Source organism: Miniopterus natalensis, chromosome 2 (assembly GCF_054644295.1).
Source record: "Miniopterus natalensis isolate mMinNat1 chromosome 2, mMinNat1.hap1, whole genome shotgun sequence".
Classification (NCBI taxonomy): Eukaryota; Metazoa; Chordata; class Mammalia; order Chiroptera; family Miniopteridae; genus Miniopterus; species Miniopterus natalensis.
In genome coordinates, this window is record NC_142082.1 from 156367906 (window position 1) to 156512084 (window position 144179).

General features: G+C 41.4%; 1 protein-coding gene and 1 pseudogene across 2 annotated transcripts; one reads left to right on the plus strand and one right to left on the minus strand.

Moving 5' to 3' along the window:
* Positions 1 to 1514: 1514 nt before the first annotated feature.
* On the plus strand, positions 1515 to 95874 carry BCAT1 (branched chain amino acid transaminase 1). 2 transcript variants are annotated; one of them, XM_087814756.1, is made up of 11 exons: positions 1515 to 1614; positions 34874 to 34942; positions 46993 to 47193; positions 51516 to 51626; positions 53867 to 53986; positions 65534 to 65697; positions 70972 to 71114; positions 76612 to 76697; positions 79368 to 79508; positions 81346 to 81420; positions 89469 to 95874. In XM_087814756.1, the coding sequence occupies exons 1-11, from the start codon at positions 1609 to 1611 to the stop codon at positions 89508 to 89510; spliced, it is 1158 nt and encodes a 385-aa protein (XP_087670882.1). In that variant the 5' UTR covers positions 1515 to 1608; the 3' UTR covers positions 89511 to 95874. The 2 variants fall into 2 exon arrangements, with proteins under 2 accessions (XP_087670882.1, XP_016052874.2); XM_016197388.2 differs by lacking the exons at positions 1515 to 1614; positions 34874 to 34942 and adding an exon at positions 35349 to 35657.
* On the minus strand, positions 40551 to 43117 carry LOC107525262 (endothelial PAS domain-containing protein 1 pseudogene; annotated as a pseudogene).
* Positions 95875 to 144179: the final 48305 nt, after the last annotated feature.

Consider the following 144179-nt stretch of genomic DNA (forward strand, 5'->3'; position numbering starts at 1 on the left):
ACACTCAAACCTAGGAACTTCCTTCACAATATTTAAGATGCAGCCTGCTCTGTTCCATAATAAACACTGTAGCAACGGAATGTCTCTCAGAATCTAGTCCAAGACCCCGAAGAATCCATCTTCTCCAGGTGTGGGATTGGTTTCTAACTCTTCTGGGGATTCATAATGCCTGAAATGTTGCCTGTTTTAAAAAATATTTCCCCAAGTGGGTTTAAATATGATCCCAAGCATATCACTCCAGTTTTCTATTTCCTAAACTTGAGGAAATTACTAAGACAAGCCATTCTCAATGCACATTCTGCCTGCTAAGCTGTGATCATCGAGACCCCAACCGACAAGTCTACACATCACCCACTTTCTGGAGCCACACCAGCAATTTTGTAAGAATCTGAACTCATATAACTATCTATGCTGCCCACCGGTAGCTATTTAAATTTAAGTGAAATAAAATACGGTTCAGTTCCTCAGCCACCCTGGCCCCATTTCAAGTCCTCATGGGCACACGTGGCCAGCGGTGACCATAGTGCTGAAAGATGAGACTCCCAGGTTGGAAAGCACTCAGTTCCTGGGGAAATGCAGAGAACAAGTACCCAGAGCACTGCCGCTAATGATGCAACCAGACCAAAGCCAAAGGGATGTCTCGTGGCTGATGTACCCGGAGGCCAAACGAAGATGACAGTGCTGCACAGCACATGCAGTGGAGCATGGACCCTGATGTTCTGGCCACCATGGCCAGAAGAATATACCTAAGGAACTAACAGTAAAGGTAAAACAAGATCCCCACTGTACAGGACAAGGCCCGACAAGCCAGCCCAATAATTACCGCCTCCCCTGAGTTCCCATAGAAAAAACAAACCAGTCACACTCCGGCCAAGCATAACCCCATCACTCATCGTAAGACATTGTGTTTAAATCGTTCCTTTTGTGTTGCTAAAGGTCCCCCCTTGTTTCCTGTACCAAAAGCTGACAGCCTGACAAATTCTTGGAAACCCCTTTACTGCAGTGCCTCTGTGGTTACTGAGCATAGAGTGAGAGAAGAGCTGGGGGTCAGGGCTGCAGCTGGGCTCTTACATGGGTGAGACCCCGCAACTGTAGCCGCTGGCCAGCTAATAAAGGCTCCGAAATTCAAACACTAACTCCGGTGGTCGTCTGTCGCGGGTCCCCCCAGAACACTAAGAAGCATGAACCAAGATAAACTGTGAAGCCAGAAGTGGACCCTCTAAACACTGCAGTGCTTGGTGTTAGCAAACTAAACTGCACCGGCAGCTACAAAGTGTTCAGCTCCGGCAAATGGCAAAGTCCCGGGAGTGAGCGGTGGGTAGGGTGAGGCTCAGAGCTGGGCCGAGATCTGGGTTTTCGTGCTGGGAGAGACTCTACCTTCAGGGGGCGGTCTGGGGGAGACACACCCTCACGGCTCTTCCTGCTGATGCAATCTGCCCGGAGCCAGCATCTCTGCGAGAGGCCCAGACTGCGGTCCCGCGCCACGTGGAGCAGCCACCACCCGGCCACTTCCCCAGGCGCTGGGCGGCCAACGGCCCAGAAGGCGCCGAGGGCCCGGGACGCATCGTTTCGTGCTCAGCTCCAGCCATCCCCACAGCCGCCGGAGCGATGAAGGTAACTGCTTATGGTTTGGAGTCTGTTTTACAAAAAGCGTGTATGTGGGTTGCGCCTGCGATTCCTCAGGGACACAGTTGGCAGAAGGGGGACCACGAAGGACCGCCATGGTTTGTGTCCACGCGAACGCTGGTGGTGTGTCCTGGGCCGGTCGCGGCAGGACGGGACCTTGCATTCTTTTCAGACTTCTGTTTGGCCTCGGCTCTCAGGATGTGACTCATCAGACATTTTCACAGCTGCATTTGTGAGCGGAGATAAAAGGCTGCTGGCAGCCCCTTCCCCTGCCTGTTACAAGTTTGCAAAGGAAGGGGAAGCTTTTCTCACTTTCTAAAATGCACAGGAGGTGGGGGACTTTGGAGAGGTCTGGGGATGTCCGCTGGCTGTAAACGGGTTTTCTGCTGAGAGTACCTGATGAAGCAGGGAAGTGTACAGCGGTGGCTGGGGGACGTAAAACTAACTGCCCCTCTGCTGTGAAAAGCAGAAGTCTCTAATTTTCTACCTGGTGAAAATTAAAGCTTCTAGGAGTTGCAAATCATCTAAGCCTGAGGGCATTCTTTTGTTAAACTCTGCAAGCCTCCTGCTGGCTTTCATTCTTATGTTAATCAAGGATAATTAGCTTAGTTCCCAGCTACTTCTGAAGGTTTAGGTTCGTTTTCCTGGTCTCTCACCTTGGAAAACTGCAATGACCTTGGGAACTGGGGAGCAGCTTTTTCAAAGGAAAGTGAAGGGTCAGCAACTCATCTTCCATCTAACATCCTCCACGCTATCTGAACGTTTAGGAGAAATAAAGCCACGTCTCAAGTGGTTCTCAACTGCGTTTATCTACAATCTCACTTACAAGAAATGAGAAGTGAATGGTGCCTTTTTCATCAAACAAAAATGCCCACTAAGATTAAGCAGGATCTGAGTGGAAACACGATTTTGTATTAGAAAGAGATCATGCAAGTGTACCACAGTGAAAAATTCAGCAGACTTTTCCTTCTATAGTTAGATACTCTATTGCCGGCTCGCTGGTGCCTATTTAATTGCAGCTGAAAACTACACTTTGAGTATAGTGTTAATGAGTAAAAGGAGAAAATCATGAGAATAAAAGCCTTGATTTCCCAGCTTTTCTATCTCTTACATAGGGTTACAGTTGGTTATGCATTTTTCTAAGTTCATGAGCTCTTTAATAGGAGTTCAAAACCCCTTGTCCCTTTTACAAGGTAATTTTATATGCAGGGAACTAGAGTGTATCTTCAGGTAGTCTCATTTGTGTTTTCTGAAATTTTACTAAGATCTGGAAAGAAAGGATTGTATTCTAGGCCTGATCTAAAGAGTATGTTAGGTTTCATAATTTCAAAAGCCTTTCTGTTACAGGGGAGAGGAGGAGACCTCGGTTCTTGTCTTCTTGAGGGAAAGGTTTCAACTAAGAGACAAAGTGTAGGAAAGAAAGCAAGAATTTATTGACCGCAAAAGGAAGATTTTGAAGAAGCATCCAGAGAGCCTGGGCTGGGCTGCTTTGGCTCACTGAGAAGTCAGAGAAAAGGGGGCCTTGGAGACAGGTTCAGGGGGTAAGCCCTGGACAAGCTGTCGCTGCCCATTGCTCTCCTGGTTGCAAGTCTTTTGGGGGCCCCTCGGAGAGGAGAAGGAAATGGCGCTTGGGTGCTCCCCTGGGGGGTGGCAAGTGTTCACTGGGACGTTCATTTTCAGGGGTTTTAAAGGCTGGGCAAATGTTTAGGGGAGGTCTTAGGGGCAGATCAATACAATATTCATCAGCTTTATGCTAAGGTACCAAAATGAGGTTTATTCTTAATTTGTCTGTCCTTGAGTGTGGTTGGCAAATGGCACTAATTGGATTTCTGTTATCTGTCTCCCTGCGTGGTGTGATTTAAGCTACTTACCCTCTGGCTGGGGAGGAGAAATGCAAACCCTTTACTCTTGAGTGTTCTTGGGTTAGGGATTTACTAGGTAGGATTTACTAGGTGATTGCAAACTGCTGCTTAACTATCTGTCTCAGTTTCCCTATTCCATTTGTCCAGGAATTTTCCTAGCTTCTTACTATGCTATAATATTTCTATTTACCTTTTACCTAAGTATTGCTGTTATAATAATAATAATAATAATTATTATTATTTTTTAACAATTGGCACCATGATAAGCTCTGTCCTCAGCAAATTCTCAAGACGTGGTCTTGCCTGGGAGCTTATGTTTTAAGATGGACACACAAGGAATGGGCAACTGAATAAGAAAAATAGTACATATATTGAAAAGCATGTGTATAAATGTTATGTACATATTATATTTTGCTAAATTATTTAAGGTGGAGATTTTAAAGAGACACATACCCCAAAGGAACAGAGATAAGAGAAGTCATTGTCAAGGATAAGTGAAGGAAGAGTAGACGGCTGATTGTGTGTTTGAAGGGGGCAGGATTGGAGGCCTGGCAGTGAGAGGTTTCCATTCCAGACACAGGGGTGGCTCCTCTAGCATGGCTCAGAGATGCAGAGCTAGTTGAGTTGGCCTAACTAAAGGGCATTGGTTGGTGGCAACTCATGGTGGTGAAAAAAAAGAAAAGGGGGAGAAAAAAAGACAACTTAATTTTGTCCAATATTTCATTTAGTGAGTTTCCATAATGAATACCTTCATTTGACTTTAGAACTACAGAGAAAGAGAAAGAAGAGTTAAGAAAACTTTCCATTTGTATACAAGAGTTTCTCTTGCCTGTCAGCTCATTGAAACTGAGAAGGTCTAATTATTTGTAATGGGTTTAAAACCTTCTGAAAGAAAGTTGAAAGTCATTTGGTTATTACAGAGGTTTGTGTTAAGACTTAAAACCAAGTTATTGTTTCCTTCATTGTTTTCATAATTTGAGAATTTTTTCCCCCGAGTTCAGGTCAGGACTTTTAGTTCTATAGAGGAAGAAAAATAATTTTCCTTCTACCCCTCTTGGTTCTTGGCTGAGATTCCCCTGTTATGAAACACAGACTAACAATAGAAAAGCAAGTTTAATAACATGAGTACCCCTGGTAAATATGGGTGATACCCAGGATACTGAGGACCTCCGTGAAATGGCCCAAGCTACCACTTTAAAGACCATCTTCAGCCCAGCCAGGCGTGGCTCAGCAGTTGAACTTCGACCTAGGATCCTGGAGATCGAGGTTTGATTCCCGGTCAGGGCACATGCCCGGGTTGCGGGCTGGGCAGCCGATCAATGACTCTCATCATTGATGTTTCTATCTCTCTCTCCCTCTCCCTTCCTCTCTCTGAAATCAATAAAGATATATTTTAAAAAAATAAATAAAGACCATCTTCAGCTAAAGAAAGAAAGAAAAAACAACAAAAAACCAAGGTAGAGGACTGTTCCGGGAGATTATCAGAGAAAGCACTATACAGGAGAATAACATTGTTATTCAGATTTAAGTAGGAGCCTTCTCTGTTAGTAAGAGTTTCTAGAGATTCTGTTATCTTTTCTCTTTCTGGCACAGAGAGGGAGACTACCTTACCCAAGGATATTTCCCTTATAAATGTAAATTTCCCTTAGAGAAAGGCAACTTCTCTGTTTTCAGAGATTCTCCTGTGGCTACTCAGACATTTTTTGGGTGGCGCATGATGCTCCCCTTTAGGTCTTTATTTCTAATACAGACCAGGGAGGTCTGGGCTTAATAAACTATTTCTGTCATAAATGAAGGCTTGTTTCTAAACTGTGGGCTTTGTGTTGTAACTTTATCCCCTTAACAGCCGTCCAAATGTGCTAAATATTTAATGTGACTTCTTTTAAACATTCCTACTGATGGGCTTTCCTGAGCCTCTGTAGCCCATCTGGTAATAAATCTCAATGCCCCCAAGTAAGACCTCTGAAATTGGATTCTATATAAATCAAGGAGATAAAAATGTGAGGTACAACTAAAATTTTTGAAATGTTTCAAAATTAAGGATTTGGGATGCTCTGATTCGTAAACGTAATTTTGCAATTATGTACAAACATTTTTATCATAATGTTATTGGTGGAAGTGGGGTATCCCTTTCCCCACTGGGTGCTGGGGCTCTGGTCCTTTTGATATCTTGAGGAAAAGAATTTTCTAATACTTGCACAGGAGGATGAGTGATTTTTATTTGAGTGGAGTTACATCCCTGCATTTCTAAAGTCCCATTTCCCTTTAAATCAGTCCTGAAATCGGTGCAGCTGGGGATTCAATAGAGCTAAAAGCAAAGCCAGTGTCCAGAGCTTCTGTTCCATGGTGGAGCTGGGTCCAACACAGCATCAGGCTAGTTCCAGCCCATCAGTCCATTCTGGGTGGGGTCCACATGGCCACGAACCATGTGGACACGAATGCAGAGCTTGAGAGTCCCAAAGGCCAGGAGTCAAGCATGCGCGAGAGGGGGAATTTCTTTGTTTAGGAGCTTGTGTATCTCAAATCTTCCCACACTTGCAGTGGCCATGCCTCTTCTGGCCAATGACTGTTCCCAAGCGTGACTGCCAAGCAAGTACCTTCCCTACGTGACCCAGACTTTACTGGGCATGAGTCTATTTGGCCTTCCCTTAGCTCCTTTCCAGTTATTAACAACTGGGTTTATTTCAACAGTATCAGTAAGATGTAGTCTGTGATTCGTAATGTCAATGGTGAAGCAGAATTGGTCTTTTCTGTAATACCAGGGTTCAGGTGCCAATTGCACCTATGCTACCAATTAGTCCCATCAAATTCATAAGCTGATAATATTACCTCTAGAAATTTAGTACTTATATCCTTAAAATGACTTAGAAATTAGTTTACCTGATTAATAGCATAGCATAGCACACCACAAAAACAGTTTTCTATTGTCATACAGGTTATTCCTTTTTGTGGGAAAAGCTATTATGCAAAGACATTTTACTGTGTTCAGTGGTGAACGAGGGAAAAAATATCTTAAAGAGATAATCATGCTCCAAAAATATAGGAAAAAAGTCAAGAAGAAAGGAAAAAAGGAGGACAATTTAAGAAAATACAGGAAAAAAATACAGAAAATAACATTACAGAAAGCAAGCAATAATCTAGAGAAGTCATACTAAAAGATACGTTTCTTTGTGATTGGAAAGTTGTGGAATATTTGTAAAATCAGCTAGTTCCAGTAATAATGGTCCTATGTTTCATCAAAAAAGAACCAACTTAGTCCCGCCTGCATGGCTCAGCGGTTGAGCATTGACCTATGATCCAGGCAATCTCAGTTCGATTCCCAGTCAGGGCACATGCCCTGGTTGAGGACTCGATCCCCAGTGGGGGCGTGCAGGAGGCAGCCGATCAATGACTCTCTCATCATTGATGTTTCTCTCTCTCTTCCCTTCCTCTCTCTGAAATCAATAAAGACATATGAAGAAAGAAAAAACCCCAATTTATTCTTTATTTTGATATATAGATCTGAATATTTGACCAATTACATTTAGTCTATCCTTTAGTTTGAGAAAAGTTTTGAACTATTGTGACAGTAGTTGGTTATTTGCCTTAGGAAGCCCTAAGAAGTTTAGGGTGTAATTAGAGAGTTCAAATTATGCCTCTTTAGAAATCTAGACAGAAAGAGCACCTGTTGGGACTTCTAGGCTAAACATTCCACAGATGTCTCTAACATGACTAACAAAGATCTCAACACAGTTTGGGCATGAGGCCAAGGGTAGATTTGCACGGGATGATCACTTGGCAGTTGTTAGAATTCTACCACCACATTGAAGAGTGATTTTGACATGTACATTTCATGGTAATTTTTGCCATGTACATTTCATTTCCTTTTTTCGTATTGGGATTTAAAGTTTGGAATCACAAAAAATGTATCTTTGAAGGTTGACGATATAAGGTAGAGTTATAAAGTCTCCATAGGGAAGCATAAGCATTACTTAGGGATTCCATGATTGTCAGGGCTGGTGAATGTTTGATACACGTGCAAGGTTTCTTAACACTTGCGTTTATAGGAGAACACATCTAGGCTTGAGGAAAGACTTCTTTGTTTAACTAAGATAATGATGCTTTATATTTTTAAATGCTGTATAAATTACATAGCATTGAATTGTAACCTGAGAACATTTCTGTGGGGAAAGCATTGCAGCTATTATTAGCCCCATTTTACAGATGTGAAAAATGAAGTTCAAATAAACTTACTAGAATTGCTCAAGACCAGACACAGCAAAGCATAATCAGACACTAGATAGTTTGACTCTTAGTCCAGGCTGCTTTCCACCTCATTAGTGGTTCTAGACTCTCTTGGATCTGACATCACTTTGTAAATATTATGACAAGTAGGACAATCACCCCAGCAAAATGTACAAACATACATAGGCACAGAATTTTTTATCTAAATTATGTGTTATTAAAATCAGGACAATAGAATCCATGGAAGACTGTTAGAAAATACTGAAATGAACTGGTTATTTAGAGCAGCAAAGAGCTCTTGTCTCTTGCCTTTGCAATTAGCTGAGATATAAAAATATATAAGCAAGAGATCTACACAGCTCTTTTGAATGTTGAAAAGTCCAACTGTTTGCCTTTAGTTCAAACAGAAAGGCAACCAATAGTTTTGTTTGTTTGTTTGTTTGTTTGTTTGTTTGGCTTGTTTGTTTTTTATCAGCACATGAATTATCACTTTCTTCTTTATATTTTAATAGTCTGGGGAAGGAAAAAACTTCTTCCTCAATTCTCTTAGGTTCATTGCCTGGGACCCTGCAAATTAGACTGAAAAAAGACAGATTAACAAGAGAAAAAAAGAGGTTATTAATGTATGCAGCATGCATATACATAGGAGAAATTCCGTGATGAGTAATGCAAAGGCGCATGTGACCTTGGGTTTCCATAGCATCCCAACAAGGACTAATAAATTTGTGGAGAAGTGACAAGACAAAGGTGGAGGCCTTAGGCTTCCAAGTGTGGCCAACTGTGGGAAGGTAAATACATGGGAAAACTACCAAGGTGAGGTTTGTTTGTGAGGGTCCAGCTCACTGTGAGTTACTGCCTTCTTCATGGCCATAAAGCTTCCCAGAAGGGATTTATAGCAGTCCTCCTTTCTGAGGCTTCTGCTCTTAGTCAGAGAAGGAAGCTCCACTAAGGCTTCCTTCTGCATCTGTTAGATCTTAAATGCCTTCAGCTCAAAATAACTCTCATGCCAAAGTGGCGCATTTTGATCCCCTGCAATAGTCACAGATTAGGAGTTGAATGTAGAATCTTCACTCTTAATTTTTTTTTTTAATTTAAATTTTGTTTTGAAGTGTGCGCCTGGTTGTTTTGTTAACCAGGGTTAATAGACAGTTTCTTAGTAGAGTTTAGTAGTTTGGGGTGACTAACCTTCCCATTTCTAAGATAACATCCCCACCTGTTGTTCCTGTGAAAAGGACAGGCCTGCGTGGCTATGTTCCCCACAGGTTCCCCACCTCAGCCACAGCTGACTGCAGCAAGGGTGGGTTCTTGACCAAGTTCAGCCATCTTCACTTCTTATTCTCGCTCCCACGTTCGGTTAGTATCACACCCTGTGGCTTCTATTTTCTCTCTGTCTGTTCTCTCATTCCCATTGCTAGCACACTGACTTATGCTCTCACTCCTTCTTGCTTGGATGATTTAAAAAATCTCTTAACTTGTCTCTACCTTAATTTTGCTTAATTTTCCTAAGGTAACAATTTGATTATTTCATTCCGCCCCTCCAAATAACTCTGTGACTTCCCCCAGTGTCTACTGAATTTAGCTCAGCACCTGAGGATTTCTCTAATCTGTTCTCCCACAGTTCTGTGTGCGGGCATTCCTCTATGGTCATAATGGAGGATTTGCTGTTCCTCAAAATGAGCTCCCACATTTCCATATATTCATTTTTAACTCCTTCCTCACCACTTATAGCTCCTCTCCCTCTACACCCTCCATCACGCCACTCACCATGAGGCTATCTCATTCCCCAGGCATTCTCTTTGAGAACAGTGACTATATTTCACGGTGGAATGAATATGGGCAAAGGTGGGAGGGTAAGAGTAGGGTAAACTTTTAAAGTCAGGGAATAAGATATTCATCATATCTTGCAATCCGGGTGCACTTGCCTTTCCTCTCCTCTGGCATGGACCTTGCCCCTTCAGTGGTGCCTTACAATACGAATGGAGCTACATCAACTACCTATTTCTAGACTTCCTAGATATAGGTTAGTTTTTTTTCATTTAAGTTTTTATTTCTCAATTACAGTTGGCATTCTATATTATATTAGTTTCAGATGTACAACATAGTGCTTAGACATTTATAAAACTGATATTTATTGCACCTACCTGACAACATAATGTAGTTATTACAAAATTATTGACTATATTCCCTATGTTGTACTCTACATCCCAAGATTGTTTTGTGACTACCAGTTTGTACTTTTTAATCCTTTCACCTTTTTCACCCAGCCCCCTCAACTCCGCTCCCCTCAAGAAACCATCAATTTGTTCTCTGTATCTATGAGTTTGTTTGTTTTATTTATTTTGTTTTTCAGATTCTGCATACAAGTGAAATCATACAGCGTTTGTCTTTCTCTGTCTTTCTCTGTGTGTAACTTATTTCACTCAGCATAAAACCCCCTAGGTTTATCTATGTTGTCATAAATAATAAGATCTCATTCTTTTTGTGGCCAAGTAATATTCCATTGTATATATGTGCAACTTTTTTGACCATTTGTCTTTTGATTGGAGCATTTAATCCATTTACATTTAAAGTAGTTGTTGATAGGTATGTAGTTATTGCCATATTGTTAATTGTTTCCTGATTTTTTTGTAGTTCTCTGTTCCTTTCTTATTCTCTTGCTCTCTTTTCTTGTGTGTTGATGACTTTCTGTAGTGTTGCGTTTGGATTCCTTTCTCTTTATTTCTTGTATATCTCTTGTAGATTTTTGGTTTATGGTTCCAGTGAGTTTCATATATACCGAGTTTTGTTTGTAACAGTCTATTTTAAGTTGATGGTCACTTAAATTCGAACACATTCTTAAAGCACTACCCTTTTTACTCACCTCTTCCATGTTATGTTTTTGTCATTATTGTTTTTTTACTTCTTGTGTGTATGTGCTTGTATCTCTTAATTTGCTGTTGCAATTACACATGATCTTCCTCTTTTGCCTTTTAACTTTTGTACTAGTTTTAGTGTTGGTTGACCTGCTGCTTCTATTATGTGTTTGCCTTTGTCAGTGAGAATTTCTTTCTTTGTGATGTTTTCTTACTCATATTGTTGAACTTTTCCTCTTCTTAAAGAAGTCTCTTTAATATTTCTTATAATACTGGCTTGGTGTGATAAACTCCTTCAGCTTTTTCTTGTCTGGGAAGCTAGTTGTTTCTGTTTTATGCTTTTTTTTGAACAGCAGATACATTTTTCCATATCTGGATTTGTTTGGAGTCAAATTGACTCCCAAAAGATAGGTGCTTATAAAAAATAGAGAACAATAAATATTTTCATGTTATGATGCCTATTGCCAAACTCATCTTATAAAGCTGCTATTTTCTCATTGATTTTTACAGAACGTCGGTGGTGAAACTGTATATAGACTATAAGCAAACGTTGTAAATATTCCTAGGAAAGTTCATACAAAAAGAAGCAACATAACAATATGAACTGAGCACCGTGAAAATTATAAGAAACCAACCCAGCAATGCCAGTCTGCTAAATCATTGCTGTTTCCAGATCTAGGCAACATATAAAGGGAAATGACCCATGTCACAACCCAAGGAACTGAATTAAGATACAGAACAAAGTCATGTGTCTGGGAATGTTAACCAATTCCAATACTGTTTAACATGGTTTTCTTTTGTTGCAAACAATGCTGTTTTTAAGCAAACTAATTAATGCATACACTGACAAACAAATCCAACAAAAGAGACACTTAGAGGCAGTGTTCATTGAATACTGGAATTTTGAAAGAAAAAAATCTATTAGGTCATTTTAGGCATTTACCCATGCCAAAGAAGGATTGTTCTTTTGAGTTTATTTTTGCAGCTTTCAATTCTATTTCTTAAGAATCAAGACTTTCCAAATCTTCTGTGGAAAATTCTGCCACCTGCTGTGTTCACTGTTTAAAGGTTTCTTGATCATTAACTTATTTCTCTTTTCTTTCTGTCATGCACATCAGCAACAATTTATGCTTGTCTATGCTGGTAGTTTGCCACAAGTCTTTATTTTTCAAATACATATATCATGTAACTCCTACAAAACCCCTCTCTGCTATTCATACCATCAGTCTTTTCTTCCTCTCTCTTCCTTGTAATTGACATGTTTCCATTACTTGGTTATTTACTAAACTGGCCTTTTCTTTTTTTCAGTAACAGTAGAGCAAATATTCTATTAGTAATGTCAGTAATTCAGTAAATATGTCGATATAGGATGTCAATAAGGTTTATGCTTTTTTGATAATTTCATGCATGTCTATTACATTAATGTTGTGTCTGCTGGTCGACCAGGCACCTTCTCTCCTCTTGACCAATGTTCTGAGAACATTGTTTACAGTAGCCCCTCAGTCTATATTTGATATTAAAGGGCAACACTTTGAAGCTGAGAATGAGGAGTCATTTGCAACCGCGTGAACTTAGCTACATAGTTTGAGATAGATTTAGTGCCTTAACATCATTGCTGCCCTGGCCAGCCCTCTATGGAATGCTCTTGTCTTCTTGTCCTTGGGAACAGGTCACCTTTTTCTGCATGTATTCACTCTGAATTTCTCCCCGGACTAAGGATCCAATGAGGAGTGGTCTGTAGCTTTCTGCTCTTTCCGCCACCACTCCTCAACAAGTCTTCTGGATGTTCTTTAGTAAACTCACTGGATCCACTGGGTCTATGGAAACATCACCATTATACTTGTTTCACTTTGAGGGTGGGACCATAGTGTCCTCCAGTCCCTGGGTAGTGGACAACTGCTAATGCGGCAAAAGGACCTGAAGCCTATAAAGACAGAAATGACTTGATGAAGAGATTGTGAAGCCAGAAGAACCAGAACAACTGGTGCCAAAAGGTAGACAAAACTGAGACATGTTAAGTGGTACATTTACTAGCAAAGGAGAGCAAATATTCACCTCTGCTTTTCATTTCCTTCATGGTGATGACCTCAGATTACTGTAATGCACTTACTGAGCAAATGTTTGAAGAGCACTCACTCTGTAAGCATCAGTAACTGCTTAAGACCCTGAGGCTGTAAGAATGAAGAGGAGGCCTAGTTTCTGTTCTCAAGTCACTTGCAGGGAAAGGCCACGTGGTTATCAGCACAAACTGGGGCCAGACTGCAAGGTGTGAATCCCAGCTTTGCTCTCGAGTAACCTCTGGCAAGTTATTTAACATACCTCAGCTTCCTTATTTATAAACTGTTGCTAATAATAATACCTACCTCATAGGGGAGCTGTGAGGATTAAATAAAATAGCAAATGTAAAGAACAAAAAAATACTACATAAATATTAACTAATATTGTCACAATTTACTTTTATACATAGTCCGTGCTGCATAATGGCATTTTGGTCACACTGGACTGCAGGATGCGTCAGTCAGGAACCCAGAGGGGCAGGGGAAATCAGGCGTGCATTAGGCTGTGCCATCCAGGTTTGTGTGCCCTGTGAAGTTTGCAGAACAATGAAATCACCTACCGGTGCCTTTCTCAGAATGTATCCCCATCTTTAAGGGATGCATGACTGTAGTAACAGTATTTCAATTAGTGATGCAACGGGAAGAAAATGAAATATTAAAATAAAAATAGAGTGATATAAAATAAAGTACGTTATAGTGGCAGAATTGAGGGAAAGCTGTTACTAATTCATACTGACTACTCAGGGAAAGCTTTACAGAGAAGGCATACCAAGACCTGAGTACCACCAAAAAAACCCCCCAAATCCCCAAACCCCACAGGGTGATCTGGAGGTAATGTCAGGAAGCCACAAATGAGACTTCCAGGGGTTTAGTGAGTAAAGGGAAAAATTACAGGAGCAGGCCACATCCTAAAATCTCCTTTACATCATGCTAAGGAGCATAGATTTCATTCCCAGTGCAGTGGGATGTCCCTGGGGAGTTTGGAGAAGCAGATGGACATATACCTTTTTTTTTTCTGTACTCTCTTTTTCTGCTGCTTTCCTTGTTCTTGCTCTAATCTGTCCTGGTTTCTCTCTAGGCCAGCTGCAGAATTGTCCTTCTAAGACTTCTTGCCACCCATTACCCTCTCTGTTAGGTCTCCAGATTTCTGAGTCTTGAGGCTTCCTCTTCCTTAGTTTACTTCCTCATTTGTATGGAGCATATCCTGCAATAGTTGTCAAATAGAGTGCATGAGAGGTAAATATTTTGATTCCTTGCACACCTGAAATACTTTTGTTCTACTGTCACACTAGGTTGATATTTGATTGTGAATAGCCTATTAAGTTAGAAATGATTTTTCATCAGAATTTTAAAGGAATTGCTTTATTGTTTTCTAGTTTCCTGTGCATCACTAATGAGAAGTCCACAAGCACTCTTATTTCAGATCCTTTTTTTTTTTCTCACATGTAAACCTGTTTTCTGTTCTTTATTGACACATTCAGGATCTCTCTTTATTGCTAGTGTTTGGAAACTTGATGGTAACACAAGTCCTTAGTCATTCATTCTAGGAAATTTTCTGGTCATATGTCTTTGATAATTTCTTCCCCTTTTGTTTCCCTGTTTTTTTGTTTCCTTAAACTTCTGTTAGCTTGATATTAGACCTCCTTGATTGATCCTATAATTTAAAAAATTTTTCTCTCTGTGTTCAATTTTCTGGGTGGGGATATTACCGGTGGTGTTTGCAGTGAAACTGAACCTCAGTTCTTGAGTTTGGCAAAGAACAAATTCAGAGCCATGAACTCAAATTATAAGAGAAACTTTATTTAGGAAGTTACAGAGGTCGTAGGAGTGAGCCAGCTGGGCTCTGAAGGCTCAGAAAACAAGTTTCCAAAGCAAAAGAAGGGCCAGTGGAACTTAGGAGAAAGGCAAAGGTTACTCACTTGGGGGGAAGAAGACGGGGAAGGGAAAGGCTCTGAGAGGGCAGAACGAATGAATGCTGGGTCCTTGGTCTTGAGGGTTTTAAAGGCTGGGAGTTTAGGGGAGGATCTCAATAGAATAGTCATCAGCTTTTTGCTGCTACATCAAAATGAGTTTATCCCTCTGACTTTACCTGTCCTTTGGTGTAGTTGGCACAAATGGCACTAACTGGATTTCTGCTATCTGTCTCCATGAGTGGGGTGATTTAGCCTCTATCCTCTGGCTGGGGAGAAAAGTAACCATTTTTGCCCTTGGTTAGGGAAGATAGGATTTTGCGATTTACTAGATGGCTGTAAACTGGCCATTTAACAGTCTCAATTTCCCTATTTCACTTGTCCTGGCTTACTAGCCTGTCTCAGGGGGAAGCTTTTACTAATGTTATATTCCAACCTTTTTCTTTAATTTAATCAACATTTTATATACATACATATATTATATATATCTTGATTGACTTCAGAGAGAGGAAGGGAGAGGGAGAGAGAGAGATAGAAACATCAATGATGAGAGAGTCATTGATGGCTGCAGCCCTCAACCCAGGCATTTGCCCTGACCAGGAATCAAACCCCGATCTCCAGGATCCTAGGTCGACACTCAACTGCTGAGCCACACCCAGCTGGGCTCTTTAATTTAAAATGTTAGCCTTCCTATTTCTAAGAGCTTTTAAAACTCTCTTTTTAAAATTATCATGTTCTTGTTTCATAGATGAAACATCTTCCCTGTATTTCTGAAAAAAATTAATTATAATTAAAACCTATATTTCTGAGGAAAGTAATTATAATTAAAACTTTTATTTGCATTGCTCCTCCCTCATACCTCTTTTTTTTTTTTTTCTGTTTCTTTTGGGAGGTGATACATTTCATGTAGGAATCATCCCCAAATATCTGGTGATTTGTGTTGATATATATATATATATACACACACACACACACACACATACATACACACACACACACAGACACACACACACATATATTTTTAAATACAAAAAATATATATGGATTTTAAAAAATTTGTTTACATTTGGGATTTATTATTTTGTATTAGTTTCAGGGGTACAGCAAAGTGGTAGACAATCATATACTTTACACAGTGATTCCCCTGATGTTTCCAGCACCCACCTGGCACCATGCATAGTTATTACAATATTACTATGTTCCCTATGCTATACTTTACATCAATCCATTTATGTTCAAGAAGGAGCCAATAAGAAGCCTATAGGAAGCCCTGTGCATACGCTCTGCTCCTTCTCTGGTTGTTTCACTGTTATATGAACACATGGAAGTGACTAGGCCAATTCATTGTGCTGTGGGCAGCGGGAACAGCCCCAGGTATCTGACCCATGGGGTCAGACTAGACCTAGGTTCAGCCGCCTTGGTACTTGGGTTCAACACCCAAACTGTAAGAGAACATTCATTTGGTAATTTGCAGAGGTAGAAAAAGTAATTCTTAGAAGAAATGGGCTTAGGAAACAAGTTATAGAGGCAAAGGAAGGGTCTTGGAGCTTGGGAGTGAGGAAGGTAATGGTGATGTGCTGGGGGCGAAGAAGGGAGGGAAGGGAAAATCTCGGTGTGCTCCCTGGAGGGAGAGGGTAGTGGGTCCTCCCTCCTAAGGGTTTTAAGGGAGGGGAACCTGGAGGAGGTCCCAGGGTAAGATTTCAATAGAATATTCAGTAGTTTTTCAGATGTGTCCTTTAGGGTTGTGGTCTCTTCCACTGGTGGATTGGCCAGCACCAGGGCAGGGGGTCATTATCCAATGCAGCTGATGCAGAGGTCAGCCATGGGGTCACTGGTCTGGTTTTGCTGCTTTTCTAGGCCTGGAGCTGAAATACAACTGAGGCCTAGATGTTGTCTAGGGAGGAAAGGTCAGGGGGTCCAAACCTCATGACCAATGATTTGCTGGGGGAGGAAAGGCCACCCTGGGGACAGTGTCCCACCCTACAGTTGTCCATTGCTAGGCACCTGGGGCTTTTCACCCTGGTAACCTTCTGTACCTGGCCCATCATCCTTGCTCTGCTCATATTTGTCTAACTGCCTACAACAGTTGGAGGACTCCTAATGTTATTAACTGTATGTCTTTTCTTAGGGTTTTATGTAATTTTTGAAGGAAGAATTATCCAACATGCATAGGACTTCCTGCCAGTGTTCTGTGGGCCCACCAGGGGTAGGAGACTAGATATTTCATCGCTCAGTGTGTGGTTTTTCACTTAATCTCCCCCAAAACAGTGTTTAGATTCCCTCAAGCCTGGATCTTTTGTGGTTCATTTCTCCAGTGAATAAACCTTGTATGTCAGGAAAGGGTAGTTACCTGGCTGTGCTGGGCGGGCATGGAGACCCACCTACACAAACCTAGCGGTAGAGCCTGCTACACACAAGGCAATATGGCATAGCCTATTGCTCCGTAGGGGAGGAAAAATAATTTTTCCTCTACTCTTCTGAGTTGTTGGCAGATACATCAGTGTAACAAAAGAAGATTGACAGGATAAAAACAAACAGAACAAATAAAAGTTTTAATATGCTGTGTACCTCCTGTGTGCACAGGAGAGTCCCAGGAAAATGAAGTAACTCACCTAAATGACTGAAGCCACCATCTTTTTTTTTTTTTTAAATCCTTACCAAGGATATTTTTTTCCATTGCTTTTCAGAGAGAGTGGAAGGGAGAGAGAAAAACATTGATGTGGAGACATTGATTGGTTGCCTCCCGCATGCACCCCAATCTGAAGTACATGTCCTTGGCCGGAATCGAACCCAGGCCGACGCTCTAACCACTGAGCAAAACTGGCTAGGGCTGAAGCTACCATCTTAATACCACCTTTACCTGAAGAGAAAAGATATTGGATGTGGGAGGAGTCTGTTATAGGAGGAAAAGCACAGTCAGCAAGGATTTAATTCTATATTGATAAGAGTTTCTCGAGATAAGGTCATCCCCCTCTTCTTGGTAAGAGAAACACCCTTACAAATGGTGATTTTCCTTACAAATGTAATTGTAAAAAGTGTAACTTCTACTTGGTTTTCAGAGCTTCTCCCATGTCTGCTGTTTCTTGAAATTAACCAGCCTAAATAATCCTTATGCCAAAGAGACATATTTTGGGGTAACAAATTCTGTTCCCCTACACCTCATAGGCTACAAGCCAGTACAGCGTGTTATCATACTGAATACTATAGGCAGTTGTAACAGTGGTATTGTTACCGATAGGGAAAGGTCCTTGGCCCCATCTATTGCTCGTGGGAGTGGAATTCTTATGATATCCTGAGAAAAATAATTTTCTGAGACTCACGTGGGAGAGTGAGTGATTTTTATTTGTGTGGAATTAAATCTCTGAGTTTCCAAGGTCCCTTCTCCCTCAATCCTACCATAACACACATGTAGCTAGGGCTTCAGCAGAGCTAAAATCAGAGCCAGTATCCAGAGTTTCTGTTCCATGTTTGCGCAGTACAGTACAGCATCAGGCTCGCTTAATATGTGTTTCCAGCTGCATGCAGTTCATCAGTCCATTACTTGTGGGGTCTGCATTGCCATGGACCATATGGGCAAATGCAAGGGAGCCAAGAACGAGCCAAGAGAAGATCATCAAAAGCCAAGAGCACCAAAAGAGAGAATTCCTTTATTTAGGGGATTATGTATTCCCAAATTCTTTCAAACTTCCAGTGACCAAGCTCATTCTGGCCAGTGATCTCTGTTCCCAGGTGTGACTGACAGGAACCTTCCCTAGTCACCTCAACTTCACTGCACATGCATCTATCTCCCCTTTGTTGGACCCCTTCCCCTAGTGTTTTGCAGGGAATGGGCCGGTGGTTCCCTGGGGAGTGCAAAGGTGTAGCTTCCTGGTGACGCTGCCCAAGTGACATGCCTATAATGTCTGGCCTTCCCTTTGCTCCCTTCCTATTATTAATAACTAGCTAATTACAACAGCATCAGTGTTTGTGTAATGTGTTTCGTGTTATGATGATTACATCATCACTAGTTTATAGAAAATTTTCAAGTCCATTATAATCTCATGGGATCAGCCATCATCTATGTGGTCCTTAATTGACTCGGGCGCAGTTACATGGTGAATATTGTACTTGAATACTTCATGTCCCTTGTCCTTAATGGCAGCCCCTATCTTTTGCTTCTCCACTGTTGATTAAGGCCTCTAGTATAAGCCCGGACAATTGGCTCTTCTTTTTATAATACAAACACCTGACTTATGTTTTGATTGCTGGGGCCTCCTTTCAATGAGATATCCGCCTCTAGGAAGGCTATTTCCAGTAAATACCTCGCCAGCCCCAGGACTAGATAAAGAGCAGGCCACCTCCCTCCCACTGAGTCTTTGTTTTAAGAGATATTGGTTGCTTCTGGTAACTGACCATTTGGACTCCCTGTCTTTTTTTTCCTTTCTGTTCCAAATCTCTAAATTCCCACTTCTATGTTTTAAATTTATCAATAAAGAGTGAACCCATGAAACCCTAGGCCCCCATCCTTGACCCCAATAAAAGCAGAATCCCAAGTGCCTGCTATCTCTCTCACTACAGGCTCCTCTGGTGACCTCACTGTGTGCCCCCTAGTGTGATAAACTCTTTTATCATGCTAGGGCCTGTAAGTGATAAACTCCTTTTTCCTTCCAAGTTTCTTGAAGGTTATTGCTGAAGGATGTCTTGCATAAAACATCCTCTCAGTCTACTCCTGGGCAGAAAAGAGTTAACCAAGTACACATGAGACTGCTATTCTTGAAAAGGTCTGCTGCAAGGCTGGCCCTTGGTTGGTGTCTGGGAATTTGGGTTTCTAGAGGACTCCGACAATTCCCTGATGTGGCTCACTGTGCCTAAAGTATTAGCACAAACTGTGGTTTCTGTTGAACATCTGTTTTTGTTCTGTGAGTCTGATACGTTGGTATGTGCCAGGCAGAGGGTGCCTACATGTTGAATCCTAACCCCCAAATGTGATGATACGAGGAGGTGGAGTCTTTGGGAGGTGACTAATTCCTCAGGAGTAGGATTAGTGCCTCATAAAAGAAGCTCAGAGAGATCCCTTGCCCCTTCCACCATGGAGGACTCAATGGGAAGTCTGAAGCCCAGAAGAGGGCCCTCACTGTCGGCTCCTTTTTCTGGGTTCGGCCCCAGAACGTTGGCATACACTCCCTCTTCCACTTCCTCTGCTCAGCCCCATCCCGTACATTGTTGGGAGAATGGTATCACATAGAATGTCTTGAATCAAGCACTTTATGGAAGTTTCTCATTGCCCATAGAATAAATTATTAGCATACGAGTTCTTTATTAATCCTCCTACTATCTCCCTAAATTATTTCACACTAGTTTCTATCTTATATTTCCCCAATGAAGCCTTACATACCATTTACCACTATCTGCTTTAAAGAGTTATATGATGATGAATTGTAATTTAGACCTATCATAGGATATTTTATTTGATCAGAAGTAATTAATGACCCAGTAGGGTATTATCCTGATAGTTTGAAGTAGCTGGAATCATTGTGGCATAAAACATGTAAACATAAAACACACGCACATATGCTCATAAATTGAAAACCATCTTTTTCTGTAGCAGAAGATAGACTGGTGGAGAGAAACATAGGGGTTTTTTTGGGGTTTTTTTTTTTTTTTTTTTTTTTTTACTGTTGAGCCTATTTTTATACTATATATATAGGTGGTTGCATTATTGTAAAGTTACAAGATCTATTTTTATTTTGTAAACTAATTACACTCATGCACAGAGTGAATTTACTATTTAAAAGCCATTTGTGGCACAACATTTGCATATTAGAAATCCTGTGACATACCTGTTTCGTAAATTAAAACTGTTATGTATTGGGCTTACTTAGAGTGGGGGAAAAATGGATGCTACTATCATTAGTGAGAAAGAGCCTCCAAACTCCAAACCAATTTTTAAAAGTAGGGAAATACATTAACCAGACTCTTTGAGGAAGTTTTATCTTACTTGAGGACTGTACCAAATCCAAACATTGAAAAAACTCTAGTAGAAGATGACTTTTTATGCATGTTGCTCCAGTAATTTGAGGAAAGGCTAAAAAGCTAGTGGACCTCCTAGTGCAATGGTAGAAGTGTGCTGGCCATGTGGGGCGATCAGATTGCCAATAGGACTTACGGAGCATCTAAGGTCAACCCACCGCTCCTCGGCCGGCAGCAGGCTTCTAAGGAGGCCATATCACAGGTCCGGTTTCTAGAGAGGGCAAGTGTCTGTGAATCATAGATACAGTGGGACCTTGGCTTTCCAATGTTTCTGTTGATGAACATTTCGGTTTATGAACGCCGTAAACCCGGAGGTAAATGCTTCAGTTTTCGAGCATGCCTCAGAAGTCGAACATGCCACATGGCTTCTGCTGAGGGCAAGGTCCTGAGGCCTAGCTGTTGGCTGTTGATCCCTCGATTTTTGAATGTTTCAGAGCTCGAACAGTCTTCTGAAATGGATTCCATTCGAAAACCAAGGTACCACTGTAATTTAAGTTTCACAGATGCCAAATTTTCTCAAAAAAAAAAAAAATACACACCCAAAACCTTCAGATTTAATACAAATCTTTGCTGTAATAATTATAACTAACATAGGTTAAGAGCTTTCTGGGAACCAGCACAGGCTTTATGTGAATCATCTCAGTACTCATGAAAACTCTATTATTAATAGTATTTCCCAAATAGAGAAACTGAGGCACAAAGAGGTTAAGTAACTAGACCAAGCTTGCAAAGTGAATGGTGTTCTGGGGGGACTTGCGACAAACGACCACCAGAGTTTGTGTTTGAATTTCGGAGCCTTTATTAGCTGGCCAGTGGCTACAGTTGCGGGGTCTCACCCATGTAAGAGCCCAACTGCAGCCCTGACCCTCAGTTCTTCTCTCACTCTATGCTCAGTAACCACAGAGGCACTGCAGTAAAGGGGTTTCCAAGAATTTGTCAGGCTGTCAGCTTTTGGTACAGGAAACAAGGGGGGACTTTTAGCAACACAAAAGGGACGATTTAAACACAATGTCTTACAATGAGTGATGGGGTTATGCTTGGCTGGAGTGTGACTGGTTTGTTCTTTCTATGGGAACTCGTGTGTGGGGGGGGGGCGGTAATTATTGGGCGGGCTTGTCAGGCCTTGTCCTGTACAGTAGGGATCTTGTTCTACCTTTACTGTTAGTTTCTTAGGTATATTCTTCTGGCCATGGTGGCCAGAACAATGGCAATGTCACTCCAGAAGATAGACTCTTCACTGCTGCGTGATAGGGTCTGCCTATCAGCTTGATGACCTCATGTTAGAACAAAGAAACAACGGTGACACATTCTGTTTAGTAGTTTGCAAAATACTTTAACTTACATGTTTCATTTTTGCCTCTATAGGGAAGGTAGCTGAGGTTCAGAGACAGTAGTGTAAGTTGGAGACATTAGATGATTTTCCCACGGTCATATGTCTACTAGATAATGGGGTTAGAGCTGGAAATGAAACCTTGTAATGAAATCAGAACTCACGGCTTAATAAGATTTAGGAAAAATTCCAAGGGGCATTTCAGTGTCTATCCAGAAATGTGTGGAAGTTAGAGGAGACAGGCAAAGTATCTTGTAAACAGATAAAGGCATTTTTAGTTAAGGTTCAATATGTCTATGACACAGAGCCTAAACAAATGGACACGTTGAAAATCAGTTTTTGATTCTTTTATTTCTAACACAATGAATTTATATAGGTATCTGTTTTCTGCTTTCTCCCCCATGTATATGTGTGTGTATGTGTGTGTGTGTGCTAAAAATATCAGCTCATCTATCAATTTTTACTTATTTATTTTTTAATTCATTAAAAAATTATTGATTGATTTTTAGAGAGAGACATCAATTTGTTGTTCCGCTTATTTATGTATTCATTTGATTGCTTCTTATATATATCCTGACCAGGGACTGAACCCATAACCTTGGCATATTGGGACTGTGCTCTAATCAACTGAGTTACCCGACCAGGGCTCATCTATCAACTTTTAATTTAAACAAAAACATTCATGGTGAATTTATACATTCCATTAATTTATTCAAAAAAATGTTTGTAGATCACATTTGCCTGAGTGTGTGCTAAGCACTGGAAATCTAAAACAATAAAGTTACTGCCCAGCCAGGAGGGTGCTGGCCCATCAACCAGCAGGGCAACCATCGAGTGTCCTAACTGCTGCAGTGAATGTGGGCCAAACTAGTGTCTCCAACCTGCAGAACTCATATAGGAAAACTTTCCAAAGCAGTACACAGGGCAGACAAGTATTAGGAAGCCCATCAGCTTCCAGGTTCTCAACCTGTATCTAAGTCTTTGCCAAGCCTTGCCTGCAGGAGGAAGCAGCTTGCCAGAACGCTTTTCCCACCTCTCTTTTCACAACACCGGTCTCCCTCACTCTAGAAGAAAAGCTTTCTTTCATTCACTCTAAATTGTCCAGCAAGATGCAAAACCACCAGGGCTAAAGATTACTGTATCAGTAAAATCTCTTCTAATCAAGTCACCACTAACCCATGATCAGGCTTCATGTCTTTGTCTTATCGCTATTTCACACTCCCTCCCACTCGGGTGGAATGGGACACTAGAAACAGGAAGTTTTGGAGTCCGTGGGGACACTCTCCATTCAGACCATGCCGCCGATGGGGGCAGCAGAGCAAGGACAAATTGTGTTTACAGACCCAGAACTCCTTCCATCCCCTTGACTGGGGTCTGTAAATCGCCAGAGCTGGACGATGGCAGGCCCTTATTTCATCCTGGTGACAGACACATGCTTGGCTCCATGCCTTATTGCTCCATATTAATTTTTGAGTATTTGAGGTCTCTGAAAGGCACGCCGGGTGTGACAAACATGAGGTGTGCCCTTGGCATTCTCTTTTTTTAAAAAATATATCTTAATTGATTTTAGAGAGAGGAAAGGAGAGAGAGAGAGAGAGAGAGAGAGAGAAACATCAATGATGAGAGAGTCATTGATTGAGCCTGCAACCCGGGCATGTGCCCTGACCGGGAATTGAACACCGATCGCCTGGATCCCAGGTTGATGCTCAACCGCTGAGCCATGCCCGGCCGGGCCCTTGGCATTCTCACCATGAGAAGCTCGGTGGACTCTCACCCCTCTGTGTCTGTTCCATACTGGGAGTGATGTCAAAGAGGAGGTGGTAAGTGCCCTGGTTAGCTCTTTTTTTTTTTTTAATATATCTTTATTGATTTCAGAGAGGGGAAAGGAGAAGGAGAGAAACATCAATGATGAGAGAGTTGTCACTGATCGGCTGCCTCCTGCATGCCCCTGACTGGAGATCGAGCCCACCCCGGGCATGTGCCCCGACCGGGAATCGAATCGCCATCTCCTTGGTCCTAGGTCAATGCTCAACCGCTGAGCCGCGCCCGGCCAGGCCCCTGTTTACTTCTGATAGAGCAAAAGGGACGTGTCTGAGAGAAGCTGGTCTTTTATATTTTCTTGAACATATATTACCCTCACAGGAAAAGCATTTTCATTAACTTTCCCCCGAAGATGACAGCATTCCAAAATACCTCACTTCCCATTGGTGCATAACTTTTGCATCGTCAATCGTCAGCCACTTCTCGTGGTCCCCTATTTACCATGTGCTTATTACAATTAGTTTTTCTTAGAGGGAGTACATTGCATATTCTACTGTACATAATTTCCTCAAAGTAAGTTAACTTGCACTCTTAAAAGCAGAGCAGCTGCTTATGTTCTGGTGTAAAACAAAATGTTCTTCCAAGCACTTCAGGACATAATACCCTGGATTTTAAAAAAACAAGCCTCATTTAATTGGGATTAATTTCTCCCTCCCAGAAGCTGATATGTGATTGTTTTTCTGTAAAGAGCAAAACCATAAGCTGGATTGTTTCCAAACATGAGACGCCTGCTCTTTCGATCTAGAATTTTTGGTTGTCTGTGTCTCTGGCCAGCTGTCACTCCTTTTCAGGATACCTTGAGGTGACCTAGGCACTAGCAGGGGTGACATTTTCTTCTGTGTACAAAGGGAAAGGGAAGCGCAAATGAGGACAAGGGGAAGGCCGGGAAGGGAGAGATGGAGCAAGATAAAGTTCTGACCAACAGGCAGCCCCAGAATTTGTAGATAGCACCCCGCAGACTGAGCTTGGGGGAGGCAGGGAGGGGGGCAGGGCGTTGCCCAGTAGTTTCAAAGTGGAGTGTGGGCACCTGGCATGTGTAACGGAGACCACTGGGGTGTCAGAAGCATTGATTACGAATATTTACGTTTTCTACAACATGCAGAAAAGTTAAATGATACTTCTCTTTAACTCACAACGGTTGACACGGGCACCCTCCGCTCAGTCTGTCAGGCCGCCACAGTCACAGACGCTGAGCAGTGTCTCTGTGGGGTGGGAGGGCAGCCTTTCTCGCTGCCCTGAGGGGGTCCCTGTGAGGCTTGTGTGGTCACCCTCCCTAAGCAGGTTGTGACTGTGATTGTGGGAGCCTGGCTAAGGAGATTTACAGATTATGTCAGCCAGTGTTAATTGATAATCCTTCCAAAAGGGACAACCGGCTTTAAAGGATTTCTGCAAACAAAACAAACACAAAAAAATGAACAGCATAAGACCAGAATGAGGAAAATATTAGTCATATAAAAAGCAGAAAACAACAAAAACAAAACAGAGCTAATATTTTTCCATTCCTTATTACAACGTCTTCATTATCCATATCCTGAGATAAAAATATCGATGATTTAGTCAGAGCTGACAGTGGGCCACGTGATTTCGGTATCATCAATAGAGCTGTTTATAAAGTATTCATACCTATGCCTGGCTGGTGTTGCTCAGTGGTTGAGTGTGTCCCATGTACCAAGAGGTTGTAGGTTAGATTCCTGGTCAGGGCACATGCCTTGGCTGCTGGCTCCATCCCCGGTAGGGGCGTGCAGGAGGCAGCCAATCCATGTTTCTCTCTCATTGGTGTTTCTGTCTTTCTCCCTCTTTCTTCCTTTCTCTCTAAAATCAATAAAAACATATTTTGTAAAGAGTATTTATATCTACTATCATTTATGATTACTTGGTCATTGTGTATATTGGACCTTTAGCCAAGGACATTATAAGAAAACAACTATAACTAGGAATATATATATATACACACACACACACACACACACATACATACATATATTTTAATTCTCACCCAAGGATATTTTTTTCATTGCTTTTCAGAGAGAATGGAAGGGGGGAGGGAGAGAGAGTGAGAGAGAGACATCGATGTGAGAGAGACACATCAACTGGTTGCTTCCCACACATGTCCCGACCAGGGCAGAGGGTCAAGCCTGCAACCCAGGTACATGCCCTTGACTGGAATTGAACCTGGGACCCCTCAGTCCACAGGCCAACATTCCAACCACTGAGCCAAATCAGCTAGGGCAGGAGGATATTTTAAAATGCTAATTATTTCATGTTTATCTCATCTTTTTTATTCCTATTTTTGCATATGAGATATATTTGGTTATTTTCATAAATAACTAAATAAATGTGTTAGGCTTGCATGCTTTTCTGGTTAACACTGCTGAATAACCAGTCTGCTGGATTGTCTGGGCTCAGCTGGGTAGTTTTCGTCTGGGTCTATCATGTGGTTTCAGTCACCTGAAGGCTTAACTGGACCGAATGTCCAAGGCACACAATTCACAGGTTGGCAGTTGATGCTGGATGCTGGCTGGGAGCTTATCTGGGACTGTTGACTAGTGAGCCTGCACATGGCCTCTTCCTGGGGCTTGGGCTTCTTACAGCTCCGTGGCAGGGTCCCGAATGGAGAAGTCCCAAGAGCCTTCAAGAGGAAGAAAGCAAAAGCTGCCAGGCCAGTTAAAAGCGTACGTCTAGACTTGGTATAGCATCACCTCTACACTTCACTATGTCCTGTTCATCAAAGAGTCACAGGATCCACCTAAATTCACAAGGTGGGGCAAATAAACTCCAACCCATGATGGGGTTGAGCAGAAGAGCATATGCAATGAGAGAGAAGGTTGCAGCTATCTTTGGAAAATATACTCAGATCTTTGGAAAATAAAATATGCCACACATGTTCAAATTTTTACTGATGGGGTGAGGAATCATAAAATTTGGAGCCAGTGGAATTGTAGGCAAGATTACCAGCCTTGTGGTCTGGCTTGACCAACAGCTGTTTGACCTTGGGAAATTTAGCCCACCTCTCTGAATATCTACAAAAATAGAACCCATGGTGTGCAGTGGGGGTAGACAGGGCTTTTTTGAGTATTAGATAAGAAATGTGTACCCAAAATGCCCAGAATATCATAACTGCTGAACCACTGGCAGATATTCTGGTTTTGAGTTGGAAAGTGACTGGTTTAGAAAAAGTTTTTAAAATGAACACTTGGCCCTGGCCGGTGTGGCTCAGTTGGTTGGGCATCATCCTGTGCACTGAAAGGTTGCCAGTTTGATTCCCTGTAAGGGCACATGCCTGGGTTTGGGGCTCGATCCCCAGTAGGGGGCATGCAGAAGGCAGCCGGCCAATCGGTGTTTCACTCTCACATCAATGTTTTTCTCTCTCTCTCCCTCTCCTTTCCTCTCTCTGAAATCAATAAAGACATATTTTAAAAAAGAAAAGAAAAGAGAAAAGGGAAACGAGACACTCAAAGGGGGACAGCTGTGATCTCCCTTCAGAGATTGAAAGCATGCTGCAGCTACCACCAGCCAAGGATCATCTGGGGTTTCCAGAAGCTGAGAAAGGCAAGAGAGGATTCTGCTCTACAGGTTTCAGCGGGAGCATGGCCCTGCCCACATCTAGCCTCTAAAACTGCAAGACAATAACTTTCTGTGGTCTTAAGCAACCCAGTTCATGATACGTTGTTACAGTGGCCCTAGGAAACTGATAAAGTAACTGTATACATACTAAAAAGAATTGCTCACTTTACTAAGCCAGCAATTTTCAACCAGGGTGCTGCAAGAATTTTTAAAATGCAACACCTGACTGTTTAGTCAGGGGCACTGACCCCTTTTCCCTTAAATTGTCAAATTAAAAAATGACATCCAACACAATAATTAATCAAAATTCTACTCTTTTTTTTGTTGTTGTTAGATTGGCAAAAACTATATATTTTTTTGGTGTGCTGCAGAATTTTAGTAATTAGTTTATGTGTTCCATGAGATGAAAAAGGTTAAAAATCGCTGTACTAAGCCCAACTGAGAATTCTTTTGTCAAGATTTCTTTATGGCTCACCTTTCTAAGACACAAGATAGAGGTTTCTCAGGGCAGTAGAAGCTGTGTCTGAGCCACCTTTGTCTTCCCAATGCCAAGTAGAAAGCATGTAAAACAGGCATGCAGTTTGTTTTATGAACCGAACTGTGCCCTTCTCCTCTTTTTAATATAAACTTCACATTTTTAAAAACAAACCCTGGAAATGCCAGATGTATATTTTAAAGGTTTTTCCTCAAAATATTGTTTTGATCATTAATATGATCTAGTCCAAGGGCTACATACATATAAGTGAAAAACAATCAATTTTTAAAAAAATGTTTTTATTGATTTTTTAGAGAGAGGGAGAGCAATGGGGAGATAGAAACATCGACGAGAGAGAATATCATTGATTGGCTGCCTCCTGCACCCCCCTTCTGGGGATCGATCCTACAACCTGGGCATGTGCCCTAACTGGTAATCGAACCAGTGACCTCTTGGTTCATGATGCTCAACCACTGAGCCACACCAGCCAGGCAATTGTGATGTTAAAAAAATGAAAAAATAGAAATATAATAATAGCTAACATTTATGGAGCAATTACAAGATGGTAAGTACTGCTGAGTGCTTTATACATATTTTTTATTACTTACCCTGGTTTTAAATATGAGACTCGAAAGAGGTTAGTAATTTGCCAAAAGTCATAGAGCTGATAAATTATAGAGCCAGGATGCCAACCCTCATCTATGATCAAACATAGGACAATGCCCAAAACTGCACTAAGACCATAGCCTCCTGTGACTATTTAGATTTAAATGCAAATTTGTTAAAATTAAGCAAAAGTAAAAATTCCGTTTTTAAGTGACACTAACCACATTTCAAGTGCTCAGTCGTTGCAGGTGGCTTTGTGGTTACCCGTGCAAGCGCAGGACATTTCCGTCGTGGCAGGAGGTTCTATTGGCAAGCATGGTCCAATCCTTTCACAGTCATAATACGCCGAAAGCTCCTACTACGGCTGGAAAAGGGGAGAGAAGGGACAGGGGGAGGCAGGGAACAGAGGAAAAGGAAGGAGAAGGTTCAGATGGAGGGAGAGCAGGTGGAGGAATAAGCTTGTATCCAGGGGTAGAGCAGGCTCTGAGGGCATTTTTAGTCTGTTACATTGTAGGCTCGGGCAGATGAAATTGGGAAGTATATTAAATGCATACTTTAAAAAAATCAGAAAGTTGCAATTCCACAGATACCTTTTAAATCTCAACTGTGTGCCTAGCGTAGGCTAAGGGGGCACTGCTAGGTGAAAATAGACACAATTTCCCACCCATCGCAAAAGTTAGAGCAACATTAATCAAATAATCAGAATAAAGTATGACAATGATGTCAAAGTAGAAAGAATTCTGTGACAATAAATAACAGAGGGACCCACTGTGGCCTAGATAGGGTTCTGTGATGCCTCCCCAAGGAAGTTCCCCTCTAAGCCAAGAACGGACGAGAGAGCCAGGCGGTGGCGGGGGAGTGTATCAGGCAGGTGGTCTGAAAGAAGGACCCAAGTCAGTTAAATGTGTGGCCGAGGAGAGGGTGAGCCGGAGAGGCAGGGCTTAGGAGCCGGAACTTGGGATGGCTAAGGGAGCTTGTGAAAATATTTTGTCATAGTGTCATGTAAAGTCTTAACAATTTCTCAGCCAAGAGAGAGACATGTTTGGTTTCCATTTTGACACAATTTCTCTGGTCTCCATGCTAAGAATGGCCTAAGAAGAAGCAAAGCTGGAAGGCAGAGAGGCTACTTGGAAGCTATTTGGTACCAGGATAGCGGTGACATGGCTGGAGAAATGGCAACTGTCAGGATATTTGGAGCTAGAACATATCACTTGATGATCACTTGGTTGTCTGTGAAGGATGCCCCTCATGTTTCTAGGTAGGGCAACTGCGTAAAGTAGGGGTCAGCAACTTATAGACCATAGGCTAAACCCACTCTGTCCCGTTTATGTGAACACAGCCATGCCCGTGCTTTTACGTGTTGTCTATGGCTGCTTTTGTGATACAGAAACAGAACTGAATAGCTGCAGCAGAGACCACATGGTCCTCAGTGCCTAAAATATTTACTATTTGGCTCTTTAAGAAAATGTTTGCTAACTGGAGTAGATAATCATTACCTAACTTACTGAGGGAGCAAGACTCACCAGACAAGGTGCTGTTGCTCCATTTTCCAGGTAAGAAAACTGAGACACAGGTAAGACATTCTCATTCACATCCACGGCTTCAGCTTTTACCTACATCCCAGCGATTCATCAAATGTTTACCTCTAATCCAGACCTTTTGTTTGAACTAACAGCCAGTCTCAGAGACACCTCAAAACTCAATGTGTCCCCAGTCAGGCTCCTGCTCATCCCCCCATTATTTTACGATGTTCCATTTTTCTCAGTGAGTATCACCAACCAGTAGGGCAAGCCAGAACCCAAGGAGCCCTCCTTGGCACCTCTCTCCCCCATATTCCTTCTCATATCCGTTCCATCTAAAGATTGTTGAAATCTGACTGCCTCTCTGCATCTGTATCACCCACCACCTGTCAAGTCCATCCTATTAATAGGATCATCTCACACGGTTTTGTAATAGCTTCCTCATAAACCCATTTCTCTCCACCCAGGTCCCCTCCAAACCCCCAAACTGCAACCAGAGTGCACTTTCATCCTTTCAACCCCCTGCCTCCATTCCCTAACTAATCCTAACTTTTCAGTGGTTTTTCTTGTTTTAAAAAATTATTTTCCGATTACAGTTGACATATAATATTAGTTTCAGGTGTACAACATAGTGATTAAACATTTATTTTTATTTAAATATGTCTTTATCGATTTCAGAGAGAGGAAGGCAGAGAGAGGGAGAGCGAGAGAAACATCAATGATGAGAGTCATTGATCGGCTGCCTCCTCGGGCACCCCCCCAACTGGGGGTCAAGCCTGCAACCCGGGCATGTGCCCTGACCGGGAATCGAACCCCGATCGCCTGGATCCTAGGTCGATGCTCAGCTGCTGTGCCATGCTGTCCAGGCACGATCAGACATTTGTACACCTTATAAAGTGATCAACCTGATAAGCCTAGTACCCACCTGACGCCATGTATAGTTATTACAATATTATTGCCTATATTCCCTAAACTGTGCTTTAGGTCCCTGTTACTATTTTTATAAATGGCAATTTGTACTTTGGATCCCTTTGACCTTTTTTAACCGATCCTCCCAGCACCCCTCCCCTCTGGCAACCATGAATTTGTTCTCTGTATCTATGTGTTTGTTTCTCAACGTTTTCCCTTGTTTTTAAGATTCCATGGGCCCCTTCCTTATATTTTGACATTGTTTTATTGTTTTTGAGTAGTTTTACAGATAACTGATAAAAGCGCAAAATAATTCTTGTCGCAGACGTGCAATTCTGAAGTTCAATTAACCTCTCTCCCCTGCTATGGAAGAAGCCGGTTTTAAGTCCATTAGCAAAGGGGTGGTGGTGGATTGAGCTAAAAAGGAAAAAAAAGAGAAAAAAACCCATGGACACAGACAACAGTGAGGCGATTGCCGGGGAGATAGTGGGGAGACCGATGTACAGGGGGGTGGAGGGAGGTGGAGGAAGGGGGAAAATAAAAATTTCATTTCACTGTTCCTCACCCAGAAACGCGTCTGTTCTTTTAATCAGTTTTAACATCTGCCTGGTAATGACTTCACTCAATGAGTTTTACAAACCACTCTATAATACAAGTTTATTTTTTAAATTGAATTTATTGGGGCAACATTGGCTAATAAAAGCATACAGGTCTCAAGTGTATACAGCTCAAGGGAAACGTCATCTGCACACTGCATTGTGCACTCACCACCCCGAGTCGAGTCTCGTAGGACAGTCGTGCTTTTACCTTGTTGAGGGGAAACTTGTCCTTTACCTCTCCCATACGGCACTGCTGAGTGGCCCTGTGCCTACCCGCCCAGCCTCACCCTGGACCGAGCACCCTCTGCCTGTCTGTACCCCAGTCCTGGCTCTCTTTTGAGCCCTTGCAGCCACCACGTTCCCCTCCCTTCTCAGAGATGCCTTTTGGCCTGGAGCTCGTTTTCATTCTGGGCCTTCCTCACCCCTTTTTTCCATAATACTTTTTTTTTTTTTTAATCCGCTAGATCTCTGCTTAAGAATCCCTTGCTGGAAAGTCTCTCCACGCCTTCTGGAGTCTGTTATTTTCCATTATTAGAGGCTCTTAAAGCATGGGTGGCACTTGTTACATTTGCAATTTTGCCTTTGTGAGATTAGCTAACACTTTTTAACATAAGTAACATTTCTCTATTTGGCTGGAGGCAATTCATGCTAATGGGATGGCCATAGGCTCACATTGCATCCCCAGCACCTAGGCCAGTGCCTTCACACATGTAACATGCCAAAATATTATATGTATATGTTTTATTTTATATATATATGTTTTACTGTTAGGTACTTACTGCTCAGGGAAGAGGTAGAGTGAAAATATATAGAGTATTTAGGAGTCATCAGCCTATAGATACAGCCATGAAAATGCACCGGTGAGCAAGACCATTGTGTTGAGCAAAATGAAGGCTAATAGGAACCTTGTTTAAGTGGCATAATTGGACAAAAGTTAAACTGCAGTCACTTGAGGGGGAGCAGTTAATGCAGGGGCGCTCCCACAGACTCGGCTCTGAAGGGGAGGAAAGGGCGCCGTGGCAGTGTGCTCATTCTTTCCTAACACCATTCCTGCCCCGTGTATGCTTTCCTGGCTGAAAAGGGCAGATGTACAGGTAACCTTGAACGTAGCAAGAAAGCTGAAGCTGTGTCCTGACCACCTTTCAGACAGTAACAGGCTCTGAACGAGTGTCTGGTGGAGACATTTAAATCAATCTTTTGAATGCAATTAAGTTGTTTACATTCTTCAACCGAGGGTTTCTTTTTCTTAGGCTTTGGGCAGGAGTCCCAAACTGGCCACTCTAGAGTTGATCTAAGTCTTCAAGAAGAGACTCCAGGTTTCCAGCCACACTCTTTCGATGAGGGGACCTGCCTGGGCCGGGAGGTCTTTGGAGCTTGGGACCCCACCCCAGGAACTGAGGCTTTTCTGTGCCTTGTGTAAGGGGGAGAAGGAATGTTGTTTTCTGATAAGATTACAGCTCTATTATCTTTAGGGCTGTAGAAAACCAATTTCTAAAACCAGGCAGGATTTCATCTCTTTCACCCAAAATAAACCACTCTCCTCCCTTTCCCAGCTGAAGTCAGCCCAACCGAGTCACCACATCCTATTGATTTAAAAGCCTTTCTGAAGGCTCCTAATTGAGGCTGACACTGCCCTGTAGCCCGGGAGAACACATCGGAGGAGACCATAGGTGCCACAGTCTTCCAGTTCTCTTTCCCTTCCTGCTGTATATTTCAAGCATCGCTTCCCCAGCCCCTCTTTCTAAACATTGCTATCACAGGCCTGTATCAGAAAACGTCAAAACAGTTTCATTGGGAGCCCCTGCTGGTTTATTTTGCCTGGAAATGATGATTAGGTGGATCCAAGCAGCATCGAGGTCTTTGGATACAAACAGCTCTTAGGGAAGATGAACCTGGCGGCCCCGCAACACCCGTAGTTACAAATGCGACTTAGTTGGCCCCAGGGGGTCGGTGCAGGTAAGAGCCCGGCACCCTGCCCAGCGGGCTGCAAACCCCCGGGGGGCGGCGCTGCCTTTTGTTGGTTTGCGGATGGAAAATGCGCCCTGTGTACGTACATTTCCCGAGGTTGCCTTCGCCTTGGCCGAGGGGCGGTCCCAGGGGTCATTTAGTAAATGAAGATGCTGGCAAGGTGCCTGCAGGCGGAAAGGCGCTCCGGTGGCAAGGGCTCTTCTACCCCAGCCAGGGACACCCGGTGGCAGGGACTCGGGGCTTTGGTTCTCCCGACTGAGAGGGACCAGCCGGGCGGAGGCTCCTCCTTCAGGGATGCTGCAGGGGCTGCGCGGCTCCGTGCGGCTCGCCCTCGCCCTCGCCCTCGCGCGGGGCCCGGGTGGCAGCCGGCGCCGCGCGGTCCGTGCGCCCGAGCTGGGCTGCGCCGCTCGCCCCCGCCTCCGCCTCCCGCCTCCCGCCGCGCTCTGCCCGCAGCCCGCAGCCCCGCGCTCCCGCAGGCTCCGCATGGCCAGCCTGCCCCGCGCCGCCTCGGCCCTCGCCCCCCAGGTACCAAGAGCCCGGCGCGGGCGGGAGGGGGCGGGATAGACGCGGGTCCTGGAAGCGCGGGCCCGGCCCACTCCTCGCCCGCAACCTCCTGCTCCACCTGCGCCGCGGGTCCGCCGCGCCGAGCCCCGCGCCAAATGCAGGTCCCAGCCGGCGAACCCGCCCCGGAGAGGCCCCCGGCCTAGTCGGGGCCCCGCGCGGCCGCGACCCTCCCCGCGCGCGCACCCCGGGCCGAGGTTGGGGGGAAGCGGCTTCAGGCGCGGAGGCGGGAGCGGGTTTCCGGCCGCGGGGCTGACGGCCGCCTCCTGCGTGCCCTCGCCCCCCGGACCTGCCCGCAGCCTCCTGCCTCCTCGGGTCCCTTTCTCCGTCTCTCCCGTAGTTACTTAGCAGATTCGGCTGTTTTTATTTTACTCATTTATTCATTCCTTGTTTTAAGGGTCTGCATCTTTTCGCAATTCGCCTTCCTTCCAGTGTGTCCCCAAGTGTCTTTTAAATCACCCCCAGTTCCACGAGGATTTGCCCTTAGCGCGTGGGGTTGGGTGTCCCCGCGGCTGCATCCGAGGACCTGCGGGCTGAGCGGGGCCGGCCTCCCCCGGTCCCTTCCCGGCCCCGGTCCCTTCTCTCTTCCCTCCGGGTCCCTTCTCCGGGCTATTGTGCGCCGGGGTTGACAAGGCCACGAGGCCGAGCGCGCCACGGAGATTTTTTTCTATAAATGGCTTAAAACCCCTAGCCTAGACATCTCCTCGGATGTAAGGGCGACCGCCGCCTTCCTGTTCTTCGCCGGCGAGCCTGGGTCCCGGGCAGCCGGCCCTGAGCCAGCGGGGCGGGGAGGGGAGCAGCCCCGAGCGCGGCGGGGCGCACGCGGAGGGCGGCGCGCGCTCGGGGCGCCCGGGCTGTGCGGGGCCCCTCCGCTCCCTGCCTGCGCGCCGCGGCCCGGCGCTGTGATGGTGAGTGGCACCGGTCACCCCGGGCCCCGCCGCCCTCCTGGCCTCGCCTAATGGGTCTCATTCTTTTTCCAGGACTGCAGTAACGGGGGCCGGGAAGGACCCGGAGGAGCCGCGGGGGACTCGGTCCTGGGCGCCCTGAAGGTGAGTGGGGGGCCGGGGAGGGGGGGAAGCGGCGCCGCTGAGGGGCGCCTTTCTCCTTGACCTGGGGGGGGGGCTTCTCACGGCTTGGGTCCTACAGCAGTTGGAAATGCTGCTGCGCATTTAAAATTCCACTCTTAGGGGGAAACATAATCTGGGGAGCAGTCTAGGACATTTGTCACATCTAAAACTACCTGGCAGTTAAGTGCCTGTAGTATTTCACAAGTCGTTAACATTGTCTTGGGAAGTAATTTAGGTGAATTGAATTTGTGACTTTGTGAGTACTCACCTAAAGGTGTATCTGATGGTATCAGAAGTGTCACCCTCGCTTCACTTGTGGAAAAAGTTAAACTCGTGATTTTTCTCTTTAAGCCGCAAACATTTTCCAGCAGCGGTGAGAAAGAATCTTGTAGAGTTACTTTGACTATCACGAAAATACCAATGTAAGGTATTATTTTCTCTATAACTCATTACCTACCCCCTGCCCAGCCCTGGAGGTTTGGGCCTCTGTCTTCAGGCCTGGCTCTGCGCCCCCAGTGCCTGCTTCGGTCACTGCCCATGGCCATGCGGGCACAGCGTGTCCCAGTGAACTCACCTCCTGGCAGAGCTCAGGGAGGGAACGCAGCTTGACTCATCGATTTTATGCTCGCACATGCCCACCTCTTAACTGTGCCCCAGGGACTGTGCTGGGCATTGGAAATCCGAGGAAACGGTCAAGGTGAGGTCTGTGCTCTCAGGGTTTTTAATTTTTTTTAAACATATTAGATCATAGTAATTTCCTTACTAAAATAAGTCTGTGAGTTTTATTTGTCCATACGATTCCTGGCCCCTTACAGATAATGTCCTCTACCACCTTGAAGCCAGTCTGCTGTGTTAGCCTGTGAAGACTAAGCTCTCATATATTTTGGGGAACTTAGATATTGAGTTATGGGTTCTTGAAAGAATGAGATGAAAGGGGCTCATACTTGATCCTCTGTCTCTAAGGGTCCCCTTGTACAGTAAATAAATTCCTCAAAGGGTATAGATGAATACAGTTTTTCCCAAAAGGTCATTATACTTTTTATTTTCATTCAAAAAAAAATTGTTTCCCCCCTGAGAGTATGTTTATTAAAGCTGGGGACAGTGAAATAAGAAAGGGCCTAGGATAGAAAAAGCAATAGGAGAGAGTCTAGGCAGGGCTGCTTTTATCTCACTGGAGAGTCAGAGAAAAGGGGCCTTGGAGACAGGCTCTGGGGGTCAACCATGAGTTGCTACTGCCCATTGCTCCCCTGGTTCAAGTCTCACGTGGACCCTTAGGATTTAGGAGATGGGTGCCTGTGGGGGAAGGAGAGGGGCAAGGGCAAGTCGTTGGCCTGCTCCTGGGAGGGGGGTGCACTCTTTATACTTTTATACGTAGAATAGTTTTTTTGCAAAGTAAAGAATTCACAAAGTAAATTATGTCTTTATTTGTTAATGTAGGTTTCTATGTATTAGATTTTAGTTGGGGGACATATTGACATACTACACTCATGTATTTACCTAGCAAAACATGTTCTAGTGGTGGTTTAGTCATAGTGCATATGTGATGAGGCGAATGAAAATGAAATCAATAATTTGGGGGAGAAAATGGTGGATTTTATAGGACCATCTTTGCTTTTGACCTGTTTTTTAATCTCTTGCTTGATTTACTCCATTTATGACTTTTCAAATTGCCTTTCGGGTCTCTCGTGGATAGTTTTCATATTGCATCCCTGGCCCCATTTTGAAGTGGTCATTTAATGCAGTTTTCAAATAGGGCCCAGCAATGAGATGCCTTATGACTGAGGCATCCTAGGGAATCTTTTTGTGGACTCCAGAGTCATCTTCCTTTCAGAAAGATCAGCTATTTCTCCCCCTTCCCCCTGCCTTACAGATCCCAGAACGTGACACTCCAAATCTGTGATTCTCCTCTTCATACCTCCTTATTAGCTTCTGGGGATCTCAAACATAAGAGCACCTAACACTTTCCAAATAAAGTAAGAAAATGCACATATTGTAGAACAAAACCATGCACTTTCTGATACAGTTGCAATGCAGAGATAGTCTTTGAAAGTTGAAGTGTTGTGGCCAGTGCAGAGGTGCAATGGTAAGTGGGGAGTAGAATCAGGATGCTGGCTACTACGGGCCCAGGCGCTCTCAACCAAGCCGCACCAGCCTGCTATAGGCTTCCCTATTTCAGAGCAAATGGTTACCCAAGCATCTGTTTTGAGTTAGGAAATTGCTGTTTTTTAATATGCCCTGTTTTCGTCAATATTTCTTGTCATTTTGCGATCCAGTCACGGTGGCCTTCCAGATTCTTCCACAGCATATTGTATGAAACATCCTGACTTGAAGTCATCAGGGAACATGGGGCATCGGAAACAGACACATTAATTATGCAGGAGAAAGTATCATTTTATAAATAGTTACTGTTTATCTTTGGAAAGGAAATGTAGAAAAAGGAATTGTTAAAATTGTTTATAAAATTTGTTTCTTTCATGCCAATGATTATTTTTATCTTAGAACTTCATTTCATACCTACTCAAAACAGATCACACACCTTTAGTTAATTAATATTGCTTACTTTTTTTTAAGTTTTTTTTAAAAAATATATATCTTTATTGATTTCAGAGAAAGGAAGGGAGAGGAAGAGAGAGAGATAGAAACATCAATGATGAGAGAGTCGTCACTGATTGCCTGCCTCCTGCACGCCCCTGATCGAGTCCCCAACCCAGGCATGTGCCCTGATCAGGAATCGAACTGTTGTCTCCCAGATCCTAGGTAGATGCTCAACCGCTGAGCCACTCCGAGCCAGGCAATATTGTTTATTTTTCAACTTGATTCAACTGTATCACCTAATTTTTGAAATTTAGCATTCTTAGGTAATTTCTCTTTGAACTCAGGTTAACAGCTGATATTTTCAGTTTCCAGAATTGTAGGAATTTTCTCAAATAATGGACAATTGGTGTGGTTGATAAAATTCTGAAGTCACCAAAGAGTGCATTACTTTGAGAAACTGCATGTAGGGCATCCTTATGTACAAATCAGAAAGTTAGCTCGGCCGGGCATGGCTCAGCGGTTGAGCTTCCACCTAGGATCCAGGAGATCGGGGTTTGATTCCCAGGGCACATGCCCAGGTTGCGGGCTTGATCCCCAGTCGGGGGCATGCAGGAGGCAGCCGATGAGTGACTCTCTCATCATTGATGTTTCTATCTCTGTCTCTCTCCCTCTCCTTTCCTCTCTCTGAAATCAATAAAGACATATTAAAAAAAAAAAAAAAAAAGAGTTGCTACTCACAGCATTAAGAAATTGCATGTCTTACAAAAGAATGTAGTGGTTTACTAAAATAGAACTAGCACCTGGTGATATAATTGTTTATATTCAATTTCCAGAAACTTAACTAGTATTAGTAAGTTCTTATTGTAAAGAGCCCTAAGTTGAGCATAAAATCATCTCATTTAATGTCTCTGCTTTGTCATTAACTAAGTTGATCTCTCTGGACCAAGGGCTCATTGTGGGTGGTCCAGAGGCATTTAAGGAGAGTGTTCAGAAAAGTGAAAATTATGTAGTGGGCCATTCTTTCTTTTTTTGGGGCGGGGGGATCAGAATACTTTAAGATATCAGTGTCAAAATACATTTCCTTATAAAGTTAAGCTCCCATACAGTAATAATGTTGGTAGGAATTCAACAAAATAGTAATGTACGTGAAGTTGTTACACCGACAGGTAAAGTTAATACTGAAGCTCGGAAGGTTTTTCAGAGTGTTTTAGTAAAACCGTAAGGTGAAATCCCCTTAATACTGAGGCAACTCACACAGGAATCCAACACCAGCACTGACCTGGGAGACACCGTCAGGCCGCCTGAGGGCGAAGCTGCGGTGCTTAAGTATGATTTGGGCAACACACTGAATAGATACTTCTCCTCGTATAACTTAGATTTCTTTTGAAATTTAAATTTTTTGTTGTTTTTGGCAATAAGTCCATTCAGGCTTACCCAGTTCTTGGCCTGTTGTGCTTTGTGTGTGTCTAGAAACTTCATTGTACTCAAGACAGGTAATTTCTATGTTATTGGTATTTAAAAACCGAAGGTATAGTTCCTCTTACCCAGTGAGTTAAAGTGCTCTGGGAACACTCAATTTCCAGTACTTCCTACCTAGCCAGGTCACTTCAAGTGACAAACAGACCTGGGGAAGGGCCTGAGGCAGGGCTGTCCCTGAGGTCTGCCTGCAGGGGCACTGCACCTCGGCCTTGCGGGGTGATGTGAGGGCAGGCTCAGGAAGGGGGGCTGGGCCGGGGCTCGTCCCCACAGCTGTCCCCGCTTTCTGCACCCTCTCAGTCCAGCTCCATGTGCTCCGAGGTGGTAAGCATTTCTGAATCCTTCCTTTCTCTCATGAATTCCCATCTAAACCGTCTCATGGTAGTTCTGGAAATAGCCAAATGTGCCATGTGAAAGCACAGTAGAGTCACATAGCTCAGTGCACTTGAAGGGTTAGCAACAAGACCTTAAGAAAAGTTAAAGCACTTCCTGTCCCTTAGATTGGCCCACTCCCACAGCCCTGCCCCATGATGTACATATATAATACATATGGAACACGAGGACAAGACAGCTCGCAACGCTCCCACTTAATGATTCCACTTCTTGGATTGTTTGTCACCCTATGGCAGACCGCAAAAGCAAAAGCCCACGGAGGAACCTCGAGCAGTGTTAGCACAGGCCCGTGGGAGCACTGTACCGTTCTGCAGTGCCAGCAGGAGAAAGAAAATGACCAGCCTAAAAAAAATCTTAAAGTGATTTTGTGAGCAGGATTCCATTTCCTTTTCTAAGTTTTTAGGTATTAAAAAGTACCCATATATATGGTAAACTCTTAACCCAGATATAACTTTTTTTAAAAACCTCAGTTAATGGTTTTGAATAATAATAATTAAAAATTAATCCACGGAAGGCTGGGGGTGGATGGAAAACATCAAACAGTTTAGGAAGAGCCTCGCTGTGTAACTTTCACCGATAAGCACATACACTGGAGTTCACCCTTCACATTTCTTTTTCCCCCCAAAAGTCCTCAAAATTAGAGCAAAGAGTTGACTTTTAAAAAAAGGCTGAAATTTACAACATGGTGATTAGTTTTAAAAAAGAAAAGAGAGGGGCTGTGAGAGGGCAAGGCCACAAATCAAGCTGGGCAAGCAAAATTATTTTGTTTCTCTTTGGCAGCAACAACAAATCCTTTTTAGTTCAGTGAAGCCAAAGTTTTCCCTGCAGTAGAACAAACATACACCCATCTTGTTCGTATGAATATTGCATGTGCATAAGAGAGGCCTGTGGATAATATAAATGAGAAGTAATTGAAGTTGGGGAAAAATCTTACAAAATTTAAGAACATTTTCATTGACAGAGTAAAACAGCAGGTAAAACAATTGTATACTTTATAAAAATATGGATAATAAACTGAGCATATTCGAAAAAGGCTGTTACTTAGTAACCTGGGCAAGTTTGCCAGGTAAGTACATCTTGTAAAAAGTGTGTTGGTGTTAGAGATAACTAGTTGCAAAAATAAATGGCGAGAGTGAAGATGCCGGATGGCATGGCAGGGATGCCAGCCCTGGCCGAAGGCCCTCATTCAGGTGGCCTGGCCCAGGGCTCTGAGAAGGTCCCCTCCTTGCAGGAGCGTGCAGCTTCCTGGAGCGGGAACACATCTGGGCAATTGGGGCAGCAGGTCGGGCTCAAATGGGGGCCTGAGCAGCTGGCTTGCCACACCTGCCGCCTTGTGAGCCGATGGCAGATTGTAGTCCTGGTGCTGAAAAGTGCAAGACTTTGGGGGGGACCTGCTCTTGGTGTTCTCCTCGGGGCCCAGGGCAGACGGGGCTGTGGTGGTGGCAGGTGTCTCAGAGGCCGGCGCACTCAATCCCCTTATGGGATTTGGGGTGAACTCATCCCTGGGGACGTTCGCACTCAGCCGCTCGTTGGGCATCGAAGGGCAGGTCCTGCAGCCCCTGAGACTTCATTCTTTTCCACATCCAATGTGAAGGGCTGCTTCCTGGAGGGCCCCCCACTCATGTGTTGGAAGGCTTTCTCCTCATGCTCCAGCTGTGGCACCAGCTTCAGCTTGTTGGTGAGGCTACCACGCCGGCCTCATCGCGTCTGGGGCCTGAGGCCTGAAGCCCTTGGCACACCTCTTCTTGAATGTGGAGAGATGCGGCAAGGTGACCGGAGGCCCCAACGGCGATGCCCCCAAGGCCTCAGCGTGCTGATCTCCTCCAGGCCACTTCGTGGGCCTGACATGTAATAGTGGATCACGGGGCCACTGTGTGTCGAGTCTACCCCCCAAAGGAGAGAGGGGTGCTGGCCTGGCCACAGCACGATGGTAGGGACACCTTGCTCCCACCATCAGAAAGGATGGAGGACATGGGCTGGTGCTCGGGCTCTATCTTCTTGCTTTCCAGCTGCTGCTGCTACTTGTCCAGGAGGAAGGGGCCGTGAGAAGCCATGGGGGCCAGTGGCTGGAAGATGTTTGTCATGGAACTGAAGCAGTGCTGGGGGACGAACTGAGGGTTCTCCGGCACAAGCTTCTCCTCGGGGCAGATGGGACTTAGCTGGAAGTCTTCCCTATCCACTGGGATGTCGGGCGCCAGTGTCTCTAAGTCCAGCTCGTTGAAATCCAGCTGGGTGCTGCACTGGTCCTTTGCCTCTGTATCCATGGCGAAGAGTTTCTCAATCACTTCAATCTTCAGATTGTCATTCAGAGACATGTAGTACTCCTCAGGGCTGCTGGGCGTGGAGAAGCTGCTGCTGGTGGCATTGAGGCTCGTGTTCCCCGTCGCAGCCAACTGGGACATGGTGAAGGTGGGCAGGTTCCCGGCCTCACTATGGGCAACGTGGCTCTTCAACTCCTCATTCCAAGGCTGGTTGGGGGTCAGGATGGTCTCACCATAGACTGATGACTACTCAAAGTTCTGGTTCCCGAAATCCAGAGAAATAATGGCATCTCCCGCAGTGGGCGCCAGCTGGGCCAGCTCCTCTGGCTCTTCCTTCAGCGTGGTGAACAGGAAGTGACTCTTCTCAGACACAGACACCTCGCCACTCTTCTCAAAGATGCTGTTCATGGCTGTCACATGTGGCTTGAACAGGGGCTGGTCTGGTCCATGGAGAATACCACGTCTTCTCAATCTCACTCAGGACGTAGTTCACACCCATGATGGACTGGGCCTGCAGGTTGCGTGGGTTGCAGATGACAGTCTCTTGCGTCTCCAGCCACATGTATTCCTCGTGTTTCGCCAGCATCCATTACTGGCCACTCACCACCTGACCCTTGGTGCACAGATTCTGCTGACTTTTGGTCATGTTCTCTGAGTCCAGTGCATGGTAGAACTGGTAGGCTGAGCAGCCAAGCAGCTCCTCTGGGTGGTAACCAATCAGTTTTGTGATTTTTGTCATCATAGTAGGTGAACTTCATGTGCATGCCTTGGCAGCTCAGGAAGGTATTGCTGTCCAGGGGGATGTCCATGTGCGATGGGTGCTGGATCAGCTCACACATGATGATCAGGCAGGAGAGCGGAGGCTCCTTGTAGCCGCAGAAACCGCCACGTGGGAGCAGTTGTTGTAGACCTTCACCTGGCCCGTGCAGTGCAAGACCTTCCAGGTGGCCGACTTGAGGTTGACAGCGAGGCCTCGATGGTGACTGTGCACCTCACCCTCATGAAGAAGTCCTGGTCTGTGGACATGTCTTTGCTTTCCCAAAACCAGAGCCATCTTCGAGACTCAGGTTCTCACGGATCTCCTCATGGTCACAGGGATGAGTAGAGATACTAGGTCCTGTTAGCTCCACCTATGTGAGTCCCATGAACTTGCTGGCGTTTTCCGACAGAAAGATCATGTCTCCATCTTGGGTCACCACGGCAATGAAACTCTCCAAGGCTTTTAGGTACATGTTGTCCATCTGCCGGTTAGCCTCAGCTTCAGACCCATTTTCAGAGCAAAAGAACAGGAGCTTGTGTGTTCGTAGGGAGCTGATGGCCAGTCACGTGACGGAGGCCTTGTCCAGGTGGAGCTCACACTGTGCGGCAAGGACAGCTCGTCGGCCGGCTCACAGACGACCTCCGTCTCCTTGCTTCTCTGGCACCTTGCTGCATCCTGAGACTTCTCCTTCCTCCTCTGCAAGCCACTCCCTTTCTTCTTGTCAGTTGTCATTGTCGCTGTGGCCCTTTGAGACACCGAGCCCCTGGGCTTTACAGCCTGTGGGGGCTGCAGCTGCTCCCGTCGCTGTGGCCCTTGCTCACCCCCTGAGGCCTGGCTGGTGTTAAAGGTCCTAAGCGCTCGCTGGCCCAAGAGTCCCATAGAGCTGGTGGAAGTTTGCGGGAGGCTGTCTAGGTGCGGGGAAAGGGGATGGAGAAAGGTGACAGGGAGGAACCTGTACCAGGCGGCAGGGTCAGGGCGGGGAGTGGGAGGAGGCTGTCAAATGCCTAGAAGGGCAGCGAGAAGGGGACCGAAGTTCCTTCTTTCCTCAAAAAGGCGTCACTTTCATGGATTTTCCAAAAAAAGAAAGAAAAAAAAGAAGCGTCCCGACAACAGTTAGAAGAATCCTGGGCAGGCGGCTGAGATGACCACACAGCCTCAGGACACTGCCGAGGATTGTCCGGCCGGCCAGGCGGGCCGAGGATGCCCGAGCGGGGGTGGGGGCGCTCCCGAACGGCTCCCCCTGCTCCCTACCCACTTTCTCAACATTGGTCTTTAAGGGTTTGTAACAACAACAAAAAGGTCTTGTATGAAATAGGGTAAGTACAGTTTTAAAAACTATAAAAACTAGCAGTCTATTACGTCAATATCCAAACCATGAAGATCAATCCAAGTTCTGTGAAGTTTAGAACTGAATCAGACATAAGTGATACGTATAATAGCTACTGTGCTAAATGAGAGTTAGGCCAACACAGTAAAGAAACGTGATTTCCGTTTCCCAATAGTCCAGATCAATTAAAAGGATTTTATAGAGCCAAACTGAGCCTTTCGGAGGGTGAGCTGTCTATATAGAGGGGTTATATGAGTAGTAAGCAAAGCAAGCGCTAGGTAGTTTGAAAGCCAAGGATACTACAGTAGATTCCTGAGCCCGATGGGGTCCCATAGTTTCCACACTCGCTGCTGGAGGAAGAAAGAGAGTTTGGATAAACTGAAGGCATCTTATGTCCAGTGCTACAAGTGGAGGAAATGGCAAGGAGAAAAATGGTGTGGGGGGTAGTAGGTCTTGTGTAGCCAACTTCTGTCTCCTTCCAGGTTGGACAAAGGTATGTAAACAAGAATTCTTAAGGACTGGTATTGTTTTCTGGCACAGGGCAAATGTTTACCCAAAATACAGCCCAACCACCTCTTGTTTCTTGTTACAGAACCGTGATTTTGTTTGCAGTTCACTGACCAGCCCTGGGTGACCACCTTGTATTCCCCGCCTTCCTCGCAGTTAGAGAAACCCATGGGACACATTTCTAACCAATAAGGCATAAGGGAAATTCTGGCAAAATTTTACCTTTGTGATTAAAGACAACAGAAAAGTCTGGTATCATCCTCTCCACCCTTCCTTTAGATTTCTGTTAGATCATTAAAACTGAAGCTTACACTATAGCAGCCTTTTTTGACCCTGAGGAGAAGCTCAAGAAAACCACAGAAGCTTGACATTCCAGAGCACTGCCAGGCCTGGCTCCAGTTATGATTTACTTGCAGCTGAACACATTAATAAATGATACGTAAAAGACTTCTGCCCAGCATTAGTGAGAGGTAGAATTGAAATACGGAGTTCGTTGGGTCACAATGTTTGGACTTGAACCTGGAGCCATTTAACTGTTCATGGGTAATGAACAGGAAAAAGATACAGAGTATTTGCTACTGAGGGGGTGGTAGAGATTGAATCAGACCTACTAAAGAAGTACTTGAAAGGACAAGTGTCCCTGTTTAGTGACTCATGTGGGAAACCCAGGGTAGTGAAAATGATAAATGACCTTGGAAGTAACAACAATGCAAAGAAAATATAGTTAAATCCACAAAGGATTTGTTAATAGAAATCATCTTTGGGAAGTGGGAATGTGGCAGCCAGGTTAGTCGTTGGGGATTTTATACTTTTCTTTTTTTTTCCCTTGTTAAATATTAAAGTAAAATAATAAACTGCATTACTCGTATTCAATAAATAAAGGGTTAAGAAGTCGAAAGTAATATGAATATCAGAAATAGGGACCACATTTTGGAGGAAATATTGTGTTCCATTTTGGATTTGTAATGAGCTTTCTGTTAGAATACATTTCAGCCTGACTATTATTCTAAACATGAATCTGATTATCATTTGTAATATACCAAATGACTAAGACAGCTGCAAGGCAGTGGATTAATCAGAAGTAATTAGATCATTTAAAAATAATGATAAGGGCTGCTGATATAAAGTGAAGTCCTATATTTGATTTTGGGGGTGTGGGTGGATGGATAAATAATTTTTGTGTGTTAAAAGAAGTGGAGTTTGACCTTCCTTACAACTTGTTAACAGGTTGAACCTGTGCCTGGTTAATATTGTTTTATAACTGGTTAAAAAAACCTCCTTCACCTGTGTTTTTTGTCAGCAATCTATAGCTATTAAAAAGTTAGTGATGGCACTGTCTGATTTGTGTGTTTGTGTGTGTGGTTGTTTGTAATGGGCAAGCTGGCTACGTGGAGTGTTGGTGAAAGGCTGCTGTGTGAGGCTATTTCCTATTTGTCTTTCTCTCAGTGGGAGCTCCCTTTGTCCATTGTTTCCTCGGCACAGAACAGAGGATTAATATGTTGGTGTTCATTTTCTACTTCTCTGTGTTCAAAGAGGAAAACAGTTGCTTCATTCTGCTCATTGCTCCTGCAGTTCTCCCAGGGGGTTTCGGACTTATCCAAGAATTTTTGGGGGGAGTTGAAGTATAACCATCACCAAGATGGTTCTGTTTTTAATGACATTCATTTTAGTTTAACAAGTTATTACTGGTGTTGCTCTATTTATTATAAAAGACACCCCTTTCTTCTTTGCCAAGTGCTAAACATGAGCCCTACGATGGTAACAAAGAGGGGATGTGTTCTCCTTTTTGCATCATTTTACTCCATCTGCTATTTTTGTTCTTGTTTCTAAATGTCACTGAATTTTGGTTCTGATATTTATCAGGCAGTGTACATCACCGAGATTTCAAACAACAAGCTAAATTCTGACTGCAGGCATGATTTCTTTGACTCACACGGTGTTTAATTTCTGAGTCAGTTGCCAACATTTAAAAGTCTAGTGGGGGATGTGAGGGCGATCTGGATGTGACATCTGTCACCCCGTCGATTGCTGGGGTTGACTTGGCTGATCTGCCTGGCGAGGCCAGTGTCCCCTTCCTTCCTCACCCAGCCATGTGCATCCCTCCAGAACCTGCGTGCTCTGTCGAAGAGAACAACCTCCCTTGCAGAGGAGAGGACGGGTCTTGGGTCAAGAGTAGAGCAGTAGCCGTGACCAGCTGCTAGAACCTGCAAACAAGCTCTTACGGTCCGTTTATAAGAGAACATAGGATAGTCGAGCTTCCAGGACTTCAGACACACCCAAATGAGGCGCTGCATGTGGAAGTCTGCCTTTCTTTAGGAAAATAAATATAAGTCAAGTAGGGCCCTGGCCAGGTGGCTCAGTTGGTTAAGAGTGTCATCCCAATACGCCAAGATTGTGGGTTTGATCCCTGGTCAGGGTTCATACAGGAATCAACCAGTGAATGCATAAATAAGCAGAACAACAAATCAATGTTTCTCTTCATTTCCCTCTCACCCCTCCTTTCCTCTCTTTCTAAAATCAATAAAAAATAAATAAAATAAAAGTCAGTGGGGGTAAGGGACAGGGAAAATGAATGAAGGTGTTCAAAAGGTACATAGTTCCAATTATAAGATAAATAAATTCTGGGGATAGAAACAGAGTCAAGTGATTTCAACTTTTAATGGCAGTTGACTTACATTTTATATTTTTTTTGTGTTTTTTTTTAACCCTTCTTATCTGTAGCCAGTAGATGTTCAATTTCTCTTCTTTAATGGTGCTGTTTTTTCTTCCCCAGGCTAAAGATCTAATAATCACACCAGCCACCGTTTTAAAGGAGAAACCAGACCCAAATAATATGGTTTTTGGAACCGTTTTCACGGATCACATGTTGACAATTGAGTGGTCCTCGGAGTCTGGATGGGAGAAGCCACATATCAAGCCTTTTCAGAATCTGTCCTTGCACCCTGGCTCGTCGGTGCTGCACTATGCGGTGGAGGTCAGTAGCAGCAGTGTGCTTGCTCTACCCTGTGCTCCCCAAGCAGCTCCCTCTGCTAACATAGCTTTTGGGCAGTGTGGCCTTTATCATATTTACTCAAGGAAGTCATAAATGTCTTTAAAACTTTTCCTATAGGCAGGCTCATTGAAGGTAAGTCTTAACTAAGTATTTAGATACTCTTGAGTTTTCTATAATGTCAATGAAAAGTCATTTAGAGCAAATAGGAAGGAGGGTTGGTAAGAAAATTAGCAGTCAAAAAGCCTGTACTTTTTATTATTTATTTTTAATCCTAACTCAAGGATATTTTCTACATTGATTTTTGAGACAATGGAAGGGAGGGAGCAGGTGGGAGAGAGAGAGAAACATTGATGTGAGAGACACATTGAGTAGTTGTCTCCTGCATGCCCCCCAACCAGGGCTGAGGATCGAACCACAACCAAGGTATGGGTCCTTGACTGGGAATCAAACCCAAGACCTTTCGGTCCGCCTGCTGACGCTCTAACCACTGAGCCAAACTGACTAGGGCAAAAAGCCTGTGCTTTTAATATTTTACTAAGTCACCTGTTTGCCCAGATCTTCTGATGATTGTGAAGAGGCTATTAAGTACAATATTATGGTTAGATTTTAATTCTAACTGCATGTTTTTATGACCAGCAATAATGTGTATTTATGCATGTTAGGGAACATGTAACTAAAGGTCATCCTTCAGGTAGGAGTGGAATAATTATAAACTTAAAAATATTAAATATTTAGAGATGTTGTCTCTTGTCCTTCTCAGGATTTACATTTACCCAGATACACAATACACTCCCCATTCCCTCCACCTTGATTTTATTTTACTTATTTGCAGCGTGGTGGATATCTTTCTCAGAATATTGGGGTGCTGGAAATAAGCAATAGTCTACCTAGCAAGGGACTGAAAGATGGTAGTAGTAAATATTCATAACAGTAATGATAACATTACTTTTTAAATTGAATTCCTGCAATGCACCCTGAAACTGGGTACCTTATATGAGTCATCTCATGTTACTATTTTAAGTGAGAGAACATATGTTTCTGGATTCAGATATTCTGGGCTCACATTCTGTCTCTCTTGCTCCAGAGGTAGCTCTATGACTTGGGAAACTTATTTAATCCTGTGTGCTTCCAATTCCTTTACCTATTAAATTGAGGTAATGATAATACCTACCTCATGGTGTTACTGTAAGAATAAGGTAAGGTGACTCATTGAAGCGTATAGAGCCATACCCGGTGCGTAATGAAAGCCTAGTTGTTAGCTATTATTATTATTATTATCCCTTGAAGCACTTTTATCATCTATTATAGAAGCAGGTTCGGAAAAATTAAGTTTCTTGCTCAAAATTATACAGCATTAAGGGAGGAGTCAGGGTTTAATTGCCACGCTCGTACTCCCTGTGATGTTACCCCCAAACATACCCACTAAAATTACAAAAAGGCCTGTCCAGTTAACTTGTTCAAAGTTATAAATTCAAATAATTGGAAAGATATTAGCTGCCCCAAGGTATCTACTAAATGCTGAATTTAGAAGTCTAAGCTTCCATTCCCATCTCTGTGTCTTAACTGTACCAACTTGGGTGAGTTCTTTCATTATTTAGCCCAAGCCTCATTTTCTTTAATTATAAAATAAGAATGGTAGCTGCCCTTGCCTCTGTCATTATATACAGTGAAGAGCGAATGAAATAAAGTGCTTATGAACTTGAAAGAAGGAGTCTGGCGGTGATTCTCAAACAGCTTGAAAGGGTGAGAGGCAATCTAAAGTACAGGGCTCAGGGCAGAGGCCCGGTTGCCTGGACCTAAGGGTGGCGGGTACCACATCAGGTATTCTTGTGGTGATAGTGTTCTGTTATGTGAGTATGTCCAGTGTGGTTTCCTTCTGTGAACATTCATGTATGTAGTAAGCTGGTGTACTTGTTCATGAATTTCTCCAAGTCAGCAGTTCTCACAGTGTGGTCCACAGACCCCTAGGATCCCCTTTCAAGAGATTGCAAGGTTAAAACTCTTCATGGTAATACCAAGGTACTATTTTTTCACAGTGTGTTGACATTTGCACAAGGTACAACTCTGACACATGTCCTCTGCTAGTTAGTCTTATTCTTTATTGCCATGCATCACAGTATTAAAAACAGTATCAGTTTTCTTTAGGATATTCTTGGTGAAGCAGTAACAATTATTCATTCTCTTAAATCTCAACTCTTCAGGAACTGTCATTTTAGTGTTTTGTGTGACAAAATAGCAACTTCTCATAAAGCACTTCTGCATACTGAAGTACTAGGGTTTTCTCAAGGAAAAGCAATTGTGAGATTGTTTTGCATTGTGAGCGGAAAAGCAATTGTGAGATTGTTGTGCATTGTGAGCGGAACTGGCTGCTTTTAAAAAAATCTAATAATCAGTTGTACTTGAAAAATCCAAGTATAGTTATTCAGACCTGGGCATTTGGTAAATGTTTTCTTGACTGTGACTTCAAGTGAAACAAGGGACTGTACTTGGTGCCAATGATAACATTCTAGTCCTCAAGTAAAAATTAGAATTTTAGAAAACTTGTATTCACCACCGTGAGCTTAACCCTTTCTGATATTAGATACAAGGCGGGGCAAAAGTAGGTTTACAGTTGTAAATATGTGAAACACAGTTTATTCTTGTAACATTTATTAATTATTGTATTATTTTCCATATGAACAACTGTGGGTTGTGACTACTTTTGTCACACCCTTTAGTTTTCTGATGGTATTAGTGGTGATCTTAATAAGTTTTAAAACATACATATATTTTTTCTTTTTAAAAAAATCCTCACCCTAGGATATTTTTTCCATTGAAGGGAGGGAGGAGAGGGAGAGATAGAGAAGCATCAACCTGAGAGAGACACATCCATTGGTTGCCTCCCGCATGCACCCCAACCTGGGCCAGGGATCCAACCTGCAGCCCAGGTACATGCCCAGGAATCGAACCCGAGACCCTTCGGTATGCAGGCTGATGCTCCAGCCACTGAGCCACGCCAGTCAGGGCTGACAACCTTATCTTTTAGCTGAAGCTTTACTCTGATTATATTTAATAAATTACTCATATATTTGCCCTTACAACATTGAATCTTGTGCTTTTAAATTGTGCTACATGATCCATACTTCTCTTTTTACATGTAAACTTTAAGGCTATTAGCCTCTTAACAGCCCTACATTTTATTATGATTCAGTTCAACATATTTTCTCATTTTCATTATTTTTCTTTGACTCATGCTTTATTTTGTAATGGGTTTCTTTTCCAAAATGTGGACGCTTCTTAGTTATAATTCTGATATTGATTTTTGGCTTATCTTCTGGTGGAAAAACCATACATTCTGCAGGTGGTGTGGGCTGGGTTTTGTTTGTCTAGTAGGTTACTTTGTTGATCTTTTTCAAATCTTTTATACCTTTATTGAGTTTATCCTGTTTGCTCTGCTGATTGCCTAGAAAACCCGTGTTAAAAATCTCCCATTAAAGTGACCGATTTTGCTCTTTTCTCTATATTTGCCGGTAGGTACCTACTTCTCAGCCTTTTCACACCTCTGTGCAGTGATTTGTCCCGGGCGGCATGTTGAGAAAGGTGACAGCCCTCGCACAGTGTAGTCTTGACCTGCTTGGTTTCTAGGATTCTGGGACTGAACCAGCTCTGGTCACTCACATCTAGAATACCTACTATCCAGAGTTTAAATGAGCCAGATTCAATGAAAAGATACATGGGTATTTTGAGGGGCGCCCCTGGGGCCTTTGGTGTCACCTCTGTTGTCCCCGCAGTTAGTCCATGTTGTGCTATTGGGGATGTTTTCCCTCCAATCCCTGTAAATGTATTATTTAGCAGCATGACTCTGCCTAAGCACATGATAATTGAATTCCCACCAATTTTGGTAATAAAATGACTTGAAAAAAAAAAGTTTTTACTGATTTTAGAGAGAGAGGGAGAGGAAGAGAGAGAGAGAAACATCGATGAGACAGTCATTGATCGGCTGCCTCCTGCACGCCCCCTGCCAGGGGTCAAGCACACAGCCCGGCATGTGCCCTGACCGGGAATCGAACCAGGGGCCTCCTGGTGCGTGGGTCGATGCTCAACCACTGAGCCACACAGGCCAGGCTAAAATGACTTCGATCACGGTTACCGTAACCAGCCTGTGACTTGTTTGCCTTTCTAGATTTAGGGATCTGGTTGGGGTCTGCATCAACAGCTTTACCGGACGAAGGAAACGAGCCCCCACGGACAAGTCTTCCCTTGGAACGTGGGATTGTTTCCATTTAGCAGTTAACGCCTAAGCTTCGCCTCTCTTTCCTCTTCAGCTGTTTGAAGGCATGAAGGCATTTCGAGGAGTAGACAACAGAATCCGCCTCTTTCGGCCAAGCCTCAACATGGACAGGATGCGCCGGTCTGCTCTGAGGGCAGCTTTGCCGGTGCGTAAACAGGGGTTTCTTTTGTGTTTCTCTTGACATCACGCTTCACTGGGAGGTTATCACCAAGGAAATAATTTGGGAATGCTTAGATATTCAGAACACTGACGCTATATCTGATTTACTTTGTAATTAGTGAGGCAAACATGTAAGGAAGTAACCAATACCATTTGGCAGTTCCCCAGTCTATTTCTTTGTCTATTTCTTTGGGGATCAATGTGTACATGGGAGACAAAAAATGAGGAATAAAGATGTGCCTCAAACTAAAATAAGTAAAATTCAAAGACACTGTGAAATTGTAACATTGAAAGTGGAAAACATGATGTGCCACACAGGTATTTTGGGGATATTTTGCCTAATTGCTTTAGACACCAGCAGGTATATAGTTATTTAATTCATTATTTTGACACTTTACCTCAACTTTTATTTATTTATTTATTTATTTATTTATTTATTTATTTATTTATTTATTTATTTATTTATAAATATATCTTTATTGACTTCAGAGAGAGGAAAGGAGAGGGGGAGAGAGAGATAGAAACATCAATGACGAGAGAGTCATTGATCGGCTGCAGCCCGCAACCCGGGCATGTGCCCTGACCGGGAATCGAACCCCAATTGCCTACCTAGGATCCTAGGTCGACGCTCAACCTCTGAGCCACGCCTGGCTGGGCTCAACTTGTATTTAAAACAACAACAACAGAACAAAAATGATATTGGAATGTTTTCCGATGGCCATTGAATGCTGGCTATGCCATTGTTACGGAGCGGAGCTCATTGTGAGGTGGGTTAGAGTTAGATGCTAAGCTTCACGCGTAGGTGGAGGTGATGTTGATGACTTGCATCCCCTGGGAGATGACCAGGCAGCCGTCCTGAAATGAAGGAAGTCTTTTCCTTTTCTATATTCTGAGTACCAAACCTTCAGGAACCTAGTCCAAGGTGTGCGTTAAAGAAGCCTGGGAGCAGCCAAACCCAAGCAAGGACTCCCTATTAGCCAGGCTGTTCCTTCTCCCGGTTTCTGTAGCCCATGCTTCACCCACTTCCTTCCGAGGCCATAATATGATAGCAGAAGGGAAATTACGGTAAGTTATTTGGACTTGGTCCTAGTTTCACCCTTTTATCATTACAGACAGGTCACTGGGGAAGACTTTAAAATGGGGACAGAGGGAAAGGGCAGTGACACTTGCTAGATATCAACTTTGCTGCGAACTGTGCCATGTGGTTTTACATTCTTCACCTGGTTAATGATGACAGTGAGCCATGGTCAAGAAGGTGTATGTATTGTAAATTCTAGTAGCACCTTTCTAGAGAGAACACTCAAGCCCAGAGAGGTTAAAGCCACACAGAATGAAGAGTGAGAAAGTGGATGCAAGTTTTTAAATTCCTAGCCTGGTTCTCTTTCCACTAAATCATCTCTCCAGACAGCAGCACCAGGACCCAAGCAGGTGGTACAGGATGGCAATATGTCCTATATGATTGGCAATCTCAATTTCTGTGATATTACTACACTGCGACTGCTGTTAAAGATTAGTATTTAAATAGCCAAATCCTGATGTCATGAGCTCTATTCGGATGCATGTTTCTGACTTATACCTACCTTGGGAAACCCATCACATCTCTGAAAGCATGTTTCTCTATCCCGCCAAGTGTGTAGAAACTATTTTGCAAATTGTCACCCATTTAGTATATGAAAATCTTTTCCTCCTTAGAGAGAAATTGCTCTTAGCTTTTGTTCATTTTCCCACTGGGTGATCTGTCTTTTTCTTACCAATTTTCAGGATATCCTAACATATTCCAGTATGATCCTCTGTTGGTTATGTTACAAATAACTCCGCCCAGTTTGCTGCTGCTTACATCTTTCAAAGAACAGCATTCCTTAAGTTTTAAGTAGTCAAATTGTATCCATTTTTTTTCTTTATGATCTGTGCTTTATGTCTTTTAAGAATTCTCTACTACTTTAAGGTGACAGTGACATTTGTATTTTTTAAATAAAAGTCTTATAAATTACACATTTAAGTGTATGCTCCCACTATAGTTGATGTTTGGGTGTGGTAAGAGGTAGGGATCCAATTTTATATGTTCCCCATGTGGGTAGCCCATTGTCCTATCATCATTTGGGCAGAAAAAAGAGTTCTTGTTTGGTTGTCTCCCTCTTTTAACAGTCTGAAGCTTTCATGAGGATTATGTTCTGTCGCTACAAGTGAAGAAAATTCCAGTATTCATTATGTTTTTCATCTCTTCAGGGATTTGACAAGGAAGAGCTTATGGAGTGTATTCAACAGCTTGTGAAACTGGATCAAGAATGGGTCCCCTATTCAACATCTGCTAGTCTCTATATTCGTCCTACACTCATTGGAACCGAGGTGCCAGCTGACTCCCTGTTTTGGGGTACTTTGTGGGGGAAGTTATCATTGTTTATTCTCGTGTGACGCTTCCAGTGTGCAGGGTGAAGTAGCTCCCAGTGGCATCGTTAAGGACGCCTTCCTCCTGGTTATCGAGACCAGGTGTCAGCAAACGTTTTCTTTAAAGGGCCGGAGAGTAAATACTCTAGGCTTTGTGGGCCATCTGGTTTCTGTCATAACCACTCATCTCTGCCCTTGCAGCACAGAAGCAGCCAGAGAGGCCGTTTGCCTTCCTCTAGTCAAGACTAACCGTTTTTCCTCAGTTTACTTCTTCTAGTGCCTGTGGCCCTGGCAGCACTTCTTCGGGTCTGGCAGTGGTAATGGTCTTGACATTTAAAGGAAGGAGAGCTGCTACTTTTTATTTTCATTTTCCTGAAGTCTTGGGGGGATTACTGGGTAAGGAGTGGGAGTGAAGGGCCCTCTTCCCCCATAACCAGTGAGTCGGGATTGATAGTAAAAATACTGCACTCTTAGTGGGTGGAAATTTTAAAAACAATTTTTCTATAAAGTTCACATTATTAAAGAAAACACTAAAAATCAACACATTTACCTCTTGTACAACACTACTTAAAGGGCAAAATCCTATTACCAAAATATTTCCCATATTAAAAAAGAATTTAATTTTTTTTTGTTAATCCTCACATGAGGATATTTTTTCCAGTGATTTTTTTTTTTCTTCTTTTTTTAAGAGAGAGTGGAAAGGAGGGGGAGAGACACAGAGAGAGAAACATCAATTGGTTGCCTCTGGCACGCACCCCGATCAGGGCCAGGATTGAGCCTGCAACCAAGGTATGTGCCCTTGACCGGGAATCAAACCTGAGACCCTTCAGTCCCTGAGCCGACGCGCTATCCACTGAACCAAACCAGTATCATTTTAATCAATATCTTCTAAAACACTTCTTTATAGGTAATTAAAAACCTTAAGAGAAACTAAAAGCTTGAGTGCTTCAAACTACTGTTAATTGCAAATCAAGATAAAATCTTAACTAAAGAACATCTACACAAATAGTTTCTAAATTTTTCCTTTACCAGACAAGCAGCTAAGATTACATGACTATCAGGTTCAGTGCTGGATACCTAATAACCCTACGTCTAAAAAAGCCAGGGTTTGTTGATTTCAGCATCTGTTTTATCCAACTTCAACCTCTATAGTAACTCCAGGTGGGTACAGCTATATGAACACACACACACTTTTATTTTTTAGGTGATTCTGATCAGTGTATAGGTGATTTGACCACAGTTAATAGCAAAATATGCACAGCCACAACCAAGGAAATTCATTTGTTTGTTGCTCCTAGCCTTCCACTTTTTCAATCAGCCCCATTTCATCATTCTCCATTAGAGAGGTAGTGGAGTGAGACATTACTAAATAATATCGGTCTGAGAATAAGTGTCATTAGGAGGGTGGAGCCTGATGGTAGGGACAACCCTCCGGGCTGTCTGGAGTCAGCTCACTCAGCCTCTTTGACCAGGTCCCAGGTTGTCACCACAGATCTGCAAGTGACCAGCAGATTGGACTTTTCAGCTGCACTCAAAGACAAGCTGCCCTTGGCTCAAGCGGAAGGTGATCGATTCCTCATATTCAGTTAACGCGTTTGCTCCCTCATTGGAGTGCCCTAAACACATTACTGGAATTGAGCTCAACTAGCGAAGCAGCCTGCTTTTGGTGAACACTAGCCTCAGATGCACAGGATACAATCTGAATAATGCAGAAACATGTTCCGTCACTTCTTATAAACAGTTTCCCATTCACAACTCCACTGGAAATCTTTCAGGATGAAATTTTCATTGAAGCTGGCATTAAAAATCTTGCTGCCAAATGGTCCACTCCTTGATTTCCGGTTCACTCCACAGGGAGCTTAAGGGCTTATACGTTTTGTAGACATGCCTCTCTTTTCCTTTTATCACCTTGTAAAATCGTTTTATTGCTCATATAATTTAACCTTAATCATCACAATTCCATGAAAAGAATTCCCTTTATTCACTGCCTTTGTTTATTTATGCTTATACATCTTATCTTTTCTCTTCACAATTAGCCTCTATAAATGACAGAAGCTGAATGGATTTGAAAACTAGGTGCTACAGCAGCAATTTGTAATCATTAACTTGGGTCTTGCTCACACTTTTAATGTATTCTTCTGCAACCTTATTTGATATATATATATATATATATATATATATATATATATATTCATTCCACTGTTTACAAACAATATTAAATTCTCATTTGCATAACTGTTAACATGTTTCATATTAACTGCCCCATGTTAGTATCTCCAGCCCTTGAGTCTGCTTTTAGAGAGCTCCAGCGTATTTGCATTGATTATAGCCTGTGATAATCAGCTTGTTATTACCAAACCCCTCCCACCAATGAACACCCTTTTGAGGCTGTTCTTGTCCATTTCACCTTTATCACAAGGGGTGATTGTTATGATCTTTATTTTTACTTTTTGGAGTTATGGTGCACCTGTTACTAATTACACCCCTCAGTTTATGGCACTTGTTGTCAGCGTCTTATGTGATTCCGGGAATCTCTTTTTTATTCCCTTTTGTCTTTTTCCCACTTTTCTCCTCTTCCCCTACTGGAAATTATTCTCATGTATTGAGTGAATAGTGTTTTGGTTTGTATTGTTTTTAATTAACTTTTATTCCCTTGTTTGTTTGTAATTTTACTTTATGTAAAGGATTTCGTCCTATAGATCTCATTGTGTTTCGTTTCTGCTCAGTACTGGTTTTCCTTTCTATCCAGGGTTCTCTGTGTATTTGCAGTCTATCACTTTTCAGTGCTGCATAGTACTCCATGCCTGACATCCACCACACTGTGCCCCAGTTCCCTTACTGGGATCCCATTTCCCTGTTACTTCATGTAATACTGCAAGAGCAATTTGAAAATATACAACCCAAGGAATTATTATTTTTTAAATATATCTTTATTGAATTCAGAGAGAGGAAAGGAGAGAGAGAGAGAGAGAAAGAAACATCAATGATGAGAGAGTCATTGATTGAGCCCGAAACCCGGGCATGTGCCCTGACAGGGAATCGAACCCCGATCGCCTGGATCCTAGGTCAACGCTCAACCGCTGAGCCACGCCCGGCTGGGCTCCAAGGAATTATTGAAGGAGTCATTGTTTGCTAGCAAAATGCCCCCCATGGCCCATCTTACTTTTTCCATCCCAATAAAGCCCTGCTGCTTTTCAAGAATGTCCAGATTCTCTTTGATGAAACAGTCATTTGGTTTGTCTGCCTCACTGTCACTGGTAATATGAAGCTCTCCTGAGTGTCACTATGCTCTGTACTTTCTGTGCACTAACCGACAATAACCCTGTGAGTAGGTGTTACTGGCACCCCCTTAGAGATGAGGAAACTGAGGCCCAAAGAGGTGAAATAAGAACGCCCAGGCTCTTAACCTCTATGCTGCAGCATCTTTATGTATTAGCTACTGGGCTAGGTCCAGGGATGAGCAAAAACCCCTTCCCTGCTCCTAGTCTGTGGGAAATCCTTTTCAGATAAATGCATTGCTAATAGTTTTCCAGTCTGTGGCTTGCTTTTTGTGTCTTTTCACTATTTTGCCAGTACTTAATTTTAATGTAATTAAATTTTAAAAAATGTTTTGTGTTTTTTATTATTATTATTTTTTTGAGAGAGAGTTGGAGGGAGGGAGAGAGATTGAGAGATTGATGTGAGAGAGACACAGCGATTGGCTGCCTCCTGTACCCCACTAGGGTGGGGAACAAATCTGCAACCAAGGTGTATGCCCTTTCCAGGAACTGAACTGGCGGCCCTTTGTTGTGCGGCCCAACATTCTACCACTGAGCCACACTGGCTAGAGCATAATTCCCACCCCCCCGCCAAAATTTATTTTTAGCATTGAAAGTATTCCAGATGTCCCCTTTTCCTCCCATTGACCCTTTTCACCCTGCTCCCACACCTCCCCAGGCCTTCCCCACACTATTGTCTGTGTCCATGGGTTATGCATATATGCATATAAATTCTTTGGTTAATTTAAAGACACTTTTTCTAACTTCAAGGTCATCCTTTCTTTGTGTTTTAGAGTTTTGTTTTTTCCAATGAAATGAAATGCATTTGGAAGTGAACTTTGTGTAAGGAACTTAATTTTATTTCTCTCCATGTGGGTGCCGAGTTGTTCCATCACTCCCTGAGTGGCCCGTCCTTTCTTCCTTGCTTTCCAATGCCAGCTGTTGCTCTGCCGGATTTCCCTAGATGAACGCTGTTTCTGGCTCCCTGTCTGTTTGCCTCCCCCCATTTTTCCTTTTTACATAAATGGTAGCCATACTATGAACAGTTTTGTTTGTATTATTGTCTTACTTATAATTTGTCTTGAAGATCAAGTTTTCCTTTGGGCCGAAGCGACTGGGTAGCAAACATTTGTTGGGGTTGGGAAGAGTGAGGGAGAAGCATTTTTCGTTGTTGTTTTGTTTATTTGTGGAAGTGATGATGGATGGAGTCTAGAGTTTAGTGTAGGACACGGTGATTTCAACCAGTGATAGCAAGTAGGTGGGTAGATTTACAAGGCTGCAATTTGGGAGAGGGTTTGGAACTTCAGTGATCCATTGTAATGCTTAACATAAAATGCCTTTAAAGCCAAGAGCCTGGATGAAGTTTTCAAGGAACTAACTGTAGATGATGATGAAAAGGAGGTGGGACTAAGCCCTGGGCCAGGCCAGTATTTAGAAGAGAGGAATCAGCTCGCAGTATGCGAAGCAGCAGCCGGTAAGGCAGAACATAAAACGAGGGCTTGGTGCACTGGGGACGGAGTGAAACCCCCAGAAGCAACCATCAGCTGTGGCAGACCTGCCCACAGGCCCAGCGCGGTGAGGGCTGAGAGCTGGCTGTTGGGGCTGGCAACACGGAGGTCCTTGGCAGTCTTGATAAGCGTATTTCGGTGGGGTGGAGGGGTCAAAAGCTTGAGCATCACGGATTCAAGAGAAAATGTGAGGAAGGGAGGTTATGATGGGAGTATGTACAAATCTTGCGAGGACTTCTGATATACAGGGGAGCAGAGAGATGAATGGATGCCTGGAGTGCGACATGGGGTAAAGGGAGTAAGTTTGTCTTAGATTGGAGATATGACATATTTTTAAGCTGATGGAAATGATCCACAAGAAAGGGAAAACTGACTTAAAATATTCAAAAGGGTTTCCAAACTCTACTTCTATTGTGGTTCTACTTCTGAGGGTGACTTACAGGCAGGCTATGTATGTGACCAGATGGAGGGACATCCAAACACCCCAGGGACATCCAAACACCACACCCCCGCCTTGCCCTCTGGCTTGTATTCTGCCCCGCCCCCCCCCCCCCCCCCCCCGTTATTTCATTAACAGCACTGTCTTCTTGAAGGCTCTTCCCTTGAGTATAACATCCTTTCCCCTTCATCAGCCCACTCAGGACCCTCTTCATCACTTGGTCGCCTGGGGTGAGACTTGCCCATTTATTGCAGTTGTCAGCTCCTCTATTTCGGGCTCAGTGCCCTGCTCGGCCCAGTCCATGGAGCCAAGCTGGATGGAATCGTAAAGTCAGTCTGAGTGCAGAGACTAGGTGGTGAGGAGATCCTGGTTGGGAGACCAATCTTGGTACAAGGGGTTTCCTATCATCTAGAGAAGGGGCTGGCAAACTTGTCTGTGAAGGGCTAGGTGGCCGCTCAACTCTCAGCTCTGCCTTTGTAGCACAAAAAACAGCAACAGGCGACAAGTGAACAAATGTGCATGTTCCAGTACAATTTTTGAATAACCGGGCTACAGGCTGAGGTTTGCTGGCCTCCGTCTAGAGTTGTTTCAGAAAGGGAAATGAAGCATGGTTTTTCTAAGAATGACTTACTCTGGTCTTCCCGAGTTCTTCCCCGTCAAGAAGTCTTGATTACTTGCTTAATCACCCAGGATAATATTTCTGTTGACTTCAGATTTACCAACCTGTATGTCCCAGGTCATCAGTATAATAAATTTTGTCTTTTCCCCCAAATATGTATTCTCCACAATTCCAATATTAAGTGTTGGAAACAGTTCTGTGGTCACATCTGCAGTCGTCTTAATGCTCTGTGTATTGGTACACAGTGAGGGCATTTACCATTATTACTGTTATCAATTATTATTTATAAAAATAAATAGCGACTGCTGTTAGTTAAATGCTTGGAAAAGATCAGGGCCTGGGTGCTTCCAACAGATTATTTAATGTAATCCTTATCATAACCCTGTGAGCAGTCATCACTGCCTTCACGTAATGTTAGACAAGGAAGGTAGGCATTCTTTTGTCTATTTCACCTTATTTTAGTTTCCTCTTAACTATGTTTTTTACAAATTTTAAGATCATTCTTAAAAACAAAAAAAGAGTTGGGGCACTCAGTTAAATTTATACTATCTTTCTCTTTGCATAGACTGAGAAATAAACTCAGCCCTCTTTCTTACCCATTTTATAGCAAACCTCAGATAAGCCTGGACTTTAGCTTCCCCATGATATTCTTTCAGTGTCTGCATATTAATTATCTGTTAGTCTAGAGGTGGCTGTAAAGGAAATCAGGTAACAGACAGAAGAACATTCTTCCTCTGGTGTCAATGGCCTCAATTTACATTAAATTAAAAAAAAAAAATTCAAGTATGATAAATAGTCATCTTGGCTGTTTTCACAGCCCTTTTCTATAAACAGCGTCTTATTGAAATGGACAGTCTTTTGGCAAGTATTCAGTTCACTTGGTATTACCATGTGTGGTGCTATGTATAGGAAATAAATATGGTCTTGGACTCCATGAAGTATGCAGATTAGCAAGAGGCAGGAAATTAAATAAACAGTCGTAAGAAAGCGTGGAAGTCATTTGTCTAAACCTGAGGAAGTGCAGGATGCTACAACAGCGCGTAGCACAGGCACTTAACCCTGGCCAGAGGTTCTCATTTCCTGAACTTACATTTAAATGACATTTCAGTGGAGATGGAAGTGTTTGTATTACATAGGAGAGAGAGGGGATGCGTTAGTCTACTCTGGCTGCCGTGACAGAATACCGCAGACTGGGTGTCTTAAACACCAGAGTTTATTATCTCACAGTTCTGGAGGCTGGGAGTCCAAGGTCAAAGTGCCGACAGGGATGGTGTCTGGTGAGGCCTCCCTGTAGGTGTCCACCTTCTGCGTGCGGGGAGGAGGGAAGGGGGTGAGGTAGGGGGCTGAGGCTCATCCTCCCGTGTCTCTTGGACTTCTTAGAGAGATACCAGCCCTGTTGGATTAGGGCTCCACACTTTTGACCTCATTTAGCCTTAATTACCTTCTTAAAGGCCTTATCTCCTAATACAGTGGGTTGGTGGTTAGAGCGTCCACATATCAATTTGGGGTGGACACATTTCGGTCTGCAATGGGGAGGGGGTGGATGGGGAGCATTCCAGGTGGAGGGAGTAGGACAGGAAAACATCCAAGGGTAGGAAGTGAGGAGGAATCCGAAGGGAAAGGGGCTCCCTGTGGTTTGAGCTTGAGGCCTGTAGGTGGCCAGTGCTGTGGGGAAGGCTGGGGGTGCAGGGGAGCGAGCCCCGGATGGAGCTCTTTCAGGTCAGGGAATCTCAGGTACTCCACTGACTTTTTTCCCCCCCTTAAACTTTGCTGTTGTAAAAAGAGCTCTGAGTTAAGAGGAGATCTGAAGTTGAGGATCTTTTTATTTTATTTTTTAATCTTTCACCAAACCAACTGTTCTTTTCTAAAAACACTGTGTGGTTTTGTCATCCCTTTTGTGAGGCATACGCAAGGTCCTGCAGGGACCGCCCCTCAGCCCAGCATTCCTTACCATTTTCTTCTCTAAGCTTTTAAAGATTGAAGAAACAAAACAAAAACAGGGCGTTCTTTGGATTTCAAGAAAAGAGCCACGCTGCTCTTTCTGAAAAATTTCCCGTTGTTCCCAATTACTGCACTACTTCTCCATCTTATGTGTCTTGCCCAGGCTGAATTATTCTCAGGCCTCACGTTGCCACGGCGCTTTTCAAAACATGGGACTGTTACCTTCCTCAGCTCACTAAGCTCCTTCTGCGGTCATTCAGGTCACCTCTGAAATCCTGCCTTTTTATAAACTAATCTTCTGACTGACTCAGACAGAAGTGTAATTTTCACTGCGACATGTCTGTTTTTCATACGCCCAAGTGCCTAGTTATTCTGTGCAAAACGTATATGTATTTAATACCCTTGTGTATGTATTTGTGAGGTACAATATAAAGTAAGAAGAGTCTTGATTGTTTTGTACGCATCAGAATTTCATTTTCAAAGTTATTGTGGTCCCTTGAGAAGTTATATACTCTGCATCTGAGATTTATATTCCTCATTTTCCATGTTTGTTTTTTTTAAAAAAAAATGCCCTCTTCAATTCATTAGTATTACAATCATCAAAGAAACTAGTGAAGAAGAATTAAAAAATCAAAGTGTTCATAAGGAAATGAGACGTTGAAAATGATTTACACAACTTATCAGCTGTTGTCTTTTCATTTCTTTTCTCTATTTATATGGCTTTTGGTTTATTTGATCAGAAGCCTGACCTTGTCATTATAGAATTGTGTTTATGCCATTTGATTAATATTATATAAGAAACTACTTTTAACTGTAGCAGTAGCACAGGACTTAAATTGCCTTCAAGGATAGAAGGGAGAATTAAGATGCAGAAACAAATGGATCCTTGATAGAAACCCAACCAGCCAGCTCCCTTCCTGATGCAGTTCCATTTGGTTTACTCCCACTCTTTCAGCAGTGTGACCATTTTCAGTAGAGTCACAGAGTTCTTTTCATGGAAAGACAGTCAGTATAACTAATTATTTAAGGATGAAGGTGACTAAGTTGTCATCAATACCAGTACTTGAAGTACTTGTAAAATTGCCAGTCGGTCTTGCTTAAATTTCAGAAAATAAAATGTTAGTACACATAAACACATTTTCTGTCAGCACTGAAAAATTCTAGTCCAAAATTTGCCTGCTTTCTAAGAAAAGAAGTATTACTTAAAGGTTTATTGGGATATTTTATTCCAGAAATAGACTTAATGCATAGAATTCTCCCACTTTCCATGTGTGCTTTCTTTACTACCACCTAGTGGAATGTATGAAGTTTGCCGGTTAGTTAACGTTGGAGAAAGAAAAATGAATGATGAAATTTATCTTGGAAAAAATTTCCATGATGGTGAGTTATTTTTATTTTTTTAAATATATTTTTATTGATTTTAGAGAGAGGAAGGGAGAGGGAGAGAGGGATAGAAATGTCAATGATGAGAGAGAGTCATTGATCAGCGACTTCTTGCCCATCCCCCCATGGGGATCCAGCCTGCAACCCCGGCATGTGGCCTGACCTGGAATCAAACTGTGACCTCCTGGTTCCTGGGTCAGTGCTCAACCAGAGAGCCGCACCGTCTCGGCAAGATATGGTTACTTTTTAAATATAATGAAGGTTGCAAAATACATGAGTTCAGAGTAAAAAAAGCCCAGGAATTTATGTGATAATCTAATAAAATGCTTACTCACAAATAAAGCGATTTTATTCAGAAACTTAGAAGCTAGATAAATTACTGAGACTGTGCCTTATTATACTTCTAAATTATGTTGAGAAGCTTCTCTTAATTACTCAATATGAGGGTCCATAAAAATTAAAATATTAAGCTTCAAAAATCCTCTGATAGGAAGGGATCATTTGTACTTAACTGACTGGTAAATATAAATACAGAGATAAGATAGTCAGTTTTCATCAAAGCTGGGAAGAAAGGCAGGTGTGTATATTCTGAGGCGCTCTCTCCTGAACAATGAAACAGAAAAAGACAAATGAAGTTTTAAGTCTCTTCACTCTTTATTGGGGGGGGACCCCATTCAGCCCCTATTACAGAATAAACACAAATGTGCAAATAAACAAAACCCTGTTGTTCGCCGAATAATTTCTTTAACTTGGTTACCCGTCATCCAGTGTCCATTTGCTCTATGGCCGCCCAGGCTTGGTCCTCGTGTTCACATGCAATGCCATCAGAATCATCTCTTTTCCTCAGGGTGGCATGCCTTTCAGGTGGCATCACTGTGACCATATACAGGCACATTAAAAAAAAAATTATCTGTATTGTTGAAAGTATTACAGATGTCTAATTTTTCTTACCCCCATTGACTGTCTCCCGCCCCCGCTCCCACCCCTCTCCCAGACCTCCGCTGCACTATATACAAACACATTTTTTAATGCTTGTGAATATTTTTCCTACCTGATTCTTTTCTTTTTTAAAAACATCCTTACCTGAAGATATGTTTTTATTGGTTTTGGAGAGAGAGGAAAGGAGAGAGAGACAGAGAGAGGTGAGAGAGGAACGTCTATTGGTTGCCTCCTGTATGCACCCTGGGATTAAGCCCACAGCCTTGGGGATGTGCCCTGACCAGGAATGGAACCTTTTGGTGCAGGGGACAATGCTCCAGCCGTCTGAGCCGCCCAGCTAGGGCTGCCTACTTGATTCTTGATGATCTGGGCCTAGGTAAGGGGAGTAGGGTCTAGGCAGGGGAGTGGGAAATATAATTAAAATTCAGAACAAAATATCCCTAATTCCACTTTCAACCTGTTTCATTAAACATTAAAAAAGCCACACAATCTACTGGAATTGAGTTTCTTTTCATTCTTTCTCTGACAGATGTCTACCCCCATCCAGCCAGACTAGGCTCTAGGGAAGACTGGACACAAGCATTTTATGTCCCAGGACTCTCCATGGAATAGTCCTGACTTGTTTTCTTACTTTCTGTGGTCCTGAGTGGGGCAGGATAGCACAGTGACCTCTGTTGCCTCTATGATAGGTAGCCCTTAAAATGCCCCGTCTCTCAATTTTTCTCCTTAATAAACACCTGACAGTAATTACTTATAACTGCTGTTGTGCTGAAGGAATCTGTATAATTTTGCACTGTTGGCTTATGGTGGATGTTTGTGGGAAAGGCCATCTTCTGTCTTTGTCATTCTTGATACAATTTCCCAAGTCTATCCTCTGCCTTTAGGGGATATATATTTATCTTCTCTGGTGTGGCCTCTAGCGTAGCCACACTCTTGCTGTCTGGTATCTGTCACAGTCAGGTCTGGTAATGTCACTTCTCTACACTACCTGCTGCTGGAGGCCCTGGCATGTGTGTGAAAACAGAAGGGGAGTTAGAAAAGCAAATAATATATTGCACCCCCCAAAACTAAAATCATGACTGAGCTCTTTCCTTTTTCAATTTCTAATCAATGCAACATTAAAGGGTGTTATATAGCTAGTTAAAAATATGCTTCACTAAAAACCCTACTAACAATAAAAGGGACATATTTGCTTTTCTCTAAAATCAAAACAACTCAGAAAGCAAAGCAAAATGAAACTTATGTGCTCCATGCTCTGTGTTTCCTTAGAAGACCATCAGGCTTTGTGTAACTCAATGTTAGAAGTGACAGCTCCAGTCCTTGGATGGCCCCTTTGGGAGATAGTTACAGATCTATTCTAGACTTTAAGACTGGTATCTACATTTTAAATGAACAGTTGTGTGTACTTTTACTTTATTGCAGCCTTCTCTTGGAGTCAAGAAGCCTACCAAAGCCATGATCTTTGTGATCTTGAGTCCAGTGGGATCTTACTTTTCAGGGGCAACCTTAAATCCAGTGTCCCTGTGGGCCAATCCAAAGTTTGTAAGAGCCTGGAAAGGTGGGACTGGGGACTGCAAGTTGGGAGGGTAAGTAAATCTGTGTTCTGTCTAAGGAAAGAGTTTCTCATGCCCATTTAGTTACCATTTCACTTCAACGTAAACACATATATTAATATTATGATTGTAATGCTTGTTTTTGTTTTGTGTTAGTTTTCAGTGTGCCAGTTATTTAAAGAATAACCCGTGGCCCTCTGTAGGGAGAAACACTGGATATTATGCATAAGGATACATTAAAATAAGTAACCAAAACAGCAATCAAATCAGTGCTTTGAATGAACTGCCCCTGGACGCTGGCCCTCTGGCTGCAGGCTGTCAGCTGGCATTAAAGAGTGTCTGGTGCCGGGGCCAAGGCCCTCTGATGGCTCCAAGGAGTCCTGTCTGGGGAAGGTGCCTGCTTCATTGAAGTGCTGTCTTCATTGCCACAGATTGTAGCCATACCTGCTGCCAACTGGCTGAGGGACAGCCCTGCTTTGGCTCTGTCAGGCCAGTCTCATAGGCCATATGTAGCTGGCTGGGAATAAAAGAGCATTTGAAAAGTGTTAGACAATTTCAGGGGTGGCCTTGGCCGTGAATGGGGAATGCCCCTGCGGGTGAGCAAGAGTGGCTGCGTTAAGCAGCATGGGCTCTTCTTTTGTGAATTCAAGTGCCGACGTGTGTCACGTATCCGGGGCAGCAGCGTTGCAGGTGACTCAGTGGCAGTCTTCTGGGCCTACTACAAAATGTAGAGTCAGGAAATCCTGGGAGAGTCCAGTGATGTGCTGCTGGGATGTGAGAGAGACACTGACGCTGAATTTGACCCTCACGCAGTCTTTCTCTATTTTCTACATCCCCCCCTCCTCCCCCCCTCACCAAAGGTTATACAATTCTGTGTCCTGTCATCCCTGTTTGCATTTTCAGCAACCACATTCTGTCAATGGATAGAGAAATCCTAGTGCAGTTTGTTAAATAAAGAAGTCACTTTCTTTTCCCTCTGGTCTGGAGCACTCCTTCCTGAGTGTGTCCTAGGCCAGCCAGGTGGACACTACTTCTGTTTACTCTCCTGATTCCTCTTTCACTCATTCAGACTTCTTCATATGCACTGCATGGTGTCTGTATTACTTTGTTGAAGCTTCTCTAGAGTGCAGTGAATCAACCACCTTGATAAAGGGGCAATCATTTAAAGTAGTTTTTCTTCGTTATATCTTGCTTTCTAGCTCCCCCTACCTACCTAGAAGAAAGATAACACGGCAACATGGAGAAATAGTGGGAAATAATTTAGTTTTGGCATATGGGCAGGTTGTTATTTATTATAAATATAATATCATGCAGCATCAAAAGAATACGTGATCACTGTAGGTCAGTTAGAAACTAATACTGTGTTGGCGAACATGTGGAGAAAAGGGAACACTCGTGCACTGTTGGTGAGAATGCAGGTTGGTGCAGCCACTGTGGAAAGCAGTAGGGAGGTTCCTCAAAAATTTCAAAATGGGACTGCCTTATGACTCAGGGATTCCACTTCTGAGTATATTGTTGGAAGAAGCCCAAAACACTAATTTGACAGGATATATACACACCTATGTTTATTGCAGCGCTGTTTACAATAGCCAAGATATGGAAGCAACTCAAGTGTCCATCAGTTGATAAGTAGATAAGAAAGCTGTGGTACAAATATACAGTGGAATATTACTCAGCCATAAAAGAACCCCAAAATCTGATTTGCAACAGTGTGGATGGACCTAGAGGGTATTGTGCTAAGTGAAATAAGTCAGTCAGAGAAAGACAAATACCATATGACTTCACTTATATGTGGAATCTAAAGAACAAAATAAATTAACAAAGAAAATAGAAGCAGACTCATAGATAAAAAGAAAAGAAACCAGACTGATGTTTGCCAGAGGGGAGAAGGGTTGAGGGACTGGGTGAAAAGGTAAAGGGATTGAGAAGTACAAATTGGTAGTTAGAAAGTAGTCATGGGGATGTAATGTATAGCATAGGAAATGTAGTCAATAATGTTGTAATAACTAGGCATGGTACTAGCTGGGTAATGGAAATATTGGGGGGAACGCTTTGTAAAGTATATGATTGTCTAACCACTATGCTGTACACCTGAAACTAATATGAAATAATATTGAATGCAAACTGTAATTGAAAAATGAAATAAAAAAAAAAAATTATTTTTTTAAAAATCTAATACTTTCTTACAATACAAAAAGTGAGCCCTAATGTCCCTATGGACTTTAGTTAATAATAGTATATTAACATTGGCTCATCAATTATATCAAGCATACCACACTAATGCAAGACGTTAGTAACAGAGGAAACAGGTGATGGGGGATAGGGCATATGGCAGTTAAAAGCATGAGCTTGAGGTCAGATATCTGGGGGTCATACACCTATACCTGTGTGATCTTTTACAGTTAGGTCCTCTTTCCCTGCAAATCTCCCACAGTATAATAAAGTTTAGGGTGTTTTTTTAAGATGAGTCAATGAAATAATGAGGTTAAGCACCTAGTACTCTGTCTGGCAGGTAATAGCCTCTCAACAAACAATAGTTGATATTATGAGGCTTTCTTTCTTTCTTTTTTCACCTCCTGGACTCTATCTTAGGAGCAATCAGGTGGATTTTACACAACAGAGTTTACTCTTTTGGAGAGATGTACTTAATGTCTCTTTTCTCAGATATTTATACTACTTAAAATTATATTAAAAATTTCTATGTAGACAGTTTTTCCATTTTTTTTTATTTCTCTTTCCTCCAATGAAATGTGTTTCTCTTCTGAATACTGGCAACATATGGGAGTGAACTCAAATATATCACTATGGTATCACTTACCCTGTGGACGTTAATAGTATAGCTTACACTGGAGAGGAGTTTTGGAAAAATACCATCTATAGAATATGATAATGAAACAAACCAAACAAAAGCCCCCTTTCCTTTCAATGCACTGAAACAGTAGGCTTTAATTCTCTTTCCTGGCCAAGCAGCTTTCTGTTGCTAAGGACCCATAGTGTAATTCTTCCACACTCTCAGAAGCGTGTGTGTGTGTGTGTGTGTGTGTGTTTAGAAGCCTCTTGCAAAGGCTAAATATTCATACTGTGAAAATTCTGTATGTGTATTTTTACTAGAGTAAAGGGAATTTTACTTATGAGATAAATCATTTACTTATGAGATAACCTATTTCTTAACTTTTATTGTTATTATTTTATTTTTTCCACACAACCCTATGAGTTATACAAAGAGTTTTTGTTTGCCAGATGAATTCAGTGAGGCAAAAATGTGAACTGACTTAGAGCCAAAGAGTAGAAGTACGGGAGCTTCACCTGGGCCTGCTGACCCCAAGTCCATGCTCCTTCTACTGGACTGCCCCCTAAAGTCAGGTTAATACTCAGCATTAAAAAATATTCATAATTTAACTCAGTTATTGCCTATACACCATCAATTCTGAATAAAGGTTATCTTTATGTGACTTTTTATTAAATAAAAGCCTCATATACCAGAATTGTATCATCGTTAGATTAACCAATAATTTCTATTTTATTATCTGCGTTTTGATGGACTTCTAATGACTCTTACATTATCACTTTGTGAGGAAACCTCATCATGCCCCAGCTCACTATAGCCATGTAGTGTAATACCTGTTTCTCATAGCTTTCTAGAATATACTAGTTATTAGTCAATATTCTTTCAGTTGCAAGTCAGAAAACCAACTCAAGGTCTCTTAAGCAGGAAAGGGATTGATGGGCTGATGTAAGTAGGGTGGTAGCAATGGATCTGCTGAGGGCTCAAATTGTTGTCGCCAAGTTTCTTATGCCCTTGCATGGTCCTGCACACCGCACTCCCCCCCCCCCCCCCAAATATCTTGTCATAGTTTCTGGCTCTGTGTTAGCCTAGGGCTCTCCAATTTCAGGTGTCTTCTTCTGTGAAGGCTGCTGACCACGGACACAATAACCCTAGGCTACATCATAGCAGGCAAGCTGCCACTACCCTTGAAGTGAGAAAATACATCTTTCACATTCCATAGATTAAAATGAACTCAAAGAAGGATTTACATGAGCAGTTTAGGTTATACAACCACCGTTTAATTCAGTTGCACAGGGCAAAATTCTATGACTGGCAACTCACGCAGAATGACTTGGCTTCACCAGAAGAGCCATGGAGAGCACAGAGGGAAGGGAAGCTCTGCAGACGAGAATGGCAGATAGCCACTGTGCTAGATGGTTCTTGTGTGTCACTAACACTTTTACTTAGACAATGCTCTACATTTTAATCTTGCCCAGGTGTAAAAGTGATCGCTTAAAAGGCCTAGAAGGGTGTTTTGCGCAAGTTGACATTAATGCTTTGCAGTTATTGTTGTTGTATGTGTGATCGGTTGCTTGTTTCTGTGTACGTCTGGGGGCTTCATAGTCCAACAGTGGGTCTAGGGCTTATTTCCTAGCCTTGGCTGTAATATGATAGTGCTTTTCAAACTTGTTTGCTAATGTTCTGAAAGCCACGGAAAGTGAATTATACAACCAGAGGCTAAAGGAGGCAAGCAAGCATCACATTTATTTGAGGACGCTCAAGTTTTATTTTAAACATTCACTCATACCTTGTAATATATGTCATTTAAGTCGAATAAAAAAACAAATTTAAAATATTACCCGACTAGTCATTCTAGGAAGATGTACCTTGTTCCTTTAATTTTGAATAATCCCAGATAAAGATGCAGGTTGAGAAAAATGGGCTTTCAGAATACATTTTAGTTAAAGTTAGGATTTTTAGCATCTTGTCCCACATTTGGGGGAATTTAGACATTTCTTGGATATACTGAAAGGTCTTAGTTAAGAGAGTACAGACCTGGTGTTCTGCTACTTAATTGCTGTAACTTGATTCAAGTTACTTCTCCAAGCCTCAGTTTCTCATCTGAATTATGGAAATAATCATAGGGGCCAATTCAATATTGGTATGAGGTTTAAATGAAATAATTCATGTAAAATTGGTAGGTGAAAAAAATACTCAGTACCTTTTAACTGTTATTAACTTGGCTATTTATCTGTGTTCTCATATCTCTACTTTTCAAGTTAGAATTCCACAATTTTGCTTTGCATACTCTCTTTCAAACGAGTGCAATTAGATCATTTAGATTCTAATTTAATGATATGCTGTTAACTAGAGAGAGTGTGTGCGTGTGTGTGTGTGTGTGTGTATACACACACATATTAAGGACATAGTACATTGATTACATCCACATATGAATTAAAGACTTGAGTATTTTAGTATGGAAGATGGTGGGGGTAAGGGTCAGCGTGTATTTATAATCAGTATGTTCCCTGTTTCTTAAGGAATTACGGCTCGTCTCTTTTTGCCCAATGTGAAGCAATGGATAACGGGTGTCAGCAAGTGTTGTGGCTCTATGGAGAGGACAATCAGATCACGGAAGTTGGAACTATGAATCTTTTCCTTTACTGGATAAATGAAAATGGAGGTAATCTGCTCTGATTTCAGCTTCTCCCCCCCCCCAGTCATTCTTAGTAGGATTGGAAAGAAGCGAACTAGAATCTCAGAACAAGGGAGTAAGTGCAATTCCAGTGTCTGAGAAGCCCAGACTGTGCTTTGGCTGTCCACGTAGGCATGAGTTTAAGTTTACGGAATTTATAAAGGTTTTGTTTTTTGGCTCTGGATGTACTTCTTATTGAGATGTCAGCTTACGGAATTTAAATCTCCACGATTTGAAGATTTGCAGCCTTACCCCTTTTGCTGTCTTAACATTTTCCTTTTCGGAAATCCCTTGTATTTGGAGATAGGCCTCAGATCAATTCAAAGGTCATACACCAAATACTGTGTATAAAATGCTATAGTAATAAACATAGCCTACTGATTCTACTGATATGAAATTTAATATACTCCCTTGCTATACTTCTTTCAACAATTGTTGCCCTTTATACATATTTTGATAATTTATCAGAAGCCTTCCGGATTTACTCTGGAGCTCAATTCGATTGAAGCACACTATTTTTAAGGACATATTGCTCTATCTTGGGATTGTACTTAGACCCTGGTTCATTCAAGTCTATTAACATATATCTACTGTCAAAATCAGTGCTTCTTTATTACCTTTAATATCCTGAATGCTCATCATCTCTCTTTGATATTTTTTGTTGTTGTTGTTATTAGTTGGCAGAGACCATAGGAGTTCAGTGACATTCAGCGTCTGTGGTATTGAATTAAATGGCCAGTAATGGGTAGGGGGGATGCAGCTGTATGTATTTACTTCCAGTAGAATTTTAATAGTCATAAAAAAACAAACAAACAAACATTTTTAGGCTTGTTTGCATTTTAGGCTGTTCACAATACTGATTGCAGACAAGTAAAATGTTAAGTTTCCAAATACTTATAAAGTCTCAATATTGGTTTCAGTTAAAATTTTAAATGAAAATTTTATTTTAAAGTAGCTAGCGTAGTCTCTGCTATTCTTTTGTTATTTGGCTACAAATCGAGGGAAATGGTGACTCCTAGCTGACAGTAGAGCTGTACATTAATTTGAGCATTAGTTGCAGAGACTAATAAGAGGGAGCCTTATACTCCAGTGAGAGGCAGAATAAATAGTAGGTGTGGTGAGTACACCTTGCCCTGGGATTGGCAATGGGAAAGGCAGATACAGATCTTGTTCATTTTTCCACTTCTGCTATTTGTACTTGGCACTATTTAAAAGCAAAAGGTACACTGGAATGTTTGTGATTTGTAAATTTGAATTATTAGATATGACATATATCAAAAGTTGTGCTTGAAAGATGACAGCCTGTGTTGAACTGCACTTAGGAGATAATTTATTGATTCAACTCTTTCTTCCTACTGACCTTCTCCCACCATCACCTCACCAAAACCCACACAGCTCCAAACAAAACAGTTACATCAGACAGAAGTGGCAGCATCGTTATTTAAGGATGGGAGATGTCAGGATTTGAGCACAGTCTGAATCAGAGCTACGTAATTTAACCAGAAACAGTTCTGGTGAAAAATTACCCCTTATCCAAACAATTCTCATGGACCATTTCCACTGTGGCTTTTAAAGGTCAGAATAGAAATGAGTGGATTGGTCTTCTGACTCTTGCAAAATATATAAGACCTTAAGAGTTATTATTCAGATTATGGTTGCCTGAGATCACTTTCATTTTAATGTGAATGTGCCCCTTCAATTTGAAAGTGTTCACCTAACAGTTTAAATAAAAATTAAAGTACGGAGAAAGGAAATGGAATAAATGTTTGGACAGTACTAATGAGAGAAGGCAGTAGAATGTCAGGAATAACCTTTGGGCTAAAACCAAAAGAAGACGCTGAGAAAAGTTGTATAGTAACTTTGATTTATACCATGTGGCTTTAAGAAAATATAAAGAATAAGTTGGAAATCAGCAAAATACTGTTTTTCACACACTTTGCCAACAGCAGGTATAAGCAGAGCTCTTTTAGTAATAGCCTGCCGTCTGTCCAGGAGAACCCACACTCCCTGATTCTTTTCAACGAGATAGCTGCTAGAAAGGTTGATAAAGTAAACAATCTATTCACTGCACTGTGCTGTGCACAGTGACTGTATCCACATGGCACTTGTCCCATAACTCATATAGGTTTTGATTCTAGAAACAGCAATCCTGGTGGTAAGGTCACACAGCCCCGATTCTCTTTTTCACTCGGTTGATGAGAAATTTAACACATTCACTGGCAGAGACTAATTAGATTGTTGGAACATTTTTTTCCTTGTGCTGGATGCTGGAGCCACCCTGAGAATTGGGCCCTGTTACTGTAGTTGAGTTTACAGAAACTTTAGGAGAATGGTCATGGCAATGAATATTGGTGTTGCTCAGGCCCTAAGAGCCTTCTTGGACATCAGGCATTTACACCAACTTTGCTTGGAGCACTCACTCTTCCTCCGGTGTCTGGCTTGCTCCTGCTCCGCCTTCCAGTCTTTGCCCACATATCCCATTCCCAGTAAGGCTTCCCTTGAGTACCTTAATAAAGATTGCAAACCACCCCTCCCCCAGCTTCCCAGCATTTATCACCTTTCCTCTTTTTTCCCCCCTCGGGGTTTAAGATAATCATTTTCCTCTGCCTATTAGAAAATAAGCAGGGAGTTACATCAGTTCTGTTCCCTGCTGTGTCCTTGGTGCGTAGATAAGCCAACTGCACCTGGTAGGCACTCAATATGCAGATGCTCCTTATGATGGAGTTGCATCCTGATCAACCTATCTTAAGTTGAAAATGTATTTAATACCCCTAACCTACTGAACATCATAAATTAGCCTACCCTACCTTAAATGTGCTCAGAACACAGTATCCAAAACATGCTGGCAACACAGCGCACTGCAGAGTGTGGGCTGCTGACCGTCGTGACCACAGGCCCACTAGGAGCTGTGACTCGGCCGCTGCCCAGCATCTTGAGAGTGTTTACTGCTCATCTCCAGCCTGGGAGAAGCTAAAAATTCAACGTTTGGATTTACTGAATGAGTATCACTTTCATACCATCTTAAAGTAAAAAAAAATCATAAGTCGAACCATTGTTAAGTTGGGCCTGTCTGTTTATTTGTTGAATAAATGAATAATTGTGCTGATGGTGTTTAGGGCACTTACCCAAACCCACATTCCTGGTTCCAATTAGTGCTTGACTTTGGGATGTCACAGATGAATCCTGCTGTTATTGCCTCTAAATTCTTCAGCTTCTAAAAATGATTTTTCTGTCAAAAACAAGCTGCATTTTTAGGCTCTGTTTTCCTCATGTTGGGCCATCTGGAGCCCGTTCTGGCTCTCGCAAGCATGTTTGTGGTTGCAGAGGAAAATGAATATTTCTCACCCAAATGTTGTCATGTCATCATCTCTGTCTGGCAACCAGAGAAACAGATGTTCTGTTCCTTGACCTCAGGCTAGCGGTTACAGTTTGGGTGTTAAATATGTTTCACAAAGCTGCATTTGCACATGCGGGGCCGCTGTTTTCATTTAACTTTATGGAGCCTTAGAGCTCAGCAAGCTTTAGGAAAAGGTCCAGTTTGGGGGCACTGGAAGTATGTTTGTCTATATGTGTGGTGTGTGTGCATAAAGACTCACACATGTAGCTCCATACATTCATGTGTCTAGCTAGCTAGCTATGGCAAAACACAGGTTTATTTTGAGAGCAACATTTCAAAGTAGCCCCAAGGACGTTGCCAAGACCAAATTTTCCTCTTTCTAGAAAGCAGTTTTCAGCAGATGATTTTTAGACACAAAATTAAAAACAAAAAAATCATACTGCTATATCCTAGCAAAGAGGGTTATTCATTTAAAAAAAATTTTTTTTAAATCAAAACCACTTATTACATACCACTCTGAGCCAGGCAGAATGCTGATTTTTGGGAACACAGGAATAAATATAGAGTTTTGGTCTTCCAGACAGAGATGTCTGATGTAACCACAGTGGAACAGGCGAGCCCAGACCACAGTATCCTAAGAGAAGGGGAAAGACCCCAGTGTTGGGACACTTAAAGTCTGGTCCTGACTGTCCCCCAGTATTACCAACTTTGCAAGTCACTTATGTTGATAGGGCCTCAGTTTCTCCTGTAAAGTAAAGATTGCACTAGGTGATTTCTAAAGTCCCTTTTAGCTGAATAACATGACTTACGGGGGAGCTCAGAGTCACCAGTGTGATTTCTACCCAACTTTTGCCGCCTGGTGGCACTTTCAAGCATACCTTGTGAATTCCTCTACAAACACATGGTGGGCAACACATCGTCCCTTACAACGCTCAACATCTTTATAAAGCAATGATTTCAGGTTTGAATTTCTCACAAAATGCAGCTTCCTGGGTGCCAGAGGAAGGGAGGACGTCGGGTACCAGAGATTTTCTTCTGTCAGGGGTGTTTGTGGACGGCGGATCACACTGGCTCTTGTAGACAAATCGTCATCCAGCCCTCTCGTGGCTTGGAGGGCCTGAGGTCATTCTCACATAGACCAGTGTCTCGGCCTTGGCTCTCTATGAGTCACCTGAGGAATTTTGTTTTGTTTCTTGGATTTCTTCTTTTTTGTTAGCCACATACATGCTTGAGTCCACTCTGAGCCTATTCCATTTGAATCCCCGAGGGTGAAGTCAGCACCTCTACATATGATGGGGATCCTCACTCTACAGTTTGCAAATCACTGTAGAGGGCTTTAGCAAAGGGCAGTGTGGGAGCAGTGACCAGCTTGAATAAGCACCCACTCTTTTGGGGGTGGGCTCCTCCACAGTATTCTTTTTTTAAAATCCTCACCCAAGGATATTTTGTCCATTACTTTTCAGAAAGAGTGGAAGGGAGAGAGAGAGAGAGAGAGAGAGAGAGAGAAACATCGATGTGAGAGAGACACATCGATGGGTTGCCTCCTGCACGCACCCCAACCAGGACCTGGGATGGAGCCTGCAACCCAGGCACATGCCCTTTGCCAGAATCGAACCCGAGACCCTTCAGTCTGCAGGCTGGTGCTCTAATCACTGAGCCATACCGTCCAGGGCTCCTCCCCGGTGTTCTTAAAAGGTTTGGTAATGACCAGTGTTCCTGAATAAGAGGATCCTATCTATGTTATTTTAATTACTAACCAGCTTTAACCCACTAGAGTAAAGTTTGACTTCAGAATTAAGAGTATTCTATAACTCTTACTGTTTGTGAGTGGAAAACCATTTCATTTTTTATGGGTTAAGGATATGTTAGATGAGTGGTTTTCTTTCTTTTTCTCCCTCCCTCCTTCCCTCCCTCCCTTCCTTCCTTCCTTCCTTCCCCATATTCATCTTCATCTTTTTTCATCTAATAAAGATCTACCTGAAGTGTGAATTGAGTTGAGACATTTGACAATGCAGAACAGTAACATTATCTTCACGTTTATTGCCAGCGAAGTTGCAAGAAACAGTTTTGTTTCTTTTAAATGGCTTTTGATATAAGGCATGGCTACTACACTTAAAGTTTGAAAATATTCCAATTTCTCCTTGACAGAAGAAGAACTGGCCACTCCTCCGCTAGATGGCATCATTCTTCCAGGAGTGACGAGGCAGAGCATCCTGGACCTGGCGCGCAAGTGGGTGGGTCTTCCACATCAGCCACCTTTATAAGCCTGAAACAAAAAGGAATCAAAATAAGCCCGGCTTCGCGTTGAAATAATACCCTGTAGTTGCAACCAATGTTATCTAATCTTTAATCTTAACTTGAGTGAAAAGAACTCTTCTAGAAGGACTGTCTTGGCAAGACTATCAACTAAGCCTTGTTTATGGGGCGGGCAGAGGAAACCGGTCTGCCGAGTCGTCCCGAAGCCTTCTAGCACTTGTCTCGAGCTCTGCATCAGGTGTCTCCTGCCAGCTCGCCTGGCTTGTCATTTGTGTGCTTCCATTTAGCCAGTCCACAACTTTTCCAGTCCAAGTGCATTGTTCCCATGGGGCCATGATCTGTGGTTCTTTCTTTCCTCTTCACTCCTGGGTAACCATGCTTATCACAGAAATGAAAGAATTGTACTGACGTAAATGTTTACTAGCATAACATTATTAGTTTGGCTGCCTTCGTTGGCCCTCCTCCATGCACCCTGTCCTCCCAAATTCACATACATGCTTATTTGAAAAATCAAAACAGTCAAGCAAGCTGTAAAATTGTTTTCAGTAGCCTTTCTGGTTCATGTGACACAGGCGAGCATGTTAAACTATTTGGTATTGGAAATGACATTATAACATACTCAAGACAAATGCTGAGCGAGTTGGTTATCTGGCAGTGGTTCTTGGATGGAACTTTTGACCCATGTGTTAAACTGATGTCCAAAGGACATGAAAAGGCTCTGAGCATTCTGTGGTCAAACAGTGCTAATAGAGCAAATGTTTAGAAACACACACATTATCTAGGAGGGTACCAGCACCGTTTCTCTGGAGAAGACTTTGGAAATAGAAGAAATGGGCCTTGTCTGGTTCGGGGTTTTGTAGAATTATTTATAGCACAACCGCCACATGCTGGCTGGCACACTGGGCATGACATTTACAAACTGTTTGTATAATTTCAAACAGCTTGCCCTGTCCTAAATATGTTTGCAGTTGCAAAGATGTATTTTCAAAGCTCAGTAATTTTTGTTTTATTAGAGAAAAAAAAATCCAACCCCGTCCAGAAGGCCTGATGACAAGTTGCAAGTGGAAATCCATCCCCACACTAATGATTGCTACCATGAAAATAGGTTATTATGGAGGAAATTTTTTTCTTGACTCTGTAGCTGTAATTTATTTTAAAAGCTATTTTACAACAGTGAGACATAAATGCCAAGAGGCGTGTGGGGGGTTACCATTACTTGCCAGACAAGGGAAATTGTCCAAAGATAAGTAAGGGTGAGTAGAGTAAAAACAGTTCTGTTTATTTACAAGATAATTTTTCCCCCCTTTTCCAGAGCACAGAGCTCAGCTTGTTTTCAGTTAACTTGGCTGATTTTTCTGGAATTTATTTACCTTTGAACAGCATAATTAAAATTACAGACTCAGATAGATTGCAAAAAGCCGTACTTCTATAGCAGGCATATTTTCCTACCCTTCCAAATAGATGCTTATAGCACAATGCAGTATTCTAACATTTTGAATCTTGCCAAAGACTGCGATTTCCATTTTTACCTATTGTGGATTTGTAGGTTTTAAAAAATACTGTCATCTTATTAAAACAAAACGAAACACCTATCCCTTCTTTGTTGTCCTGAATTGAAATAACCTATTGACAAATTGAACTTTAACCACTAACATAAAAGTTATAATTAAACAGATGAAAGAATGGGTATTAAATAGATAGTTTAAACAGACTGCTTTAAAAATCGGAATTTTTTGGTTTTTATTCTTTATCCTGGAGCAAATAAAATGTTCAAATACTTCAGTAGAAGTTGATGAGGTTATAGCAATAATTCTGTGATGAAACTCGGTCTATTATGATTCTAAAAATAGGGGAGAGGATTGAGGATTACTGCTACAGAGTCAACCAAATCAGCGAATTTAAATTAGGAAGAAAAAAATATACAATGCCATTTCTCAAATAAAGTCCAAATATACTTTCAGTGTTTTAAAATAATGAAATCTTTCAGATATTTAAACTCAGTCTGTGATTTTACTCCATAAAAGATGCAGTTGAAAAAGACCGAATTTGAAACAAGTTGGATCAGACCTGACTTCACACCACTTTCTGCCATTTACTAGCTGTGTGGCCGTAGGGATGTCACTCGACTTCCTTGAACCTTTATTTCTTCACCTGTAAAATGGGGCTGATAGGACCCACCTTAAAAATGAAAGAACTTGGCATGCAATGGATGCTCAATCGACGGTAGCTGTAATTGTTCATGTTAAGATAATGTATTCTCTTTTATGGTAAATAGGATTTAAGACACTGTCGGCATAGAACGCACATCGAGTAGCACCGGTGCACATCAACTCGAGGCTTTAGCCATGACAGCGAATAAAGGGCAAAAAAAGCAGACATATTAAAATATACCATACATTTTATAATGATCATCTCATATTCTTATGTTCTGATCATCTCATTTAGAGGAGCTCTGATCTTGGAGTAGGTTGCTTAAGACCTCAGCGTGTTTACCAGTAAGATTGTGTTGCTTTCTAGAGCTTTCTCTCTAATGCTTATGACATTGTCCAGGTTCAGTAAGAATGTAAAGCAGAAAGGCAGGCATTTCCCCCCCGCCCCATGCCTTTTCCTTAAAAACATGTATTTTAAATGTTTTACATTGCAAACAGGGTGAATTTAAGGTGTCAGAGAGGTACCTCACCATGGGTGACTTGACAGCGGCCCTGGAGCAGGGTCGCGTGAAGGAGATGTTCGGCTCCGGCACCGCCTGCGTCGTTTGCCCGGTTTCTGACGTCCTCTACGAGGGTCAGGTACGACCGTGCTTCCTCACCGCCTCCCTTTCTGAGCATTTGCTGGTCAGGTCATTTTGTTAGCGTGTGACCTCAGTGCTGGGTGGACCCAGGATGCGAAGGATTTCTTGTAGCTTGGCATTCCGCTCACTGGGGAGGGTTGTCCTCATGAACCTGTATCAGCAAATTCCTTACTCCTGTCTTTCCAGTGACTTTGTGTAAGCTCCAGCATGGTGGGAAGTCAGTTTTGTCCTCGGACAAGGATCATATCTGCCTTTTTGTCCGTTTCGGGGTTTGAGCTGTGTCACTGGACTTCCACTCATTTCTTTCTGCTGGCTCTAGGGGAGGTCCGCAGATAGCTGGATTTTAGCTTCTGGCTTCCAGAAGTAGCTCTAAACTACTAATGTAAGAATTGCAAATAGTTATGGAAAATTCATCTGAATGGTTAATTCCTGCATTGAATACTGTTAGTATTATTGCTGTTGTTTTTATTTAGACCACTTTATAAAAATTCTTTATTTGGCAAACCTGGTGCATTTACTAAACTCTTCCAGAAGGAGCTCAAGCATTTAGTTGGAAGAACTTTCCTCCTCCCAGTAAAGCAGTCGGATTTTATATGTGTTGTACTTCCATTTTTTTTGTCAGTTTTTTTGTTTTTTTGCTTTCCCCTTTATGACAAAGATCCAATACTTATGATTACCATCAACAGCTAACTTTATAAAAAGTCATGTGGGTATTTTAAATGTGAGTTGGCGTACATCACTCATATTAAATATAAATCCTGTTGTTTTAATATTCAACGTCATGTTATTTTTCCTCAGCTGGTGGGTTGATTTTTTTTGTTCCTGTGGATTTTAATGGTGGCTGCGTCATTGCTTGAGGATTTGAACTTGCTTTTAGGGAATGGCTCCTGACCTAATTCTATCACCAGACTGTTGCGAGAGAGAAGAATGAGCCTATTATCATTCAGTGCTTGTGCTGATTATAAAGCTACTGTTTCATGTTTTATTATGGCAGTGTCGAGGTATTGGTTACTTCTGAATGAACTACGGTTGTCAGCAGGCCAGATATTTTTAAGTCCAATTATTATTTCACCTGTAGAAATAAGAAGTTTATAAAATGTAACCTGCTTTTAATGGTCTTGTTTCAGAGGGCATTCAGAGCCTAAAGGTACATTAATCATCCCATTATCCTAAAGGGCATAATAAGTAGGTGAGAACGTGGGCTCTCTATACTAAAATCAGGCTCTCAAAGGCCTGCGAGCCAGCAAGGCACGAACGGACATGACTGAGCTATAATTTGGGGCCATGAAATCTTTCTCAGCCCTGAATTTTACCATGCAATCCAACATCGTGGAGGCTGTGGCCCCTGGAAGTTAGGCTTGGAACAGATACAGGTTTAGAAGCCCCTTTGTGAAGGCATAGACTTGCTTTCACTTATGTCCCTGAAATGATTTGCTTTAATTTGTGGCAAAATATCTTTGAGTTCTCATTTCCTGCCGAGAGTGTTAGATGTGGAGGCCGATCAGTTCATTCAAGGAATGCTGTAAGAGGTAGGGCTGTCTTAAGGGGAGCCACTATTTTAGCCGCCCATAGCTCCTCAAATTATCCCAAAGACTGGCATTTAAACCAGTTGTGCGTTAAAGTCAACTGGTAGGCAATCAACAACCTATCATTGGCTAGGTACTTTTTATGTAAATTCGGAATAGAAAAAGAGGTTTTGGAGCTAACAATCAGTTTATAACAGTGTCATTCCTTATTTCAGGGGAATTGCCTGCATGCAGTGGCATCCCTGAGCGCTTACTTGTCACTGTATCAATGAAGATCCTCATTATCTCGTGTCTGGTTTCCTTTCACAGACCCTACACATTCCGTCCATGGAGAATGGGACTAAGCTTGCAAGCCGGATCTTGGGCAAGTTGACTGATATTCAGGTAAGGGCTTCTTTCTGTTAAAATGTCATCTTATTTTAATTAGTGCTTAGACCCAAATCACATTTCAATGGCAAGAAGAGAGTAAATACTGCCATTTGGGGTCAACAATTTAAATTTAAGGAAAATGGTCCTGATAGTATGTATGGGCATAACCAATGCAGAACTGGGAAAGAAAATACATGTTTAAAAAGTAGAAAGAAAGAAAATAATTATCAGGGACTCCAAATTACTTTAACATTTAAAAAAACCATATATAGCCCTGGCCAGGTAACTCGGAGCGTCGTCCCAATGCGCCAGGGTTGTGAGTTCTCTCCCTGGTCAGGGCACATGCAGGAGGCAACCAGTGTATGCATGGGTAGGTAGAACAGCAAAATCAATGTTTCTCTCTTTCTAAAAAATTAATTAAAATTTATATATATATAAATATAATTTGCTACATCGAAAAATCTCATTAAAAAACATAATACTTTTATAAAAGGAAAAAACTTGAAAGTGGAAGAAAGCACAGAATAAAATTAATAGTACTTGTGAGTGATTCCAACACTGAGATATAACCACTGTTAATTTTTTATGTCTCAGCTTTTAATATTTTGCAGGCATTTATATATTTTTAGATAAATATATTTTCTAACAAAATGGACTTGTACATAATTATTACCTGCTTTTTAAATGTAATAGATCATTTGCTTTTTGACATCAAAATAATTTTAATTCCATGTATAAAGTTAAATTGAATTCTATTGTGTCTATGTACTATAATTTTTAAAGAAATCTTATTATTGTACAATGATTTTGTTGGCAATTCTTTTACTATTATAAACAGTGTATCCCTGACTATTTCCTTTGGATAAATTCCTGGAATCCTTTTTTTTTTTTTTTTTTTTAATATGCTAAACTTTGTTTTGCCTGTTTTTTTGAGCAATAATCTAACTTCTCAGGAGGCACTTAAGCATCTTTCTAGGCAGTCATATCAGATATCAGGAAGTATAATTTGTAAATACTTCAAAAAGTTATTAGAGAATTTTGTTGAGCCCATGATTAGCACTCAGTGAAAATACCCAAGGGGAGGTGAGATTTATATTGAAATGTGAAATGAAGTTTGATAGTTTGGGTGACATCAGATGGTGCTGGGTCTTAAAACTACACAAAGATACCACTGGTTGGGAAAGCAGCAGGTCCCTCCAAGGAAACTGAGGTCCTTGGATAGTGATAAAAGTTGTATGTTTGAATACTTAGCAACTTTTATGTCAATATTAATAATATTAATAAAAGGAAAGAATAATAGTGGCTTTTGAAGCAATGAACTCTCTTAGATCTACCCTTCAACAAACATTTTCTATAGGAATTTTTTGCAGTTTAAATAAAGGAATATGTTAATATCAGAAACAGGAAATCTATTCAGAGTTGTTTTCTACTTTTGTAGATAGAAACAATTAGAAGTAACTTGAAGAAACTGAATAAAACTTTCTTCATGGGTGTTTCAGATATGTATATATTTCTTAGAGCTGTCTGAGTAAATCCAGTGAAAGTCATGCTATTAGTGTTTTGCTCGAATAAAAAAATAGACACAAAACTAAAACATAATTTGCTATATTATAAAATCCTGTATCCAAAACAGAAGTTGAGAGATTTGGGCGGAGGGGGAGTGTGGTTATAGTGATAAATAAAAACCACTTCGGAAAATTTTCTTGAACAAATTGTGCAGGAGAGTATGTTACATTTAATAGCAGTTAATGCACAATGAGATTTCAGGGTCACCTCTTGGAGATTATATGAAATAAGAACATTTGAACTGAGTTGATTTGGTTGTAAAGGATTAAAAGAAAAGGAAAAGTAGACAGCTAGGTTGAGGGAAAAATCAGATTAAATTTGAATTGAAAGGAAAATGTAAGTAGAGGCCTCCGACAGACACAATCGTGGTGTTGTGCCCAAGGAAGGCAAAAGCAGAAATGTGCGTCATCGCCACTGAGACGGTGGGGAGCTGATGCATCGGAACCCTAAAGTATGAGGAAAAGAGAAGCCCAAAGACATAATTTTGGGGGCAAGATGGGACACCATTGCAAAAATTCTCAGAAAGAGCGTTTTTAAAAGTAAAATGATGGGAGCCAAAAATGTAGGTGACTGCAGTGAATGCTTCTCATTTGTTCATTCAACAAATATGTGTATTGAGCACAAACAGAATATCAGAGGCTGTTCAGGTGGCGGTGAAACAGCAGTTTAAAAAGGGACAAGTAATTAGGGCAGTCGGAGCACACTGATACAGGACAGAATTAATATTCAACTTTAATGTGACACTATGTGAAAAGGTTTAAAAATAAAAGATGAATATATGGAGACCACAGAGAGTGGGAAGAAACATTTTTATCTATATATTCTCTATATACTTTAGTGCCTGTAGCTAAGAAGTTAATAATTTCTCTTTTTACCCTAGGTAGTAATGTTTAATGGATAATAGTGGTAACTAAAAACGAATGATACATTCAGGGCTCATACTGAACAAAGAAACAAGAGGATACAGGTACAGGACACATGAGATAATACAATGATTCTGAATTCAACCGCAAACCAGAAGCACCAGCTCTGCTCCAAATCGTTAAGTAACAAGGGGCCACCATGCGGAATTTAGGCCCGCATCTTTTCTCTTTCATTGTTTTATGCTTGTGGGCATGGAACTCAAAGTTTCCAAATTATTCCCTTGCAAGATGGCATATTAGCCCCGTTACTAGTTTATCTGTTTCTCTTTAAGAGAAATAATTTAAGTAATTATTGAGGAAAAAGCATAGGATTGCATCATGTTTCACATTTGATCCTTTGACATGACATGGAAGCATGGATATTAAGTATGAGATGCCCTGGTAAACTGAAGAGGAGAGCAGCAACCCCGCACCCTTCAGGCTCTCCAGCGTGGCCTGGGGAAATGCCTTCTTAGCTGAAGGTTTGACCCTCATTTAGCCTGCGTGCTTCCCTACGTGAGTGAGGATCTCTGAGGTTAAATGTTCATCTCATTTGGCTAGTTATTCATATAATCCCCTGGGTCTGAGATTGCCCAACGAAGACCTCTTTTTTTCTTTTTAAGCAACAAAGAAAAACACTTCTGTGCGTGACCGAACTTAAACCTGGGGAGCAGCGCATGTGGCCCGCGCTGCCTTTCCCCCGGCGCTTCTCGCTGTTCCGGGTGCGCACCGTGCGGCGCGCCCGCGCCAAGCCCTGGGGTCTGCTCTGTTTTCCAGCATGCTCGCCGCCCGCCGCCCGCTGCCCTTCCCCTGGCCCTCCGCAAGCTGCCCACCTGATGAGGCTCTGGTCGCCCTTACGGCACAGCCCTTCAGGAATCCTAGAGATCCCTCTGGGCCAGCATTCCTTTCCCGCAGCGCGCGCGCGCGCACACACACGCACACACACACACCAGCATTCCTTTCCCGCAGCGCGCACACACACGCACACACACACACCCCAGCATTCCTTTCCCGCAGCGCGCGCGCGCACACACACGCACACACACACACCAGCATTCCTTTCCCGCAGCGCGCACACACACGCACACACACACACCCCAGCATTCCTTTCCCGCAGCGCGCGCACACACACACACACACACCAGCATTCCTTTCCCGCAGCGCGCGCACACACACACACACGCACACACACACACACACACACACCAGCATTCCTTTCCCCCAGTGCACGCACACACACACACACACACACACACCAGCATTCCTTTCCCCCAGTGCACGCACACACACACCCACACACACACACCAACCCACCAGCATTCCTTTCCCCCAGCGCGCGCGCGCACGCACACATACACACACACACCAGCATTCCTTTCCCCCAGCACACACACACACACACACACACACACGCACACACACACACACACACACAATGCTGCTGCTTTCTCCAGCTTCCACAGTACCTGAGATGATCACATATGGCTTTCAGATGATGTTCTGGTTACACACTGGTCTTTGTTCTAGGGTTGTTTGAACGCAGGGATTGTTTTATTTTCTTTTTAAACCCCAGTCATCCGCCCGAGGTCTGGGCCAGCATGCAGACTCGGTAGTGTCTCCTGAATGGATGAGTGACAGACCAAGCACATACTAAAGAGCAAAAATGTGTTGCTCCTGTATATTAACATGGTCTGAGGAGAGGTGGGAGGCAGGTCTTGAATAATATCAAATTATTCTTCAAAAAATTTCAGAGAACCTGATGTAGATTTTTTTCCGAGCAACATACACATTGAGACTGGTGTCAGGATTCGCTCAGAGCTGGAACCCAGGTCTTAACTATCCAGGGCAGCATGTTTGAGTCCCTGGCAGTGCTGCTGCGGAGGTGTCAGCAGGTGGGACTAGTGACTGCAGAGACCAAGAGGTGGGCATCTTAAATAGTTAGGAAAACACAGTGCAATATACAGGTGATGTAGCCCAGAAAAGTATCCTTGAAACCTATGTCCCTCCAATAAATTTGATTGAAAAATAGATAGATAAACTTCAAGATAGTTTGTTTAGCCCTGGCCAGGTGGCTCAGTTGGTTGGAGCATCATCCGCACACCAAAAGATTGTGGGTTTGATTCCTGGTCAGTGCACATACCTGGGTTGTGGGTTCGATACCTGGTTGGTTCGCATGCAGGAGGCAGCCAATTGAAGTTTCTCTTTCACATCCATGTTTCTACGTTTCTCTCCCTATTTCTCTTTCTAAAAATCAACAACAACAACAACAAAACATATCCTCAGGTGAGGATTAAAAAATTTTTTTAAAGGTAGTCTTAAAAAATTATAAAAAAAAGAAAAGCCTGACTGATATAGGAGTAGGATCTGTATTGATTGCAAGTTACCAGATAAAATAAAAACAACACTTGTTTTCCCAAAAGTGGCTACAGCTTTGTAAGACTAAATGACCCTTTGTGGTTATGAAATTTTTCTTTTCTGTGGAATAGCTTGATGACTTTCAGTTGCATAAGAAGGGAGAGGCCCACCCCCTTTCCCTGCAGATGTCCTGAGCTGTCCCTTCAGTTTGTGTGTGTCCTAAAGTGAACATTTCCAGATTGCCTTAATGATACAGTCCCTTGACCAGCTTCTCAGCCTCTCCTTATTTCCTAATGCTTACTTCTCCGCGTGTTATGGGATTACAGAGCTTCGCATGGCCATTGAATAGGATTTGAAAAAAGAAAGACAGATTATTACCTGGCAGGCAGCACTTACTATATTTTTATGGCATTGTAGAAAGTAAGTGTGTGGCACACAGGTTGTCCTTATGTTGCTAAGAATTCTCTGCTGAATGTAAAAATCATTTCAGCAAGGGCCATGTAAAATTATTTGCCATACGTACATTGACTATGAAGTACCGCACTTGGCATTAGTCATGTTTTGGCTGAGTGTTCTGCCCGGCATTCGTGAAAAGATGAAAAATCTGCACATCACGCAAATAGTTTTCCACATAGGCTCAAAGTACCATCCCACAGCCTCAGTGCGATGTGCTGTGTTGCTTTAACCCTGTCTTTGGTTCCAGTGAACAAAATCAAGTACATGTGACTCGCAGAAGGCCCGCCCGATGCCAAAGGCGGGCCCGCTGCTGGGCTTATAATGACACCGACAATGGTGTGAGGACGGCCTGGCCCCTGCAGCGGCCATTCTCTTTCCCCTCCTCCAGACACCTGCTCCTAGGGAAAGCATATAATTTTATCTCTGCTAAAATCTGCCATCTCTACTTCGAATTATTTTCCCTTGCAAAATTAAATGGAATTATCCATCATGGGCATGAAAAGTTTGATTGCTAACTGCCTAGGTCTAGACATATGAATAAACCTGTATTATCCTATCTCTTGGATCCATCTCAGAATGCTATGATTTTTACATAAAAGTAAAAATTGCAGGATAAGAGGAGTAAAACTTAATACATATTGTGAAGGTTCACAGAGTAATATGGCCTGTGACTTACTATAACCAAAATTGATTTTCCACTGGTTATAAAACTAAAACAACTATTTGAAAGCAAATTTACTTTAACTGATGAGATTTAAGATAAAATTATAGGAGCCTGTTTCTGATGGGGATTCAGCAGGTCACAGTCCATCACTGGGCTTCCTTCACTCTCCTTTTCATGGAAACAAGAAGGTTGTAGGTAGGCCCATTCTTGGCTCCCAGTAATTTTCCAATTTGGTAGATTCTCATAGTCTCCTGGAGCCTTTTTGTCCTTATAGGTACAATGAGAAGCTTGGCTTAAGAGTTCATGGCTCTGCACATTTGATTTTTAAGCAGCAGTACTTTCTGCAAAAGACATCTTTCCTGGAATCCCAATATATACAAGCAACCAGAGTGGAATTGTTCTGAAGTAAAGAAGTATAACCCAGAGCCTCATTTAGTTCACTCACCCAAATAAGATGATCGCTAAGGTTCTTTCCAATTCAGAATTTTCAGATATTTTGTTTTAATTTCAGCCAGTTATATTAGGACTAAGGGCCAATCCATGTGAAAAGGGGACATCATCTGATTTAAGCAAACACCTAGCAACAGACTTATTGGCATGTGATTTTGGGTAGAGAAGATCTATTCCAAGTCTGTCTCCACACATGACTATGGGAACATGTAGAGGGAGGTCTAGATGGTGGACAGGAGCATGGTGTGAGAGAGACCTTGGCTGGAGTTTGGACTCTACTGTTTACTAACCACAACCTTAAGTAAGTTATTTAATCTCCTTGATATACAGTTTTCTCATTCATAAAATGGGATTGATACTGGCACCTACTACCTGGGGCTACTGTGGGGATAACTGAGGTAGCAAGTCTGCAAGGCTCTCGGCACAGTAGTGCAGGCGTGCAGCACTTGCTCAAAGGGTGCGCGCTCATTTAAACACATGTTTATTGAACGAGTGAATGAACGCATGAATATAGAATTGGCTTTCTGTTTCTGACATCTGGAATATCTTTATGTTTCATTTAATTCAGTTTTAAATTTGAAAATTTAGGCCGGCTAAAGCAAATTTGCTGATGCAAATAATCTGATTGTGATTATGATGCAGGTCCATGATTTTTGAAGGAATAAGAAAAATTGGGATGCTAACATAACACACACAGCTTTCATTTAGAAAACAAAGTCACAATTCAGGTCCACCTGGCTTGTCAATATAATTCTCCCCCCCCCCCCCCCATGAACATAAAATGCTCTTGAGAAGGGGGCTTTTAGAGCAGTCATTCTCAAACTGCAGCTCCTGTCAGAGTCACCTGAAGTGCTCGCTGAAACACAGGGTGCTGGGCCTCACCTGCAGACTTTCTGAGTCAGGAAGTCTGAGGTGGGGCTTGAGAATTTGCCTTTCTAACATGTTGCCAGGTGATGCCGATGCTATTGGCCTGGGGAATATACTTTGAGCATCACTTCGGAGTAAAGATGACATAGTTAAACCCACTTATATCATTTGGAGAGCAGAGGTTAAATACAGAATGGTGATGAAATGGCATGCACTTAAATACAGGGGCAGGCAAAACTAGGTTTACAGTTGTGAGTGCAAAATATATAGTTTATTCTTTTATTTTCATTCTCACCAGAGGACATGCTTATTGGTTTTAGAGAGAGGAAGGGAGGGAGAGAAAGAAATAATTTATGTGAGAGAGAAACATTGATCAGTTGCCTCCCATACGTGCCCCAACTTAGGTATGTGACCTGACAGGGGATCAAACCCGCAACCTTTCAGTATATGGGACATTGCTCCAACCAACTTAGTCACTGGCCAGGGCAGAGTTAATTCTTATATTATTACTTATTAATTATTGTATTATTCGTATTACAACTGTAAACCTATGTTTGCCAACCCCTGTATATAAGGGACCTATATCAACTATAAATTTGATTTCAATGATAATTATAAAATGTATGATTCTTTCCAGGTATTTGGTTATTTTTGTCCAATTTTATTTTTAATGTGAATATACTTTTTATGTTCAAAACAGAAGCAAACCTTTTGTACAATGTTGTTTGTTTCGAATTTATTTATAAGCTACTCCAGCGCTGTAAGCTTATACACTGAAATATATTTTCTTGTTTTTGTTGCAGTACGGAAGAGAAGAGAGCGACTGGACAATCGTCATATCCTGAACGGAAAAATGCAGGATATTATCTGTGTGCTATTGGGACAGACTATTGCTTTGGAATTATGATTGATTCTTTCGCCGCCCATTTTTGGTTGTGCATAATGTAATTTATATTATCAGTGTTAGCGGGGTGATGGTTTCCTTATACCAGAGAGAATGAATTGCAATCATCAAATGGTGTTTTGTAAACTTGGTGGTAGAAGCTTATCTTCCCTTCCCCTAGAAAGACGATAATATAAGCTTTAGAGCATGGAATTCCCTCAGCAATCTTAGTGCCTCCCTTAGTACTTCACTCAAATAAAAAATGTTTATTCTTTAGAGAAAGTTATATTCTGCTCCTCAACCAAATGAGTTTTTTGTGTGTTTGAAGCGGATCTTAGTCAAGTTCATAGGTTACACTTCCTGTGACACGTTTTCATCCTCAGAAAGTTTGTTTTTCTAAAACCAAAACACTGGATTTCCTCACGTTGTGTTTGTTTGCAGGCCCCCAAGTCCATCCTAAGGTCAGTGTCTCCCTTCTCCCTGACGCCACAGTCTGCTTTAAGCTCTCCTCGTGTGTCAGCAAGACCGGGCCCATTTCCACCACTGCCCCTTCCACACTGTGTTGTGACTGGCTGCTTGCTGGGCTCCACTACAGCACTGAGGGTCCTGTGCCCTAGAGATCTCTGTGTCTGCAATGCCTGGCACATAATGGGTACTCAGTAAATAATGAATAAATGAATATTTACCTTCTATAGAAGTGAACCTTCTTTGTTTCTATATTATGAAACCCCTCCGGTAGAATGGTGATCGATTCTGACTTTGCGTATACTTACCTCATATTGTCTTTAGTTTTGATGGACTGCTAAGTCATTAGAGAGACTCAGAGGCACGGAGCTTTGTAGGTCAAGACTGTCTTGGAGTTGAAGTTATAATTCTACAGAGAAGTCATGATATCCTACCAGCCAAATGGAAATGACAAATGTTCTATGTTAAGTGTTAAATACAAGATAAATCATTGTAATGAGTTTTTTAGCAGGAGGCAAAGAGAGGTATGACCTGGTTTTTATACCTTTGGTTTTGTAGGTGCTCTTTTCTGTTGAAGGGGGACCGGATGATATAGACATTTTCCTCATTTAGGAGCTCTGAGTTAAAATTGTATCCTGGTTTATCTAGGGGAAAGCAAAAGTAAAATAGAAAACATTTACCCTTGGAAGGTCAGCTCTGACATTGTATTTTGGTTTGCTTTGGTACTAATAACTTTCATCTTGATGATCATATTTTATTCTCTTTTCAAAGCAAGGGGAAAAAAAAACCCTACAAGTTCGATGCACTGAAAATTCTTCCTTAAGGCATTTAGCAGCACATAGCAGATGGGGCTTTGATTCTTGTCAAAGACTTTTGGCCATGGGGTCCTTTTAGATAGGAACGGTAAAATGAAAATTAGGGGAGTATGAGATGAAAAAGAATGGTAAAAACATCTTTTAGGGGGCTTTTAATTGTTGATCTGAAGGCTTGGGAGAGTCTGTTCTTTCCAGGCCTCGGGTGCTTGGTGAGTCCCCTGCACTCCTTCCCCACACAGCACTGTAAGGGTACGTGCTTGCCTTGGCTAAGTCCCGGGACCCCGTTTTTAATACAGCATTCTAGAAAAGACTTCCAGGTAATTTCAACCTGTCAAGTAGCACATAAGTGACCAGACTCACATTCCTAGGAGAAATGGAAGTCATTTGTTGGCCACAAATGCATTTTATACTTTGCACCTCTAAATTTAGTATGGCAAGACATGTCCATTACAAAAGCTAGAGAACAATGTTTTGATATTACACCTGTATGATTTCTTTTATTTAAGAGCATTTTGCCAGGCGGGTGTGGCTCAGTGAATTGAGTGTCCTCCCATGCACCAAGAGGTCACTGGTTCGATTCCCGGTCAGGGCACATGCCCAGGTTGCAGGCTTGATCCGCAGCAGGGGGCATGCAGGAGGCAGCCAATCCATGTTGATGTTTCTCTCATTGATGTTTGTATCTCTCCCTTCCTCTCTCTCTAAAAATTCAATAAAAACATATTTCAAAAGATAAATTTAAGAACATTTTAAGCCTTCCTACCAGACTTAGTAAAGATTAATGATATACATTTAAAGAAACTGAAGGTCTGAAACACAACACAACCTGCCATTCCCTTTAAGTAAGATGGGAAATTGACCTCAACACTAACTTATTAAATAGATTTAAAGGGAACATCTGTACATCTTCTTTCCTTGTGCAATTATTTGTTTAATTGCAGTGGATTAATACCGTGTGAGTGGCACGTGATAACTAGGCAATTATCCTTTCCTCAAGACTTAGTTATCGTAATACTAATTGATCATTTAAGGCACATGATAGTCTAGCATAAGAACATATAAGGCTAATCTGCTCAAAAAGATCAACAAATTAATATTGTTGCTGATATTTGCATAATTGGCTGCAGTTATTTAATGTTTAATTGGTTGATCGAATGAGATTCAGCAATTCACATGTGCGTGAATATAAACAGAGCCGGCGGCACTTAAATGATAATGATTAATGTATTTTGCATGTTCTTGTCTGCCCACATTTTCCAGGGTTTTTTTTTCTTCCATTTCAGACCAAGTTTGTCAGTTTTTGCCAAAGCACATCAGTAGAAATCAAGATTTTAAAAGGAAGCATTTTATCAGACAAAACATGAGCATTTCCTAAGGATATTTGCTATTAGAAACGTTCTAGGTTGTAGTGATTTATTATGATTGGCTCCTGGTACCAGAGGAAGAGTGAGCATCGGAAGTGTGCACCGTGCGGCTGGCAGGAGCGAATAAATTAGTAATACCTGCTTTAGCCTTTGCTTGCAAAAGTACCAAGGAAAAGGGAAATGACCGAGAAACTTTGTTAGGGAATCATGGTTTTCCTCCCTGGGAAACATCCTTTATTCTTGAAAGGTTTATATAAGAAAAGATCAGAGGTGGCAAATAGAATGTGCAGCGTAACATCAACTGTATGACATAATGTGAGCACTCCCGAAGGTCCGGGCGGCCTGCGTTACACACCCGGGGTAAAATGCTTCACCGTGTCAGTCCTCTTGCTTGGTATAATTGTATCTAAGCAAGCAGTCTTGCTTGCCTCAAATCAGACCGTCTTGGATACTTGAGGGCAATTAATGAGTATGTCTTAGTCAGAAGAATGGTAGGAGGCCTTTATTAAAGCTGCAGTTTGGACTCTGCTTTAGGACTTTGCGCTGTGAAATCAGCTGCCAAATAAGCGTATTTATTTCCCCCACTCAGTGTGCAATCACTGTATTCTTTTTTTCTTAAAAAGTTTCTTTTTAAAATTATATGTTCAGTTTATCCTTATGATTGGGTAAATGTGTTTTAAGTAGAAAATGATAGCATTTGTTCACTTCCAATGACTGATACTGAAAATATTAGAGCAGTAAATATTCATTGGAAGCATGGAAGCGAAGGGCTTAGGGGTTAGAGAAACATTGTAAGATCCCTTCTTTCATGTCCTGATGCTAAATATTATCAAAGAATCCTTCCTTGCGATGTGGATTTGCAAAAACCTAAGGTACAAATAGTAATGGTGGCAAGTAATCTCAGTGGACCCTTTATAACACCTGTTACTTTGCTCTGCTACAAGTAGCATTTGTTCAGCTGTTGCTTTTCCAGATACCGTCCCAAAAAGGAGTCAGAGGGTACCAGCTTTTCAATAATCATAACCTATTCATTGACAAGGATCATGTTGATTATAGTTAACTTGATCAGTAAGTTTGGTAAATATTGACTGAGTACTCACAAATGTACGTCTAACACAACTTGCAATAGGGATTAGGCAGTTAGTTTTAGAAAATAAGTAGTATATATACATATATTACCCTCATGTTGTTTGTATGCTACAACTTAAACAAAATTTTAGGTATAAAAGCAGTATTTCATGCAGCTAGATAATAAGGAGACAAAGGCCAGACAGAGCACATCTGTTAACAAGAAATTGCAATGGATATTTTCGTCTCATTTTTCAAGGATATTCGTCCCTTTTTCCATTCCTCTTTCCTCTAGTCAGAACTCTTCAGCCTAGTCAGTAGTTCGGGCGACCCAGCCTCTGCCTTGTGATGTGGGTTACCTCCTCCTGGTTGACTACTTACTGCCAACCTCTGCTCCGCTTGTGAGCTGCATTCTTCCCGAGCACTGCTGAGTTGTCATGGCAAATCTAACAAAGGAGCACCTCAAATTACAGCATCTTTGCTTGTCTTAAATTCCAAGTCAGATAATACTGAAGTAAAATGTTCCTAGAGTGATTTTCTTTGGAAAATGTCTATTATGAATCAAGTTGTTTAGAGTGTTAGCTTGAAAATAGTGGATCCAGCTACTCAGACAAAAACAAAAACGGGTGGAAGACTAACTTTAATAATGATTTTTCACAGTTTGAGGTTTTAAAAGAAAGGTCATTTAAGCTATTGCAAAGAGATTCATTTTTATTCTTGCCCCAAAAGCCCTTTTAAAAATACAAAGGAAGAAGGAAATGATTTATTTTTCATCTTCAGCACGCATTAAAAGACTTCTCAGATATTTTTCTTTTTTTTTGGACGGAGGGGTTGGTAATGAGGCATATCAACAGGATAGTGTCTGTGGGTAAATGATTCCTTGGGATCAGATATATGGAAACATTTGCTTAATGAGTGATAAAAGCATACAATTTAGTCTTAGAAAATGAAGTGGGCTTTAAAATCTCCTGGGCACAAGTGCTGAAGGATTAAGAATCTTATTGTGTCTGAAAGTATATCTTTCACCCCACAGTAGATCCAGTTAGTAAGGCCTCAAACTTGAGTTGCATAATGTTTAACTTGTGGGATCTTCTGCTGGAATGGTAAGAACCAACTGTGAGTTGTGGTACGGGAATGATTGAAGTGTAGGTTCATCGACAGATTTCTCTGCACGTCCACTGTCACAGTGGTTAGGTTCCTCGTTACCCATTATTGAATTATGGAGGAAAAGTTATCTAGAGATGTCAGGGGAAGAACAGCTGGAGGTAAAGAAAGGAAAGAGTGGTAGAGAAAAAAAGAATCGGGCTTCTGCGTTCTCCAAAGGAGCTTTTTTCTTACTCTGCCAGCCATAGGGATCTTCAGCTTTCACCACAGGTGCCGCGTACAAATAGTGCCAATTAGGAGGTAACCAAATATAGCGGCAGTTCATCAGATATTAGAATTAGGCCGTGGTCATCAGGTAATAATCTGAGGGTTACATGGAAACCACTTTAGATGACTACTTACTTGAGTAACTATTTTATAATTGCATTGTCTACAAGATCTGTTGTGTCATTTCTTCAGTCATTTTGTTCTAAGATTGTGAAGCTTCCTGAGGCTGAATAAAAGAGTTAGTGACCAGGAGCAGACTGTGGACTGGACTAGACTGTGACAGTTTTTCCTCCTTAGAAATAGTCTTTACCACTATCCCCTTTCTTTGGCGAAGGTTATTGGTTTGGAAATTAGTTGAATATTATCATTTAGTTTTTAACAAAAATGTGCAACAACATGCAGCATCCTCAAGCTAACTTCACGTGGTTTTGAAAGTCATTCTCAGGGGTAAGAAAGGAACTCAGGTATCCCTCACTTTCTGCCTCATTGAGGAATTTTGGAAGAATGCAGGAATTCTCTCAGGGGCATGGCTGTAAGTAGACTTTGAATCCTCTTAAAAATAAGCCAGCTTCTCCGTGCATCTGTAAACTGTTCCTTGGTTGACCTATGTGAGTGGGCCGTCCCAAGGTGTGCTCAGCTGGCTAGTACACGGAGCTTAACCCTCTGTTCTGAAAAATTTGTGCTTGCTTGATATGGTGGCTGGGGGGAAATAGGTGTTTGAAGAAGCAGCTCTAAAATCAGAGTTTAAAGATAGAGAAGGAGAATATCAGCTTAACCGTGGAGTTTTCTGAATGGGTTCTCACGTCTAAATTTGGTTGTGATGAAACACCACAGCCACTGCTAGTCTCAAATTTCTCTAGGTGTGTGGCTATTCTTGAAATTCTCTTTAAAAAAAAAACAAGTAGAAGGAAATAAAGGGTTTGTCAATAAGCATTCGAGTTCATGAAAAATTATTGAAAGGTTATGTTAAAAGGGTTTAAAATGCTCACTAAAAGCGTCATGATGGAGATGTGGAGTGCTAAAGGAAACTACCTCGTTCTTTGAAGGTTTTGTAGAAGCACAATTAAGCCACATAAAATGGTTTTGTTACATATGAACCATCTGGTGTGAAAGAGCTTTGTAATGTCTGAATGACCTGGAATAATTGTATTTTGCTGGCAATAGACACGTTCTTCATTGTTTGCAGGTTCCTCATCAGATCTTTAATTACACGCTGATTCTGTCATCAATAAACAACTTCAAGGAATCTTGTTTGTGTAGTCCCTTGAAATCGGCACTGTTGGATGCACAAAATAATAATGTTTAGTTATCATTTTCATGCTGTTCCAAGGTTTTTGGGTCCTGGGATGTAAATGTAGTGTGGTATTTTTAAACCAAAATGACATTGCGAGAATGAAAAGTATTGAGTACGCCAGAAAGACCTAAACCATACAAATGGCCAGAGTATAAATGTGTCTCATATTTTTAAACATTTGGATAAGAAATACAGTGTGCATTTGAGATTGTCCTTTCTTTTAGGTATGAATCTGACCTTAGTAGAATTTAGCTTTGTCTTTGCAATTTTGCATGGAATAAGGGGAATGGTTCCTTTTCCCCATTCACTGTTATAATTAATCTACCTCAATGATAAAACAACACACCCATCTGTGGCTAACCAGCTTGAGTAAAAGACACTGTGAAGTAAAAAGGTACTTGATGTAAACCTTGAGAGCATCAATGATGTGCCCTTTTAATCAAAACTGGCCTTGTAGAAATTGCCCTTATATGCATTTATCTTTGAGAGAATAAGGCCAAATGTAGAGTATGTGAGGGGCACAGATTTCATATTCATTTTCTTATGATTTGGCTCGGTGAATGTAAGTGCAGCAAAACCTAAGGTTTTTCAAAGAGTTATTATCAACAACGTATAAGGGTTTAAGTGCTCAATGACCTTCCCCAGACGCTGTCAAACTGAAAATACTGGCTTTAATATTTTCCAAGAAGTTGCGTGCAGAGTTTAGAAGGTCCAGAAAAGGTTATTAGTCAAGTTCTCTTACAGTGTCAATGCCCAAGTCCCACAAGAATGACAAAGACGGACTTGTCATTCCTGAGGGTGGTGACATACATTCACTGGAACTTACATGATTTATCAGATGAGATAGCAGTCTCCTTCATGGTAGAATGTGTCTTTTCTACATTGGTTTACTAACAAGCAAAAAACAGAAAAGGGGGGATAGGGGCAAGGGTGAATTTTCAATCGTTTAATTTTTTTCTGCTAAGCTGATTCAGCTTGATCTTAAGCATATTTTTAAAATCAGGAATTGATTCCACATGCATGATATATCATAGTTGCCTTACACCATAACTTATCTTACAATGAAATGGTCTATTGTAGCCTGACTTTATAATGGTGACAACTTTCAGGATCACGTTCCTGTAACCAAAAAACCCACGGCCAAGACGTACATTCTTAGTGTCTGCAGAACAATCACTGGGCTTGTTTTCTCACTATGTCTGTAGGCAACAGGGACAGTGTTGACTCAAACCCATGGTCATTCTCTCCAGAGATCTTCATCACTAAGTCAAAAGAATTTTTGAAATAACTATTAGATTAACTCATGAAAAATTTTAGAGTTGCAAAATTCAGGCTCATTGTATTCCAGATACAAAAGAGGTGATTAAACTTTATTTGTTTTCAAGTTAGCTACAGTAATCCAGTAAACATTCTGCTCAGCAGAGGTGGTGCAACCTTTAATCTCTGACTTCTTCCAAGCCAGGCTGGATGTAACAAAACCTTTCTTTTTTTAAATGTATCCTTTATTCATTTTAGAGAGAGAAACATCAGTGATGAGTCATTGATGGGCTGCCTCCCACACACCCCTGACGGCGCATGTGCCCTGACCAGGAATCGAACCTTGATCTCCGGATCCTAGGTCCATGCTCAGCCGCTGAGCCACGCCCGGCCGGGCCAAAACCTCTTTCTTAACATGCATGCTGTCTAACGAGAGAATGGTTAAGAGCCATCAGTTGACAGTGATCTTAAACCAGTTACTTAAATCGGAAAAAAAAATGGAGATCATCATATTGCCAAACCCATGGATGATGAGGATTAATGAGTTAATACTGTAAAGAATTTACAGCAAGTTTATGAGTAATGTGTAAACCAATGGAATTTTATTAAATATAAGTGAATGAACCCAAAGACAGGGCAAATAGATACTTCACAAAAATGCCATGGTGATCAGCCCTTCCCTCTGCGCCTAGTGAAGATGGTGAAACTTCCTACATCCAGAGCACAACTACTTGGCCACAGGAGAAGTGGCATAATCCAGCTTCCCCAGAGTCTTAGAGGGAGTTAAAAATGTGTGATCTACTGAAACTCAAGCCCAGATGTAAAAGCCAGGGCTAGATTAAACAATGATTGATAAAATTATTAAGAAATAATTAGATGTTTTTAGAAATATGAGAAGTTTTTATATTCTACATGAATATAACTGATGGGTAGTTTTATGTGTCAGCTTGACTAGGTTATGGTGCCAGTTGTTCAGCCAAACACTAGCCTAGATGTTGCTGTGCAGGAGGTATTTTTAAGATGTGATTAATATTTAAACTGGTAGAATTTGAGTAAAACAGATTGTGCTTCGTATTGCAGGTGGGCCTCGATCAATCAGTTGAGGACCTTAAGAGCAAACAGGTTTTCCAAAGAAGGAGGGATTCGGCCTTAAGATTGTAACATAGAAACCTTGCCTGAGTCACCAGCCTTCCCTGGCCTGTGGTGCAGATTTCAGACTCAAGACTGAAATATCTAATTTCCTGCCTGTCAGCCTGTCCTGTCAATTATGAATTTGCTAGTCCCCACAATTCCATGAACCAGTTCCTTAAAATTTTTTTCTCTCATGTATATACATAAAATTATATTAATATAATTTAAATTAATTAATATAATTATTATTTAAAACACATGGTCATGCTCTTCAAAGGTCTTTGTCATACAGGATGGGCCAAAAGGTTTACAGTTGTTCCTATGGAAATAATACAATAATTAACAAATAATAATACAAGAATACACTTTCACATACTCACAACTGTAACCCTACTTTTGCCCCTTCCTATATTCTTAATTATATACATAAAATATATAACATTACATAATATGTATGATTTCTATATATATTGGTTCTTTTTCTCTACAGAACCCTAATACAACAATATTTTTATGGTTTTCTAAGGAAGAAAATCATGCTGTCTGTTCCTTTTGAGTCAAGTATCTAACTTAAGGCACTCCTAGCGTTCAGAAAATTGTTAATCACATAAGGTACCAGCAATAATTTGCTCTAATTGCAAACATAGTACTTAAGAGAAAATAAGAATTCCAGAACTGGCAAGGTTGTACAACCCAAACTAAATAAAGGAAGACATCACCAGTGAAATTTCAGGCATCAGTGATAAAAATATTTCTTGAGTGTTGGACTACTAAATGCCCCATGAAATATCCTTGGCTGAGTGTTTCTGGACTGAATGTATGCCTTGAAAATACCATGTGGCCACAAGTAGATGGAAAGAACTCCCTTTTTGGTATAATTGAGGGATGGGTTATTTTGTTAGGTAAGCAGCCATTCTGACAAAAATTATCTTCATAGATTTACTAAATGTAGGGCTACATTACCCATCACAGGAGTCATATGGACCCTGCCGACTTCACCCAATGCGACAACCAGGTTCCAATCCATATTTACTGATGCTCTCACTACCGTGCTCAAGTTAGGAATCGCCTTTGTAATCATATGGACTTTTATTTATCTCCCCCCGTATTAAAGTTATATTTTGCAAGACATTTTTTAAACTCCTGGATAAAGAGCATAAATTAGTCTGCTTCTCCAATGGGATTTGACAAGGCAATTTAAAAGGCAATATGAGGTTAAGTGATGGGAACAGGTCGTCCAAAGTAGCTCCTCACCAGTTTAGCTGTTCTCTCAGGAGGAGAAGGTGATTTCGTATTTCCTATGAGAGGGAACAGTGTGTTTCTTGGGCTGGCTTTTGTCACAATCACGAGGTTAATGTTTGCATTTCTTACAAGAGTGTTTTCCCTCAGTTTAATGCAAACTTCCTTTCATGGCAATAATCCTCACGATACCATTCAACTGTTATTCTTGCTAATCATTGATTTGAAAGACTTGCATTCGGTCAAGTGTATAAAGGCTATAGACAGTTCTGCTTTTATACTTCCCCTTTCAACTAGGCAACTGTGAGAACTTCTAATTATGTCAATGGTTGACTCTCCCACCTAACTAGTAACTCTTCAAAGGATTACATTTTACTCTCCTATCTTCCCAGTGCAAAATACTTCAATCACATATAAGAAGTACAGTACCTATCAAGTACCCAGCAGAGTGCCTAGCATCTAGTAGGTACACAATATCTGGCGGTGCCACACCTTCCTTTCTCAAAGCACCACTGAACCCCAAATATTGAACATTTCTTGTCTTCAGGCTCAATCTCACCCAATTCATGAGTTAATCGGAAACAGCTCTGATAGTACACTAACAGCTGAGGTTCAGTGGTACGAAATTAGCTTTGCTGCCCTAATCCCAGCATCTGGTGTCTCTTGGATGAGCTTCTGGCTCCCACTAAGCTTTCTTCTTAACCTCAACCTCCATGACGATCTATCCTGATTTACTGGATTTCTGCCCCAATACAGTTCTTCTCTTTAGCAGTCACCCTGCTCACAGCCTCAGCCCATTTGACAGGGAACCAGGCACCTCAATCCTGGACTTTGACTCTTGCCACCCACACATAGATGGAGCCAGTTTCAATATAGATTGACACCTTTGAAACAAATCACTGTCTCTTGTTCAATTATGGTTATTTCTGGGCCCCATCGACCAGACTGCAACTCTTCCTTATTGAAATGGCCTTGATTAGATCTGAGTTTGCCATTAACCCTTGGATGCGGTGATTTGGGCTGATTTCTACCTCCTCTGTAGGGTGGAGGCTTGTTCAGCATAGCCTCTGTCTGCCAGCTTACTCTTGAGGTCTCAGCTTGCAAAAGAGGTCCCTCTTGGCCCAAGGAGACATAACCATTTAACACTGGAAATCATCCTAGCTTTCTGTTACCTGGGCTTAATTTTTTTCAGAGTGTCTTTTAAAACCTAAAATAGCAACTGCTGGATGAGTCATCTAAAATCTTGCTACTCAGAGCATTGTAACCCCTAGACACTTGTTAGAAATGCAGAATCTCAGGCCTCCTGCATCAGAATCCATCTTTTAACAAGGTAATTCACCTGCACTTTCAAATGTGAAAGTGCTGCTCTAAACACTTCTCAGCTGAAGAGAGCACATAAAATGGAGGTAGTGCTGAGAGACTATGGTGAAGTTAGAAATGACTCATCTGAAAGGCAGGATCCATTTTATAAATGAAGGCATTCATTCCAAAGTTGAAGTGACTACATCATGGAACTCAAGGTAGGCTTGAGTTTGCTCAGAACCTAACCTATGCAAGTTTGATTATGAAATAAGCCTTCTAAATTGCTAATTCCTCCTGAGGTTTCTCCTGGCACTTCCTTTCTGTCTCGGTCTTGTGTGAGTAAATCATCATGGTGGTCTCCGTGAAAATGACCACACAGGAAACAACAGGAGACTCTTAATTACCGAATTTCTGCACACTATTTATTCTTTATATTCAGAGCTATTAGAGAGCCTCTGGGCATATATATACAATTAAAAAGATAAACAAGATTCCCAGCCAAGTCGCAGCTGTTCTGTTTCTTGGAGCGCCAACCTGGATAAATGCTTCCTTTTACATTAAAGTGAGTTCTTTGCCAGTGACGGTTGGCTGGCTGGTAACCTGAGGTACTTGAGTATTCTCGAGAGGTCCTGCAGGTGCCGTGCTGGGCCCAAGTGATCCCAGTGAGTCATCCTTCCCCAGTTCTGAGTCTAGCAAGTTTCCTAGAACCTGCAGTTAGGAGTCTGAGAGTCAAGTCACTTGGATTTAGCTTCCACCAGAAACATGGTTCCTGTTGTGTTATAGACCAGAAGTAATTCTTACATTGGGCTGGACTGCCTTGAAACCAGCACAGATAGAGGAATTTTTCTTTTTTCTTTTTCAAGAATCACCAGAATAGGAGATGCAGCTTGCTCTTTTAGGAGATCATTCTAATGCTTAAAAGTGTTTGGAAATTTTTTCTCTCTAAAGTCTAAACCCCTTTTTGCTGTTAAACAAAGACATTTTCATAGTCTATCTAGGGACAGACATCCACAAACTGAAGAAAATCTCATTTTGCCCATGTAATATCCTTCCATACGCTAGAATATTATCACTAATTCTTGCTTCTCTAGGTGAGATTCCAATTCTCCTCCTTGTGTTTCATTTTTTAATCTTTAACATTAGTGTCTATTCTTTTAAGCTTCTCAAAGCTCTCTGCTGCTCTCACCCTTCAGACTCAAGGCCTGGACAATGAGCTTTAGCAACATTCTGGTCAGTGGAGAGAACAGTCCTTTTAAGTGGCATCCCTTCTATGCATCCTGATATGATGCTCATTTTGTGACGACTCATTCCTTCTGGATAATCAATTGCAGTGATTTCTTCAGGGCCGTTTTCAGTCTGGTGGTTGTCCCTACTGCCCCTCACCATCCTTGTTTAAGATACTTTCTCCAGCTTGCCAACAAATATCATTTTGAGGTCTACTTCTAATTCCTAGGTGTTCTTTTTGCCGCTAAAATGAAATTTGGTGTCACCAGAGACCAAACAAAAACGAAGCTCAGAAAGCTGTAATGCAAAGCTGAGCCACAGGCTGAAGTCAGGAGCTCTGGACTTGAGACTCTGACCTCTGCCTCCCCCGCCAGCTCTGCATCTGACTGCATGACCTTGACTCCTCTGAAAAGAAAGATTTCAATTAGCTGACCCCTAAGGCCCCTTCTCATTCTAGGCTTCCTCAACTCTGAGAAACCTGTCATTAGTGGACTCAGTCTTTCCCATAATCCTTTCTATCCCACCCCTGTCCCTTAATTTTTCTGTTTTTAGAGCTCATTTGCTTAAAAATTACTCAGGAGAGAATCCAAAGGTAATACTCTAGTTTTTAAAAAGAAACTATTAACAAATATATATAAAATCCAAACCATTATAAAGGCTAATACCGTCAATACACATGGATCTACCTCACAACTTGAATCAAGTGTTATCCTCAAGTTTAACCCCCTGGTTGTCCTCTCATCTCTTCTAATTCCCTCTGTACACTTAGGGGTTCAGCTCTCCCCCGAATAGTCATTTAGTCTTGAGTATAAAGTTACGTCCTAGTGTTACCCCTGCAAGGGATATGTAGTCAAGCCTAATCTCTAATAATAAAATAGATTGTATAAGTAGTTAGCAGAACTTTTGACAAATGGAAAAGATGTGGGGAGCAGCGTGTTCTTCCAGGTGATATTAGCTGTCTCTGAGCATCATAATGCACTTATATTTCGTCCTACATATATCAACAGATCTATCTTTCCTGTCACCGGTGCTTAGTTACTTAAGTAGGGCTCTAGCAACAGTTCTAATTCTGACTTTTCCATTTCGGTGTTGCCTAACTTCCCAGTCCATTAGCTTTCTCGTTGGAAATTGAATATGGAAGAATATGGGAACAATAATGATATATACAGACAAGGAATACCAACTCTGGGTTCCCTTAGTTTAACAATGCATTTGCTTTCAAACAAACATCGGCAATTCGGTCAGTCCTAGCTGACAGTCACCTATAACAACACTTGGAGTTATTAGGCTGGGGCCTTGCCCACAATGTTTTCAATATCATTTCTTGCCTTTTTCTTGTTAATTACCTGTCAGCCACACTGGCCAACTTCCAGGTTCTCAAATACTGCAGGCCCGCCTCCCTCCAAGGCCTTTTGCACATGCTGTTCCTTCTGCGTGGAGTCCGCCCACCCGGGCCTTCACAGCACATCCCTTCCCCTTCACTTCCCCAGACGACCGCCTTGTCTAGAGTGGGTCTTCACCCCAAATGTCCTTGCTGAGCACTCTGAGTTTGCCTTGGAGCAGGGAGCACAATTGCAATTTTACTGTGCCTTCCATTAAAATATAAGTACTATGTGGCTAGACACTTTTTCAGGGTTATTTATTAATTCCTTACCATAGCCCTTAGCAGCAGAATGTATTTAATAGTATCTTTTAAAAGAAAATAAGAAAGGCAAAAAAAAGGGAAGGAAGGAAGGGGGGAAGGAAGGAAGGGAGGAAGGAAGGAAGGAAGGAAGGAAGGAAGGAAGGAAGGAAGGAAGGAAGGAAGGAAGGAAGGAAGGAAGGAAGGAAGGAAGGAAGGAAGGAAAGGGGGAAAGGGAAAGGGGACAGGAAGGAAGGGAATGAAAGAGAGTGTGCACCTTTCGTATAGCACTAGCAGTCAACCATTTGCGGGGGGCTATTGTAGGTTTTTGGTTTTTTTTTAAATTGCAGGTTAATTTCTTTTTTACTTTGAGATGAACATAGACTCATGTGTACGTGTAAGGAATAATTCACAGGAATCCTGTGCATCCCTCACTCAGTTCCCCACAGTGGTAACATCTTGCTTTATGATAGTATATCAGAACCAGGAAAACTATTGTTTTTTAACAAAGTGACAGGTGTTTTCTTTCCCAGTTCAAAGTCTTCATTTATTCTCCATCTCTTCCACAAAAAGATAGGTATAATATCATTATTTTGAAGTTAATTACAAAGGAGAAAATGAGGTTAAAAGCGTATAAAAATATGTGAACTCTTAGAGCTATTTCAAAGTTTATAACCTGGTCCTCTATAAAATCAACAGATTCTAATTATTTATAAGGGGAAACCACCAACTCATCAGAGGGAGACAAAGCCTTTTTAGTACCTAAAACAGTAAAAAGTTCTTATAAGGGACAACTAAGTATGCTTATAAGACATATAGTTTTTATCACATTCCTTAAATTACAGCAAATGTGAAAACAAGTAAAGAACCACAAAACTAACTCATTAGCTAAACAGCTACCTCCCACCTGACATTAGACCTTATCATAGACGTTTGGGGTCACTCACATATAGTCGAAACACTTAATGCTAAATTCTCAAACTTCACCAAACTGTGCTGAATTATTAATCTCCTGTGGGTCAGTCACAGGGAATAGGCAGGATGGTAATAATTACAGCTATTCACAGATATTCTGGTTTTCCTCCTGTGCAGGCCCTGCTAAGATTGCAATTTCCTGACCCCTCAAAGTTAAGCATAGCCAGTGACTTGCTTCAGCCAATAAAATTTGAGTGGAAGTGACACATGCGGAAGCATTTAACTGGTGGTGCTCACTGTGAACTTCCCTCTTCTTGCTTCAGTGACCGTGGAATCATGAGTTATCATGAGGCCTCTGTCATCCTGGGTCCCTGAGACACTAAATTAAGCAGAGACCCCTGCTGACCCATACCGGGCATGTTGCATGAATGAGAAATAAACCTGGATGGAGTCATTGAGTTTGAGGGTTAATTCATCACTATATGTTAATTCATAATATAGCCCATCATGGTTGTTATTAAAAACACACACACACACCTTAAAATATATTTATTTGATTATTTTATCAAGTCAAATTCTATTTCTTGAGCTTAGATATGCCACTTCCTCCCATTGATGAGTGTGGGAAAAGCTGGTTACACTATCTATAAATGGATCTCGCCACCGATTTAGCCATAAGTTTGGTTTACTCTTTATTTGCTCAACAAGTGATCCACCCATGAGACTGTACATGAAAATGACTTTAACAACACACTGAAACTTTGGGAAGATCTCATAACTAGTCCCTTAAGAGCTAGTTAAACCATTCAAGGAGAAGAGCAATCATTAAACCCAAATCTAGAGCATTTAGAGACAGACAGAAGTTGGCTGTGTTTGCCTTTGATACACCTGACCTGTCACTGATGGGGACTGCTTCCTGCACTATTTCTTCGTAGGCATTGCTCACTCTTTGGTGATAAAAGGAAAGGGGAAAAGATACTCATACAGAGCAGTTTTAATTATCCGTTAATTGGATGAGGTGGCAATTAAAGTGCCTAAAGGCCATATACATATTCATAGATTATCTTCAAAGGGTACAATTACCAAAGCCGAGGAAAAAGATTATGAGTTAATATTGGATTGTGATTTGGGGAGGAGGGTGAGGCATGTTCCGATATCTTCCTCCAAATAGCTGTTAAGATTAATTTGTCTCTCTGGTTTTGTGTGATAATGTGTGTGGTACAATTTGCCTGGGAGCGTAGCATGCTTGTCAAAGGAGCAAGTTCTGCAGCGAGCAGTCACTGGCAATTTTCCTGATTGCTCTAGGTGTGCAATACTCTTTAGATGCAGATTCTTACCCAATATGACAGTTTAGATAATATTTTCCATGATATTCATGTCTAATATTATTTCCATCAGAAATAAGTATTTCTGCTTGCAGTAAATATTAAATAGAATATTCCCATTGTGAATTTCCACAAGAACAGGAAAACAATATTTTTGAAAGCAGTAGCAAAATTTTATTTCAGAGCTGCCAGAAAGTATGGAAAAGAGATTTTGGGACACCAGGTTGAAGTCCTCTGCCTTGAAGAATATTTTGACATGTAAGATTTAATGTTCAAGTGACAATGCAGCAAGCTTCAAGTTCAAATTCCACAGGGCCCAGGAATGGATGGGAATTACAGACACTCTCCTCTCTTTGCCCTCATTCTGCTCAGCTGCTGAACTTGGTGTGGAAGGGGGAAAAAGCCACATGTGTCCCTAGGGCACCCTTTAAGTGCCTGAGTTTTTGTCACTATTTTCCTGCCACTTCAGATAATACAAGGCAGCTGATGAAGTACAAATGCTCAGTGACCACAGTTTGGAGATTTCCAAAGGTAAAAGTATTCAGTTACTTTGTTAGTTGGGTCCATCTGAAAGAGTCATTGACTTAAAAAAATTTAAATCAATGGACTTTATTTTTTAGTGCTGTTTTACATTACAGAAAAATTGAGCAAAAATATAGATATACTTCCTTCCCCCATTCCTCAGTTATTAACATACTGCAATGATGTGGTACATTTGTTATAATCAATGAACCAATATTGATACAGTATTAACTAATATCCATACTTTACTTAGGGCTCACTTTCTGTGTTGTATGTTTTCATAGATTTAAAAATATATATATATATATATATATCTTTATTGATTTCAGAGAGAGAGGAAGGGAGAGGGAGAGAGAGAAATAGAAACATCAGAGAGTTGTCGCTGATCGGCTGCCTCCTGCACGCCCCCGACTGGAGATTGAGCTCGCAACCTGGGCATGTGCCTGGATCCTAGGTTGATGCTCAACCGCTGAGCCACGCCCGGCCAGGCGGGTTTCATAGATTTTGACAAATGCATAATGTCATGCACCCACCATGACGGTATCATATAGAATAATTTCACTGCCCTAAACATCCCCTATAAGAGACAATGACTGTTATAGCTATTTTAGAACTGCATTCCCGGCCTCACTCCCTTTGGGACACAGTCTAGCTCCACAAGGCTCTATGTTGTGTACTGAGAGGTGCTCTGAAATAATGAAAGACGTGTGGTGTGGGACTTAAGTGAATTGGCCTTGCTTTGCCACTGCCAAGTCATTTAGCCTCTCTCATCTGTAAAGTGGTGGTAAGAAAATCACATAATAAATGAGTATTAAATGAGATCATACATGTAAAGAACTTAGAACAGTACCAGGCAGGTAGCAGGGACTCCATATATTTTAGTGGAAATTATTATTAAAAAAAATGAACATAGGTATAGAACTAAACTAAACGCACACACACATACATATAAGTACAAGTTAATCTAGGAAAATCTAAAGAAAATCAGTGGATCATATCAATGCCAATACCCTGGTTGCGCTAGAATCCTATGGTGTTATAAACTATTACTCATCTTTGGGGAAACTGGGTAAAGTGTACCCAGGATCTCTCTGCATTATTTCTTACGCGTAGCCTATGACTCTTCAATTATCTTAATAACAATTTCAATTTAAAGTAATGGAAGTGAAGGTGGAGGTGGTGTTATGGGGGTTGCTTAAGATTTATAAGGCCGTTAGAGACGGAGCCACAGCAGTGTGGGGTCATAGACCACATCCTGGCTGGGGACCAAAATCGGCTGTCAAGGCCTTTGGGAAAAGTGGGAAAATGTGAACATGGGGTGAGAATTAAATGTTCTTAGAGAATATTCTTCCTTAGTTTTGTTAGGAGTGATCCAGGTATTGTGGTTATGGAAGAAAAAACAAATGAATTGACTGTATCGACTCTTCACGGCCTGAAGCTTCAAGTCTGTGGCGAGCTGATTCTTAGGAAACCTCCTTGCATAATTCTTGGCTGTCGGGTTATAGCCACCACCACGCTCTCAATGTCTGCTCACAGTTTCCAGAAGAGAGATTTCCATAAGCCACGGCAGGCCATTATTTTGCCCAAGACCTAAGCCTTTAGATACAGCAAACAAAAAGTCTTTTTATGAGAGGGTCACCAGCTCTACAGGACACATTCCCAACGAGGGATTATTAATCATACATCACATGCAGTCTTTCTTCCAAAATGAACTCCCCAGATATAAAACGAAAAAACAGGCTCTACTGAGGATTCCGTGTCCTTGGATTTAAATGCCACAGATGGATTTGCAGCAAGAAAAATGAATGAGAAATGGCTCCACACGGTGACGGCCTGTGTGGTTTCGACAGCTTCCTTTCCACGTTACTCTAGGGGAGGCACTTCACGCCCTGTTTGTAAAACACTTTGTCCACATAAACAGCTGTAGCTTAGGAATTTCCTTGTTGTCCCACTTTCTAGTTCTTACAACTGATGAGTGCGTTTCCAACTATGAAGGGTTGGGAATGCCTTTTCCCCTATTGAAGATGTTCACATCGCTTAGAAGTTTTAGATAAAAACCTGCTCTATTTCAGCTTCAAAGAATTAGAATAACATATGTATATATTTTTTCCTCCTAAAGGGCTTTTGTTAACCAGGCTCCTCTCTTCTTGATCGTTTCTAACAGAACGTTACCAGCGTGAACATGCTCGTGGTGGTGTCGGAACCAATATGTTAAACCAAAAATTTAAGAGTTCTTTGAATTCAAATATGAGAATAAGTTCCTGCGGGGAATTTTTACTGAGCAAACATATATAGATTTCTATTCCAATTTTTAAATTGTGTTTTTAAATGTATGCTTTACAGATCAGGTGTTTATGATAGATACCATCAGCACTCTCTCCATGGTAGTGGCTCTGAGCATTTGTGGAGTATTTTTAATACACTAAATAGGGTATTAAACCATATGCAAGTAACCCAAGCCATTGAATTTAGTTTTCCTCCTGGATAGTATTGTTTCTTTCAGCAGCTTTACTCATATATTCTGGGTTATTTCTCATTTGTTCTCAAATATTGTCTCATGCATTATAGCTTTTGTTGTTGTTTGTTTGTTTGTTTAGGTGCTTTTATTTTTTTCTCTTCTTTTCTTTTTTTTTCTGAGAATTGTCCCAAATTTTCTTCTTGGGGAGGGGGGGCGGAGAAAGTAAGTGGGGAGTTTTAACAGATACTCTCCAGATCTTCAGATTCCATAGTCTATGAATTAACTCATTAGTCCAGAATAATACTCAGAAAACTATTGACATCTAATATCTCTTTAAATATGATAACTTATATCTTCCCAACTACTCTTTTCAACTTGAAATGTCCCAGTTGGTTTAGTTTTTGCCAGATTTAAATTTTTCCTGGCACAGAGTTGAAGTTATTTTGGTAAATCTTAGCTTACTTTGCCTTGAAACCCATTGTAGCTTGAAGGCAGTTATTTTCAGATAAATAAAGTGATCGTTTTTCTTATGAGTAAATGGACATGGAACTTTACTCTGAGAGATGAAAAAAAGGGAACTTACAACTACACTAAGTCAAAGATGTTTTTGATAAATTGCCGATCGATAGTGTCAGCATTAGTTAGGCTAAGAAAAATAAGGTTCTTTGAAGTAAATCTTCTATCTTTGGAAGTTGAAAGTTAGGGGGATTATTCTCTAGTTTTCTCTTAGATCTTCTCATTTAGGACATTTAAACCGAGGGCCTTCCCTATGTACAGACACACACACACACACACACACACACACACACACACACACACCCCTCGTTGTTTTTTGTCCCATTGTCATTCTTACTAGATTAGTTTGGATTGGTTTTGGATGTTACATTGTTACATTCCCAAATGCTTGAGCTTTTAACATGGTACTAAAAAGTACTGTGTTTACTAATACCATAGCTTATCTCACAGTTTGGTATTTTGGGATTTTTAAAGGTAGAGGAGGAATTTTGTTCTCTTCAGAGAGCAAAATCTGTCCTCATGAAATCAGTCCTATAGTAGAGAAATCTGCACTCTTTAATGTACAGAAGACGCTGAACATTTTTATAGATTATAGTTTCTGTAATTTCCTCCATAGACTTTAAATTAATGTTTTATTCTGTAGCTTTTCCAGGGAACCCATTACTTTCACTTTTATCTTCTCCTTATTTTGGCTTTTCTAAAATAATCTAATTTTCATTGCTTGAGTGGCTTGAGCATACATTTCCTGATAAAATGCACTTTTCAACTCTTACTCATTTCACTTAACGTTTTACACTTGTCTCCAGTGATTAGAGAGGTCCTCATTGATTTTGGCCTCCAGAAACACTCCAGTTATTCTTTATGTCGGACTGTGCCTAGGTTTTGTTTTGTTGAGGTAGACACAGTTACTTTTTCACTTTCAAAAAGCCATGCAGGCCTCTTCTTCCTTTCTTAACTAGCTGTGAGGCCCGATTTGTTTCTACGCAATACAAAGGAGTATTGCTCTCGCCACCTGTTCTCACTCCTCCTAATCCATCTTTAAATTTTTCTGTCTTTAAATTTTAGCCCTTGACAGCAAGTCCCCAAGAATTCTTACAGTCCAGTACATAGAAAATTATGTCATTTTCTCAAGAAATTTAAAATTTTACATGGAGAAAATGATAGGGAAAAGCCAAATATTACCCAAGCTTGTTAAGAATTGGTAGGATTAATTTGGGAATGCTTCTTAGACTGTGTGAATTTACAGCTATGGCTCAGGAGTGTAGCTGAATAGATAACATCCTAGAGATTCCTCACTTCCTCAGAATATTAGACCTCCACCAACCCCCCTACCCCAGCACAATCACCACATTGTTGTCTATGTCCATGAGTTCTCTCTTTTTCTTCTTTGCTCACTCCCTGCACCCCCACAACCTTGACTTCCTCGCCCCCAACACACCAGCGCTGTCTGCCTGCTCTCTATCTATGAGTCTGTCTCTATTTTGCTTGTTAGTTCAGTTTGTTCATTATCAGCTTACTTCATGTATGCATCAGTGTAGACTTAGCAACGTAATAGGGAACTTAAGATAAACTGATATGATTATAGTTTTGTAGATTGGCTATGGGGACTTTCTAGTTAAATGTATAGGCATTATTATTATTATTATTATTTTGTCCTTTGATAAATACAGAAAAGTTCAGAAGATCTAGTTTTATCAATGTGATTCTATAATTTCATGTTAGATGAGTAATCTTATCTAACTCCATTCTAGGGTTGAATGAGAAGTGATTAAGACAGAAAGGAATTGAACATCTGAGCAACAGATGTTCCCCGTGAAATTGTCAGCAGTAAACCAAGGAACATAAGAAGGTGTCGCATACAACACACATAGGTGGTGTGAAAGAACAAATGGATAACAGAGTGGGCAGAGGAGAAATGGGCAGTAAAGAGGTAGGGCCAAGTTTAGGAAAATAATGAAAAATGTTTTTAATAAATTTTGAAGAGAAAGTATTGTTATTTTTTTCTTAGTTTAGGTGTTAACCTAATTACTGTTTACTTCCATGCAAAATAAGTACTTATTCTGAATACAATGTTTGGCTAATGCCCATTAGTCACACGTTTTGTGAATAAATATTTTTTAAAAAAGTATTTTCTCTAATGGGTTGAAAGAGTGGTTGAGAGTGGTTGAGATATATAGGGGTCAATTTATGGAAATTAAAATATTTTCTCTTTAGCATTTTTCTCTCTTTTCATCTTCTAAGGCCCATACTGTTTTCCTGACTTGCTTTTGAGTACCTTTTGTAAGCCAGATATTGAACAAGTCCAAGGCTTATCAATGTATGATCTCTATTCTCAAGAGATGTGAATCTCTTTCTAATACTGACGTGGCTTGGTTTATCCTTTCTTATTATTTTATTTTTTTGTCTATAATCTATGGGGAATTTTTTTTCTCCAAGAGGACTTAATTGCCAACTAAGTACCTAAGTAGAAATTTAACATGGATTTGTGAGTTCCTGGGTATAGTTCTCTATAACTATTTTAAAAAACTAATAAAAAGGGTGTCATTGTACTATATCAAAAAGTGCATTGGTCTTTTCCCAAAGGGATGAAATGTCAATTTAATTCTACTTTAGAACATGGCCCTAGGAACAGATAAGGATCTGGACTTACTTTTAAAAACTTATGGTATAACAATGTCTCTCTCATTTCCAAACATGACTGTTTTTTGTGTGTATTTGCGTAATGCTGGGGCAGGGTGGGAAGGGCATAGAGGAATGGGTTAAGTTAATACCAATTACACATAGTCAAGGAACCATTGACTTCTGCACTTCAAGTGGCCCAAGGCAGTGTTGCTATAACATTTTCTCAAAATGGACTTCTCTTCGCCTGAGAACAGTAAAACAATATAGTGTCAGTTAGCTGAGGAAATTACTATGTGCCCATGAGCACCGAGAGATATCAGGTCATCTTCACAGAAATCGCGTAGTAAGCCCTTATAAAAGTTAATATGGTATTTCTTGCTTTTCAACTGTATTCTTGCCAGGCTTCTGTGCATTCATATTTGTGGCAGGCAATGTATCAGCATTTGGCTGTGGCAAATTCTGGACTCTTAATGGCCCGGCAAGTACCAGGCTCAGGAGAGAACATGGTGGGTGAGTGAGCAGAGTCAGAAGGCACTGAAACATGAGAAACAGACATGGGGACACTGGACTGTCTGTCAGCAATGTTGCTTCACCCATGTCCCCTTCTACTTTCCCCTCCTGCGGGGGAGAACTCCAGAAATACAATTCTCAGAATCCCTTTCTAATATGTTTCTGGGTTAAGTTCTGCTAAATGACAGACCTTTACATAAGGTTGGGAAAGTACAGAAAGGGAGAGCCGTTATTTTCTCTTGTGGCAGCTGAGGTCACCCTTGGTGGCTTCCTTTGATTCCTGGGCTCCTCGTGGGAGTTTTCCACTGTGGTGCTGCCGGTGGATAAGGGTCATCAGTGGAAGCTTTCTCGTGATCCCTGTACTTCCTTGTGTCCTGATTAAATGACGTGGTCAAGGTCAAACAGCTAAATGGAAAGAGCAGAATTCACGTTCAGGAATCAAATGCTGGAGTCCACGCTCTTTAGCCACTTGGAGTGACTGTGTAGTAGAGACGAGATGCAACTCTTTTCTCTTCGCATGCACTTATATTTTCTTTTCATTTTTGCCAAATCCTCAGGCCAAGCTTTGGCCAACCTTTATCTATGTAACTTTAGCCGTTTCCATTGCCTGCATGATTTGGTTGAGGCTAAATATAGAGCCTCAAGTCTATTTTTTTGTTGTTAGACACATATCACCCTATAACATTACTTTATTAAATACCCAAAGAGGTGCAATATTTGTAGAATTTATTCAACAGCTTTAGCTTAAAGAGCTTTATTAGCACTTTCCAAACTCTGTTGTACATCACAGCCCCTAGGAGGGCATTTCAGTAAGAAATATCCCCACATCCCACATCAGACTTACTGAATCAGAATTTGGGTTTGGGACCTGGACATGTGCATTTCAACAAGCATCCCCAGGTAATTATTGTGCATTCAGGTAAATACTTATCTCCAAACTCTAATCTGAAGACACTCAGGTTTCAACAGAGGAGAGACTTATTAATGATGTTCTGCATACCCTACGTCTACAGAGCAACTCCATTTTTAGCTGGTTCATACATTGGCATTCCACTGCATTTTATTTGCTAAAAGAGTTCCACTGCTTTTTTTTCAGCACTACCACTCTCTCATCAAATAATTCTCCTCAATTCCAGACAACTTCCTGTCTCATTCCTCAGCAGCAGCACACATGCTTCTCTTTTGCAGCTCACCAGGACACTGTTTTGCATCTTGCATTCCACCTCTTCCTGATTCTCACAGACAACTGGAGTTGAGCTGTCAATAACCCCAATTAGACACACACTCCTTCACTTTTCTCTCAGCGCTGAAATCACTGCATGCGTATAATTACAAAATGGAAACACTCAAAGAAAACTTTCCAGTTTTTCTTGGAACATATATCTATGTGACCTTATTTATGTTTGTCATTTATATTAATATGTTCTGAAACCAAAAGGAGTATTTAATTTGCTTAACATAATATTCAAAAACTGAGTCAAGTGTACTTGAAAGCTGAGATTACTGTCCTGAGTAATGGTTCCTGCCATTTAATGAAACTATTATTTTTCCCCACCCAGTGTTTAATGGGTATAGACTGCATCCCTAAGATTCTAGGTTGTTAGTTTACGGAATGAACTAAAGAGTGTCTAGGGAAGGAGAGTAGACAATACTAAGTACAAGTTCCTGATGACTAGAGGTGCATTTCAAAGAGAACACACCAATAACATCATGTTCACATACAAAACACAGGATATTTCAGAATTTTTGCTTGATAAGAATTATATGGACTTGAAATAAAATATATGCAATTTTAAGACTATACTATGTATTCATGTCACTTTCATAACTATCTATATATCCCTGAGAAAACTGCAGACACCCTGGAGTGTTTTAAATTCTCTAGTGATACAACTATTGCACCCTCCCCTTCTTTGTGCACCAGACACCACTTTCCGTGAAACATTGTGCAAAGGACTTTATGGGCATTATCTCAAACCATCCTCACTATAATGACAGGTTGTGGCTATTACACACTATCTCATTGTACAGATAAGGGCTCTGAGGCCTAGAGATGTCAGGAAACATCCCCAAGGCTACACTGCTAAGAAGTAGAAGTTGGATGTAAATCCCAGCAGTCTCACTCCAGAAGCCAGGTGCCTACTGGGATGCTATTTTGCCCAGTCCTCCAGGGAAACAAATGTCAAACATAATCTCACCAATCATTAACCAATTTTTTTTAATCCCCTGCTATTTCCTATTTTTTTCTTTTAAGGTTTGAGAGGTGGCATGCTCTGGTGGGGTAAACGCTGCATCTATTATTTTGACAGATATATAAACTTGGCAGATATGTGAATTATTTCAATTCAACAAGCTTCAAGTGTTCTGAAAAATGGGCACACCAACCCTACAGGGTGGCTGTGAGGATTAAGTGAAATAATATGTATAGTTGTCCTATACCCAGGACCTAGTCAATTCCATAAATGCTGGCTTGTCTTCTTGCCAACTTTCCTCTTTTTATCTTTGTTTTTAGCTCTGCAGAACAAACAGACACAAAAACCCTAAGCTGCTTTTTCCCCCCAATGCTCATTGAGTACCCATAAGAAGTGTTCAAGGAAAAGACAGTTGCTTCCTTGATTAAATGTTGTGGTTGGAATTCAATCCATATGAGTGATTGGCTTAACCAGCACTTAATTCATCTTAGTTCTCCAATTCTATGATTCCATGTCAAATGGTCAGAATGTGTCATTTAATTTTTAAAGAATTTAGTTACAGACGACTTTCTTTTTTTGGGCTACCTCTTATAGTGTTCAAAACAAAGATATGAAACTGAACAACCCCAACTCAACCACACACAGATGATTGTGGTCAAATGAATAATAGTGCATTAAATTAATAGCCTGGTATTAGAATCAATGATAATAAAGCAGAATGGAAATGTATGCTTTTATATCTATTCTGGTTTGGCTACTGCCCAGATTGCAGTCAATAAGTCATTCAGAGAGAGTCTATGTTGCAAGACATTCAGTTAAGTTTATTTGACTAATTTTTCTATTATTGGACATCTAAATTTCATATTAGGGTCAACTTAAATGGCTGTACCCTAAGAAGCTGAGTGTCTTAATTCAGTAAAAATTTATCCCTTCCCCACATGAAGCACACACAATCTGTATGTTCTTGGTTGGGATAGTCTCCGCATGGTCATCCCAGGAAGAACCCAAGTTCCTTCCCCTAGCAGTTTTATCATAATCTAGAGCTTTGGGTTTCTTCAGTGAATTTTTCTGTCTCACCAACATCTGGACAAGAGAGCATGGAGGCTCACTCAAGAGGCACTTATGGACTACAACTTAAGGCTGTCTGTATCACTTCTGTCCATATTCCATCTCCCAGAACACAGTCCTATAATCATCTCTACCAGCAGAAGAGGCTGTGGTCATAATCCTGCTGTGTGTCCCGGAGGCAAGGGAAGCAGGTTTTGCCAAATAACCAGCATTTTCTGCCATAGGTCATTTCCAATCTCTTGCTATCATGAACAATTTGAAGATGCTCGCCACTTCATTTCCATCTTTGTTCACATTCTTAAACCTTTCTTTAGAACACATAATTTACAGTGGACATTTTGGGTCAAAGACTTTAAGACATGGTTTAGCATCTTGATATAGTGAACTGCCCTACTGAAATGTTGGATCCATTTTCTGCACATTAGAATTACCTAGGGAGCTTGGTAAAAATTCCAATGCCCAGGTTACACTGTGGGCCAATCAAATAAGAATTTCTGGAGGTGGGAGTTTGGGAACCAGTGTCTGAGGGATTGCAGAGCAGAACATCAAAGGAGCCTCTGTGGCTGGCAGCCCAGCAGTTCAGAACTACCTGCAACAGGACCATCACATGTCAGAGAACTACACTTCCAGTTTGTATAATAAGCCTATTATTTGGAGAATTAGTTATATCTGCTCAACGTATATACTAACTAATAAAGGTAGGTCACTGTTATCAAACTGACTGTATTTCACAGAGAAAAAAGAAGAGAGTCTTCTCCCAGCAGTGCCCTGTAATAGTGATCATTTCTCCACATCCTTGTGAACCAGCATTGTGTGCTCTTTTAGAGTCCTGGTCAATTAGACATGAGCATTAGTTTCTTTGACTGTAAAATGGTATCTGTCTCATGGGGTTGGTGTCATTAGCAGTTAGATGGCTGTGAACGTGATTTATAAATCATAATCTCTGTATACATTCTAGTTATTTTGTGAATGATATTCTGATAGACCTTGACTAGTGACGTTAGCTTTTAAGTTCTTTCAAAAGCTCAGTGCCTTGCCCGGCTGGCGCAGCTCAGCAGTTGAGCAGCAACCTATGACCCAGGAGATGGAGGTTTGATTCCTGGTCTGGTCACATGCCTGAGTTTGTTGGCTCGACCCCCAGCAGGGGACTTGCAAAAGGCAGCTGATCGATGACTCATCATTGATGTTTCTATCTCTCTGTCTCCCTTCCTCTCTCTCTGAAATCAATAAGAATATATTTTTAAAAAGAACAACAGAAAAGAAAAACCCTCAGTGCCTTTATTTTATTCCCAAATTCAAGAAATTATAAAAGACACTTCTATTTTTCAAAATGTTAGCGAGTCCCATCCTGAAGTGAGAAACATCAAACACATCTCAGAGTAAATGTGGCCAGAGCCAACTGTGTTCCAGGTATTTCCTCGCCCAGAGGTTTACAGTGGTGGGCACCGGTTATAAATCAGCCCGAAGCCGCCTTCCGTGTCCAGGGCCCACAGTGACTCCTGGCCGGGGACGCAGTGGGAAGGCTGCTGGGCGTCCCTCCAGCACCGGCCCTTTGCTGGTTTTTCTAGATCAGCGATGAAATGCCAGCAGCACCCCGATAGTCCAGTAGCTCGCGTGTCCGCTTTACTGTTATAAATACAATAAAACTAGATGCCGAGTACTGATTATCAAGGTTGCCTATCACTAACCTATCAATAACATTACTATTTAAAAGAAATGAGAATAATCACAATGGCATTTCAATGTTGGAAGGTGGGTGAGTACAGTAGTCGCCCCTTGCCTGCGGTTTCTCTTTCTGCGGTTTTGGTAACCCATAGTGAAAAATGGGCCAAAAGTGTTAAATGGAAAATCCAGAAATAGACAATTCATAAGTTTTCGATTGCACCCCATTCTGACTAGTCTGATGAAATCTCGTGATCTCCTGCTCCATCTCGCCTTGGACGTCACTCATCTCTTTGCTAGAAGTATCCGGGCTGCGTAGGCTCCCCGACTTTAGCTGCTTAGTAGCCATCTAGGTTATCAGATTGACTGTTTAGGGATCACAGTGCTTGTAGTCAAGTAACCCTAATTTTACCTAATAATGGCTCCAGAGTGCAACAGTGGTGATGCTGGCAATTTGGATATGCCAAAGAGAAGTCATTGCTTTCTTTTTAAGAAAAGTTGAGTAGAGTGCAATATAATATTTGAGAGGGAGAGACCACATTCACATAACTTTTATTACAGTATATTATTTATAGTTTTAAATTTTATTATTAGTTATTGCTGTATTCTCTTACTGTGTCTAATTTACAAATTAAACTTTATCATAGGTATGTCTGTATAAGGAAAAAAACAGTATATATAGTGTTTGGTACTTTATCTAGTTTCAAGCATCCCCTGAGGGTCTTGGATCATATCATCTGTGGATAAGGAGAGTGTATTTTATGTTGTAAAAGAGACTTTCAAAGCAAAGTCCCTCAGTAGAATAGAAATTAAACATTGGAAAATAGTGACGTTTATTGAATGTGTTAATATTTGTAGACGTGTGTACACCTGTGGTGTGTGCATTGGTGACCAGGTTGAAGGGTGAGATGGGGTGAGGGAAAGATAGGAAATAAGGACTGACACCTCCCCTAAGGAATACTAAACTTAGAAGGTCTTAAGAGATGGCCATTTTAAGAATGCTTACCTACTATGCATTAGTAAGAAAAAATTAGCTATTGTAGCCTGAGCTCATAAGTACTAAAATGATAAAAATGACAAATGCTACAGCCTTCCTCTTTGCTGCCTCCAACATAAATGATAATAGACCACCAACTCCATCAACAAAAAGTCAAGGACTTAAATTTTGGATATTTGCACACAATTTTTAATTAATGCTCTAACTCTCAGGCCCTGTGGTGGGCAGAATAATGACTCATTAGAGATGTCTGGGGTCTAGTCCTTGGAATCTGTTGATTATGTTACTCTACATGGAAAAGGGGAATTTGCAGATGTCATTAAGAACCTTGAGATGGGAAGTTATCCTGGTTAGGTTGGATGGGTGGACCCAAGCTAAGCACAAGTCCTTAAAAGCAGAGAATCTTTCCCAGCTGAAGTCGGAACCAGAGGGAGATGTGACTGTGAAAGAAGGTGGTGCAAATGCAGTATGGCTGGCTTTGAAGGTGAAGGAAGGGGGCCATGAGCCAAGGAACATGGGGTAGCCTCTAAAAGCTGTGTCCTCTACAAGCTAGAATAGGAAGGAAACAGCTTCTCCTCTAGAAGGAATGCTGTCCTGCTGACACCTTGATTTGGGCCCCGTGAAACCTGTTGCAGACTTCTAACCTACAACATTTAAAGGTAATGAGTTTGTGTTGTTTTGAGCCAATAAATTTGTGATAATTTGTGATAACAGTAATAGAAAACTAATACAGACTCTCTCTTTAAAAGTGCTACCTTGAGAATGACTTTCCCCTTTATTTATCATACAGTTGTTTTGTTCTTGAACAATAGATGGTGCTAAGCATCCATGCTTCTAGTGTTGTCAGCCAGCTCCTCCAATTTGAAGTAATTAGGACCATATGACAACAGATGAAGCAGTTACTCCTGAAAGTCTACAAATCACATCGCTTCAGATTCAGAAAACCTTCATCAAGTAGTGATGAATGCCAGGATGTTGGAGAGTAGGTTGCTGTAATTCAAAAGTAACTGCTTATTAAAAAGCCAAACAACAATGGAACATATCTTCTATTTGCTATTTCAAATTGCTTACACCCCCTTAAATATATTAAAACATGAACTCCAACCCACCTTCAAAAAAGCTGAACACCCTGAGGCCACACAGTATATGAAAGTGAATTGGAGATCAGAAGCCACAGGGAAAAGATGTCTGCAAAACAAGTTATTCTGCTGTTGTTTGTTTTTTTTACATGTGCTGTGTGTAGTGCAACAGTTAAGAAAAGGCAGTGACTGATACCACTCATGTTTATTCTTGCAAATTTTCTCACTATATATTTCTTTTTTTTATTTTTTATTTTTATATTTATTTATTTTTGTTTAAAATATTACAGATGTCCCTTTTTCTCCCCAATAACCCATTCCACCCCATCCCTTCCCCCTCCCCAGTCCCTCTCCCCACCATTGTCTGTGTCCTTGGGTTGTGCATATGTGCATATAAATTCTTTGGTTACTCTCTCCCCCTCCACCCACCCGCCTTCCTCCATCCCTCTGACATTCGTCAGTCTCATCCATGCTTCCATGTCATTGAATCTATTCTGTTCATCAGTTTATTAAGTTCTTTAGATTCCGCGTATAATTGAGCTCATGTGATGTTTGTCTTTCTCTGCCTGGCTTATTTTGCTCAGCATAATATTCTCCAGGTCCCTCCATACTGTCCCAGAGGGTACAAGACCCTTCTTTTTTACAGCTGCGTAGTATTTCATAATGTCACTATATACTTCTTATTAGTGCTGACTTTGAACAAATGCAACATTGTTTAGATTTAGGTCCTGGTGGACATTTTATCTGTTTGACTATTTTTAATAGTATAAAGTATGTGTACATGTGGATTTATGGTATTTGATTATTTTTAAAAAGCATGATCTGTGCTACAATAATAATATCTCCACTATAGTTTTATACTCATTTTTCCTCAGTGTAATTTAATAAAATGGGTGGTTGACACCTCGGATTTGATGACTAGTAATGCATAATGTAGCATTTTGGTACTTAATTAAATCCATTATAATAAGAGGGAAAGGGAGTGAATTAGGACGTGTTGAGGGAGCCATGTGTAAGGAAAGATTTAGGAGGCTCGATGATCTCAGTATCAATACAGTAACTCACTTCTTTCATTCCATCCCTTTTCTAAGTGGTAAATTAAAGATACTTATTTTCTGCATAAAAGCAAACACACCCCTGAAGGATGAATGAATATCTTTCAACACATCCACTCAGAAAAGCCATAAACTCATGGGAAATGAACACCAAATGCTCTGAAATTCTGAGGCCGTTGACTAGAAGCATAGGTAATGACGCAAGTGTCAAGGGGACAACCTGTAATGTCAAGGAGACATCTCATGTCTGTTTAGGTAAATAACTTCTTAATCTCCTCTAAACACAATTCACGACTTTATCTATTTGAAAGCCTCCTTCATCACTCAAGGGCCAGTCCCAGGAAGACTTCACTCCAGTGAAGGAAAACTAAGGAGCCGAGGGAAAGCCGAGTACCTTTGCACAGCGACTGCTGCAAGCCACTGTTTATTCTGAGTGAAACTGTTCCCCGCTTGGGATCTTCGTGAAATTAAAGAAATGTTTGCAGGGACTCAGGTGGCTGAAAAGAAATACAAGTCATCAAGGGCCATGCGAATGAAGAAAGATGTTCTTTAAAAATTAATTTCTGAAACTTACTTAAGTAAGGAAAAAGCCAGAGCTCTGCTTTCTAATGGAGGAAGCAGGGAACTGGCAATAGTTTTAACTTTTAGCAGTGTTGTAAAAACATGAGAGTATTTTACTGTAAATCCAATGTCATGGGCAAAATGTTCTCACAACCCACTATTAGGAATTTGTAGAAATCACTCACACTGTATTTATATATTCATAGGAACGAGGTGAGGCATTGTGTGTGGCAAGGCGTGGGCCTGGCGTCGGGCGGCAGGTGGGGAGCCACAGACGGGAGGGCAGGTGGGTCAGGCTGGTGTCTAAGAGAGGCTATGGGAGAGGCCCCCTTTAAAACCGGCTTAACGGAGGGACTCCAAAGTTCACTCATCCGCACACTACTTCAGGCAAGGAATGTTTTAGGAGACTTAGATTTATAAATTCACCATGTTAAATAGCTAAAATATAGGTAAACTCCAGCAAGAGGTATTAGCCATTAATTCAGAGAAAGAAACTCAAATGCTTAAAGTTGAGAGCTTTCAACATGACAAATAACCTAATAATCGAGGCGAGAGACTTGTTAAATAGCTAAATTTCGCCTGTGTGCCCTGCTAATGATTTAGGACAGTTAGGCAGGCACTGCTTTTCACTAGAATTTCAGTGTCTCTGTTCTGCCAGAAGGTGTTGCTATAATATAGCGAGGCTTGAAGGACAAAGTAATGTGGAATGAAATGTGCTCAGACTGGAGAAGAACGTAAACCATATAAGTATATAGAGTTCAGGCACAAAGATATCCATTATATGGGGAAAAGAGGGCTTCACAGTAGTATGAGTCCCTGCTATAAATAGTTCAGCAAAATGTAAACATGAAATATTTCCTCAGTGATATTTGCAGCCATATAAACAGTAACCCTACTTTTCTTTTCATTAACTCTCATTTCTTAATAAAGGGATTTCTGTGGGGTGAAATCTGGGCAAAAATAGCAATGATCTGTACCTTTTTTATAACAGGTTATACGTGGAATAAAAACTGGAATTTAAAACAAGAAGATGTTTTTTTTTTTACAAACACAGCTTTGCTTTAATAAAGTCCCATATGTTATAGAAACAAGCACAGTGGGTGCAAGAAGGAGACAAACTAACAAAGGATTGAAGAAAATGGAATACAGTCTTTTTTTTTTTTTTAAATGGTTAGATTTCTTCCAATATTAGTAATCAAAACTCAAACTGAATACTTCTTTTAAAAATCTCCCACCATTATTCAAAATTTAAAAACTGATTGTTAAAATGAATGCCTTTCTACTGAGTTAAAGATGAATTTTTATTCAGACTTAATCCAGAATATATTAATTTTACTCTCACAATTCAGACCAGGGAACTAACTTTTTATGGAGAAGCTTATGAGACGGGAGGCAAAATAAATCCAACCCCCTTTAAAATACTAGGCTTCAGCCTTTCTCCTGTCCAAATTGGTGAAAATGGATCAATGGAATTTATGAATGCCCTTTGCAACTTGTTTTGCTCAGTTTACACTTACCTTGTATTGAAAATTTGTACCAGGCAAGATTTTGCCCAGAAAGTTTTCTTGAATCGCAGGGCTCTGTTACCGGGCACCCTGCACCTATTTCTAGCTCTGCACTCACTGTATTAAAAGCAGGGCCAAGCCTTAATGAGCTAATGCTTAGCACTGGGCCAGCGAGTTGGATAAATGTCTATAGGACTGAACTGAACTGTACTGAACGGAGTTAAGACTAGGTAACCCAAAATAGTGCCTTGGTGATCAGATTTGGGTTTCCCTCAGGCCCCAATCGTAATGATCTCTGTAGAGCTTTGTGAAAAATTGAGACTCCTGTTCCTTAAAACAAAACAAAGCAAACTCTGCAGGGGTAAGCCTGACTAAGGAGGCCTGCACCCAGAAGTGCTTGAAGATTGTGTTGTGAATCACATGCTACAGAAAAGCTCTAGAAGAGGCCAGCAGGTGTGTCCAAGGTTTGAAATCTCCTTGCTGAGATCTTCTTTAAGAGAGAAGGAAAGGGGTATGGAGAAGTGTCAAGACTTTAAAAACCGTATTTCAAAGGTCTGAGAGCTCCAAGAGGAAGAACTTTGAGAGGATATAAAATATATTCTCAGAATAAATTTATTTATGCTATCTAATTATGTAAGTGACAGGAGATATAGGGAAGCACTCATATTGTGAACTCAATTCAAGGATGTTAAGCAGAAAAACCCTATACATTTTCCATAAAATTTTCTGGTTATAGAGTTAAAAGAACTAATTACAAGACTTCAGTACAATAATTTTTTTCAAATCAAAGCCAGAAATGTAATTAATTATTTTAAATGTTTTACTTTCTCTATCTTTTTATTTACCTACATTATGTTTTTCCTGTCATATAGTTATATACTTTAAACTAAGGTAGCAGCCAATAGAGCAGCTTTTCCATATGTGGGTGCTCTGGCTATATTTGAGCACCTTTGGTATTTATTTATTTATTTATTTATTTATTTATTTATTTATTTATATCTATATTGATTTCAGAGAGAAGAAGGGAGAGGGGGAGAGAGAGATAGAGACATCAATGATGAGTCATTGATCGGCTGCCTCCTGCACGCCCCCTACTGGGGATCGAACCCCCAACCAGGGTATGCACCCTGACTGGGAATCAAACCGAGATCTCCTGGATCATAGGTCCGTGCTCAACCTCTGAGCCATGCTCGTCGAGCCACCTTTGTTTTTTTTTAAACAAGTTGAGATATAATTGACATGTAACATTATGTTAAGCTCGAATGTAAAACAATGGTTCCATTCATGTATATATTGTGAAATGGCCACCACAATAAGTTGAGCACCCTTGTTTTTACCATCACCTCTGATGTGTATGGAAAGATTCTTGATTAATTCAGGGAGATTTCTAGTTCAATTACTTTTTTTATTAAAAAATTTTAATGTTGACATAATTGCAGGTGTCCCCCTTTATCCCACCCTTTGCCCACCTCCACCGACTCCTGCCTCCCCCTCCCTTGGCCTTTACCAAATTATCATCTGTGTCCACGGGGTATGCACAAAGTGTTTTAAAAGGAAATATTTGTTTTGTTTCTATTTCATAAGTAACCGTTTTTAATTTTATATGAACGAGTTGAAAACTATTATATATTCTCATGGCAGCTTTCACTGATCCCAAAAGAAACTCAGTAGATTTGATTCTGTTTGGGAAGGAATAAATCGCTTACTTTAAGGTTATTTTCTAACTATTTTTAGGCCCTTAAGTAGTGGTGAACCAATAATCTAAACAATAAGAAGCGATATTTCCCTCAATGTGGAGATCAGATCCTGAAACTAAGGTCGCAGCTGATAGAACAGCTTTTCAATATATGAGAGACATTAATAAATAGCTAAGCCTGCATGAAACATAGTGAGATGGAGTTTTACACCTTTTAGTTTTATTTATTTAAGAGAGAACTATATCAGTAATTAAAATTGTGGCGTGATCAGATGGAATTCTGTATGCCAATTAGATTAAGTGAAATCACCAGGCAAATCTGCACTTAACTTTTTGACAGGTGGGCACGGACTATTCCTTTAACGAATACATGTAACATGCCTACCACATGGCAGGGACTGTTTCAGGCTCTTGGGATACATGAGTGAACCATACAGACAAAGACCCCTGACTTTGTGGAGCTCACATTCTAGCAGGGGAGTCGGGATGAAAGTCCATGAAGCAAGAGCTGAGCGAGCCAAGGGGAGGGAAGTAGGATGTAAGGTCGAAGGGTTTAGGGGCTCAGATCACGTGGACCTCACAGGTCATTGTAAGGACTTTGAATTCCGAGCAAGATGAGGGCCACTGGAGAGTTTTGAGTCAAGGAGTGATCGATGTGGCTAATTTTGAAAAGGATCCCTCTGGCTACTGGGCAGAGACTGCAGCAGCGGGCAGGCCTGTTAGGAGACGATCAGTAATCCAGGGGAGAGATGATGATGGCTTGGACCCTGGTTAGATTCTGGGTACATTTTGAAGGGCGAGCCAATGGGATTTGCTATCAGACTGGATCAGGACTGTGAGAGAGGTAAGGTTTTCATCCTAATCAGCTGGACTATAGAGAATACGGCAAATAGGAAGAAAAGTGTGAACAACTTTTGGGGGGCAGTATTAGTAAGAGAGGAGCTAAGAAATGACATGCTAATCACAAGAGATACAGAGTCCGGAGAACATGGTTTCAGGTGGGTCTTCAATAAATATCAGTTAAATAAATGACTGAATGTCATTATTATCCTAATTAGAGATAACTTTGCAAATAAAATACCAATTTAAGAAAATATCAATTTTTTTTCCAGTAGAGAAAGAAAACTTAATGATGCAAAGAGAGGGGAGAATTTCTGTAGTGATGTCCTTAGTAGGCTGGAGGGACTGGGATCCAGGGTCCAAGGGGAGGGCTTGGCTTTAATAGGCAAGTGGACCATTCATCTATGGTAACTGGCAGGAAGGTAGCCTATGTAACCGAGGCAGGACTGAAACCCCAATTTCTGTTGGACTCAGAGTTCAAGCTTTGTCCACTTCCTACACAGACGGAAGGAAAAACATGGAGCTATAAATGGCATTAAACCACCTGCTCCGATGATTTATATAATCTTCCTAATCCCTGAAACACAGGGAGCATCACAGTGTGTTAGGGAGCAGAGGCATCACAAGACCTCGTCTGATGCTCCATTGGGTGTGTGATTTATTACTTGAAGGTGAGAATAATATTACCCGTCCCACCTTCACTTCAAGGTACTGCAGGTTGTGAGGCTCAGATGAAACCATATATATGAAAGTGCTGCAAAAATGTAAAGAACTACACAAAACATGCTCTAACACACAGAGTATTAACTGTCCCAAGCCCTTTGCCCTTCTTGTTCCTTCTGCCTGGAATACTCTACCCTAGGTCTTTGCACATACCCCTTCATTTTGTCATTCTTGCCTCAGCAACCAGAGGCCTTGTGCGACCACACTGCTATGGCCCCATGCCCCACGCTGGCTCAGTCATTTCCCGTCCCCTTGTTATAGTTCATTACCTTCCTACCACTTATATATATTTAAAATCATCTTATATAATTGTTTGTTTATACATTGGTTCTCTTTTCTGCTGAAATATAGACTCTATATAGGGGTGCAATCTTTTTTTAATTTATTGGGGTAACGTTGGTTAATAACATTATATAATATTCATGTGTGCAACATCATAATTCAGCATCTGTATACTCTATTGTGTGCTCACCACCTGAAGTCTAGTTTCCTCCCGTTACCATGTATTTAACCCCTTTTACCCACCTCTTCCTCCCCCCCCCCCGACCCCCTTCCCCTCTAGGAACCTCTATTAGGTTGTCTGTATCTATGAGCTCATTTTTGTTTTGTTTTCATTGGTTGCTTTTTGTTTTATATTTCACATATGAGTGAATGGAGGGTGGTCTTGTTCACCATTTTCTCCCCAGAGCCTAGAACAGTGGCTTGTATGTAGTGGGTCTTCAATACATATCAATTAAGTAAACGATTGAATGTCATTATTATCCTAATTAGAGAGAACTTTCCAAATAAAATAGCAATTTAAGGAAGATACTGGAAAGTTGTTACCACTTTAAGGTTCATTATTTAACTGCACAGCAACGACGTTTAGTGTAAACTTCCAAAATAGTTTCCTGACAATTCTCCTCTTCTGTGATTTCCCTCCAGGCAAATAATTTTATTTGATGTGCTTAACAACTGTATTAATTCATCACTGTGACAAACATGAGAGAGTTGTAGCAAATTGCACATCTTAGGAAGCATTCAGTAAATATTAAGCAAAGGAAGGAGACCTGTCTCTTATTTTAAGAGTGAGAATCTCCCTTCTTAGAGCATGTTAATGCCCTTTTACTTTATTTTATTTTTGCTTGATTATAACAAAGAAATGCTACGAGCCACGAGAATATCTAAGAAGGGAGTCTGGGTCCAAGATACAATGCGCTGTTCTCCTTTTTAAAAGAGATTTCAGAGATACTCTTTGAATCTCCTTAATCCTTGCCAAGTGTTCCTGCGTCTGTCTATGACTTTCATCAGCCATGTGACCTGTACTCTGTAGAATGGGAGAATTATACACTGTGGTCATTAGGCATTTGCTTCCAAAGACCCAGTTAGTTTCCAGTGGGGCTAATGCGCTCCACACCCCAGAAGCGGTCAGGGAGAAATTAGCACACAGCTTTTGCTAATGGGCAGACAGGCAGGCAAGGTGAGAATTGACCCGGTCTTTTTAATCATAGATGACTGACTGTGGGCTAGCTTTTATTTCACAACATTTCTTTACTCCCTGTGTTAATTGATGTTGTGTGACTTGTGGTTATTTTTTTGTAGCAGGAAAAAAAACACTTCTCTTATTCTAAATACTATAGCTCTCTTGCATGCCTTTTTTTCTTCCTGTCTCCTTCCCTTTCCTCTTTCCTCTCTTCCTTCCCTTTTCTCGTTTCCTCCCTTCTAGTCTTTCTCAAATGCTATTTCTGCATAATGAGGCCTTTCATGGAGCCTACAGTCCATCTTTCTTAGAACTTGTCAAAAAGAAAGAAAGAAAGAAAGAAAGAGAGAGAGAGAGAGAGAGAGAGAGAGAGAGAGAGAGAGAGAGAGAGAGAGAGAAAGAAAGAAAGAAAGAAAGAAAGAAAGAAAGAAAGAAAGAAAGAAAGAAAGAAAGAAAGAAAGAAAGAAAGAAAGAAAGAAAGAAAGAAAGAAAGAAATCCAAAGTACGAGCAGGCTCATGGGCCTACTTTCTATTAGAGTTTGCCACCCCGTTTGCTTCCCCGTGCGAGCAGCCAGAGCCCGGTGTGCAGCGGCCGAGAAGAGAACCGCGAGTTACGCTTCAGAGCTGACAGTGACCATGATGATGGCCCATCACACCGCAATGGGAGCAAAAAGCAGCCACTTCCCTCTCCTTCCCTACACCAGGGCATCGGAGTCTCAAAGAGGAGAAACGCTCATTGAATTCTCTTAATTTACTGAGAAGATATTTCCAAGGAAGGCCATGTGGATTTGAAGCGATGAAAGTCAAGTTCATTTTTTCATGGAAGCATAAAATACAGCTGCCCCATCAGTCATGCACCTCCTAGCCTCCTGTACAACCTAAGTCAGCCCTTCTCTCTCTGCTTATAACTGCTTACCCCCTTCCTCACTAGACCATGGGTTCTTAAAGAGTAAGTTATTTTAGTTACTTTTGAATTCCCAAGGAATATATAGTGTGGATCACATAATAGGTACTGAGCAAATGTTTTAGTAATAAATGAGTTACACTAGAAAATACGTATTATTGAATTCTGTGTTAAATTCTACGTTTTATTAATCACAGAATCTGTTACTCCCCCCCAGGACTGCATACCCTAACCGCTCCCTCGGTGGCTTGACCTAGAAAACTCATCGCTGCTTTTTAGCAAAGGGAAGCGGTATATAAACGGTACAAACTACAGACCAACTCACATCAAGTAGGCTTGCAAAAAACTTTAACACGCAACCACCGATGGGCAGTGAAATGTTCCAGAAACAAAATTATAAGGACATTTACATGAAACATTGCCATTTTCAAACTGCTTTCACTCACAAAGAAAAGGGTTTATGTTCAGGTGTATATCATTATGAATGACATATTCTTGCATAAACATGAAAGCTTCTGATGTCTTCTCTTTCACTTTAAAGAAGAAAAGTAAAGTAAAGTAACATGTAATTCTTCATGCACCAGTCGGTTACGGTTGATGCCAAGGACACATGGTTTCCGGTGATGGAATCAAACTAGTAGAATGTAGCACAGGTGCGATTCAGTAGAGTCTTACTTTGTTTCCAATTCTATTCCATCTTCCAGGTTTGGAAAGAGTCACCACTTGGACACTGCTTGAGATCAGGGCATGCTAGGAGAAACCGATGGATGAGTGGCAGTTAGTATGCTGTGCTCTTAGTTTTCATCAAAAGCAGAGTTTGGGTCCCTGTATTTTAAAAGATGATGGGGGAAAACCTCTCTAGCACTCATTTACAACAAACTCACAGAACACACACAATATGTTCATAGCTGGACCATTAATTTGTTTCCTGATCTTGGCAACCGGAGGCCAATATGATTTTACTATTAAGACTTCCACATTCAAAGGATGCAGGGTGGACACATCGCTGGCCATATCAGGGATCAAAGTAATGATGTTAAATTTTTAAAAGAGAATATAATTGTAAACTGTGACTTCCTCATCTCTTTTGATAGAGGGTTTTGTTTATTTGTCACCCCTCTCCAAGGAAAGCCTTATACAAACAGCACAGCTTTGCTTGAACTTCAATAGGGCAAACGCAATCTAGATTTCCCTTCCAAAGTCATACTTATATCTCATAAAACTTTGAGGAGACCCTCATTTATGCAATGCAGATAATGTCAGTCGAAAGATGCTTAATCAGAGAATCTGGCACAAGGCATCCCAAATAATAGCTTGCTAGGTATAACTTGAAATTCAATCACATGACTAAAAGTTAAAAATTAGCCACTAATTTCCTTTCACTCACCTCCTTTCTTGTTTTATCTTAAAATAGCAGCAACAATGCTTATACCACCATTCCTAAGAACAAATGATCAGTAAGGGAAGGAGTGTCCAAATACATATATTTATCCAATTGGGATGCAATGACTACTTTTTATGTTTAGGAAGAGCCTTAAGCATGATAGTAGTTTTTAAATAAATGGTTCCTGAGTCCTCCAGAGCAGAGCAGCATACCAAGTGCATATGGCTTTTTGATCAGATTTGTAGAGTAACTAATTTTACGTTCATGTGGCTCATACAGCCACAGTTATCCAGGTCACTGAATCAGCCTTCCATTTTCTTTTGCCCGAGGAGCAGGGCAGACTCTTCTTATAACTCGGTTCCCCTTGAGCCTCACAGTGAGTAAGGTAAACATTAAACACCCCCATCCCCACCTGCTGAACAACAGTTTTGCAGACTTGGCAGTGGCATTCAGTGACAGCCACTCCTGACTGGCCATGTGAGTGGGGAGTATTGATGATTAAGACTGGAACTATTTTATTGTTTTCCACTCAAGATTCTCAAGGAGAGAAAAGAATAGGTTGGAGTTTAGAGCATGGTCTAAAGTAGTTATTCTATAAGAGAGAAACGTTTTGACATCTTTGTTTTCTGAGTACATGAGAATTATGCTTTTGAGTCTATATCAAATATCTCTTGACAATTCTGTGTTTTTAAACAGACTATCGGATTGCTTTAGTTTCATGCAAAGTGCTGAGCAAATGCAGCTCAAATTCATCCTTCCAACCAAATGGCTCCCCTTAAGCCCTAAAGCAGAGCCTGAGCCAAGGTAGTTTATTGGGAAGGTGAGAGGAGGGAGAGTGAGAAAGGCAGGAAGGAGAAAAACCAGTATAGGTTCATCACTGAGCTGCTTTCTCTTGCAGGCAACTGGAACTCAGCCCTCCACAGAACCATGTGTGTATCTCCTCAGAACTGTCCCTCCGAAGGACAGTGAACTGGGCACTTATCCCTCCTTAGTTGTGGATTTTGCCCAGGGACATTCACTAAACTGAGCTGTGGGTCTTCCCTAGTTGCAGCTTGACCAAGCTCCTGAGGCTTGGGGAAAGGGCTTGAGGCAGGAAATCGAGAAGCATGTTGGGCACTCAGGCTGGGGCGCTGCTAGTTTGCACGAGCACTGTCATTTACTGCTGCGGGTGAAACCTGAGGTGGGTGACGAGGGTGCTCTGCTGAGCACCAGGAGCATGTACTTAACCCTCCATGGTAGAGCTATTGAGCCATAGCTGAATAAATGGTGTTAGAATATATTTTTCTCAATGAACATTCTAGTAAAATTAATAATTCAAGAAGCATGTTTATCCTGAGGTGTTGAGTAGTTCTGGCATACCCGTTTAGAAGCCCAAATAAATTCTAATTTGGAAGTTATAGAGGGAGATATGCATTTGCCTAGGAGTTCTCCAGCGTGGTGGGGACAGATAGCACTCAATGGTGCCAAAAGAAGAGATGACAGCTTTAAACTCATTTTTCATCTGTTCCCTTAGCTTTTCCAGATTATATTAATTTCTCTGCTTTGGCACCTAATATAGAATGGAGTCATTCTATTTTCTTTTATGGAGTAATCGATGAGAACATCTAGGTGTCCAAGACATGACAGTGGATTACACACCTCATAGAAGAGCAGAAGCTTGGCCCAGGCATTCTAATTCCAAGCCCAGTGCACTTACTGCTAACCAGGGCAACCCCAGATAAACAAAAATCAGCTGGAAGTTGGAAAACCTATATCTAGAGAAAGTTTATTTGATCAAATGGTGTGTTACACACGTTACAATGTACTCACAGTCCTGAGAGCTGTGTTAAGGATAAAGAACCCAGGGAATGAGTCTGAAGAACAGGGTTTGGGTCTGATCTCTAAAGCTTAAGGGCAGAGAAGAAATCATTTGTTGAGTATTTGCTCTAAGGAAGGTATGTGCCTAAGTCTTTTATATACACTTGGTTCTTGTTATTTGTAGTAGTTACATTTTATAAAGTTGCCATGGACACTGAATTAGTAAACATTAAACAATTGTTCCTATGGTAAATATAGGGTTAGGTTACTACAAGCCCCTGGTCACAACACTTTTGTCAATTGATAAATACATAACCTTGTTTTATGTGTGTTTCTGTTTAAAAACATTTAATACATATTATTGATTCATTAACATTGAATTCATAGTCAATAATACTATAATTCATTCCTGAACAAAGCTTATCTCACACATAAATTTTCTCTCTAAGGTACATCATAGCCTTCTTGTGCTTAGGAACACTAGACAGCCCGTCAGCACTATTCTTGGGAGCAATGTAAATAGTGAAACTATCAACAGAAACAAAAAAATCCAGAAAGCATGGCATTAAATATATCATGAGAGTTGAAAAAAGAAGGCAGAGTGTCACATTGTTGGACCTCAGCTGGGAACAAGTGTCAGGTGACTCAATTCTTCTTTTGGCTGCTCCATGCTTGTCTGTAAATGATCACCAAAGCACTGAAGGACTGATTTTTGAGTTACAAATACATATTAGCAAGTAGTAAATTAAAAAATAATGAAGATCGATTGTACATATCTCTCTTATTTAATCTTCCCCCAAATTCTAAGCAATATATTGCATTTCCCTAAGTTTATAGGAGAAGAAAGTGAGATAACTGGCCCGAAGACACAAAACTAATATGTAAACAATAGGAATCTTATATCTAGTGTGATTTTCTTTTTTCTTTTTTCAGTTCTGCTGCAAATAATTCAGCGTGCATCTTACAGGTTATGTCTCTTTTAAAAACATAAACACAATACTACCCTCACACCTATGGTAATTAGCAGTTCCTTAATATACCCCCCAAAAAAGTCACTGTTAAAATTTCTCCATTTGTTTCATAAATCATTTTTTTAAAGTTGGTTTGTTTGGGCCAGGATTCACATGTTGTGTTTGCATGATATCTCCTAATTCTCTTTTAACTTACAAGTTCTCTTCTTTCCCCTCCATTGGAATTTATTCATTGAAAAACCAGCATTTTTATTCTGTGTTTCCATCCCGCTCCCCCCCCCCCCCCAATAGTCACAAAGCTTATAACAGATTGAGGCTCAAAGTTACTAATTATGAAAGATTTTTGTTAACATCTTTATCATATGTAACTGTTTTCTGATTTATTGTTTGTTTTCATCTTTCCTTTCTACTACTATTGTCTCTTCACTAAGTTTCCTTCAATCCATTGATATTTTTTTCGCCTTATTGAATTGCATGTGCTATTGTAATTCACATTTAAAATTTTTTTGCATGTGCAAGAATATTTCTATAGACAAAAATATATGGAAAGAAACCTTAGCAGGCTTAGCTCAAAAAAAACCTAAATTTTCCTATTCTGCTTGCTGTCTACCTCTGAGCTTTATTTTCCCTCCAAGCTCATCTGGTAAACAAGTATGCTAATAATACTTACTCTCCTCTCAGAGTTGCACTGGGGAGAAAGGAGGCAAAATATGGGCTTGACACACATAATTAAATAATAAACATTTGCTGAATGAATGACTAAACGAATGATTAAATGGGATGCCTTTTAAACTGTAAAAATGCTATATAAATGTTGCTAAAAATTATAAATGACTGGATGAAACAGTTTAAATAGAGAAAAAAGAATTCTCTCTCGGATTTTTATTGCTCGCTTGTGACTTTATTAATGAAGTAGATAATTTAAGGCTCTGGGTTCTTCCCTTTCTTCTATCTCTCTGCCATTTCCTTGTCCATAATGCCAACAAGAGAGGAGGAGTAGAACAAGGAGGGAAAGCCAACTTACCTTTCCGTTTGAGGATCAGGAAGGAAGTTTTATCAGGGCAAAGGTTTAAGTTTATTGAGATTATTTGTTATTATTCCCTTTGAATTTCAGTTATTTATATTTTTTTCTGCCCCTCACACCAAAATGTAAACTCCACGAGGGCAGGTGTTTTTGGCATTTTGTTTACTGCTCTACTTCCCTACCTAAAATAGAGCCTAATTAATAGGTGCTCAATAAATATTTGTTGCATGAATATCTAAGTATCGCTGATATGTTGACTTGAGTTAGACCTGGCTCCTGAATGCTGTCTCAGTGAGTTTGGGCTGCTATGACAAATTACCATAGGCTGGAGCTTACACAACAAGCTGTAATTTCTTCAGTTCTTGAGGCTGGGAAGTCCAAGATCAAGGTGCCAGCAGGTCCAGTGTCTAGTGAGGTATCGCTTTCTGGTTTGCAGATGGCTGTCTCATTGTATCCTCTTATGGCAGAGAACAGAGGGAAGAGCAAGCTCTCACGTCTTTTCTTACAAATCCCTTTCATGAGGGTTCCACACTCACAACCCAATTACCCCCGAAAGTCCTCATCTTCTAATACCATCACGTTTTGGGTTAGGGTTTTAACATATGAATTTGGCAGGGGTGGGGTGGGACACATACAAAATTTCAGTCTATAACAAATATAGTGGATGGGCTAGTCACAGGGCCAGCCAAGTCCACCTTCCATTCTAAGAAAAATTGTCATGGTTCCCTCTACAGAGAAAGATGCTTTGAGCTTTTTCTTGAGCAGGGTGGCAATATTTTGTACCTTAGATCTTCATCTTCCCTCTCGACAGACCAGAGTCAGGCATCTAACCCCAAATTAACCAAATCCATAGTATTGCCAGTGATCTATGAGATGATGGTCTGACACAAAATCTCTGCCTAAAGAAGACCAGTGCGGGGTACACCATGAAGGACCAAGAGAAAACTAAAACAATGAGTAGACCAAAGTTATACGTGTACGGGAGCTATCAAAAATAGGAGCTACAAGATAGAAAAGAAATGGCATTTGTTCTGGGGTGACGATATTGTCTGGTAATGACAAGAACAGAGGAAGCAAAACCAGGGAAGGATTGAGTCACTTACTGCAAAGCTTTGATGAACTTCTGTGCCTTAAGACAGGTCTTAGGTCAGGTTCCCTGGAAACAGACTCTGAGATGGAGATTTGTGTGCAGGAGGTTTAGTGGGGACAGTTCTCTGGGGAATTGACTGTAAGAGAGAAATAAAAGCTGCATTAGGCAGAGAGAGAGACTGAACTCATATACAGTGGCAACAGGGCCTCATCTGATGCAGTGGGACCTCTGGAACTGGGTTGGCCCATCAAAATGAGGCAAGAGGCAGAGCCCTTGAGCCCTCATATAGACCAGTCTTTGTTTGAAGGTTGTTTCCTAGCAGGGTGTGTAACTTTGAGCAAGGTGGCTCCCTCTTACCAAGGGCAGTTCCTGGAGAGAGACTCAACTAACCACTATCAGCAGCCAACGCAGGGGAGTGGGGTTGGGGTGGGAGGTCGGAGGGTGGCGATGAGAACCTCAGTCTGAAAAGGGGAGTTTGGGGAGTGAATGCTGGTATCCACAACATGAAGTGACAACATAACTCAATTTCTAGAGCGGTCTTAGATCCTCCTTGTTTTTAAATTACACTTTCATCTCTGTGAAGCTCAGGTACATGGCTGTTCTTGGATCCCCTCAAGATTCAGGTTTTTGAATATGTATCCACATAACATTTTATTCCCTTTCTTTTTTTAATATATGTTTTTATTGATTTTAGAGAGAGGAATAGAGAGATAGAAACATCGATTGGCTGAGAGAAACATCAATTGGCTGCCTCCTGCATGCCCCCTACTGGGGATGGGGCCCGCAACCCAGGGCCTGTGCCCTGACCAGGAATCAAACTCGTGACTTCTTGGTTCATGGGTTGATGCTCAACCACTGAGCCACATCAGCTGATCTTTATTCCATTTCTTGAGGTAGCTTGAACCTCTTACTTAACATGAGAGAATCCATTCTACTGGGCACTAAGGGGAAGAGCATGAACATGAAAAGACTAATGCTGAAAAAATACAATTAATCAGCTTTAATATTAATAGGCCTACTAACATTAAATCAATATTGAGCCTTCCTATTTATGAATGAATTCACTGAAATCTATGAATTCTGTACATATATAATGGATATTGAATCTTTCTTTATGAGAATTCAGAATGCTGAATATCTATGAGGGCAAGGTTTAGATTAATTTTCATGAGTATAAGAGATAGTTTTAAGAAAGCTGCCAAATCCCTGAAGGTATGTAGACTGAAGCAACCAAATAATTTTAAGGGAATTCTGTCAGCCTGGCCTGTTAGCACAAGGATGACCTTTGGATCTAGGAAAGCCCAGATGTGACTTCTGGCTCTATCATCTTGAGCAAATCCCTAAACCCCTCTGAATCCCCAGTTGTTATGAGAACTAAATGAAATAATATAGGTCTCCTATGATAGTACTTACTATATAGAAACCAGTTCGTATATGGTAACCACCCTTTTATGTTTATGATTGTCAGTCCCTACTGAGCCTGGAATCCAGATTCATCCTTTTAGCAATTGAATATAATTAATATTCATGGAATTGATTTTTTTTCATCCTGCAGCCAAATTCCAGGGGCTCTAGAGCTGTTTTAGGAATATGTGGGGCGAGGGCACTAGAATTCAACTGGAATTCTTACTTTAGCCAATAACCTTCCTAAAAATCAAACCCAGCCCAGGAATTTCTTTGGAGCAATCTCTTGCAAGTGGATCAGTGTGAAGGCCTCTGCCAACGTCAACTCTAGGATTTGGCTAATTAAGCATCACTTCCGGCTTATGGTAGGTGTTCAATACATATTGGATCTCCTTCCCCTCCTTTAGTCCAGCACATCTCTTGAGCTCTTTAGAACCCCAGAAAGTTTCCTTGAAATTGTAGTGAACTCACAGGGGGTTCCTCAAAGCAATATACCAATGATTGATGGAGGTTCCATCGGTTGTCAGTGTATAGCTTCCCTGCTGGGCTCTCCAGGTGCTAAATTATTACATCCCGTGGTCAGAGTTGGGTCCCAAAGAGGGGAAACTTCTGTCACGAGTGCAGCCCCAGGGAATCATATTTCTGCTTTTAGGTCAGTCCTGTAACAAAAACTGTAAAGCCCCTGGCAGAATGTGAGGCGAACACCGGCACCCTGGGGGGCCATTCCAGCAGCCTGCGTTCAAGTCTGTAGTCTCCAAGCACAGAAAATAGTCCTGAATTAGATATGTTCTTATAATCTAGGGAAGGCCTTTTAAAAATGTTGGAACAAATAGTGTCCCAAATTGGTTCCGTAATTAAGGTATGCAGAGCCCGGCTTCAAAGATCCCTTACGCCTGTTTTTAGGGATGCTGTTAGCGAGCAGATAATTGTGTAGAGTAGCTGTAGAGCCATTAGAGGAGCTTAATCTGTACAGAAAGCTTCGGATGTTAGGTGCTCCTGGGACACTGTTTCCACTGTAATGTCTCATCTGCAGATATTACCTCAAATGTGCACTTTTCTCCATTATATTTTATTTTTTAAAGCCAGAGAGTTTGCATTTGGGTACAGTTTTGTAACAGGATGAATAGGTACCCAAAAGATACTTCGATTGCTATGAAAGGTAGAAACATAATGAGAAAACTAATAAAGATTGTGAGGATACAATTCTCATGACCTGTTAGACTTGTGTAGGGGGTGGCGAAGCGGTCCTAGTAGGGCCCTAGAGAAAGAAAGTTATGTTTTGTTTAGAATCAACCTTGTGCCAGGCATTGTTTTAGGTGCTTCATCCTATCCTCAAGAAGTTGGGACAGTAGGAGATATGAAATTCAAAATGAGCCTGGGAGTTTTGTTTTCCCTTAGGGTTTGGGTGGAGAACAGGTTAAACATGGGACTATGGCTAAGAGAAAAATATTGAGGAAAAACATTCCTTCTGGACAGTTAGTTTCCAGCCTGTATCACCCAAAACCCTTTCTTCCTGATTTATAATAAATGGGTAATGATTCTCAAACAACTGAAAGATAGAACAAAACCACCTCAAGCATTGACAGGGTTAATGAGAAAAAGAATTCGAATTCCTCACTCAGTCACTTTAAGTAGTATGGGGGTTATTATTATTCCTTTTTGTGTGTGTGTGTGCTCATGTTCAAGTCCTCAAATGCCCCCCCCAACCCCCCTACACACATCCTGTACATACGCACTTTTAACTTTTATAGTCTATAATCTCTTGCAGAACAAACCACATACAAAGACTTGGTTAAGAAAACTCCCCGCCTGTTGCAATATTTATAAAACCCTTGCTTTTTAATACACTGTGAGAAGGGCTTAGTAAAACAAAGGGCATCGTAATTTATTGTTTTAAGATTATTGATTCAGTAAATTAACAATAATTTCCACGAAGGGCTGGAACCCTGGTGCCATAAGCGTTTATTTATTTCTACCTTAACTAGCACTGATTGGAGTATTCAGATTGTCCCAGTGCTCTTGATCGCTCTTTATAGGTGCAATGCCCTCCGCTGTGCAGGAGGCGGTAAAATAAACATTCAACCAGAAGTGACAATGGCTCCTTTAAAACCCAGAGACACACTAGCTACGCTTTTCAAGAGGGAAGGAAGAGTTCAGATAGTGCTTTTAATATGTGCTGTGTGTATCTTGGGCCCCGCTCCCTGATCTATTGCAAGGACATCGTTTTAAGAGGCTGTTGCAATTGTTAGCAAATAGGTAGGCTCTAAATGGTGATATTTACCTCCCGTCCCTCAAATAAAGAGACCTTTCTGTTGTTGTTGTTTGGGTTTAAAGCGTTGTTAGGTATTGCACTGAAGAACTAGGTGGATTTTGTTTTTTTAACCCAAGTATTGTTTCTGTGTTTTTGTTCCTCAAGTGGTGAGTAGACCTTCAAGGTGACTTGGCGGGGGCATTGCAAAACTCTTAATAACGGGAACGAACAGGTACTTCCTTTCATCCCAGAGCCACAGGGCAGATTAGTTTGGAGAAACTCTCTGAGGAGATGCGAACAATGGGCAAGCTAGCTCATTAGGCAGCGTGGGCCTGCCCTTGGGGTTCCGGGGCGCAGGCCTCCTTTCTGTCACACCAGGGGAATGTTTTGCACTCCCGTCTTCACCCATGCTGGCCCCCTGTTCTCTTTGACGTCTGGATAACATGTCTTATTTTTGAGCTTTAGTGTTATACTTTCCAATGCGATTTCTTTTCTTTTCCACCAGCAAGAAATCTCCATGCTGAACTGTGATTTAGAACCAGGCATTTGCAGTAATTAATAAAAGCGAAATGAAATAAAATACAATAAACCTCTTAGGAACCAAAGGCTTACGGTCTGCATAGGCTTTAAATGATTGTTGGTGTTAAATTGTTTCTCAGAATGCAACTCAGGAATTTGAAGTTGTCAGATTAACTGCTGTATTTATGGGTCTGTTTGATTAGGTGAGCATAGTTTATATTCCCTCTTGGAGACCCAAATAGCAACCATTTCCTACCAAAACAGCCCCGAGAACAAAAGCCCCATTCACAGGCCAGTGGGCACTGCTCTATAGGCCTTTGTATCTGAAACAACATGGTTACTAAGCACCTCAAAAGGAAAAGGTGCCACTAATTTTTTAACTGTACACGTAATAGGCAGAAAAAGAATCGCAAAGCCTACCAAACAAATATATCCCATCAAAAATGAATGCAGTGTTCTTTTGTACTTCTGGCCTTCTTTCCACGGCTGCAGCAAAACATTACCGTGGTCATTTTTGAAGGACAACAGACAACAGAAAGGCGGCATTGGCAGGGAGACTCTGCTCTCATCATTGTAACTACTCACAAACACTCTCAGGATGGAGTCATATCCTGTTAGTCAGTGGCCCTCTTTTTGAGGACCTGCCGTAGGCCAGGCTCTGTACTAGGCACTGGGGGCCATAAAGGCTAATAAACTCCCTTTCTCGCTCACTCCTTCGTCCTACAGCTCACCTTCTAGAGCTCGGACATGGCACTGATTATTTCAGTGACTGAGATGGAGTACAGAGGAGGGGTGGCTTCTTGGAGAAGATGACCCCTAAGCTAAATCCTAAAGGCAGGGCTGAGGCTACAATTCCAGGGAGAGGTGCTCATACCTGCAAAGGTTAGGAAATACCAGGATCTTTACAGGAAGCTGTAAGAGGTTCCTGATGCTGAATCATCCATTGTTGCTTAGGACTGAAAAAAGATAAAGAATAAAGCCGGATCCACAGAGCACTCTCTGCCATGCTAAGTAGCCTTGATCCTGTAGGAAGGAGGCTGTGAGCCTTTGAAGGGTTTTGAAGGGTAAGGAGGCAGATAAAACTGGCCAGTCTGCACCATTCCAACTCTGAAGTGATTAATGGGTCAGTTGTGCATTTAGGGTCTCAAAGCGAATCTCATCTCACTAGTAATATGTATTTTCTTGACCTGCCTTTCCTCACTTTATTGTCTACACTGTTTGAATTCACCGGAGAGCCACTCAATATTTCACTTTTCTTGCAAAGTTAATGCATTATTCGTGGAGAGAAATCATTTGTCACCCACAAAGACACACACCAATCATTTTGCGGAAGGACTTTCAAATGGATAAATATGTGAAAACTCCAGCTTAGCACCTGGAGAGTGGTAGCCTTGAAGAATTTAAAGGAAACTCAGCAGCAACCCCCAGGGTTATGGAGGTAATGCAAAATTGCGTCATGAAATTGTTCAGTAAGTAGATAAACACAGCCTGAACCTTCCCCATCTCAGCTGCCATATTCTGGAGTTATTTTCCCTTTAAAATGTATTAAGATGGAGGAGATATTTATTAAGAAGCAGCAAATGCTCTTATAGTTAAATATATTGAAAAAAACACATTTTTTCTACATATCTGCCATGTCATTCAGATGTAAAGTATTTAACTTCAGATTCCCAAACTGATCACTTCATCTAATCTGGCGACTTGGCAAGACAGCTGAGTGCGTCTGCCAAGACTCCAAGTTTTTAACCTCTCGAGTTGAATCACCACTTTGCAACAGGAGAAACACATACTGGGCAGAATGGGAAATCAGGGTAGTAATCAAGGATGGGCTCCATTTACCGCTGTTTCATAGCTTCGCCACTTCTATGAGGATAAGAATCATCCTGGGTGCTTGTTGTGTATGTGGATCATTTGCCGCGCCCTCCGTAAATTTTGATTCGGTGGGTCTGGTTTGGAGTCCAGGAATCTGTTTTTGTCAAGCACTCCAGGTGTTCATGATCTTCAGGGAACTTTGGGAAACATTGCAAAAATGATTAAGTAAATTGAGCACAACAGCATTTTTGAACTCACCGTATATTATTAAGCTGTGAGAGGAACACTGTAACATGGGACCTTACTGAACATCAGAGTAATGAGGAAATAGCTGGGGTTACACATTCTATAATTTTCAAGCCACATTAGCAGAAGGAATGACGACAATATAAAAAACAAGTGTGCCAAATTTTTTATTGGGTCTCCAGATTACTTTACTAAAGTAAGTACTGCCAATTAGGTTGGGGTAAAAATACTGTGGGTCAGGCTCTGTTTTCCTTTCATTGCAATGTGAAATAAATTTAGTATTGGTGCTTTAGTTAAGAAAAAGAAATCCTTTGTGTCTTCCAAATATACCTTATTACATGCTTATGGCAATGAAGGCTATCTTTTGGGTGTGCGGCACCTGCCATATAATCTTCCTCATGCAAACCATTTCTCCATACAAACCATTAAAAAGGAAACTCATGCTCTGGCTGGTGTGGTTCAGTGGTTAGAGCATCATTGGCCTGTGCACCGAAGGGTCTTGGGTTCAATTCCCGGACAAAATCATGCACCAAGGTTGCAGGTTTGATCCCAGGCCCCTGGCTGGGGCCTGTGTGGGAAGCAGCCAATCATTGTGCCTCTCTCCATTCCCTCTCCACCTCCCCACTCCTTTCACTCTCCCTGAAAATCAGTCGAAAAAAATACCCTTGAGTGAGGTTAAAAAAAAAGAAACTCATTTAAGGCAGAAAAAACATGTTTTTCAGCAATAACATTCAAATTATTTTTCTAGCAGTTGGATCCCCACCCCCCCAAACCCCAGGACATGAATGAATAGAGCAGCTATATTTTCAGTAGAGGCTAGAAGATTGGGGGGGTGGGCAGGGAGATGTCTACAGGGTCTTCCCAGCTCTAGATCAGCACCTTTCTAATGCACCAGCCTTCCTGTGGTAGGACAGGAGTGTTCAAGGCATTAGGATAACAAAGAGTTGATGTTATATGAAGAGAGACGTTTTGGTAACTCCTGGAATACCTCCTTAGACAGGGCAGGACAGAGTTTTCCCCTGCTAGAGTTTTTCCCCAAAGATGATAGCCTTGGTTTGCTCACAAACACAGTGCCTACCACATGCCAGATCCTAAAGCAAGGTTTCTTCTAAGGCATTTTAATGATATACTACTCTAGAAATTTTCAGTTGATATCCTTTCACAAAGAATGATTATGATTTTAATAAAGCACATGGGATCTGTGGACAGAATGGAAAAGGGTGTTTCTGACCCAATGATAAGGCGTGCATGCACTCTTGGAATAAGGTCCCACCAGTGACAGTGACACCCTAACTTTGTGTGGGCAACCTCTGGTGCGCGGCGAGATGGGCTGGGATTAGGAGGCATGCCTGTTAGTTTAACTTGCTCTGCACAGCGCTGTCTGCAGGTGGGCAGTCAAGAAAAGCTGCCATTCTTAGCATCCAGAGATGTGCCTGTGATCAGCCATCATATTAGTAAATTATTCATCTCATAAAATGACCGCCACTTCAGCATGGGCTTCTTGAGATAGATGTACAGTTCATACAGACTATTGGAACTGTGTTCAGCATGTGCCGCGATTTCATTTGCAACACCACGATAGTGGAAAAAATATGCCACACTTTTTTAAGCAAACAGGCTTCTTTTCACAGTGGACAGAGAATACTGTTAAACAGAGGAAACACAATATCCCTTTTCATAGCAAGAGATCAAATGTCCGAAGAAGAGTTTAATTTATACTCCTCCATGAGCCAGAGCTCAGTCTGAGACATAGCAGCATTTCAGTACTTTCAATCAGGTCATAGTTTCCACCCTGGATGACTTCATCCCTTTTAAAATAGAATAAACGGAATTCCACATTATACTATGGGTAGGGATTATAGGAAATTAAAAGACGCGTAGTGCTCAACACACTAAATAATTGTGACAGTGAGTTGGGAAAATAGGACTTATACAACTAGTTCGTCTCGGGTGGTGTTTGTTGAAAGAGTTGCTTTCCAGGAGAACAGGAGAGAAGTATTGCCTTGTGGGTGAGGAAGTAAATTCTATGCCACGCTTGCTCAGTGTTTTCACTTTTAAAAAGATGTGTAAGCAGTAGGTTAGATCAGAGGTCTGACTTGATTTCATTGTCCACCAGCCCTGCTGCCTGGCTCTCTGGATCCAGCTCTCTGGTTTCAGCGTGCTGGCCATGGCAAGCATACCGAATAAAGTGCAGCGGCCTGCAGCGTGGGTTGGATGCAGTTAGAGGGCTTGGGAAGAGTCCTGTTCAGCCAAAAGAAGGCTCTCAAGTTGAAATATAGTCGTATACCCTACAAATGCCCTGAAATGTCATCATCCTAAATGAGCTGAGTTGTTATTGTAGAAACTGGAGTTTGTCAGTTTATATAAAAATTACCTAGGAGGGAAAGCTATGATGGTCAGAAGGAAGAGGGGGGCAGATTCTTCTCTGGAGGACCTTCTCTTCACAATGTACTTTTGGGCTGACTTTTGACCTTATTTAATAACATGGTTTTGTAAGTGAAGTTAGCTGATGTGTTTCCTGAAGGAATGAATATCCACACTAGACCCGCCTGCAGTGGGTGTATTACACATAAGCCCTCTGTTGAAGAGTGATGCAAACACAATATTTTCATTCTGGTGTACTCTTTACAATCATATTTGTGGCACTAAATGGTTGCAGTGTTGAGATTTGCCTGCCTTTTAAAAAGAGCCCAGTGAGCAGGCCTTCCCTTTGGGAAGATAACTGCGGGAAAAATGGGGGTTCTGAGAGAGCGTGAGTACAAATCCATTGCAGGTGAGCCAGCACAATTTAATCACATAATATATTTATAATACATCCCTAGGAATTCATGTTTGCTTTGAATCTGCCTACCAGATAGGCCACAAGGAGATAGAAATGACTTACAGTGGTTTCTGGTGCCTAGAGCTGAGTGTATGCTGTGTTTCTGTTCACACATAATCAACAAACAAAGGAGTCAGCAGCAGCTGCTCAGAAGGTTCTGGGGAGGGAGATGTACAGGTGGGAGTTTTTAAATCTTGACATACTGATAAGATTTCAGCATGGCTTCAAAGCTTGTTCAAAAAAAAAAAAAATGCCCTACATTGCCAGTATCCCTTTGAAATCCTAATCTGTTGCTAAAACAGAGCAAACCAAGTTCTCTTTTGTGAACTTGAGTAAACACATTCTTCAACGCCATCAAAGATTGTGGCAAGAAGAGCGAAGGACCTGCCTTTGTGATTCAAGAGTCCTCAGCAAGTATTCTGTGCATATTTGTGGGTACAGTCATAACTTTCAAAGCACAACCCAAGCCAAATACTCCTGGTAATCTCCAGGCTTTTAATGGGTGACAGAGCAGAGCAATGGCTTCAGTTGTATGATTCAGAGCCTTTCTGTCAA

Excerpts from the sequence above, each read along its gene's own strand:
- BCAT1 (XM_087814756.1), top strand. Across the intron at positions 51,627-53,866 it reads CTCTGAGGGCAGCTTTGCCG|GGATTTGACAAGGAAGAGCT; the intron begins GTGCGTAAACAG and ends TCATCTCTTCAG. Across the intron at positions 65,698-70,971 it reads GGGGACTGCAAGTTGGGAGG|GAATTACGGCTCGTCTCTTT; the intron begins GTAAGTAAATCT and ends CTGTTTCTTAAG.